This window comes from Myotis myotis, unplaced genomic scaffold, assembly GCF_014108235.1.
Source record: "Myotis myotis isolate mMyoMyo1 unplaced genomic scaffold, mMyoMyo1.p scaffold_m19_p_5, whole genome shotgun sequence".
Lineage (NCBI taxonomy): Eukaryota > Metazoa > Chordata > Mammalia > Chiroptera > Vespertilionidae > Myotis > Myotis myotis.
In genome coordinates, this window is record NW_023416357.1 from 26744395 (window position 1) to 26888573 (window position 144179).

Consider the following 144179-nt stretch of genomic DNA (forward strand, 5'->3'; position numbering starts at 1 on the left):
GGGTCGATCTGCAGTCATGTAGCAGCCCACTCAGAGAATTACAGAATGAAGAGGAGGGAAGGATTCAAGGAGGTTACTTTGTGGAAATGAGCTGGATTCCATGCCTGGAAGAGAGGGAAGGATGGGTCACTTCCAGCTGAGGGTCCAGCACAATAGATGCATTATGGTCAGGTGGCTGGAAAGTGCTGTCTGTCTGCAGCCAGGGATGAACCTTCTCTGGAAGGCCTCTTGTTTTGTAGGAATGACAAAAACAGAGTTTTCAGATTTGTGCAGCCCATACTGGGAAGGAAGGACCTTGAGGGGCAGAAGCATGACATGGGATGATTTAAGGAGGACCTGAAAAAGATTGATTAGTCCTTTTAAGTGATTTCAAGTTTATCATGGAACATGCAGCATAAAATGACCACCCTTTATCTGCCGTGACCTTGAGAAGTAAGTATGGATGTCACAGCCCAGACACACACTGAGAAAGCCAGTCATCAGGGTCATGATGCAGTGGATGCAGCAGCAGGTGGTGCTTTTGGAAAGAGGGGCAGGAGAAAGCTCAGCTGCAGAGGAATTATTGGAGGAAGACTAGCATTATCAAAAGGCTGGGAGACTCCATCCCCCTCAGCTAATCACCTTCCTCAACTAAATCACACACACAAATGAAAACACTAAGAACATGAGTAGTAGGTGAGGAAGCAACACTGGAGGAAAGATCAGGAGTCTTCCTAAAATGTACAATGAAACTCTTTCCATCTAGCCCTAAGTATTGATGTTCTCTATTATGTCAGGCATTATTCTTTTAGGATTACTTAGAAAATAATAAAATGAATTGACTCATTTTTTTCTGGAATACTTCCCTCTTTTTCTTATCTTGCTTGAAAAGCATAGATCATCACTAGAGTCATCAAAAGCAAAGAAAGGATTAAATTCTTGGAAGAAAACATAGGCAAAAATCCTTATGACCTTAAGTATCAGTCTCTTAGACATGACACCAAAATCACAAACAACAAAAGAAAAAATAAATAAATTAGACTTTATCAAAATTAACTTTTGTTCTTCCAAGGAAACTATCAATAAAAAGACAAGTAGCCCAATTAAAGTACAAATTTGCAGTTATGGAAGCAGTCATGGGGATGTAAAGTATAGCATTGGGAATACAGTCAATAATATAGTAATAACTATGTATGGTATCAGGCTTATCAGAGGATCATTTTATAAGTTATGTAAATGCCTTCAAATATTAAACATATAGTTACTACTTTTAGGTATAAACCTAAGAGAAATATAAACAATTGTATACAATTGTTCATTCTGCATAGGAACCAAAAGGTGCAAATGACCCAAATATCAATCAACTGATGAGTGGATAAAGAAAATGTGGTACTTTCATTATCTATATATATAAAAGCCTAAGGGATTGGAATGACCAGAATGACTGGTCACTATGACGCACACTGACCACTAGGGTGCAGATGCTCAATACAGGGATCACCCAATCCGGGGCTGGACCCTGGGCTGGGACGGGGAACTGGGGGTGGGTGGTGGCAGACACAGCCCCTTTCCCAGGGGGGCCGAAGGCCAACCCCCTCCTTGAGGTGGTGGCCAACCTCCCATGCCTTGTCCCTCTCCCTGGCTGGCAGACCCTGATCAGCCTGGTGGCAGTGCAGCAGCAGGAGAAGGGGGGCAGGGAGAGGTGGGAAACTGCACGGTGGCAGGGCACTGATGATAGCAGTGTCAGCATCCAGTGTCTGTTCCTTCCACACCTGGCCCAGTGACTGTTGCCTCCTCTCCAGCCCAGCCCTGATTGGGCTGGCCCTGATCGGCTCTGATAGCCAGCAAGGCCTAGGAACCCCACCTGTGTATGAATTCCATGCACCGGACCTCTAGTCTGCAATAAAAAGAAACGAAGGAGTGATGCATGCTATAAGGATGAACTTTGAAAACAGCATGTGACGTGAAAGAAGCCAGTCACATGGCTACATATTGTGTGATTTCTTTTACAGAAAATGTCCCGAGTCATCAAAGTAAATTAGTGGTTGTCAGGGGCTAAAGACCTGACTGCTAATGCTATGAAGTTTTCTGGGGTATGATGAAAATGTTCTGGATTTAAATAATGTTGATAGTTGCACAGTTTTGTGAATATACCCTAAAACAGCAGTCACCAACTTTTTGGGTCTCATGTACCACCAGTGGTCTGCGGACCACCAGTTGGCGACTGCTGTCCAAAAACACTGAAATGTACACTTTAAAAGGGTAAATTTTATCACATGTGATAAAATTATGTCTTAGTTAAAAAAACAAAGAGGAAGAAAACATAGTGCATGTATAAGCCATTTGTAAATAAGATGGTGGGAGGTTTATTTAAAGACCAAAGCTTTGGATTACCAAATATTTCAGCATGTGTGTGTGTGTGTGTGTGTGTGTGTGTGTGTGTGTGTGTGTGTGTGTGTGTGTGTGTGTGTGTACAAACATTTTGGGAGGAGTGTTATGGATGATGGGTTGATGCATTTGGTCAGCTGAACCATTCCAGCATCCACCAGTGGCTTTCTTGATGAGTCATTGTGTGAGGCAGGGGGCACAGAGTGAGAATGGGCCTGGCCCGGCTGTCCCGGGAGAGCCCAAGCTCCAGGGACTGTTACTCAACTCTGAGTTTCAGACCCAGCCTGGGGTGGGGTGAGGATAGGTCCTGGACCTAGTGCTCAGTCAGAGCCTTTGAGTGATCAAATAGCGAACAGGGGAGCCTCAAGCAGAAGCAGATACTCCCCTCTTCTCTCAGCACCCTCCCCCAGTACTGCTCATGTTCCTTAGCAAGGCTGTGTTACTGTGGTTGACTCCTCTAGTTTAATGCATATATTGTGGGTGGGTGTCTGAATGATTCTACCATCCTTTCACTGAAAAAACTTAAGAGTCACAGCATGGCTTTGTGGTCCATTAACTCATAATGTTACTCTGCCATGTCAGATTTAATTTCCAGTTCTGCAGAATGTCCGACATTCCTCAAAATCAACTCACCAGTCTGAAGGGCTAATGCATTGATAAAGGATGGAGGGCCCTGTGTTTGTGAGTGCCTTGCTGGAACTATTCTGGGCACCTGAGTCTATAGCAATCCCACACACACTCTAGGAAACCCCACACAGAGGGAAAGAGGTGCAATGCCATACAGTTCCATCTGCTATCAATTTTTTTCAGATACTTGAGATAAATCAATCAGAATCCATGAAGAGAAAAGGAGAGGCAGGGGTGATCTGCTAGCTGGCTGGGGATGTGTGGGAGTCCCATGCCGTGTGAAAGCTGAGTAATTGTGAGATGAGTCATACTAAGAGGAAACAAATGTATGGAGGCTTCCTCAAATTCGGGGAGGCTTGGCCAGAGCCCATGGGACAGAATGTGGTGGGAGGTCTGGGAACAGTGTGCTAACGTTTAGGATCAGCTTTCCTGGTTTCCCTTCCTCACACATTACAACCCCCTCGAAGTGTCGCATCACAGTACATTTTGCCTAAGTAGACTGGTAGATCAATCCCTTTCCTCAGTTATTTACCTTGGAGATCCTGCCCCAAATCCCTGACCTCCTAGCTAAGGGTTTGACTCCCTGGAGACCTATGCATTTTTCTTCTGGCCTCAAATCCTTCCAGGGGAGAAGGAAGTCCCACGATGAAGCTGCCAAGTTTAATCAACTTTACTGCAAATTGTATTAATACAAATCTAAGAGGCAAAATGAACATTGCTTCATACATTTGGATTGTTTAGAGACTTAATGTGGACAAAGGCAGTAATTAAGCAACAATAAAAGGCTGTGCCCTAGAAATGGTTTAATACCTTTGAGAAGAAAAGAAAAACCTACATGACAGCAAGTTTGCCCTTGAGTTCTAAACTCAACTTTGGCAAGTGGTTTACCAAAATATCCCAGGACAAATGAAAGGGAAATTGGGATCTGTTTATTTCAGGTCTTGGGTTTGCCGCATCAGGAAGGAAACATGGGTGCACCACCCCAACCCTCTCTCCCTGGGGTGGGTAAGAGCTTGTCCTGCTACTGAGATCTATGCCGGTGGGAACCATGGCTTTCAGGAACCCAGAGAGGTGGAGGGAGAGTGGCTGTTCAGAACTCAGTGAGGCACCAGCTTACTGGGGCAGCCTCAGACAGCATGATGGCTTCAGGCTGTGGCAGATGGCTCCAAAGCCATCTCCTAGAACCTAATATTTAGCAGCCCTCCAGTCTGGGTGTGGCTATTATGAACAATGATGCACCGACCATTGGTGTATGTGTTTTTGTGTAAATAAGTTTTCAATTCTCTTGGGTTTATACCTAGAAGTGGAGATGCTGGATTGAACTCCCAACTGTTTTCCACAGTGGCTGCAACACTTGAAATTCCCACCAGCAAGGCCTGAGGGTTCTAAGTTCTCCACATCCTCACTTGTAATTTTGTGATATTTTTTATCACAGCTATCCTAGTGAGTGTGAAGTACTAGCGCATTGTGGTTTTGATTTTCATTTCCCTAATGACTACTGATGATTAACATTTTTCTCTGTGTGTGCTTATTGGCCACTTGTATACTTTCTTTGGAGTCTATTCAAATCCTTTGCCAATTTTTAAATTGGGTTATCTGTCTTTTTATTGTTAAGTAGTTGACTTGTTAAGAGTTCTTTAACTCCTTATTAAGAGGTCTTTATCTTGAATATTAGACCTTTACCAATATATGGATTAAAATATTTCTCTCATTCTTTGGGCTATCTTTTTCATTTTCTTGATAGTATTCTTCGACGAACAAATGTTTATAAATTTGATGACATCTAATTTATCTATTTTTTCCCTTTGGTTGCTTGTAGTTTTTGTGTCATATTTAAGAAACTATTGCCAAATTCAAGATCTTGCTGATTTATATCTTTTAGTAGTTGTATAATTTTAGCTCTTACAGTTAGGTGTTTGATGCATTTGGAATTAATTGTGGCATATGGTGTGAGGTAGTGGTCCAACTTAATTCTCTCACATGTGGATATCCACTTGTCCCAGAACCATTTGTTAGAAAGATTATTCTTTCCCCATTGAATTGTCTTGGTTGAAGTTTTATAATGAATAGAAAACCTGAAATATTATCTAACTTACTTTTTACCCTAATTTCAGAGTTCCATTAGAGTTATTTCGGGGTGAAATATTTCACTGAAAAATATATTTTAACCTTTTTGTTAATTTTAACTGCCATGTTCAAAAGGATTTGACAATTGACACAAATGCTGTGTGTTTAAAAAATTCTCATGTGTCCTCTGTAAGGAAACATATTTTACAACAACCCTGTGCCACCCCTGAATTGCACTGGCTTCTTATTTACCATGTTAAGACTTAATTCGAGTCTCTGCTCTGAGGATAGAGCCATCCCATACCTTCTCTGTACATCCTTAGGGCTTCCGAACTCCATATTTTACATGCTTCCATTACTGAAGTATAATTACTTATTTTACAGTCCCCCTCTCCTTTTTTCCTCTGAACAGGTGAAAATTGAGCCCCTTAAACTGGACATCTGGGCTTGGGCCAGACTTATGTTAGCAACACGCACATGTTCCTTTAGCTGAGCAGAACAAAGCCCCATCCCCCAGGAGCATTGGGAAGGTATGGTGTGTTCTTGTAACTCACGACTGCTGGAGGGCATGGCGACATTCTGTTTGGGATAAGCAGCACACAGCACTAACCATCCCGCAATGGCAGAATCATCATTCATGGTGCAGCATTATCTTGCCCCCCAGTGTAGGCGCCAACTTAGGCAAACCCTGACTCCTAAAGGAAAACACATTATCACCTTAAAGAGAAACCTTGGACATTACATTTGATACTTCGTGAGATACCGTAAGTCATATAATCAGTTCAGGGGAATTAGGATTCCAGAAGAAAGATGGTCAGATTGTGGTCAGCCCAGTGCAGCCCTGGGTCCTCTATGATCATGAGTGGTTCCTCAATTTCCCAGGGGCTCAGGAAGTTGGAGGTTCATGTGGCCCCTTTTATGTTCTCCACTTTTGGTAATTTACCCCTTAATTCTGTTACTTGATGACCCACTCCCACCTCAGTCTTTCACCACATCATTGAGCCTGGACTCCTTGTTTTACCCTTGCTGTCCTTGTCAAGTCACATGACTCAGCTTCCTGACTGGTCTGGCCTTTGCTCAATGACTGACAAGGTCTAGGGTTTTCTTTTGGAGTCAGTTCCAGCCCAGCTTCCATTTACACAGGACCTGTGAGAGAAGGTGTCCGCCCTATCTAGCCCCTCCCCTGCCTCATGCCTGCTGTGTACAGAGATGGTGTGCATGTGTCACTGGTTATGCACACTTTTGATATGTTGTTTCTTTTGCCATGTTGTTGCATCAGCCTAGAGACCCTTTACCCTTTCCTCCAGATGCCAGCATGTTCTACTGGACCTTAAACGTGCTTCTTCTCATCCTCCCTCCAAACCCAATGCCTATACCACAGTTATAACCTCAGCATATTCATTTCAATGTTTATTTATATCTGCTATTATGTTAGATGTTCATTGCTTCACATTTGTCAAACTCATGTCCATGATAAAATTAGCAGCTCAGGACAGGAGTGAATCTTACACTTAACCTATGTCTTCAAAGGACAACACCATGTCATCCATACGCACAGTAGGCGCTCACATGAGTTAGAGATGAACTGGATTGAATAAATTTATCTAAATGCTTATTAAACCTCTGACAATTTTAGCCTTGGTGATCACATGATGTTATTGGACATTTCAAAACTTGAATGTTTCACATGACATAGGGTGAATAGAATTGGGTGAAAGGGAGTTTGTTAAGAGAAAGAGAAATCAGAGGGAATTCCTGGAATGAACATTTCTTGGGCTTTGTGACCCTAGAAACCACAAACTATGTGGTTCTGGTGTGAAGGATTGACAGCTGAGCTGCTGGGGAATGTCCCCCTGATGGCCATGATCTGAGAACATCCACAAAGAATGCCCCATGCAATCCAAACCAAAGCACAACCTGCAGGCTGAGAGCCCTGGCACACAGCGACGGAAGCAAACCGGGAGAGCAGGCTTTCCTTTCCCTGGAAATCCTCTCTGTGGTAAGAAAGAATGCTTACTCGGTGTCTTCTGTCATACCCACTGCCTGGGGAGCTGGTTAGTAAGATGCCACGGTTGAGGAGGAGAAAAGAAAGGTGTCTTCAATGACTAGCTGTGTTTTCCTTTGTCAGAAGATAGCAACTGGGGCGTGATTTATGGAGATCTGAGATGTGCGCATAGAGATTGCTTTCTAAAGTGGTCATTATTCATGCCTGAGTCATGAGGACACTATCATAACAGTATCTTACATTTTATAAGGTTTCAACTTCTCAAAGCCTTTTTATGACTTTCATGTATTTTTCTTTTCAGGAGGAAGCCAGGTCCAGCATACCAGTGAGATGTGTGTGTGGTAGGGGTGGCAGGGAGGGGCTATCTCTGGTGTCTCTTCCTTTTCTATTAAGGACACCAGTCCCATGCAGTTAGGGTCCCACTATATGACCTCATTTAATCTTAATTCCCTCCTTACAGGCCTTGTCGACAAATACAGTCACATTGGGGGTAAGGGCTTTAACATACAAATTTGGGAGTATGCAATGCAGTCCATAGCATGCAGTGTTCTGGAGGAGGGGGGTTTAGGATATCTAAGGTTCTGGGAGTAATCTTGAAGGGTGCAGAAGTGTGACAAATAAGACAGATTCTAGAACATTCCACTCAAACATAAGGGGAGAGAGTTAAAGCTGAACAAATATTTGGTCCATTTTCCCTCAGGGGCAGGCCTAAGTGTCAGGAGGGGGTATGTAGGTGTGGCCCAGCTACAGAAGACAAAGGGACCAGCTGGAACTAATCTGCATTTGTAGAAGCCCTCTTCAGGGGGAGGACAGCTTTGTGAGCCCCCATGGGAAGGCATGATTTTCCACTTGAAGGAGATGTGGGAGCTAATGGCTCTCTACAGTGCAGAGTCCTGTGGGAAAAGCGTGGAAACAAATGTAGCACACACATCTATCTTGATGGTTTTGGCCTTATTTCCCTGGGAGGCTGGCCTGCTCTCCTCAGCTCCCGAAGAGACGGCAACTACCAGATGAGCAAGCAAAGCAGGCAGAAATGAGTTTGTCTGCCCTCCCCAGCTCCGGGCTGTCCACCTGGCAGGATCATGAGGCCTGGGCTCCAGCCAGGGCACAAAGCTCACTTGCCTCTTGGTTCCAGGGCACATGGGTGTGGCTGAGTCTTTGTCCAGACTTCAGATTAAAGCTCTTATGATTTGTAATCCCACCACAGACCTTCTGGGGTGCCAGCTGCTTGGGCCAGCCATCAAAACCCCTGAGGTCAGAAGAAGAAATGCCTGTCACTGTGAGTCACAGGCTGGATGCTGATACAGTGGGAGTCCCAGGCGGCTCTATTGGGGCCCTGATCAGGGAAGGGAGACAAGGCACTGTGAGGGCCAGTCTGCAGGCACCTGGGCATGGGCACAGCTCCTGTTAGAGACTCCTGGACGGCCTGGCCTGGAATCTACCCACTTGGCCTCTTGGAAAATTATCGGCGGGTTCTGCTTTGCCACCACCTGGAGTCTGTGAGTATATGAGTGTAAGTGTAAGGATTTCAATAGGCCCAAGTCATCCCTAAAACCTCAGAGCCCTCTTTGTCGGGATTCTAATGCAGAGCAGGAGCACATTCTCTGCCTAGCTAGATCCATACTCAGGGTTGATTCATGACTTCCAGGTAAGTATTAGTTTAACAATAGCGAGTCAAGTGAAAAGGTAGCATCTTAGAATTTTGGTGAAGTTTGAAAGATCTAATTACTTTATAGATGATAAATCCAAAAACCAGAGAGGTAAAGTGATTTGCCCAAGGTCACACAGGTAGATGGTATTCAGATCACAGGGAAGGGGCCTTGTTTAGTTTGGGACAGAAGCAAGCACAGTGCCTGGTACATAGTAGGCGTGGTGGATGGTGTTGTTCTGGATGGTTCATTCCCTTCCCAGTTAAGTGTCATATACATCCTACTGCTGCTGTCTGTCATATGGGGCCTCCCTATGGAAGCAGGGACACTAGGTGGTAAAGACAACTACGCCCTGGCCTTTCTGGTTCCACTGAACCAGCCATGAGCTTTTCTGGGCCCCCATATGGAGCCAAATGGAAAGAGACTGCCCACTAGCCAGATATTTCTGGAGCACTGGGAGTGGGCAGAGCAGGGCTCTGGACTTGGGAGCAGGCAACTCCAGGCACTGCCTCGGCCACATGCCTGTGAGCCACTCCCGGAGCTCCAGGGCAGCGAGCAGCTGGAGGAGGTGACCTCACCCAGTCCATGGTCGGTGCACAGACTGCCACCTGCCTTACAGATATGGGACATGCCAGCCCCCTTAATCATGTGAGCTAATTCCTTAAACTTAATCTCTTGTGAAGAATCGTGAGCAGTCAGAATCACACTGTACAATATAAAATTTATTATAAAACTTCAGCAAATATAAATATCCAGATGCCCATTCTGAACACAGCTGCGTGGCGGGAAGGGAGAATGACAGCAGCACCCGCACTGACAGATGATGCTGGGGCCTGCGGGGCAGCTTCCCACTGGGAAATCAGTGCCTTCTCTCTGAATGGGCCTCACAAACACAGCCAACATTCATGGAAAAACAGTTTAAAAACCCACAACGCACAAAAATGAAACCTGATTACTAAGGTTATCGTGTTGGCATATTCATTGGAGAAGAACCACCCACACCCCTTCCTAGGACAGCAGGGTTGTGGTGCAGGCAACAATTCGCTAATCATGGTATTACCTGTAATTCTGTCATCTAAAAATGAAAAGCACTAAGAAACAGTTTAAATAGAGACACTCACTTGTAAATAACTGTGAAAGAGAAAACCTAAGATATAAAATCCTCTCCCCCAGCATCCGAGTCTGTAAGAGATACAGCACCTTAGCAGGAATTTAATTTTTCCTGTTTCCAGAGGCAAACTCTGAAAGCAGGACTGAGTCCCACCTCTCGGGGCAGGCAGGTGCCCCTTAAAGACAACACCAGCTCTTGTCACAGCACCAAGTCCTTGCAAAGAGAATCTCTGTTGCTAGGGCATGAAGCGGGGCCCTGGGAACACAGCCAGGATCTGTCCAGGCCGCCTGCTTGTCCTGGTCAGAAGCTGGTTACCTCTGGAGGGGACCCCGAGGTGGGAGGAAGGCCGGCACACTTAGCAGCAGAATTTTGTACTTGTTCCTAATTTCGTGGCCTTTCTTCTTTTTACAAAGCACCAAACATTTATTAGCATTTACCAAGTTCAGCTCCACTGTCTTTCAGACTTGATTTAGCTGAAATACACGTGCAGGGAGCACTGCTCCCGTTCGGCATAGCGAGCCCTGCTTCCTCCTCCAGGTGTCAACTCAGCATGACTCTATATGCTTGTGTGTGCACAGGTGACCCCACACCCCCCCACACGTGCACGCTTGTGCACAAAGAGCCTAACAGCTAACAGTTTTTCTTCTTCCAGTTTCCATCTTCTTTGGATGCATTCCCATGTGAACTGGACAGTTCATTGGTGCTGAAAACAGGCATTTCCCCGCCCCTGGGAGGGGGCCCCACCCTCACAGGTTGGATTTGGAGCAAGTCTCACAGCACTGCTGGCCGTAGAACTGGTGGCTGCACATCCCGTGCTGGGGCACCAGGGAGCACCAGTGCAGGTGGTCTCTGCAGACGGCATCTAGAAACGAGCAAACGTCCCTTAGTCCGTGTCCCCATGCCATGTCCACTGCTAAAAGCTAGTAACTCTGCTGGCAAATCAAGGTGAATTTGTCATTGTCTTGAAGCTGCTGAGGGATAGCAGCTCTTCAGGTCAAATTGGGCCACGTGTAATCTGCTGTTTTTATTAGGCCCTTCTTAGAAGATCCTAGAAAAACTGAACTTTTTTCTTTTTGTGTTAATCCCACCCACTCAGCCACTCATCCACCCGAGACAACAGGCACTCTGTGGATGGAGTTCAACCATTAATCTTCTGATCGAGCCGACCCACTTGCTCTCCCCAGCTCCATCTCCTCTCTGAGAAGCCTCCAGAGACAGACTGTTGATCTCTGCAAAGGCACTGGAGGCTCTGTGCACAGAGATGGAATTTAAGATGAAGAAGGTGGCCTTTGTGTAACTTGTCCCTGAAGAATAAGGAGGATAGCACTGACATAGGAAAAGACATCATGCTTTCTTAAAGCTACACTTAAAATTAACCACCATAGATGTCATGTCTAGGGAGGTGTGAGAAATGAGGACTGTTTCATGGGAAAACTGGTGAGTGGATGAAAAGAGAAAAGGTGTATCAGAGACAAGAACTGAACTCTAGGGCTCTCTAACCAGTGGCACCCCAACTTCCTCAGGATCTCCAAGGAATGGCTCCAGAAACTTGACAGCCCCCTCCAACATGCCAAGGTCAAGCCTAGGGGCTCCCAGCACTCACCTTTCTTCTTTGTGATGGGGCAGAAATGAGTGTTGCAGGCCAGGGAGGCTTCGGGCTTCTGGTGAATGAAGCAGCCCACAGCCGGCCGGCCCCCTGCCAGGCACTGCACGGACCTGGTCTGCACGCCACCCCCACAGCTGGCTGTGCACTGTGAGAAACACATGCATGTCAGTCATCCAGGGCTGCTCAGTTCTCAGAGTGCTCCCCTCTTCTAAGCAGCCCCCTCCACCCAGACTCCACAAGGTGTCTCTCTCTCTCTATGATGGTGGGTGGCTGACTAGATTCTGGATTAATCTCAGGTATGGACAGAGAGGAGAAGTGCCCAGAAGTTTATAATGTTCTTAAGTCATCCATGGGTTGATGGACACAGGAAACTGGTACACATCTGGGGACACAGCATCTTTCCCTGGATCTGTCCAGGCTGTGGTTCTGGCATGAAGGAATCAGTGTCCTTTATGGATGCCATCACAAAGCCATCTTTCTGGTACTCTTGACAAGCCAACGCCCACAGAGGCTTGATAACACTAAGACCCTTCTCCACCCCAAGTTCACGGACTCTGGATGCCTGGAAGTGGCAACAACAGCTTCCTGGGTTCATTTTGTGATGGCATTTACATCCTCCCAAGGGCAATGTTCTTTGACACCAAGGCCCTGTTTCTTAAGGTGCATGGCACAGCAGAGCTAGAGAATGCAATGGAATGATTAGAGCATCTTCCACTAGCTGGCTGGCTGGACACACACAGAGTATATGACAGGGTCATCTGAGATCTACTGCGGGCAAGAAATCAGGAGAGGGTTGCTCAGAAAGACAGAGGAACCCCAAACTGCGGCAATTCATCTATCCAAAAGAAAGCAACTCAAACTCTAGACTGTATCACAACTGAGCTGTTTGCACTGAATAGAGTTTCCTTCTTCTCTGCACTCCAAATTGTGGATTCCCGTGGGTGTTGAATGGATGCCAATAGTCACCGGTTGACACTGCATATCTAACCAAGATGCTGCAGGTGCTCTAGGTCCGGCCACTGCTCTAGATGACAGAATTGCATCAGCCAATACCCACTTCTCTTTTCTGGACTGACTTTAGTTATATCTAAATTTAAGAATAGTGGTGCATAGAGTCCATATTTGTCAGAAGTTTTAACAAGTCATCCTGTCAAAGGCCTGAAACTTTTGTGTGTGGCCTTAGCAGTCACTGTCGTCCTTCAGCCAGACAGACAGTCCAACAGGTGTTCCCACTGAAGCCATTCCCAGACCAAATTAGAATGTGAAACACCCTAAGCCCAAATGACCCAAATAATTTAAATCAGTCCTACTAGGCGACAAGCCATTAAGTTTGATGAAAAGCAAAGCCATTTAAATAAACAGAAATCAATAGAACCACAATCTTTATACTGTTACAAGAATAAACCTGTCTGGGGGCAAAGTTCAGCCAGGCACTGGCCATACATCACAGCCTGACAATTTCCCACAGTCTGAGTCCCAGAGTCCTGGCTACAAGTGCTTATGGCAAACACAGCCGTAAGAGTTATCACTCCCAAGAAGTTAAAGTCTCAGAAGATAACAGAGGAATCACATTGGATACATGTTAGGCAGGATATGATAAAAGTGACTTATTAGACAAACAGACTGAGTATTTCAGACTGGTAAAAGCTATTACAGACATGTTTTAGCCTTTTTGTTTTGGTTTAAATTAAATACTGATGAGTGTTGCTCCCCTCTTTGTAAATTTGCCTATAAGTCTCCAAACTGAGCAGAGTCACCTGCCCGGTAAAGGGTGGGGAACCTGTTTCAGGATTCAGTTTCCCTACTAACAGAGAGACAACAATCTGGGAGAAACACCTCTATTTGTCTCCCACTCACAATTCTCTAGGGACAGAGTAAGCATACACCTGCCCAAGAAACAACTCAAGACATATGTACAACTTTAGACAATAAATAAAAAATTAAAAAAGGAACAACTCAATTCCACTCCTTAGCCCATCCACTGCTTCATCTTGTTGGACAGACTGCACTCAGAAGAAAATTAAAGGGAAACGTTTGTAGCTATTGATACTTTTTTGTGGATTTAAAGCAGGGAATGCTTAAAAATAATACACTTCAAATGCCCCCTGCCCCAATAATTTAAATTAAACTATTTCTAAATTGAATACCTTTTGGAGAGGAGTTCATACATTTCTAAATGAAAAATCTATCAAGTTTGAAGACAACAAGAACCACAGTGGGGCTGGATCATAAGCCAAGGTCAGTATGAAAGGTCTATGGAAGGTGTACCTCTTCCTTCCCAAGGACTGAGGGAATGGTTGCTTCTGCAGAACTCAGAGCCTGGGACCAGGAGTTATGGCCGAGGAAGCAGAGGAGGGGCAGTGGGCAGGCTGGGATATTACGATTTTGTAAGAAGCTGGCTGATAAATAGCCAAATCTGGGCTTACAGAGACACAGCCAGAGCTCTGACACAATGGCGGGGAGGGGGACATCATTTAGAGGGGATTTTGAACTGATTTTATTCTAGTAAAAATTTAGATAATATTAAAATAGATTCTATGATAGATTAAATTGGTTCTGATAAATATTTCTTTTGGACTTAAAGACAACAATTATGTGTGATTTTTGCTCTGTCACATTTGTTCATTTGAGTTTCCCACTCAGATCAATAGCAGGAATTCTCAATCCTTAACAAAATTTTTACATAAATCAAACTTAGTTAATGGTTTCTGTGGGGATGGGGATACAGCAGCATGACTAGGAAGTAAACCATAGATAATTCTTAATGAACTTGTCTGGCCACATTCTCTCTCTAAACACACACACACACACACACACACACACACACACACACACGCCTGTCATACAGCAGCCATGAGAGATGGGTGTTTGTTTTAAATTTAGTCATAGAAGCAGGGGGAAATGGGTGGTTGGCAAGCAAGCATTGTCTTTGGATTTTAAAGATTATACCCCTACACATGGGTCTCTCAATAGAGCTCACAATGTCAATGGACAATGTAAACAAAAACCCTGAGAAAAGTGTGTGGTTTAACTGTGCTGGGAGAGAAAGATCTTTAAATAAGGATGAGAAGTGGCTGCCCTGACTCACTCATTGAATTTGTTTTTTCTTTAAAATTCTTACATTCAGCAAACATTCCCCCCAAATACTTAGTATGGGCTAGGTGCCCTTGTAGGTCCAAGATATATATATGGAGAGAGAGAGAGAGCGAGAGAGCGAGAGAGAGAGAGAGAGAGAGAGAGAGAGAGAGAGCGCTTCTATACATGCAAACATACATATAATGTACGAATGTATATACACACATACAATTGTATAAAATGCACATATAAAACACTTAGTATAACATCTGTTACAAAGCTATCTCTGGGCAAACATCACACTTAATGGTTGTTTTGTGACCATATCTGTTTTCTAGCAGCTCATGTTCAAGTGGGCAGCCTTGATCTCTGCTGGTCACTGGGCTGGAGGGTGGACAGAGCATGATTCAGCACGGGAGGGGTCTCTAATCCAGAGTCTACTTTCTCTCCATGCTTCCTTCCAGTACAGGACCCCAGAGCTTTCCCTTCGGTGAACTTGGGGTGTAGGGTACATTACCTGGGTGTTACCCCAACTAATAGTGGGATGGATGAGTTATGCTAAGAGCTCAGCGCCATCCCCATTCAGTGTCCAGTGCAGGCTCTCAGGGAGAGTTTGGCATGATGAGTGAGTGAGGGGGCAAATGGGCAGATAGGACAAGCAGACACTGTTTAGGCAAGAACAACTGTGGGGGCAGGGAAAGCTGTGATAACGCTGCCAGCTGGGTTGTTTCTATGGCACCAGGCATTGAGTAGATATTCTGAGATATATTTTTGGAGAAAGACAAAGACCTGTGGAAGTTCCTTTGGAAGTGACAAAAGACAGACACCAGCCCAGTGCTATTTGGGATCAGCTGCTAGAGCAGCCGTGGGCCGGATCCGGCCCGTTTGAAATGAATAAAACTATTGAAAAAAAAGACCGTACCCTTTTATGTAATGATGTTTACTTTGAATTTATATTAGTTCACACAAACACTCCATCCATGCTTTTGTTCCGGCCCTCCGGTCCAGTTTAAGAACCCATTGTGGCCCTCGAGTCAAAAAGTTTGCCCACCCCTGTGCTAGAGACATCGAAGGCCCAGCTTGGGGGCCCTGAATACATACATGTGTTGTGACAATTTGGTGGTGCAACACTCCTGATAAATTTAGGATTTGAACTTGGATGTATTGGTGGAAATGTTACCTGATAGGGTTCTGACATCCTGGTCAAGGACCAAGGGGATTATAAGGTGGAAAACCACAAGTTTGTGGTCATGCATGACATCATTTGCCTTTAAAAGCCTACATTCCGCCATGTGCCCATGAGGACCATGGGCTCTGACCAGGTCTGTGTTCTGCTGCCCAGAGTGGAGGTGAGATAGAGTAGGTGTCCCCGGGACCAAGCTGAGCTGTCAGGACCATGGAGAGGTACATGGCGACTGTGAGCTGAAATTGACACCACAGTCTCTATGCCTCAATTTCTTCATCTGTAAAATGGGGGTGATAGTGTTACCTCCCTCATAGTGGCGCTGGGAGGGACAAATGAGTTAGGAGTCCCACAATTCCTAGCACAGTGCCAGTGGTGGGAGGGGCGTGGCTTCGAGCAGGTGTTCGTCCTTGTTACTGCCTTTATTGCTGCCCATGGCACTGAGGCTCTCAGCAGAGAATCCAAGAGTGCTTCCCAGGGTGTGAGACTATGATTTTGAGGACCCTCTACAAGATGGGTCTGGCAGAGGGGCATACACAGGCTGGTCACCACTGCACACTACATCACTCTTCCTCCACCTTCATCTCTTTGGAAAGGACAAAGTCAGAGATGGGCCCTCCACTCTGCAAAGAAGGCTGGCCCACTGGTCAACAGATTAGAAAGACAAAAATATGTTCCCTTCCTCTCCCTGCAGTGACTGAAAATAAAGCAAAGCGCCCCCTCCTGGGAAGAAGCAAGTAGTGCAGGTGCCTCAGGTTTGGCCAGCTGGGATGGGTCAGGCAGGGTCAGCCCCTGGAACCCCACTGGTGAGGGTCAACTCCACAGAGCTGAGACAGAAATAGCAGCAGGTGCCAGAGGAGTGAGGGCGTGGCCATGGGACATGGAGAAATTCAAAACTAAGGGCAGAGGAGCACAACTACAGGCAGAAAAGGGACAGAGCTCAGCAGTGTGAGGGCTGCCAGGAGCCCTAGGCAGAAAACAGGGTGAGGAAGGAGGGTGAGTTAACAAGAATAATAGCAGAATTCTCCTTAGATGTGATGGGAGTGTGGTAGGGGCAAGGAGCTGGGCACACCAAAGGCCCCAAGAGCACCCTGCGTACCTCTTTGCGTCTGGGCTGCCTGAGTCTGAAGTCCCAGGCAGGACATGACATTCCAGGCTGTCTTGACCCCTATTCTCACTTAATTTGTAATAAACCTAGTATAATCTCACAACCACCTACTCATTCCCAATTTCTTCCTCATTCACTCACCTCTGGGAATTCTGCCTACTGTTTACCCAAAACATGACATTTTCCAATGCTTAATTGGGTGACTGTTAAGAACAAAGAAGATGTGCCCTAAAATATTCTGCAGCTTTTGTAGAGCACCCTCTTCAGAAAGCCACAGGCACCAAGAAACACAGGCACCTGCACATACCATGGACAAAAGGTCAGGAGCTGCCTAGTGGGCTTTGATACCCTCTGAGAAGCTCCCCGCCTGAGCCAGCTGCCAAGGTGGGAAGCAGGGCCCCTACCTGAGACCAGGGCGAGGCAAACCAGGTGGCCCGCGGGGGGCCTGTGGCAGCAAACAAGGGGTGCTTGGGGCAGGGGAACTGGGCGCAGGCACGTTCCAGCTCCAGGTCAGGCTGCGGCAAATGCAAGCACTTCTTTGAGGTCAGCTCCCGGTACTTCCCAGAAATGTACTTTTCAGCACATCTTAAGAATCGTTTCTGTGTTCCCCTTTCACATGTAACAGAGCACTAAAAGCAAAAGTAAACAAAAGATGTGAGTGAAAAATATTTCTTCTGTGGCGGCTGTCTCTTACAAAATAATTGAGTCAAACCATCTCCTGATTATATCAGCTTGAAGTTTTACAGGAGTGTAAACATTCAATGAACTTTATTGGCATTTCAAAGGCATTGCCGATTCTATCACTAAAAAAGGTGGGCTCTGGCCAGTGTGGCTCAGTTGGTGGGGCATTGACCTGAGCAATGAAAAGTCATTGGTTCGATTCCCAGTCAGGGCACATGCCTAGGTTGTAGGCTCAATAACCGGTAGGGGGTGAGGAGGAGGCAATCAATTGATGTATCCCTCTCACATTGATGTTTCTGTCTTCTCCTTTCCTCTCCCACTAAAAATCAAGAAACTTTTTTTTTTTAAGGAATATCTTAAGACCATAGTGGCCTAGAGTTTGGGGGCATAAGTAGGAGCAAGGCAATCAAAACTATGGAAGGAGTAATTCTGAAGTAATCATTTCACTGGGAAATCAAAATGTTAAGCTGTAACTGATATTAGAGTGCACTGAAATTTAATTCACAGGACATGAGGTGAACCACAGAGATGCATGGGTTAACACTGACTGCAGTGTGAAGCTGGACCCTAAAGCAGGGGCAGGCAGAAGAAACCCAGGGCTCAAAAATTTTCCCCAGAAAGCCCAGTGCTCCCCATGAAGACAGCAAATGCACAGGAGCAAGTCCACTTATTCTCCGTAGAGGGGTGCTCCAAGCCTGAGCTGTCACTGCTGTGGGATACTTGGCACGTGCAGAATGGGTCCTGGGCGAACCAGGGGGCTGGGCAGAGGCGGCAACTGCAGGTTGTGCAGGGAGGACACAAAAGCCCAAGGCACACTGTTGTACCAGAGGGCTGGCCGGGCTTGGAGGGTCTCGGGAGAGTGGTCCCAGAGTCTGAAGTTGCTGGCCTATGGTAGAGGAGTGGGTGACGCTGAGCCTTCTGGGTGATTCCATCTATTCTGCAGTGTCTGCAGGTTGCATATGAGGAGGCTGGTTGGCCTTACCTGTCTAGGTTCTGGCTTCACACTCTTTGAGTTCAGGTGTGGCTTACAGGTGTGCTTTGTGGGTGTCCTGATGCCAAAATGGAGGCAGAACTTGGAGACTACTCAGTTGACTCCTGTGGCTATGCCGAAGAGAGGCACTGCCCTCTCTCTCTCTCTCTCTCTCTCTCTCTCTCTCTCTCTCTCTCTGTTAAATGTTCAGGGGGAGGACTACCCACCTGGATGCCCACAGATTATACAGCCCAGGCACTTCCCTTCAATGCACTCAGCCTCCTAAGGAGTGTGGCTCAGTCCTAGGAGATGCCGGCATTCTTGTGTCCCAGGTGAGATAATCCGGAGTTCTCTCTTAGCCATGGCATTTGCTTCAGTGAGTGACCGTGTTTTTACTTTTCAGTAGCAAACTGAAACAGTGTCTGAATGGGATTGAAAGCTCTGGTTGGCACAGCCACCCTTTTATTGATTCATGCCCCACCCTGATTAAGGCATCAGTCCAGGTGTGGGCTGGGAGGAGACTCTGTCTGTCCCAGAGGCACTTGGGGTCAGGATCTAGGGGCTTTCCTTTCACAGGTGCTGTGGAAATGCAGACAGACAGCTCTGGGATTACGGAGGAGGTCTCTCAATGCCCGTTCCCATGGGTTTCCACTTGGTGGGGTGCTACTGTCATTCTGCCCATGTTAGCTTTCTGGTGTCCTTCCGGGGTTTATTGACACCACCTCTGAGTTGACGCACACCACAGCACGATTAAGGAGCCCTGGCATGCCCCTCAGGCAGCCCCCACACCTGTCCCAATGCCCTCTCCCTAGTGTGGGATGCTGTGCTGGGCAGAGGTGGCAGCTCTGTCTGCGCCCTCACAGGCTGTCCCAGCTCTCAATTGGGCCAAAGCTAGTCATAAAGCCTTCAGCACTCCAAACTTCTGTTAGTCTCAGCATAATAGGGCCAGGCCAGTCCCCAAATAATGCAAATAAGGGGGCTTCTGGACTTCAGCAGCACAAGGCTTTGATTCCAGCAAACCCAACACGAGCAGTGTCTTCTCTAATATGAGAACTGCCCATGGACACTGGTCTCTGAAAACAGTCCGGGTCCTCTAACTTTCCCACGGTAGCCCACTCTCCTCTGGCTCTGTGTTGTGTAAGCCTTTCCTGGGAAATGGCTGCAGCTGTTCTGGGGTTAAGTGGGTCCCCATGACCTCACTGTGAGCATGATGAACGTCCTCTACTCTCTCACTTGTACCCCATTCACCCACTCATCCTCATCTTAGCACCAACTGTGTGATGAGCTTGTGGATGCACTGCTTAAGGACACTGTTAAATATTCAGGAGGAGGACTGCCCACCTGGATACCCACAAATTATACTCAGTCTGTCTGTCTGTGTTTCTACAACACCCAAGGAAACTAAAGGATATGTCTAGGAATGGAGTGCCTTAATGTTGGCTGAAGCCAGATGGTGGCCTGAATGGGGGTGCAGAGTTGGAGCAAAAAGGGGAGGAGGAGAAGGGGGGAGGAGAGGGAAGCAGTGAAACCAGATGAAGAAATATGGCCCCAAGGGGAGAGCTGGGGAGAGTTGGTCAACCTTCTTCTGTCTGGACCAGGTGCATCTATCTGAGACCAGGCGCACCTACCTGGGACCAGGCAGACACAAGCCACTGCAGCTTCTTGTGCTTGTAGCAGCGCTTAAGTGGACAGGCTTCGTGAGTCCTGGGCTTGGGCTCTGAGCTGCAGAGGGCGTCAGGCAGCAGCTGCGCCCTGGCTGAGGGGTTGGTGCTCTTACAGGCCACGGGCCTCTTCCTCCATCCCTTCCCGCAGGTTCGAGAGCACTGCACAGGGAGAGTAAGCCTCAGCTCCCAGCAAGGAATGCTCAGACCTTGCTGGGGGAGACTTAGGCCACAGGCCCTGCAAGGCCTGGTGAAAACCCAGCTCTGTGTTGCATAAGAGGGGCCCTGCTGCCACCGCCCCCATATCAACCCTGCCCAAGGTACCTCTGCCCAGGGCCCAGCACTCCAAGTGGGCGGGCAGCTCTGGGGACGGCAGGCCTGTCGGCTGGCAGGGACAGGCTGTGGACACAGGCTGGCCGAGACCCGCTGTGCTCTGTAATGGGCTTGCTGCGTGCACTGGACCACTCGGCTCTGTGTCCCTCCACCACACGTCCTGCTGCAGGTACTCCAGTTCCCCACGGACCAACTGGGAGGGGACAGAGAGACCTACAGTGAGGGACAGTGCCACCTCTTCCTGAGGGGAGGGCATGTCTGTCCAGGAAGCCACTGACATTGCTCACCTACAGTCTACATGTGTAGAGTTATTTTTAGAGGTCACCCTGATCACAGATGCTTCTCACTCTCATTAGCTTTCCTGATTGTCATTCTTCCCCCTGCCCTGGTTTCAAGGTCACCTGTACTGGGAAATAACTTTCTTTAACACAATTTTTCTGTTTTCCCTCTAGCTCAGTGGTTCTCAACCTGTGGGTCGCGGCCCCTTTGGTGGTTGAAAGACCTTTCACAGGGGTCGCCTAAGGCCATACTGCATATCAGATATTTACATTACGATTCATAACAGTAGCAACATTACAGTTATGAGGTAGCAAAGAAAATAATTTTATGGTTGGGTCACAACACGAGGAACTATATTTAAAGGCCCAGAAGGTTGAGAACCACTGCTCTAGCTCCTTTTTAAAAAATGGAAAATTTTAAACATATACAAAAGTAAAGGCCCTCTGTGTCCCATCCACTCAACTTCAACAATTATCAACTTATGCTCTACCCCCTATAGCATTTTGAAGCAAATTCCAACCTGTAAATACTTAAATATGCATCTCCAAAAGATACAGATTCTTTGTTTTTTAATATAACCACAAAACTATTACATCTAAAAAATTGACAACGATCTTATATCACTATATATTCAGAGTTCCAATCCCAATTGTGTCATAAATGTAATAGTTTAATTTAATCTTCGTGTTTGAATCAGATTCCAAATGAAGCCTCCACTTTGCAGTTCTTCAGCATTTCTGAGTAAGAATTAATATAACAGTGATTTTCTCCTGAGTCTTGAGGTAAAATAGAGGATTTGTGACGATGCCCCCATTCATCCTTGGGCTTCATGACTCTACATCCTCTCCCCTCAAAGTCACACTAGGGCTGAGGACCCAAAGCAGCAGCTGGAACACTTGGTCAAAGACACTCATACCATTGGGAGATGTTTTGTGAGGACTGAAGTGTGGGAACCCGAGTTATACAGAGAAAACCATCAAGAGAAAGATAGAAACACACAGAGATAACCATTGCACTTAGTCCTGCACAGTCACTTCCGGTGCATGCGCTCTCTCTCTCTCTCCCTCTCTCTCTTTACTTTGTAACATGATTGAGGACACACGGTATATACAACCTTTACATTCAGCATTTTGACAATTCAATGTCTAGAACAAGCATTTTTCCTATACTACAAAGCTTTTGTAAACATTTTCAGAGTCTCTAATTTCACGTACGGACCACGGTATATGATTTCTAAAAAAGGAATCAGGCAGAAGGATCAGGGTCCATGTTACAGGAGCGCCCTGACCACCAAGGCTGTGCCAGCTCCACGTGTGTTGTTCTGCCAAGAGCAGAATGGCGGGGCCATTCCTCAAGTTCTCAATTGGGCCCCATTTTCAGAGCCAGTTTTTTGGCTCTTGTGAAAGTTCTCAGGACAAGTCAGTGGTGGAAGGAGAGGAAAGATGGTGACACTTCCAGGATGGGAAGCAGAAGTGACCTCCCCCCAGCTATGCAGCAGCCCTGCCGGGTCCCTTGCACCTTTAGGCTGAGTTGTGCCTTGACATTTTTACTTACTTTCATTTGTAGAAGTCTTGAACTATTTTATACCGGGGTTGCTCCTGAAGAAATTCTATTATGTGTCTAAGACAATTACAAAAAATCCCTATAATACAATGTTTTATTCTCATAAAAAAACAAATAATGTTGGGCTTATAGGAATTGTTCCATTTCAACTGTGGAAATGCTTCCATTTTTTAGGGTCAATAAAATGACTGTGTTTTATTTCATGTTAAATCATGTAAATTATGCCTCCTTCCTTGCTATGAAACAGGTTTTCAGCCTCTTGGCTGTGATGCTTCTGCCTTTGGAGCTTCTCAGTTGCTTCCTGTTGCTTTTATGTTTTCTCCCATTTCTTGTGTTTGCTCTCTCAGCCCCGCAGACCTGTAAATTCTAACTGCTGTGTCCACACAGGGGCTGCAAAGCCGTCTTGGCTGCGCTCAGGCTTTTCTCACCCCCTCGTTAAGTCCTCTGTCTCCATCATCTTAAGCTGTTCCAACTGGGTCTATCCATTCTCTGCCCTTCTGTTAACTGCCCGTCATTAAGAACCCCTCCTGAACCCAGATCGTTCGCAGAGCATATGGAAACGCCAAGTGTCTGTTTCCTTTCACAGGCAGAGCTCTGGGGAAAGGTCTTAATTTCAGCTCATGATAGAGTCAACATCCACACAAACTCCCATGCTTTCTGAGGGTTCCAAGAGCAGATGCCAGGTGTGTTCAGTAGCGAACCAGGGGCCCCACTTGCGCCACTTTGTTCTGTTCTTCCTGTCTGCCTGCCAGCTAGAACAAAGCCGGCAGCTGGAATTACCCAGATCAAGAAGACTCAGCCATCCAGCCATCGTCTGTGCTTCCCCGGCCCAGGATGGCCCTTGTCGGGCGCACTTTTAGAGAGGGTTGCTGGGAGAGGTGATGGACTTGACCGCTGTCACTCAACATTTGAGGCAGGGTTTCCTGGCACCACTAGTTCAAGATTCAATATCACTATTTGTCACAGGCATTAGTCATTTCTAAATAAAATGACTTTCCCTTCTACATTAAAATAATACTAACATTTTGGTTTTGGTTATTTAAAGTTTCCTTTGAAAAATGCAAATTTCCAACCAGAGTGTTTGGCTTTGGTAAGATACCTTGTCATGAAGCACCACCCGGACAGCCACATGCTGTAACTACCCTCCGATTCAGAGGCCAACCCACTTGGCATGGACCAGTGCCCGCTCTGCTGCCGGCTGAGCCAGCCAGGGGTCACAGACTCACATCAGGGAGTCACTCAGAGAACAAGTAACTGCTAATTTCATTGTAGAATTCAGTTTCAGTTGTTTTATTTTTCTGCTTATTCTCTTTGAATTTTCAAGACAACATCGATTGTTCTATTTCTACCACACTTTTCTTCTACATGAAATGTTTTAAAGATAACAATGCTGATCCAACAATAAACAGATGCTAGTTTGAAAGTCTGCTTTTTCCATTGGGAAACAGTAAGTTAACTTAAAGAGGGCCTGGCAGAACTGTAAGCTGACAGCACAGCAGTGGAGGTCAGAGAACGTAGGGGGATGAGGAAGGAGAGAAAGTGCTTTTATGAGCCCATCTGGCAGATGGCCAGAGGCCCTTCACCTGCCTTCCCTATCTGCTGATTTGGAATGCATTATTGGTCTGTGTCAAAGGACATTTCATCAGCGTCAAATGGTACCTGCTACATTCCAGGCAAGTACAGAGGCAGAAGACTAGCTCTGCCAATGATCTTGGTAACCAAATGTGCAAGTGAATGGTGTCGATATAGCCAGAATTATTGGACAAACAGATAGCACTCTGCTCACATGCTCTACTTTCCGGAGCAACGCCCTTTGTCTCCAAATCCACCTAAAGTTCACTAGTAAGCACATTAGAATAGCGAGGGCCAGACACCCACTCATTTCCTCCACCATGGTCTCTGTTTGCAGGATGTTCTGGTGGCAATGCTTGGAATTGGCCCTGATTTTCACTTTAGAACTGAGAGACCATCACTGACCGCTGGTTGGCAAGGACAGGGCAGACTTCAGAAAACAGGAGACCTGGATGGGGATTGCAGGCTTTTGCCGTCAGCACTTGGAAGCTGTACCTTGACTGTTACTTCATTTGTTCAGACTCAAAAGGCAAACCACTTTGTGGACGTGTGAGACTGACGGAGAGATTTATAATGAGACAGACACAGGCACTGAGCTGTTTTCATCTCTAAACGCAGCATTTCTTCTCTGAATCACACCAAGCCAAATTGAAGGACATCAAAAGCTCCCCACAAAGGAAGCACTGTGGGTGCTAATTTTATGGACTGTGAGAAGCCAGAGGTATGTGAATTTTTATTATTAGGGGGCCAACATGCTATTTTTACCAGATTTTCCTGTCTCACTATCCTGTCATCAGTTGTTATCTTAGGAAGAATCAGTAAGATCTACAGAGCTTTCATTTACATGGGGAGACAGGGAAAACAAAATTATGAGGGACACAGAAACCAAAGAATTTGACCTCACTGTTCAAAACAGCCTCAACAATTCCCTGTTTCAGCAAAAATCCTTCTTCTGAGGTTTTTCTTTCTGTAGACCATGGAGGGTGTTTGCATCCCATAAACTCCACTGACAGACTTCAGGTCATAAAAGGGAAAAGGGAAATCATTAGATTCAAGTGTGAACGAAGTTCTGTTTCTTTATGTGGTTGCTCCTCTATCCAGTTTACAGAGTATTGGAAAAAAGGAGGCTGAGTGTTACAGCTGGGAAGGAGCTCAGAAATGATGGACTTTACCAACTGTGTCTTAAGTTGGGCAACCGAGCCCCAAGAAGAAAGGACAGTCCCCGAGGTAGTGGAAGATGCAAATAAGAGGAGGGGTCAGAAGTGCCTCCCACAATGCTGCTCTCTGTGTTCACCCTACTCTACTCAAAAGAATGAGCATCTTTTCCATCATCAGATTCCAAAGTGGGAAGGGTAGCTTCCTCTTGCTCCTCTTGCATACCCATTCAACACCCAACCAAGGAATCAACTGTTTATATTACAAACACCTTTGCTCTGGAGTACAAAATACTGGGGCGGTAACCTCATAGAGCAGACAAATTAGCAATCTAGACTAGATTGCAACTGAAATCGAGTACTGAGTGAATAGGAGGTACCTGCTACATTCCAGGCAAGTATGGAGGCAGTTTTAACATCCCAAATTTTCATGCCCAAGGATAGTACAAAGGGGCTGAGTGGACCCTGGTCTATGCTCCTGTGACCCAGATGGCGCTAAGACAGTGTTCTCCAAACCATAGCTGGCTGGCAGGGCTCTCACATACCCAGGTGTTCCTGGGCTCTCCTTCATTCTGCAGGAATCACAAATCTGAGGTTGGGGTCAGGATTTTGAATTTTGACAAAGCCATCTCTTCCTCAGCCTGATGAGTAAGATGACCAGCAGGGTTGGGAACATGACTGTTAATAAATGGAACATCCTGCTCTTCAGGACTGTCCAGGACATGGGCCCCTGCAGATGGGCATTATCTTCACTCCATCCCTAGTAATCGAGTTATATTGATGTTATTTTTAACTGTTATGAGAACTAGGATATTTAATAAACTTGCAGTGGGAAGCCTGGTGAATAGGTTCTTCTGGAGGAAGGCAGACACCTTCATTCCTTGTTACTGGTGAATTAGACAAGTCTACTCAGGTGGCCCAGTACCCTGGGTCAGTGCAGCCCTTTTGGTTTTTAAGACTGCGCTCTGGGCCAGCTCCTATACTCATACTCAGAGACTGAGCTTCTGGGAGTGTAAAGTCATGCAAACTTAGCCTCCTTCCCAAAGAAAGACTATCCCAGAACCAAAGTGGCTGAAGAGCTGGTATGGAGCAGAGCTGCTTCCTTGTATACTGACCAGTCCAACCTTGATATGAAGAACTCTGAGAGGTAAAAGTTAACTTTGCCCAATATTAGCATGTTTCTAAGCCTCCCAAACCACCCAACTTCAGAGCTGGGGAAATATACTTATCCAAGATTGGCCTCATGGTGCAAGGTGTTTGTAAACTTACATTATGCTTGGATACAGAAGGTTGTGATAATGGATGGATTCATAATTAGGGGCATCATCTAGGTTACAAATATCCCTCTTATGCCATCCTGCTGCCCAAGCAGACAGGAGGTTTTCCACTGGGCAGGGTCAATAAAACCTCCTACATAAGACTCCTTGGTTTTGTCTTCAGGAGGGCAAAGCAGTGGGACACTCCCTGAATCAACTTGTCCTGTGGGGCCTTTAGATCTGATCTGCTCTTCTCTGGACACCAGACATGCCTCACCCCTCTGCCTTTAGTCCATATTCCACTGCAGGAGTAGCTCTCTCTCTCTCTCTTTTTACAAATGTATTTTATTGATTTTTTACAGAGAGGAAGGGAGAGGGATGAAGGTTAGAAACATCGATGAGAGAGAAACATTGATCAGCTGCCTCCTACACACCTCCCACTGGGGATGTGCTCGCAACCAAGGTACATGCCCTTGACTGGAATCGAACCTGGGACCCTTCAGTCCGCAGGCCGACACTCTATCCACTGAGCCAAACCGGTTAGAGCAGGAGTAGCTCTCTTATTTACTCATCTGAACTGACCCAACAGACTCATTGGGCCTCTTCATTCTCTTTGTGAAACAACCCAGTCCCAGCCCAGGCCATGCTGAGCTCCATATGAGGGCCAGCCTTGCCCATGGTTGTCAACATCCTTCTGCTGCCACCCACTGACAAGCAGGAGCACACGGAACCAGCTGAGCCTACATTCTAATCTGCTTTTCCCAGCTGAACTTGTTATTGGAATTATGTAATAAAATTAAATTTGGTGTAGCCTGATGAAATCTGAGCATGAAAAATGAGAAGCTTATTTCTAAGAAAACAAAGTTGGATCTTTGGAATGACTCAGTGAAGACTAGTCATTAAACAAAATTGCTGTCAGCTTAGGCATGACTGAGACCAAGTAAAATACAGAAAAAATTAAAAACTAAAAATAATTTTATACTTGAATGAATAGATGAATGAATGTGACCAGTTTCACTCTTCTTTAAAGAAACTCAAACTGGACATCATAGGTATTGCGTATATTTTATGCAAAATAATCCACTTCTATTTTTATTAATCAGATTCCTACTCAAAGTAGGTTTTAGCCATAACTAAAAGAATTAGCAAATGGATGCATACTTATGAACTTAACATGAAAATAAAAATTCAAAGTGTATGTGTGTATTTTTATGTATTTATTATTATTATTATTATTGTGTATGTGTGTATGTGTATTTAAATAGTTTTTTCCTCTTAATCTACTTTTTCATCAGTGTGCTGAATGAGAACTTCTCTGGTGAGAACCCCCAAATTTTCCCCATTGAACTCCTCACCCATGTATCCCCTGTCCACAAAGCATGCCCATCTGACATGTGATGGGAAAGTGGAGCCAATAGTCCCCATCTCTGCCCTCCTGCCCTTGTGCCCATATTAGGGAGTGAAACCCTCTAGGTGCCCTTTCCCCGACCATCCTATATTTCACCAAATCACAGATTCTACTCCCTGATTCTCCAACAAAGCTGCATCCTCCTATACATCTAACTGAATCCAGGTGTTGGCTTATCTTATGTGTCAACTTGGCTGGGCCATGGTACCCAGATATTTGCTCTAGGAAATGCTACCCTTGAAGTAAAAACTAGCCCTATAAACCGAAGCTGCATGTTACATGGATTTAATGATTACTAACCTAATTTATGTTTTTATTTTAAAAAAATCTCCTAGGTTGAAGACACCATTTTCCTAATAGAGAAAAGATACAGCACGTTTCCTAAATTGCTGAGAAGATGAATATATTAATCAATTCCTCATGTAAGTCACTGTACAATATACTTAATATGAATGATAGAAAGACTGTGGACCTAAACCAGGTTCAGATTTTCTGAACTTTTTGGAATATGTTGCTGTAACAATATTAACACTGTTATTTTGCCCTACAAAGAGTGAAAGGTAACAGAAACAACCTTTTCCTTAAGACACTCACTTTGCTTGGAAAACATTTGCATCTAGCTCAAGAGTCAGCAAACATTTTACTAAATAGCCAGACAGTAAATATTTTAGGTTGGTGGGCCAGATGCTCCCTGCTGCAACCACTCAGCATTTCCGTGGCAGAGGGAAAGCAGCCAGAGACAATGCGGGAACCAATGGCATGCCCGAGTTCCAATAAGACCTGATTTTCAGAATCACCATAGGCCACAGTTTGCCAATCCCAGATAGAACCAGTTCCATTTAGAAATAATAGGATTAAACACATCTGCAGAAACCAGGAAGCGATGGGCTTGTGGGCAGTAGGCAGCACGTCTGAACAAGGTAGGTACATTGGAGTGTTAGGCCTATTTTGAGTACAGCCAAAGCAGATTATCAGGAAGAAAAGGACACACTACCCCATTGTCAGAGACAGATATTAACAACAACAACAACAAAAACCAGCAACAAAGCCCCGCATGTCAAATCTTGACTTTCTAACAGAATCGATTTGAATATTAAAGAGTCAGAATGAAGCTTCACACACTGAAGCACCAGGAAGGGAACCAGCATCTCACAGGTAGAGTGCAAATTCAATTAAGTAAAAGCCAAGCTGGAGCTCTCCATCTTTGAGAGCTATAAACTTGTTTAATTCTCCCTACAAACCAATAAGCTGGATCTTATTCTTTATTCCCCTTCAGAGAGGACAAGAGTGACATGCAGAAAGGTCATGGAAGAGGTGTGGGCTGGGATTTGAGCCCAGTGAGTGCAGCTTTGGGACCTGGACTCTCACTGCTGGGTTTAGACACACTCAGTGCCTGCTCTGTGCCTTGCACTGTTCTAAGTGCTTACATGATTAACCCATGCACACACAGGGACCCACTCAACAACCCCAGGGGGAGGGGCTATTAGAATCCTCATTTTATAGATGAGAAACTGAGGCCCAGAGGTGGTGAGAGCCTTTGTTGCAGGCACTTTACTTCTTGATGATCAAGGTCACACAGCTGGTAAGTGGCAGGGCCAGGGCAGGGGCCGGGGGAGGGACGACTCCCTCTGCTGTGTGCTGTTCAATGAATGAGCACTTCTACAAGGCTAGCTGTTTAGCTGGGGGAAAGTTACCTAATATTGATGTGAGATAGTTACCTAATATTGTTTAGCTCTAAAATGTCCTAGGAAAAATGTATATATTTAGGAATTTTATGGGCATTACATATCTTAATTAGACAGTTGCAAAATTTGGTATGTGTCTCTATTTTATATGCACCTAAGTGTAGAATTTATTACTATAGGTAAAAGTTGTGTGTTTCTACTTTATGGCTGAATATCCACACAGACTAGTGTTTTGAAAAGTCCTTAATGATTCAATATTGAATCAGTGTCAAAATACTTAGGTAGGGCCATGCTCTTTCCAAATGATTTTCCCTTAGTCATCATGTCGCCCAGAGTTTCTATAACATCTGAAATATCTTTTCCTGCCTCTCAAGAGAGCCTATTAGTGGTGCTCTAGGGAAAGCTTATGTGTCTAACACAAATTTAAACATTTCACAACTGTAGTTCTTTTTCCTTTCTTTTAAAATAAATGACCTTCCCACAGGCGATGGTTTAATAAGCATCTCTCAAAGTGCAAAGTGTAATTTAAGTCACGGAAGATTCACTAACCACTGTGTTCCAACTCACTTTCTTTGGATCCTCATTTTTTTTCTTCTTTTGGAAGGAATGTCAGCTTCCTCTTCTATTACAGGAGTTGAACTTTGCTCACTGGGGCTTCCTTTTAGGAGAAGAATTTTAAAATGATGGCATCACTCCTTCTACAGTTTCAGGCTTTTCTGGCATTTTGCTTTAGGGTTTCTTGGATGTTCATTCTTAGATAAATACTTTGAAATGAGCTTCTCCAGACTGATGAGTCAGTTTTCTAAGAATGCTTTCCAGGTGGCCTTGTCCAGTGGATCTGGACAGTTTGAGCCCAGACCACAGCCTCTCAGTTTCTGCGGCTTATGCACTCAGCTAGCCAAGTGGGATTGGTCACTTAGGGCCATCAATGGAAGGTTTATATACCAAGGTTACCAGGAATTGCCATAAATCCAATTGGTTTTAGGAGAGAACTCAAAGAAACATATTGAATCCATATTTTACACAGATCAGATCTGCAAGCAAATTGACACCATGGATAGACTCAAGGTCAGTATCCTGCCCAGAGTTTCAGACACATTCTTTGCAATCAAGTAGTAAAGAGAGAGACAGTAAGAATATCACGATCATGCGGTTATACTACCTGAGTCTATGAACTAGCCACATTGAAAACCAAACAAAACTAGAATCTCATTTCCTTGATTTTTCCCCCCTAAACTCATGAAAGCACTGATGACAAATGAATGATGGGGAACATGAGACATAACGTGAATATTTACCATAGTTCCTACAAAATGACAACAGAACTTGATCTTTTACAGTAGTTTCTAATAACCTCTACAGTTTTTCTTTTAAGCTGACAAACAGTTTCCAAACTGAGGTCCAGGTGTGAAGGTACCACATGCTGTAGATGATTTTTCTGGCCATTGATTCTTTTAGGTCAGGTGGTTGCCAAAAGTATACAGTTAACATTTGATGCTGGGGTCATCTTTCTTGGTGAGGTTGGAACATTCCATTCTCTGCAGGAAGGAGTTCTCACTGTGGCACTTGCAGGAGATTAATCAGAACCAGAAAATGAACACACAGAGTAACTAGAATAATATTTCTGTAACCTCCGGCTCCCATCCCTATGAAACTACCTTTTACAGTCGCATTCATTCTTCAACACATCCACAGATTAGTTATTTTTCATTCTCTTGGTTGAATTTCTTTCCCATCTGATGGGTCTTATGTATTCATAAATACTAAATGGTTGTGATGCTCTTAAAAATAGTTTTAATTAACTATTAAATAATGTAGCGAGTTACTTAGTTAGTTAAATATTGTCATATTCTTTGGCATCAACTCTCCATTGTAAAGCTTCAAATAGTAGATCACAAAAATGATCAGATGAATCATGTTGTGAATGTCATATTATCTACTGCTCTTAACAACAATGATGCAAGAAGACGAAAGGGGTGTGAGGAGGAATGTACTATACTGGTATCTAATTAATCATATTTGCTGTATTATAATTGGTATAATTTATTAGCCTATGTTGCAAAAGAACCTAATGATCCAATGTACATTGACATGAGAAAATACTCTTTATATTTAAATAGTTTATACTATGCTCCATATTCTTACAATGAGTTGGGATAGAGAAAAAAAACCCTATATTTAAAGATCTCATTCTCTAGATCAGCTGTTTAAAATGACTCAAATTGGGACATCAGCCAACCAGTGTAGCATTTATAATAATATGCCAAAATATCATATGCAGAACATAAAAACACCGTCTGGTAGTTTAGACAGTACTATGATATTTTGCTCTAACTGACCCTATGATGTAAGGTCTACATTTGCACAAGTAGCCATGAGAGAATTGCATTTGCCTTCACAGACACAGGAAAAGATCTGTGGGAAATCCAGTTCTTTGAACAAAATAAAAAGGTTTCCTGAAGAATAACTAGTGTAGGCAACTGAAAACAGTGAGACCAGTGGAGGGCTGAATGCAGGTGTCCTGTGTATTACAATCTAATAGGTATTAAATGACATTGGACAGGCTCTGAAAAATCTCCTTGTCCTCAAGAAACCAATATACATATACATATATTCCAAGTCCTTAATAATCTACAGTCAGACAATCCAGGCTGATGAATTCAATCCTAAATCCCTCTAGTCTACTGAGTTCCAATAATACCAGTCAGTAATGATGGATGGCTAGTATTTAATGAGGTGCTCTATTTCTGTTGACTCTTTAATTCACACAAACATTTACATGGTAGGTATTATTATTATATCCATTTCAGAGATGAAAACTGAGGTGCAGAAATACTAAGTAATGTGCAGAAGGATATACAGGAGCACATGGAGGAGTCAGGATTCCAGTGCAGGTGTCCTGACCTGATGCCTGTGCTCTGGATCATCTGAGTCCCACCAAACTTGGGACAAACCACAAATATGGGCCACAATGGCCACTAGGATAGTGTGACTGACTGCCAATTCTGGAGAAACCCTTCATAAGCATTCTTTGCTGCAAACAGATGGCAGAATCCTCTGCAAAGATAAATAATGTGAGAACCAAGATGGCGGCATAAGGTATAAACCTATACGTGCTGCCCCTGACAACAACATTGAAACTATAAGACAAAACAGCTATCATCCAGAACCACATGAAAGCTGGCCGAGTGGAAGTTCTACAACTAGAAGGAAAGAAAGAAGCACATTAAGACCGGGTAGGAGGTGCAGAGGTGCCAAGAACAGAGGTACAAAGGGGCGTGAGGCAGGCTGCACCTGGATGCGCGGTTTTTTTCAATTGTAAGGCGATACAAGCTCTCCAATGCATTGAGCTCATTTAAGGTGAGATTCTGGGGTCCCATACTCCTACGGGGAGAAACTGGACTGTCTTGCAGCAGGTCGGAAAGCGAGGGTGGCTTTCTCGCAGAGCTGCTTGTAGGCATCATTGTTGCTGTGGGGGCGCGGGACTCAGGGACGCGGAGGGACTCAGAAGGATGCAGAGATGTGGAGATGCTGAGGACAGCCATTGCTGTTTGCTCTGCCCTGGTGATTCTCTGAGACCCCGCCCCACTCAATTTACATCCCCACCCAAACAGTGTGCAGCTGCGCAAAGGAATTACCTGCACTTTTTTGCAGCCTAACCTAAAAAACTGCAGCTGGGTCAGAGAGCTCCAAAACTTCCAAACCCCAAACAAAGAGGAGAAATCTGCTGGTATTGCTGTCACTCCTGCTGGGTGGACTCACACAGTGGTTGACTTGGAGATCCAGGAGCCAGGGTACCCCTGGTCAGATACCAGATTTCAACTCCTCACATCCAAAAGGGACACACTCAAGAAGCAGACTCAGGGAGCACCAAAGCCCCACTGAAGCAAGTCCTGTCCCATAAGGGTGTCTCCAGCACAGCAGTTCTTCCACTATAGACACAGAGGGTCCTCTCAGTCAGCCAAAAATGCGAAGACAAAGAAACATATCACAAATGAAAGAAATGGAGGAAAGCAAACTAATGGAGGACATAGAGTTCAAAACCATAAGGTTATAAGGTTACTCAAGAATCTTCTATGAACCTCCGAGGAACTTAGTGAGACCTTCAAGGATCTTAATGAGAATGCCAAAAAAATGGAAAAGGACCAGTCAGAAATTAAACATAGACTGACTGAAATTAAAAATAATATACAGAGATCCAACAGAAGACTAGAGGATCCCAAGAATCAAGTCAAAGATTTGAAATATGAAGAAGCAAAAAACACCCATCTGGAAAAGCAAAACGAAAAAAGAATCCAAAAATATAAAGATAGTGTAAGGAGCCTCTGGGACAACTTCAAACGTACCAACATCCGAATTATCGGGGTGACAGAAGAAGAGAGAGAGCAAGATACTAAAAGCCTATTAGAAGAAATCATGACAGAAAACTTCCCCCACCTGATGAAAGAAATAGACTTACAAGTCCAGAAAGTGAAGAGAACCCCAAACAAGAGGAATCCAAAGAGGACCACACCAAGACACATCATAATTAAAATGCCAAGGGCAAAAGACAAAGAGATAATCTTAAAAGCAGCAAGAGAAAAACAGTCAGTTACCTACAAGGGAGTACCCATACGACTTTCAGCTGATTTCTCAACAGAAACCATGCAGGCCAGAAGGGAGTGGCAAGAAATATTCAAAGTGATGAATAGCAAGAACCTACAACCAAGATTACTCTACCCAGCAAAGCTATCATGTAGAATTGAAGGTAAGATAAAGAGCTTCACAGACAAGAAAAAGCTAAAGGAGTTCATCACCACCAAACCAGGATTATATGAAATGGTGAAGGATATTCTTTAAGAAGAGGAAGAAGAAAAAGGTAAAGATAAAATTTATGAACTACAAAGTGACAACAAATAAATACCTATCAACAAGTGAACCTAAAAATTAAGTCAGAATAAACTGGTGACTATAATAGAAGCAGGGGCATAGAAAGGGAGTGGACTGACAATTCTTGGGGGGAGGGGGGAAGGGGGGTGCAGGAAGAGATCGGACAAAAATCTTACACCTATGAATGAGGACAGTGGCAGGGGGTAAGGGCATGGGGTGGGGTGGGAACCAGGTGGAGGGGAGCTATGGGGGTAAAAAGAGGAACATCTGTAATAATCTGAACAATAAAGAATTATTTATTAAAAAAAAAAGATAAATAATGCTGTTGATGATCAACAGACCATATTCCAAGTTAATGTCTTTGGTAACCACATGTAGGCCACACAAATATTGATGGGTGTGGGACATTCTTCAATAGCTTCATAAAGAAAGCACATCTCTCTGAAATTCTTTTTTAAATTTAAAAATTGAGGTAGAGGTTTTGGAAAGATGATGCAAGTGAGGGAGTGCAGAGATTCCTTTTCCCAAAAGCAAATAAATGGCTGAGAAGTTGTGAAGTTATCAAAAGAATTGAAACAAAGACTACTCACATAACAAATCATTTGTATTTGCTCCAGAAAGCACTTGAAAAGCGTACACTGCAGGAACAAGGCCAGAAGGAAAGAGACCAGCTCCATTTAGGTCTATAAAAGGATTATATGCAAATGCCCATGTCGGAACTGAACTGGGAAAAAGGAACCTTACATGTGAAGATTATAGAGGAACCCTCCCCCCACTAAAAGACACATGTAAAAAAGATATATAGCACTCAAAAGAAAGATGAAGAAAATAATAAAATATTCTGGAAGAAGACTTACTTTATCAAATACAATTTTACAAAATAGATTACACTATCAGAAAATTTAAAAGAGAGTAAAAATTCCATGAAGCAAGACATCAAGGAAGAGATAAGATGACAGGATGGCATTAAAGGAAGTGAGAAGAGAAGCAACAGAAAGACATTCCCAGATATGCAAGGAGTTAGAAGATCCTTCTTTAAAAATCTCCTCAAGACATACGCCTGTTGATGAGGAAAAGATTTAAACTATTGAACTCAAGAATGAGAATGCTATTGTATGAAGACTGGTAAGGTCCTTGGATCCATTAAAATAGATAATTAAGCTTATACAACTGTGGTCAAGATTATAACACAGGATACCATTCTATCATTATTGAAAGAATACAGGTATATAACATATAATATGTAAATAATAATAATTATTTTATATTAAAGTAAATTGAAATGAGAAACCTGCAAGCACTTATGACAAAGACTGGAGCCTGAAGTGTGAGAAATCTATAATAATAAAACCATATTATGCTTAGACCGGACAGCTGAATGACCTTCCAGACGTCCTTCTGGACGACCTTCTGGACAAAGCCAGGGCTGTGAGGGCTGAGGCCCTCACATGTATTTTGTACATCGGGCCTCTAGTAGAGAATAAAAGGAGTAGAAATGTGCTAGTTGCCTATTTTAAATCTGTAAGATAATAGAAATGTGCTAATTTGTAAGTTGATAAATCATAAAAGCGTAGCTTAAGCACATTATTTAAAATTGTATAGGTAACTAAAGTAAGATTAGAAATATACTGTATGCCTTCTAAATAATCAGAGGAATGAAAAAGGAGAAAAACATAAATCAAAAGTTAGAAACAAATTGAAAGGCAAGCACAGCTAGGCTTTGGAAGAAGATCTCAGCATGAAAGACAACAGAAAAACCCACCAACCAACTAGTAGAAAAAGGAAAATGAAGGGAATAGGCTCTGCAGGTAAGAGGAGAGAGGAAGAGTGGCGGGGGAGGGGAAATAGAGAAAGAGAAAGAACGACAGAAGTAAAGGAAGAACAATAATTGTATTTTCAAATAAAGAGAAGAGCAAGATGCTTTAAAAGAAAGGTTACAATCAAAGACCACAAAAGTAAGAAAACATCTGTTGTCAGGTATTAAACAAAGAGCAACAAAGAGCAGGAAATCTGTAAGATAATAAAAATCTCCCCAAACAAAAAGATAAAGGGATGGAATTTGAAAAGAAAACATAAGAACATTAAAACATGAATCTAATATATGAGGAATTCAGGAGGCAAGAATATAAAGAATGAAGGAGAATAGTATTAAAACCTTTTCTCCCCCTACACTGAAAGGGCCCATATGGACTCAGCAAATGAATGAAGATACAATGAGATTAAAGCACATTGGTAACCCAAGAATAAATAAAAGACCCTAAGGCTTCCAAAAAGGAGGAGGTAAACGTAATCAGAATAGCAGCAGACTCCTTGGCAGCCGCAGGAGATGGAAGTCAATGATGTCATGCCCATAAAACTCCAAGGGAGAGTGAATTTCCCCCCTGAACTCTGTTCTCAGACTCTCTGTCACTGGCGAAGCTGAGGAAATTCAGCTCCCGGAAACTTTCTCAGACAGTGGAAAGAGGTTGTTCCCTGAATGTGGTGTAAACAAAGACAGGACGTGGCCTGGTAACAGGAAACACTATTCCATTTCACAGAGAAACAGAGGGAGTCCCAGCACAACAGGTTCAAGGTGAGACAAGAATGGTGGCCCCAGGGATGAGGACCCCAAAGAAAAACCAACTGAGAGGTCTTCTGACATGTCTGACCGTGGGGGGAGAGCTGTGAGAAGCCTATGAAGTTCTCACCTCCTCCTTGTCCTGTTCTCTATGAGGGGCACCCACACTCTGCACCTCCTGATCTCACCACTCCCACCTCCTCTGTCTTTCCCTAGTTTTCCTTTTAATCCACAGCTCTTATCACCTTCCAAAATGGGCCATCATTTAAAAATATCTTATGCTTATTGCTGATGTATCTCTCCCCCAATAAGCTCCTCAAAGACAGGGATCTTTGTTCACTCACTAATGTATACCAAGTGCCTGACACACAGGAGACATCCAACTGATATTGGTTAAATGAATCCATACACTGTAAATATATAAAACCCAAGCAGACAAAATTCAGGCAGTTAACTTTTGGAAAATGAAATTTTATATACAGAAAGACAGAATCAGGATATCCTACTTAGCCAGCAAGGACTGATAATAAAGATGTGAATAGTGTATAATAATGGAATGTCAACATATTGGAAAAATGGAAGCCAAGGAAGTTGGTATTAAAAGTGATGTGAGTCATAAAAAGTGAAGCAAAAGGGCTATATCTTCTCTATGACAAATAAGAGAATAATCTCTAAAACCAATAAATAGAAAAATGATGCCCTGGCCAGTTTGGCTCAGTGGATGAGGCGTTGGCCTGTGGACTGAAGGGTCCCAGGTTCGATTCTGGCCAAGGGCACATGCCCGGGTTGCGGGCTCAGTCCCCAGTGGGGGGTGTGCAGGAGGCAGCCAATCAATAATTCTCTCTTATCACTGACGTTTCTATCTCTCCCTCTTCCTTCCACTCTGAAATCAATAAAGAAATATATTTTAATTTTTTTAGAAAAATAGAAAAATGATAATTATGCATACTATTTAGAAATATTAGAACACATACCAGAGGAAAGAGACAAAGTAACTGAAATTGTTGCCTTGGGTTAGTGGGACTGGGAGTGGGGTGACGGTTGCAGCAGGGATGATGATTTCTCATAGTGAATTTTAAAATACAATATGCCTTTTAAAATTATCTGCATGTTGTTACTAAATACAATAAAAATTGAAAATAGATGTCAGAAGCAATCACCTAGAATTCATTAAATGTTGAATTTTGAGAATTTATATGGATCCTTTTCTTTAGTTCTTTTTATTTTTTTTCTTTAGTTCTTTTTTAAATTAAGAAAATATGTAATATCACATCAGAAATTTAAAAATCTCTTATTGTTGGAATTTTGTTTGACATAAAAGTGTAACAAGACTACAGTAATGTGGCAGCTGAAGGTGGAGGTGGAATTTTCACGTGGATTCCTGTTTTGCATTGGATCCAGACAGATGTAAATATTGTAGGAGACTGTGGTCTTTCCTTTGTGACCATGGCATTCCTGGTGACCACAGTCAGAAGCATATGAAGAATTTTTTTCTGCTTCAGGTTGTTTTGCCCTGAACTTATATGGAACCTATAGGAAAACAAATCAAGTTGCACATAAAAAAGTTTTATACTCTCATGTGTCATATTTTTTATTTTGCAACACTACTCCTGCATCAAAATGAGGTCTTGTCCTAAAAGTGGTGTTTTAATTGAAAATGTAATTCATCTAAACAAGTTAGTTTGAGAATCTCTTTGGCTCTGGGAATATTGTTTAAAAATCTATGCATGCCCATAAAAATGCAATGAAAGATATGTAACATTTATTGGAAACTTCACAAAGAAAATAAGAACTGTTTAAGCAGAAACCCAAGTAGGAGTGGGGGTGGGGAATGAGAAAATTCTAAGATGTAGTAATCATATTCAGACCTGTCAGAAAAATCTCATACCACCTGATAAAGTTAATGCATAAGTCTTATTTTCCTTCTAGTCCTTAACAACTCTCCAAGGGAAGATTCTCAGGTCTCACAACTGGTGGAAATGCTTAACAAAATCATGGTTCACAGGTAACATGGGAATGACAACACATCAACATGTCAACCCAAACTAACCTGAATTCTTAAGCAAATGCTAAGGTGAATTGCAAAATAAATTATTAAACTCCTATATCAAGTTCGGAAGTCAATTAGTTTGATTTCCTTCTTAAGCTTCTTAAGCCAAAGCTCTTTCAAGGTTACATGTGTCACTGTACTTATCTACTCACATTTCCTAGTCCTGTAAGGTCAGAGATTTTAAAGTTTTTATTTAGTGAAACTCTTATAAAGGTGGGGTAGAGAGGTGGGCAAAAAGGAGGAGGATTCTGGTGGGAAACATGACTGAATATGGACATTCATCACAGATGGGGCTACATGGGAGAGATGTTTGCAAATCAACACCTTTCAAGGTGATGTCTAAAGAAGAGTTTTAAATAAACAATTTTAAATGAACAGAATGATTACATATCCTTGTTCAATATTCAATTAAATATTCAAACAGCCACCCTATACCTGACCCACATCTTTCCTTTCTCTTAGAAATACAACATGAAAACCAAAAAGAAAACTGGCCTCAAGTGAAACATTGCCGATAGGTTCCAGTCCACAGAATGAAACCATTCTGCTAACGGGTTTGTAAGGAGGCACCACGGGATAGGCAACGATAATAGGACCATCCAAAGATCATGTGCAGAGGAGCACAGAGAGAGGGTACTTTTGTATGGATTCCTATGAAGAGAAAACAAGGCATTTGATCGCAATATTTTTCATCTAAATTCTTCCTCTGCATTCCTAGAAGAATACTGCAGGGAGGGGAAGAGTATCCTTTTAGCATCTGGAAAGCATTTCCTCTTGAATCTTCAATCCACTGTCCAGGAAAGCACACATCCTATGGGTTTATGCTTTGAAAACGAGCTAGTTAAGATAAATGACACAAGGAGCCACTCCACTTAGATAAACTGAGAAAGAGAAAGGAAATAAATATCTGTGTGATTTATAGTTCGTGTTTCAAAAGCAAGAGATAAAAATGCCTGATTCATGCTAAAATGAAGATGGAGGCAGCTGAGCTATGGGTGGAGGGAGGGTGGTTGCTGTGCACTGCTAGTCTGTTCCGAGGTCACTGCCCAGCCAGCCTTGCCTGGTGCGAGGAGGAAAGACCTGGGGTTATGTGTCTACTCAGCTGCCTTCCAGAGGAGCAGCTGGGAATTGCCTAAGCCCTGTCATTTAGCCATGATGCTCCTGTGGGCTGGAGCCAACCAGACTTTTTAAGATCATCTTCCTCCAGCAAGGAGACCCCTGGATTCCTAGTACTCTGCCCCCTGCAGAGATTCATGTCCTGGGACGCCCATCCTGCTAATGACCCAGGAGCTTGCCAGCGCTCCAGTTGTGTGAGCCTTAGACACTGCCCAGGCATGCCATTTGGACGCTGATGCAGGAGGTCAGAGGTTCGAATCAAAAGAGCAGCTTTTCTTTTTTATTTAAAGTATAAATGAGAAGGCTGTGGGTTAAGATGTTTTCAAGATCCCGCTCCCCAATCCTTTTGGGACCCTCCTACACATGGGACATGGAACACCAGATTGCACTCCGCTGTATCCGGCCATCCTGTCCACTGAGCGAGATGTGAGAGAATGAGCTATTGCAGTCACTCTGGCTTTGGGAGGCCACTAGAGGGACACCGCAGGACACCAGGGCTTGGAGAGGGCCCCACACCTCAACAGAGACAGGCTCTAATAAGAAAAACACGCTCTCATGTTCTGAAATATAAAACTGGGGCTTTCTGCCCACTTAATCAGGAACAAAATATTGTCGGTATTCTGGGCAAGAGAGAAATGTATCTCGCATCTCAGAGGGAAACAAAGCAACTTTTTAAATTAAGATCTATTTTCCCAATTCAATTGTTAAAACAAAACTCCACGAGGATTAATATATATAATATAGGTTCATTCTTCTGTGCTTCGTCATTGATAGTTTTGCTTCACAGACTAAATAAGTAACTGATGTGAATTTGTTTCTCCTTTTACAGCAAAATTAAAACAGCCAAGATTTATTGTGTATTTAGCACATGTGCTGTGCTAAGAGCATTTATGTGGATTTCCTCAGCATATACTTCCCTGTATTCCCTAGATTATGTAGAAGCCGTGCAGACAAAGGGGGTTTGCACCCAGGTTGGTGACAACACAGCCCACACCTTTAACCACACACATTCTGCCTAGCACGTACCATATTCTGTTCGGCATCACCCAGGCCCACTAAGTCCACTCTAAGCAGCGGTGTGGAATGGGAGCCAGGATATTTGTCCCACCTGAACCATAGGAACCTCTGGGGCTACTAGCCCTCCAGCCCCTGCTACTATCTGGGGTGTCCTCTGAATTCTCTCCCAGGAGGAAAGCATAGCAGTAGGTTTCTAGCTGGGATTTATATCATCTCCCAAAACTTTCTTTTAGGAGAATATGCATATATTCAAAAATGGGAGACATATAAATCAAAGAGTTAAGAAGTGGCCTCTGGGTTTTTCTTAGGTGACTCTGGTGAGTTCTCAGTGTGTTTTCTACCGGCTGCTCCCATACAGCAGGTTCAGCTTCCCCAGACAGACCCTTCCTCCCGGAATAATGCCTTTCCTTTCAGGACACAGAGCTCTTACTAGAATCCTATCTAATAAAAGAGAAACATGGTAATTAGCCATACATCCGCTACCCTTCCCATTGGCTAATCAGGGTGATATGCAAATTAACTGCCAGCCGAGATGGCGGCCGGCAGCCAGGCAGCTTGAAGTGAACATGAGGCTTGCTTGCTTCAGTGACGGAGGACTCTAACGTTCCCTGCCTGCCACTGCCGGCCTCTGAGCTTGCAGTTTGAAACATTGTCACAAATATAGAAGCTAAAAAACCCCCCAGAAACCTGCTTTCAGCCAGCCGGGATCTCAGAGCTGGAGTTGAAACAGTGTTTCGATTATAGAACCCAAACAAACCAGATACCTGCTTTCAGCAGCAGAGGCCTAAGAGCTGGAGCCAAGCCTCAGAGCTAAAGCTGGCCCAGAATAAAAAGAAAAAAGAAAAAAAGGAGTGGTTGGGAGCTTCAGTCACCTGCCAGCCCGAAAACAGCCCTCAGCCCCTCACCCAAACTGGCCAGGCACCCCAGTAGGGACCCCCACTTTGAAGGGTGTGTGACCAGCTGCAAACAGCCATCATACCCTCATCCAGGCTGGCCAGGCACCCCAGTGGAGACCCCCACCCTGATCCAGGACACCCTTCAGGGCAAACCAGTTGGCCCCCACTCATGCACCAGGGCTCTATCCTATATAGTAAAAGGGTAATATGCCTCCCAGCACTGGGATCAGTGGAGCCGCGAGGCCTCCTGGCACCAGGATCAGCGTGACAGGGGGCGTGATCGCCCTGCGGCTCTGTGTGTGACAGCGGGCGGGGCCACAACCTCCCTATCCACCCTGCTCTGTTTGTGACAGGAGAAGGCACCCCAACCCCCTGATCAGCCCTGCTCTGTGCCTGTTAGGGGGGAGCTCCCCAACCCCCTGATCCCCCTGCAGCTCTGTGTGTGACAGGGTGCGGCGCCCCAACTGCGCCCCCCGCCCCCCACACGGGCCCTGCTCTGTGTGTGACGGGGTAGAGCCATAACCTCCCCATTGGCCCTGCTCTGAGTGTGACAGTGGAGGCGCCCCAACCCCCTGATCAGCCCTGCTCTGTGTGTGACAGGGGGCAGCGCCCCAACCCCCTGATTGGCCCTGCTCTGTGCGTGACAGGGGGTGGCGCCGCAACCTCCCCATTGACCCTGCCTTGAGTGTGACAAGGGGCGGTGCCCCAACCCCCCAATCAGCCCTACCCTGAGCGTGACTGAGGGTGGCATTGCAACCTCCCGATCTGCCCTGCTCTGTGCATCACAGGGGGTGGCGCCCCAACTCCCCAATAAGCCCTGCTCTGAGCCCGACCAGGGGCTGCACCTAGGGATTGGGTCTGCCCTCTGCCACTCGGGAGCAGGCCTAAGCCAGCAGGTCGTTATCCCCCGAGGGATCCCAGACTGCGAAAAGGCACAGGCCGGGCTGAGGGGCTCCCTCTCCCCCCCGAGTGCACAAATTTTTGTGCACCAGGCCTCTAGTTTACCTATAACATTGGACCTGAATGAGATAAGTATAGAATATAGGACATGGAAGAACACAGAAATGTCTGGCTCTAGATCCCTCAAAACCAGAAAGATAAACTGCAGGGAAGGCCCAGCGAGAAGAGCAATGGGCAGAACAGGTGACTGTGAGGAAAAATTAGTACCTCCACATATATACATATTTACAACAGAGCATAAGGGAAATCCGACATCCATTTAAAAATCTTTCTTCAAAGAAATCCAGAAGTGTGAAACCAAAGGGGAAGCAGAGACATGCTCTAGGAGAGCTTTCAGAAGAGGCGGGACATTAGCCCACTGGGAAAGGCAGTGTGAGGGCTGGACTCCCAGGTGGGCTGTTCATGGCAGGAAGGGTGGTCGTTTCCTGGCTGTGGCCCAGAGTGCGGAATGGGAGGAGGAATGCTGGAGGACGCTGGCGGGAATATCAAATCACTGTCCTGGGAGGGAGGAAATGACTGGTCAAGGGTGTTAGGATTGGCTGCCATTCTGGGGTGGCTATGTGAGATGGTGACCTTTTTGAGTGAGAACAGGGGCTTGTACATTTTCTGGCAGTATTTAACAACTGAGCTCCAAGTGTGGAATGGGTGATAAGATGGATGTAGCCAAGTTGGGTCTCTGGGGAAGGATAAGGGGGAAGAATTGGGAGAAAGTGTTAAGCCAGCTCTCCAGAGAAGGATGACAGCACTACTCATGGACTCTGGACTGGAGAGAGGACATGACATCCTGGACAGGGAGGGTGGAAATGCTGGCGCCCCAGGAAGACGTAAGGACAATTGGATGCGAGAGCACATGAGTTGCCATGACCAGAGGCGGTGGCCAGAATGGAGTGCTGGGACCCAGGTTTCACAGGTGAGGCACATAGAAGTTAGGAGAGTGGCTTAGCTGCACCAACAGAGACCATGTAACCAGAGCTCACCCCCGGGAGGTGGCATGTCCCTTTCAAGAGGAAGCCTGAGTTGGTAGGAAGGTGTGGTAGCTCTGCTCATTCCGACACCCTCCATCCTGGGACTCCACCCACCTTGCAGGTTGCCTTTGCCCATGTGACTAGAGCTGGCTCACTACAGTCAAGCCTGTTGCAGCCCATGGAGGGGTGAGAGGAGGAGGAGGAGGAGGAGGCAGAGTCTTTGCAGGACACACATGGAAGGACCTGTTTCACTTCTGTTGGCATCCTGCTGGGAGGGAGGACAGGGGATCCTGGCTGAGGCAAGGTCAGTGAATCTGAAGTGGTGGGTCCCCAGCCCCTGAGAAGGCAGGTGGGCTGGGAATACAGAATCTTTCCAGGGATGCCCATTCAGGCATCCTAGTAGGAAGAAAGGTCTCTGGCCCTTAAATGTTGATAAGTGGCCTCATCACTATCCTGAGCAAGTGACCAGGGCCCACACAGGCCAGAGATGAAAGCAGACAGTGCCTCTTGCTCTCCTCTATTTTACCATCTTCAGGAAAAGCATCAATTTTATGCTGGGAGGCTCAGTTCAGCAAACCTGAGATCCATATCCCAGCTTATGGATCTTTACAACAAGATGTATAAGACTATTTTGTACATAGTGCCTTGGCTGTCTGAAGCTCTAGTTGGAGTTAGAATTTAATTTCTTAAATTTGTTACTCAGATGATTTTACATGTGACATAGCCCCGAAAAGATAAAGAAAGTGAGGAGCAGAGAGACTAAGGATGTGCTCAGGGATGATGGCTGATGAGAGCAGGGCAGGACCACAGCTGCCTCCTGGGTCCTTCCCAGGCCACCATCTCAGTAAACCTGACCTTTATTTAGAAATATTTAGCCCTAGCTGGTTTGGCTCAGTGGATAGTGTGTCGGCCTGCGGACTGAAGGGTCCCAGGTTCGATTCCGGTCAAGGGCACATGCCTGGGTTGTGGGCTTGATCCCTAGTAGGGGCCATGCAGGAGGCAACTGATTAGTGGTTCTCTCTCATCATGGATGTTTCTAGCTCTCTCTCCCTCTCCCTTCTTCTCTGAAATCAATAAAAATATATTTAAAAAAAATAAAGAAATATCCAAGGGCAGCAGTATTGAGGACAGCATGATGGAAGGACAGAGCCCAGGTGTTCTGCACCTCCATCTCACACGTGAGCATGCACAGTGCACAGCAGTCACCCCCACACCCTTGACAACCCAGGAAGCCTTCGTTCAGTAAGCCACAGAAAAGATGAAATACTTCCATTTGTGATGACATGGATGAATCTTGAGAATATCATGCTAAATGAAATAAGTCAGATGGAAAAAGTCAAGAACCATATGATTTCACTAACATGTGGGGCATAAAACTGAAAGCAACAAACAAACAAAACTCATAGACACAGACAACAGTATGGTGATTATCAGAGGGGAAGAGGGCTGGAGGGGAGAAAAAGATAAATGGGGTCAACTATATGGTGAGAAAAGGAAACTTGACTTTGGGGGATGAATACATAATACAATATATAGATGATGTAATATAGAATTGTACACCTGAAACCTATATAATTGTATTAACCAATGTCAGCCCAATACATCTAATAACGTTTTTTTAAAAAGAAAAAGAAATACTAGGAAGGAGACACAAAGCTGGGAGCTAAAACTTTACTATCACCATAGTGTACTATCATCCCTGGCAGCATGCAGCTTAAAGTAAAAATCGAAAAGGATGCTACTCTAAGAACTTCCACTGACATTCACAAGATTTTCCAGACACATTTTAAAGCTCGCTTGTTCAGGCAGTCCTGGAGACTTTGGCCTCTTTGCTAGTCGGGATTACGTGATGGTACTCAGTGCTTCTACCTTTAGACACAGGAGCTCCTAGGTCTCCCCAAGTATATTTGCAAACTATGAAACTAGTTCCGATGGCCTGGCGGTTCTTACCTGGGAGGACAGGCAGATACTTTGCAAGGCACCACCCCTGTGGCAGGCCGGGTGTTGGGATTGCAGAATGACGTATTTACTTGAAACCTCAGGTCTCTGTAGCAACCTTCTCGGGTGGTCATCTGCCCTGTATGAAAGGGTGAGATGCATGATAAAGACTCAGGGACATGCCCCATGGTATAAGGCAGGTGAAGAGCTAATGAAGTTCATCAGAAAAAAACACACACTTTACTGTATTTGAATGTCTTTGTGTTACTGACCAATTGGCCAGCTGTTGATATTCTACTTTTCTGACCATTCCTCATGACTTTTATTAGTGAATTTCATCAGTTCTAAGATACATTCATTTTCCCACTACATTTTAACATCTTTAAAATCAACATGGGTCTTGCATATTGATAAATCAGTAAGTGGTTAAGATCTTGTGTTTATTTATTCAACAAGTATATACTTGACATCTGGTGAGTTAATTTTTGAGGTCAAATCTGTTTATAGGTGATAAGAATACTTGAGATTTTAATTTAAATTTTATTTCCTCAGCCCATATAAACAATAATGGATGTAAAAATGAAATTAAATGTTCCTTCCTTTGACATTTTTCAAATATCTAAATATTCTGAGAAAATAAAAATACACATAGACAGTCACATGTCCAGTAGAACATAAGATTTCCAAGTTCTATTTTTACAGGAGGTGGTAGATAACTATGTTTTCAGATGAGTTTCCTTTGATGGAATGGGGTCTGCTCAGCCATATAGCTGAACTTTTACAAAGACTCAGGTATTATTTCTCTGACTAAGGGCACATCTGGGAAGGAATTTCTCAACAGCACGCACAATCACTCAACTGTTTATCAGAAAGAAATATCACCTAGTCTGTGGAAATGCCAGAATCAAGCCAATTTTCTAAAGTGATCCATATTAATAGATAAGAGAGAAGAGTATGCAATTCAAAGGTGAAAAAAAGTCAGACAAAACACCCTTTAACTGGAAAGCCCAGAGCTGAATCCTGGCCCTGGGAGGTGGTGAGTGTCATGATCAATGTGGCCAGGTTCTGCCTTTATCTTTTCAGAAACCAGCCCCGGTCAGTTCTTTGGAAAGCATTTTGAAATTTCCACATTTTGCCAAAGTATCTGGAAGAGGAGTATCCAGTCTTAAAGACTCTAATTTTTATCAAAATCTCCTAGTTTTCAATACTTCTAACTATAGAATTAATTCCAGCTGTTGCCAAAAGCCTTAGAAACAATCAGTTAAGCAAAATTACACAGAAAACTAGAAAATATTACACAAATGAATGCACATTGTCCCATGAGAAACATGTGTCATTACTTCAGGGAGTGCTGGATATACTGAGGGCCTTCGCAAGCATGAAGACCCTAAAATCAGAAGAGAGAAGATACTCCAGGACACGAGAGCGGGGGAATTCCTGATTTGTTGTTCCACTTATTTGTCCATTCATTGATTAATTCTTGTATGTGCTCTGACAGGAGATCAAACCTGCAAACTTGGTGTTTCAGCACGATGCTCTAATGAGTTGAGCTACCAGCTAGGGCCCTGGTAATGGTTCTTGAATGACAGAAGCGGTGGGGAGCTTTTCAGTTGCCATTAGAGCCACTAGCTTGCTATCCAACTGTACAGAGGGAATCACATTTTTTTCTTAGGATGTTTTAATGTCAGAATTTAAATATAATTTTAATATTTTATTCTTAGCTCAAAATGGGAAGAATTAACATATGTCAAGTACATAGTATTAACTTTTCAGACCATGATATTTTTGTGAATCTTTCAGTTTTTCTTAATTTCTTTATTAAGAATATGAGTTCATTATTATTTTTCTTCCATTCATTAGATTCTTATTTTATGCAAGTTCTCATTTGTGTACCATTTTTATATTTAAATATAGTACTGTCTGAATTATTTTCTTAATTATGAAAACTGAGAACGCACAAAGCTGAAATACATTGGCTCGAGTGGAAATTTGTTTCTAAAATATCAGACAGTATTTACTATTTTGTTTCTAAATTTGCAAATATGTACTTGCCATTCTTTGTCAGATAGTCCATACTGGCTCTAGCTAAAAATGTCTTCTAGTGAATCAACTTCAACAATCTAAACATGTACTTAAAATTCTTATAGTATTAGCATAAAAAAGCCATCCATTGTCTTGTGAGATTCTTTTGAAATGTTGTTTCTTGTCACTTACACTGCAATTTTAATAAGATTATTTCTCTATGAGTTTCAGTGTACAACTTTATAGCCATTTTCTTTTCACTGAATGTTTTGAACAAGACCATTTGATAAAAAACTCATTCTATATTACTATACTTTTCATGTAAGCTTCTATTTCTCATCACGAACATTATATATATATATATATATATATATATATATATATATATATATATATATATAGTGACTTTCATAACAAAATTATGCCAAAAAACACACCCTTAAATTAGATGAAAAGCAGAAACCAATTCACTAAAGAATTTCCTCAAAGCTACATGCTAATGCATATGAGCCTGAGAAAGTAGTTGAGGCTTTCAAGTGATACTCAGGACCAGCATTCTCTCCTCTGCTTCTGGGAATATTACTGCTTCTCTCAGGCAGACACCTTGGGTGACTCATTAGGGCATGATGAGGACCAGTGTAGTACATGTCACAGCTTGACCGTGCTCTGGGCACCTCTGTGCCTACCAGCAGGAGAGACAGAGAAGTGACCTACCCCCACCACAGGAAACAGAGCACTCGGAGCGGACGATGACCCACGTGTAGCTGGGCTGGGCACTGGGCTTCTGCTCACCGCCCCGCCGAGGCACCGAGTATTCCCAGGCAATGCCTGGGTTCCTTCCCTGAAGCAGAAGCTACAACATAAGATGGGGGAGAAATATAACTAGTTAAAATGGAACCAATAACTACACGATTTGTTTTAAAAACTTGAAACAATAGCAATGTCAACAAAATGTTGTTTAAAGTGATAAAATAAACAGTGTTCAGTCTCCAAAATTTGCATTAACTTTCTGAACAGGAATAAACTCCCAACTGGACTCAAGTATATCTAGTAACTATATAGACATCTGACTTGCCATATACTTAGTGTTTCCTCCACACAAGATTTCAGATGTCTTTGCCACCCAATAAACATATTTGGTTATTTCTTGCTTTCTCTCCATGTTCCTTCTGACTTCCCTGCAAATCCTCCCCAGGAGAGCGAATCAGAAAGTGATACTTACAAAGCACCATCACATGTCCTAGTAACAACCCAGGACGCTGAAGTGATGTCATCCATGCCACTGTCAAAGCTAAGTCACAGGACTTCCCACATGGCTGGGTGCCTGTTGGCATGTACCGAGGAGTTCCAGGAGAAACATATCTTACTGGTCAAGATGATCTCTCAGGCTCAGCATAACTGTGAGCCATGGTTTAGGGCAGTGGTCGGCAAACTGCGGCTCGTGAGCCACATGTGGCTCTTTGGCCCCTTGAGTGTGGCTCTTCCACAAAATACCACGTGTGGGCGCGCATGTACAGTGCGATTGAAACTTCGTGGCCCATGTGCAGAAGTCGGTATTTTGTGGAATAGCCACACTCAAGGGGCCAAAGAGCTGTATGTGGCTCGCGAGCCGCAGTTTGCCAACCACTGGTTTAGGGTATAACATTGCATTTGGATTCTTCACCTTCCAGTGTAAAACCTGAACACATGGATCAGTAATCACCTTTTCTCTCATAAGTGTACCAGATCCACTGATCTCAGTAAGTAGGTTATCTATTTTTTTTTTTTAAGCAGCATCACCATTATCCTTTTGATAGACATCTGCATTTCTGAGCCATTATGCATCCTTGATGTGATGTTCCAGTGGATAATGACGCTGGCCCTTCCCTGACACCCTGGCACCACAGTCCCTCCCTGACAACTCAGCTCAAGTCTCCATCGGTGTAGGGCAGGTTGGCACCCTGGAGAGTGGGCTGCACTGCAAGGCCATTGAGATGCTCCCCTTCTGACACCCTGAGGCTCTGACTCTTCTTCCACAAAAACAGCTCCTAATAAGCTGAACTCATTTTCAACCCTGACCCATTTCTCTTTCTCTGTGATTATTATAGCTAACAGCCTGAGATGGTGAGAGAGAAATAATCAAGGCAAGAATGTAGGGTGAATAGTTTACCACAGGGTGAAGGAAGCAGTTCAGGGTCAGGAGGCACAGACAGAGCCTCTCCCAGCCATAGAGCTTACAGAAGGGAAGCAGACATTTGTAAAGACCCCAACATGGGAACTGCAGGACGTGCATAAATACACATTTAATCATGCACCAAGAAATGAAGATGATTAAAAAAGTCCACTGACCCATTCAGCCTATGCATTGAATAGTCTTGTTTCTGATGCATTACCTAATTGTAAGCACGCTTCTGTGCACTTAAAATTACACCAATAGCCTTGGACCTACAGAAATGCTAGAAGACCCCAAAATCCAAGCCCCAAAACCATGAGGGTGGAATCTACCTCCACGATCAGTGTTTCGTTGGTTGGCCCCGCAGAAGTCAAGCTCTCCGGCTCCCTGTGGGACCGTCGGTAGTTGAAGGCAGTGCCTGAAAACTTGTAGCGTCCGGGCCAGTCCACGGTCCAGTGTCCATTCAGGTAGTATGTCTTGAGGGCATTGCGCACAGCAATGTAGGAGGTAGATACATTCATTTCATAGATGCGAATACTCCGGGCTCCAGAAGGAATGGTAACCATCTGATAATACTCTAGATTAAAGCAGACAGGATCAGGGAGGATGGGGTATTTCATTCATTTATGCCAAGGCCAAATCTCTCAGCACCTTCAGTACTCCATAACTACAACGTGAGAATCCTATAAGTGACTTTTTGTAATTGAAGCAGAGTTATTGTAATTTTCACTATTTTTAAGGATGATTCTAATTCAAATAACCTAGCAACCACTTTCTATCAAAACAAAGGATTGAGAGTAGGCAGAAAAGGAGGCAGTTGTGGGACCTGTTAATTTTTATTGTTGACACTATTGCTCACCTCCACCTCCTGTCAAGAATCTCAACACCTGCTGCATTCACTACACCTCAAATTCTTCCCACCAAAAAGTTCCCGTTTCCATCTTGTCTCTCAACCTCCGCAGGCAGCTGTGGCATACTCACGGTTGGTGCGGTGGTGCTTGGCATAGAGGCCCTTGTGCACCGTGCAGTCTGAGTTATTCCCCTTGCACACACCGCAAGAGTCTTCCACGGCACTGGATCCAAGGATGTTGTCACACCCAACGCTCTGGGATATTCGTGAGGTCACATGTCATTCATGAAAGAAAAGATAACACGAGCCACATCACAAACCTAAAGCAGGAAACCTCCTCCCCGCTATAGCTGAAAATTCCACCAACACAGGGAAATTAACAAATATTTATTGGATACCCAATATGTGCACAGAAAGCCTGCAAATCTACTATTCAGGCCCAAAGTTGGAAAACTTTAAATGTCAAACATAACCTGAACTCTTCAGGATTGCTCACAGCTATTGTATCCTGAGCCCTGAATTGCATCTATCCAGTTGTTATGTGGGAAACATGGGTCAAGTGCAGACTGACATAAAGCACTTACTACAAACGACAAGCAATGTGTTCTCACAAGGGTCCACTGGAATGTGCCCTGGTGCTTTTGAATCTCCTTGTTCAATGGCAGAGAAGTAGTACATGCCATGTGGAAATAATTCCCAGCAGTAAATAATATAAAGGGCATATTTGTTCACCCTCTTACAATCTTATGAACTGATTATTTGTACAATTCTTGATAGTTTTATATTTCCTAACAATGTCTATAGATCTATTCAGAAATGAAATAACTATAGTCCACAATCCCTTGCTTGTAATCCACAGGGATGGATGCATTTCAGAGATTTTAGGATGGAAATTGACATATTGTGTATATAATGTGAAAGTCCCAGATGGGCCTAGGATAGCAATGATATTTCTATAACACAATGTAGACATCTTCATACTATGCGGTTAAAAGAAAACTATCAAATAGTCTTACATCTGTTCAGGGAAGGTTTTTACCACCAAACAAATTCAGGTCAGCTTATATTTTCCATCCAAACAAACTTTCTATTTCATAGATTTTTAGATTTCAAAATTACAAATAAGGGATTGCAACATTATCATTAAGAATACCTAAAAATACTGAAATATTTAACAAATCAACTACTAATTAGACAAAACAGGTAGAGACTTGAGCATTTTAAAGCTGAAAAAGATCTTGATAGAATCATCTAGCCTAATCTTCATGCATTAAAAAAAGAATTACACCGAGGTCTTAGTGGGTGGTTCTACTTTACTATGGTCCTATAATTTAGAGAAAACTAGAACTTGGACTGAGGTTGTTGGACTCCAGTGAATAAGAATATTGAGTAACTTCTGTGTGTGATCTGGTCACACCATCACTTTGTTTATAATGAAATTCTTTCCATAACTTACTTCTGCACATGGTAACAAGCTCCAAGGGTGATGTCCACTTAGTCACTGAGTCTTTCCCAGCCTGTCACCTAAGTCCCTCTCTAATAGATGTTGAGGCTACTGGGTCTTCTGGAGACCCCTGGAATAGCTGCAGAGTGCCTCTCAGCTCTGAGCTGCCCGCCCCCCTTCATTACTCTCCACGCTACTGTTCAGCCACTGCATCTGATCCCACAATTCCACTAGTTCCCAATCTCAGTGCCTGATCTACACAGACACAATGATCAAAGCCTGACTCCTCATTCTGGCAGTGATTGTTCTTGTGAGAGCCCATTCCCCATCCCGCACCTCCCCCATACCCCAACCCTTGACTGCCTTCTGGATACTCTGATGACTGAGTTGGGTCTTACCAACCTATGCTCCTCTGCCTGCCTCCCTAAATTCCCCTTCCAACTCACTCTTTCAGATTTAGCTTGGAAACTCTCTTCTCCAAGGAGCCCTACAAATCTCCCAGATCCACATCTAAGAGAGAATCAGCTCTTTCCTTCTCCCTGCACTCTGTACCTTCAGTGCCACAAACCACTGTGTCTCAGCATGTGTACATCTGGCTTCTCCCTCACTGGGCTTTGACTTGAAAGGGCTTGTTTTTTATCTGTTCTCTCTAGCTTCTTATAGGATGCCTGGCACAAAGCAGACTGTCTGGAGATGTTTGTTGAATGAATGAACGATCATTATTACCTCACATATCCCATCTATACAAACATTACGGCTATCCTCCGAGCATGGAGTCCCATCTTTGACTTTATTTGACAAAGAAAAGAAGAAATCAAATCCTTCTGCGATACAGTAGAGTTTGCATAAGTCCTGATCTTAAAAAGAAATACACACACAAACACAAATAAGAAAGATACTTAAGCTCTGATCATTTTTGCTCTAAATTTTAGATAGACTTTTTTTTTCTTTTTGCCCATAAAATAAACTCCCACACAATAATACATTGCAAAGACATTTTTGTATGGTTGTTTCTTTAGGCTTGTTTTTTCCCCTTTAATTTATTATTATCTAAATGTTCACTGTTACTTTTTACTCAACTCTCTACTAGTCTTTGTTCTTTACACAGTGGTTGGCACATAGTAGGCATTCAATAAACATTTGTTGATTTGAACTACAACATTACTATTAACTGTTCTACTAGTATAATTAACTACTCTCTTGTAGAAATGCAAAAAAGTCACTACAATTTTATAACAATATGTCAAATTCTCACAAATAAAATGTAACAAGAAATAAAAGTACTGAATTTCTTAATCGCTAATACAGTTGAAAAAATACATAATATTTTTAAATTGATAGAGGGAATCACTTTTAGATGAAATCTCCAGAAAATTATGTTTTCTGAAATTTATTATAAAAAATATTGATACATAAAGAACATGGGTATCATCATATCCTTAAGAATGGTAAAGTTCACTTCCTCTCTCATTTCAAGGGTTTATGATTTATATGATTAAATATAAACTTTTGTAAAAACCATATCCCTTTGTTTTTTCCTTGGTAAGAAGGGAACAGTTTATGATGAACATTTTTGTCTGCCTCAGGAGTTTTCATAGGCTCAAGACTCATCTATAAATATTTTCTTTATTTTATGAGACCCACCTGAACAATTTTAAGATCAAATTTAGTGCTTCCATTATTAATACGTTTATTTACTGAAGACTAGCAAGGTCAGGAATAACATGCACATTTTTTGACCCCAATTTCAAAGTTCTTTCTATTTTTTTCACTGGCTTAATTTTCTCTGAGTTAAAGAGTGAAAATACCACCAAGAATGCTTTGTATGAAATTGCTGACAATTTTCTTTCCATAATCTACTAATTTCATAAATCTCTCAGCATGAAAATATTATATATTATGATGAAGAAAGTAAATGTCACATGAGAAGTTCCAAGTTATGTATTTCTTGAGTGTTGCTTAGACAATATTCCAAATTTCAAAAAATAAGATGATTAGATGTTCTTTGGACTTATTTTTAAATTATACCACTTAAGCTACCAAGCTCAAGTTATAATAATCATAAGACTAATGCATATTTTTCTCCAACTAGAGAGTAAAATCTTACATATGTCACAAATAAACATTCGGTTTAAAGTTATATTATAGATCAAGACTTTCTGAATATAGTATACTTTAAAATTATCTGATTTTCCAAAAGATACTAAAGTTGTTCTTTCATTATTTGGCAATTATGTGTTCATTGGGTAACATGCTTATAGAAATATCACCATCAACTATAGGGATTTGTAATTAAAATAAGCATTAATTCATTGACAATAAAACATCTTCTTTTCATTTTTTACCACTTCTAAATTTAATGGTATTATAAACTTGTTCTCTGTTTGGCTTCTTAATTTCTGACCACACAGCTGGCCAAGTTTAGATTAAGATGCCTGTGGCCATGCGTCAAAATACCCCAGAAAGGGATCTGTGACACTGATCTCTTATAGGGGTATCTGATCTACCTGAACACCACACCATCTATCATGTAGTTCTTTCAGGAGGAAAGATAATAAAGTAGGAGGCTATCACTACTGAGTAGGGTTTGGGATTTACCTTCTACTTGCGTGTAAGGCTTCCACTTGTAGTGCCACCCTCGAAACCGTTTGCTGTTGTATTCCGCACACTGCATGGCACGGAAGTCAACACTATCGTGGGGACATTTCTGACTGTTGCAAAGCTTCAGAGTGCGAGTGGAGCCCTCACAAAACTTCCCGCCATGGGATGGTCTGGAACACATATTTTGCTGTTAGAAACCTTATATTTTAATAGGGACTTGCCCCTTCCTTCAAATTGGGCTTATTGGAGAGATGTAGCAGATAATGTTAATTACTTACAGGGGCTAAGTCATTTGCTAAGTAGTCACTGATAATTTTTTTTTCTTTTTTTAAAAAAAAAAATATTTTATTGATTTTTTACAGAGAGGAAGGGAGAGGGACAGAGAGTCAGAAACATCGATGAGAGAGGAACATCAATCAGCTGCCTCCTGCACACTCCCCACTGGGAATGTGCCTGCAACCAAGGTACATGCCCTTGACCGGAATCAAACCGAGGACCCCTGAGTCCACAGGCCGACGCTCTATCTGCTGAGCCAAACTGGTCAGGGCTGATAATTTCTTATATATTAACAACATGGGCAGTGTTTCCTTTTCTATTGAGTGTATAGTTTACAGTGTTGGCAGAAAAGGTTAGAATGTGGTAAGCAGGTTTGTGTGTGTTAATGCCACCTCCCAGCCTCCTTCTGCGGGAATAGGGTCAGCATTGCTCCGAATTCCATAAAGGAGGGGACAACAAAGGAGGGCAGTGGCTCTCCCAGAATTACACAGTTGATAGAAAGCAGAACTGAGAATGAAATTGAACTATACCACTTCTCTCCACTACTAGCTTCCTGCGACAAGGCCAGGGCACCCAATTGGGTCAGAAGTAACAGTCACCTTCCACTTGTTGGCACTGACAGCAAATGCCCCAGGTTCTCTGCTACCCGTTCAGAATTCATGTGGACCACCAGGATGAGAGCATCCTGTCCATGCAGGAACCTATTGGGTCTCACATGTTAAAGCCAGGACTGAGAGAAAGGCAATATGACATATCTTAAACTAACCGAGGCACAAAAAGAGGATTTAGAAATCTATTCACTCCACTGTACTGGTGACTGCATTTAACATTCTTGTCATATAACAGGAGGCCACCACAATTAAAGCACATATTGAAAAGGTAAATATTTTTGATAAAAACCAAAAATTATGTTTTTTCACATAAAATAATTGTTCTTGTTCATTTTTATTCTCTATACTTATGATGTTTTCTTTGTTTTAGGCACGCCCTTGGCATTTCAAGTATACATGGTTACAATCCAATTTTGGAATATCACTGTTGGATCTATTACTTTTTTGCTATGCTTAGATAGTTATAAGCATCTCATATCAAAAAATATCATTGTTTTAGAAATGTTTGAGGGAAAAGGTGTTCCTATTTAACATTTCTTACAATAATATTTGAAGCACAGAATGAGTACGCCTAAGCTCAGGTACAGGCACTGTTTGAAAGGCTGTGGCAGAGAGATGCTCACTTATGAGTTGGGAAATTCAGACTTGCTTACTTGGGATTAGTGCAGAGGCGGTCTCTGTGGGACACCCCTCCTCCGCAGGTCCTGGAGCATGGTGACCAGGGAGACCAGTCTGACCAATGGCCATGGGTAGGCTTAGGGCCTTCATCACCATATTTCACACACTGCCCTCCACGGCACCACTAAAAGTTAAAAAAACAAAATAGCAGATATGACCTCATGCATAGGTAGGTGGATCCGCACTGTTGTAATGCTTAATGCTCAGTCACGGGGAGTCTGGTACCATAAGCAGACATTCTTGTCCCTAACCATTAGTAGCACATCATACAAACGCACTTAAGGATGCTTCTTTTGTCTTTCCACACCTATCATTGCTCTATAAATCCATGTAAACGGAACATAAATAGAAAAAATAACCCCAGCTGAGCTGCCGGAACTTGACACATTTAATTAAGTAGTGTTGCATAGATAGTCAGCTCTCAAGTGAATGGACGCCGACCTCTCCTGAAAACAATGTGCTTTTCACATCTCATTTTCAGCTGAGACCAAGTTTCAGGTAGAGAAATCCAGCTGGAGGTTCCACATGATTCAACACCTTGTCATTTCTGGCAGGTGGGCTGTGACTTCTCTAAGGCACCTGGACTCAGAGCCTGGAGGTCATAGCTGATGCACGTCAGAGGTCACAGGGCTTTCTAAGATAAAATAATCTGCACAGAACTTGTCTGTCCCTGGAGATGCTATCAGCTCCCTTTTCTCAAGAGAAGGGGCCATCAATGTGGATTCATTCTAACATCTACATGGTTCCTTCACTCCCACCCCACATAAAGGCTACACAAGATCTCACATTGTGTTCAGTAGTGTTGGATTTTCTACCTATGGCTTGGTGTAGACCTAGGCCATCTGTTGAGAGGAGGTAAGTAACTGCCTTGTTCCTTGTGGCTGGCAGAGCCTGTCCTGGGGTGAGGGGTAGGGCAATTTAGAGCCATCTGATTTGTTTTGAGAGGGAGAAAAAATGCTGTTTTTATAAGAGGCCAGTAAAAATATTTCAGTTATTAATGGATGTATTATTGCTATTTGATCATTGTTGGCACATGGGAGTGACAATTTCAAATAGTTCAATTTAATATTATTTAAGAAAGAAAAATTAAAATTTTAAAATATAAGTACATCTGAGGACTAAAGCCTCATCTATTGAATTCTTTGGTTCTTTGCTACAAGCAAAAAGAAAGTCTCTCTTTCACTACTGCCTTCCCTCACCCCAGCTAAAAACCTGAAGTCCCACAGCCCTCAGCTCCATGAGGGGCATTTGGAGACCCCTGTCTCCAAATCTATGCTCTGTGGCTTTAACATTACTACTTAGTGCTGGATCTCTAGGTGGTTAAACGGTCGTTTAGGGTTTAATGTTTTCCCTTACTAAATAGGTTCAGCTGTCACCTTTGCCTGAACATCCACATCTCTTAATTCCAGCCAACTCATCAATTATATCATTGAACAAAATGAAGAAAAAAAAAAGAGTCTTCTTCATGATATCAATATAAACACAATCTTTTCACATGTGTAGGTCTGCACATATATATGAGAAAGAAGGGCTTAAAAATACCAAGGCAAGATGAGGAGAGATGAATAGGCTGAAAGACTGACATCTAAATATGACATTGTATGTGCCAGATCAGCATCTTACCATGTCATGCCCACAAATGGTGCCTTCTGCTGCTGGCATAAATTTAGTCTCACACTTCCTTCCAATCCGATGACACCACAAGGCTTTACAGATATCCTAAAAGGAGAAAAAAGGTCATCAGTATTACAAATGACCCATGAAAACTTTAAGGGGAAATAACTGATATAAATTAAAACTGATATCTACTTAGCAGTAGATGCATAGATAGAGTGAGAACCTTGAAGATTCATGTTCTAGATTTGGTTCATCCCTGAAACTTTATTTGTTTTTTTTTTCATTATAAATTTACCAAAATTATATTTTCTAAACTAATAAGTTAAATATATCCCTTGCCTGCTAGCTCAATTGGTTGGAGTCCCATATACCAAAAGGTTGTATATTTGACCTCTGGTTGGGGACATACAGGAGGCAACTGATCAGTTTCTCTTTCTCTATCTTTCCCTTCTTCTCTAAAATCAATCCTAGGGTGAGGCTAGAAAATTAATAAGTAAAATATGCCTAATCCAGACATTGCAGAAAATTCCAAAAAATTAAAATTAACAAGGCAAGAAAACCTAAGATATTATAATTTATCCTTGACCCCATCTTTCATTAAGTTCTCCAAGTCTGAATCCCCAATTTTCAAATTAAAGAGGATTATGAATCTTGCTGCCTTGTCCATTGATCCATCCATATATCCAGAAATAAATCATAGAGTTAGAAAACCTTAAAATATCACACAATCCTTGTTACTGTTTTTCAACATATCAAAAATTATTTCATACTTTGGTACCCTATAGATGTAACTGTCTACCATCAGATAAAACATGACAGACATTCTATTCTGAAAAACAAATAAAATTTCTAGTACCTCAAAGAATTAGATAATACAGTAAAAATTAAACCACAACCAAACAACCAAAACCAATTACTCCTGTTCATGTTTATCGTACTTTGACTTAGCTGCTGACCGCTGGACATAATGTACAGTTATTGTATTAAATTCAGCATCGTTGTTGCACATCATTATATTCTTTTTTTTTTATATTTTATTGATTTTTTACAGAGAGGAAGGGAGAGAGGAAGGGAGAGAGATAGAGAGTTAGAAACATCGATGAGAGAGGAACATCGATCAGCTGCCTCCTGCACATCTACTGGGGATGTGCCCGCAACCCAGGTACATGCCCTTGACCGGAATCGAACCTGGGACCTTTCAGTCCGCAGGCCGATGCTCTATCCACTGAGCCAAACCGGTTTCATTATATTCTTAATAAAACTTCAGGGTTCTCTTAGAACAAAGACCCTTTTAAATCATGGTTCTAGAGCCTGAGAGTTGGAATGTAAGATGTTCTGGGCATGGGGGAAGCTCCCAATTTCAACAGAAGCCAGGACACGAAGGTGATCAAATTTCCAAGTATTCTGGCAGCTTGTATTTCAGGCTGCAGGGTCAGGGCAGCAAGCAATGTTGACAAAGCATATAGGTACTTGATGAAGACACAACATTTATAATAATCAATATTTAACTCAGAAAACAAGTTGAAGCCCAAGTAGATAGTTCACTCATGATTTTATTTTTGCAGCTAAGAAATACTATCTTAATGAAGGCTCTCACTTGCTATTCTATCCCCTAATTTAAGATCTATGCTTGCAAAGACTAACTTTAGTAATATGACTTGGTGCATTTTAACATTACAACCTAACACCTCCATAAAACCATTTTCAATGACTGTGTTGAAAATTTATTGTTTCTATATTGTGAATAGAGTGTCAGCAGATTCATTTTCTCAAACTGTCTGTATTATGCTCTCCAAAAATGTAAACTGAAAATGTAATTACAAATGATGTAATAATAAGGTATACAATCTATTATAATTATTTGTTTTGCAAGCAGTGGGCTGTTTTTATCACTAATTTTGATTATCACTATGTAACTCATCAGTAACAGAGACAACCATGGCCATTTAAGCATGGGAGTTTACACATGAGTATGTAAACATACATACATATTCATCAAATGTACATGCATCCAAAGATGCCTTTGCATTTGCACTGTATATTAACTTTTGAAACTAGCACGTGGTGCTTAGAAGAGGTGCATCCTTTTCTAAAGTATCATCCATCCATCTATCTATCACCCTGCTCAGCAAATTTAATTAAGTGGCTCTTATGTGATAGGTGTTGGCCTAGGCACTGGGTAATTTTCTTCCCATTTATTCTTTTATGTTCTATCAGAAGACTTACTAGTCTTTACATTTCAACCTAACAAAATAGAACTATTTTCATAAAATTTCAGTAGAAGTTTATTAAAAAAGATAAATTTCATAATTAAAAATGTCCTGAGATAATTCAGTCCACATAAAAAATAAAAAAATCTCTAATTGCCATATAATATGTAATTTTGAATTCACTATATTAGAGATTCTGTCACAAAAATATAATTTAACTTATAAAGACAAAATACATCAAGTTTATTTGTGTTGAAGAATAATTTTACATGATGATGAGCTGACATTTTGTTGAAAAGTTGTTTTTTTTAATTTCAAAAGGTTTTTCTTCTACTGTCATAATTAAGTAACTGATAATGGGCTTACTTTTTTTGCATATGAAAACTATAAAACCAGAAAAAGTATAGAGGCGAATTGTTTTAGACCTCTCATGACAGATAACATAGTATATGATCCTGGAGAGAAGGGAAACTCACAGGTGAGTGACAAATTTGCCTCAGCTCCCTGCAAATGTTTCATTGCATGCAAATATTTCCTCAGTAATGAAAAAATGGAAAAATATGCACATTAACTTATTTTCTATATTTTCCAAATGGTATGAGGATATCATGGATGACATAATCCATGGTCACAGAGCAAAGTAATGTGGAAACCAGAAGTATGTTTCTAGTTTGAAATAAAACATTCATTTTAAGCACTTTTTTTTTTTTAACATAAAGAAGAGTAACACTCAAAAATTTCTTAGGAAATTCACATTGTGCCCATGGAATATATACTGATGTGGACTGATTTATTATTCTTGGTCCAAGCTGAGATGACTCAGCTGAGGAGATAAAAGCCCAGTCTGGCACATGGCTATAACTGATCTTTGTAGGAGCTCTATTTGAGTTTAGAAATTGGGAATATTCTGGTGCATTTTGAAATGTTTGGAGGTTTCTGGAGGACTATATATTTTTTGTCTACCTTCGTCTTAATTCTATTATAAACTAGAATAAAAGAAATCTCAAAAAGAGTTACTTTCATTTAATCTATGGGTAGGTCTCCTTGTGGTTCAGTAAAGCAAGTTCCTAAATCTCCATTTCCTTGTCCAGCAAGAACACTCCTCTCTGTGTTATATGAAGAATTTATATTAGGAGAACATGCGGTTGATGTCCCTGGGGCTGGTGAACTAGCTAGCATCTCCTTCAAGAAACTTGTCTATATATACTTTATTTGGAGAATTTAGTAATCAGAAGCCCTAGATAAGCTGCTACTTTATAGTAAATTATGCTTAAAGAGGTGGAAGGTAATGGTGGACCTTGTTTTTCTAATACCACTTTAAAAAAATGCAGAGTATTAGTTTGCCAACTTACACCAACCAAAAGTAATTGCTGATCTCCCACATGATAAATCAGAAAGAAAGAAGTGACCTAACAGGCCAAGTCGTTCTCAAGTGAAAACTGATACCCACAACAGTATCAGTCATCATTTTCTTTGCCAGTAAAACATGTGTTTCCTGTTATACGGGGCCAGCCCTAACATACAGGATTTGACATTTGGTAGGTACCCAATAAGTGCAGAATACATCAATGTCAGTTACACTGAATAAAACGGTTTTATGAATAATAGTGCACTGAACACTGGCCAGTAATCACTTGCCTTTTTAAAATCCAGCATGCAAAGCTTGGCTTTCTCTCCAAATTGCCACTTGCACTGCGTGTTTGCATCGTATAACTGTCCCGGCAATTTCTCAGGATACTTGTATTCTTTCACAGGCTTTGGCTGATCAGCAAGGCATATCGCTTGGGCAGTGCTGAATCAAAGAGGAGATGCCAAAAGAATTACCAGAGAGGTACATTCAGTTATGCCATACAATTTACCAATATATTATATAGAGAAGAGGAGATTTTTTTTTCCCTAAAGGTCCAATATAACAATTATCTTAATTAAATTTCAATATAGGGGCCACATTTTCAGAAACTGTTCATTTTGCTTTTTCCAGGAAGGCAATTTGTTTTTTCTTAGATTACTCAAAATCTTCATGGGGAAAAGCGAAATGGAATAATACAACCAGATGTTCAATGTGAAAAGCTCCTATTACAGACCACTTTTATGTATACTTCTTGCCAGGAACAATCAAAAGATGGAAATGGGTATTGTAAAAGGCAAAACACAATCTGCCAATTTCGAAGATTAAAATGTGTTTTCTCTCCCTCTCTCTCCCTGCCTGCCTCCCTTTCTTTCTTCCTTCTTCTTCTAGGCTAGGGGCACCTGCACAACAGATTATAGCTTCCACAGGTTCTGTATGAACCATTGCAACACTTTCCACCAGCAATGCTCTATACTCATGCTAATTTCTTACTAGACTTCGAAGTCCAGGAGGAAAACAACTCTGCTTAAGTTTACTAGCAGATGGCTAAAGGCCAACTAATAATTCCTTCCTCCACAAATACAGTATCCCCTTCCCTACCAGGGCTGTACTTAGGTATAATGTTTGCATTTGGAGGGAGGAGGGACAAGTGTTTGCAAATAGCAACTAAATCCTACTTATAAATTTCAATAAGCCAAAAGGGGAAAAAAGACCTCTGTAATCACAATAAATTAATCAACAGCAGATCTGCTCATGCATCTCCAACCTTTTCTTTGTGTGCTTGTCCACCTTGATTGGAATCTTTCTGGCCCCAGTCTTCAGGGCCCTAGTCCCAGATTCCTGTGCCTTGGAGCCCACTGATGCATGACTTCAATTAATATCCACACACAAAAAACATGAGGGATGGCACAAGCCACTCTGCACGAGACATTAATCCTACACGCAATAAGGTCAGAAGGTTTTTCAGAGCAAACCAAGGGCATATTTATGAGTAAAGAAAAATGAATAAAAGCATAATTAACACTTCAAGACAGGAGTGATTTGTCAAACTGTGAATTCCACAGCCCCTCTCTCCAATGGATCTCAAATGATTTCTATATACTAGTAAGATGTCTCAAATTATTTCCCAAAGTTTACATCAGGGTTGGCAATATTATTCCCTGTCCATGGGCAGGAAACTAGGTAAAGTCAGCTATACTGATTGGTTCACATGAGAGACTGAAAAATTACAAAGAGGTTCACAGGTTCAGGACTTTTTATAGTTTGTATAAATGTAACTTGCTATTTATAATTCAGCCTTAAAATTAAAATCAAAGAGAACTTCCCCTTCTAACTATGGTGGCCTGGCATGTATCAAATGGATCCTTCTGTAGGCATCAGAAAACTATTAAACTAAAAAGGACACAAGGGATGAAAATGTACAGAGCAAAGGGAGGCACAGAGCTGAGTCCGACACCCAGTGCTATTTTCCTCCTCAAAACGGGAATTTGTTGAGTTGTAAGCATCTGCTAGGAAGACAAGTGGCAGAGTAGAAAGTGAAAGCTGAGGGCCTGAGGAGCTGAGTAAAGTTTTTGGCAACCTGGTGGGGCTGGGAGATGAACACTGGAACCGAGGCTCTGCCGGAAAGGAGGGGCCCTGGTACACCACAGGATTTTCATTGACAGTACAATAGGCCTAATTCTAGGAGTGAGAACAACCTCAATAGGCCAGGTTAGAAAGTGAATGAGGATAAACTCCAACCACCCCATCTGCTAAAAATAAAATCATTACTTTGTCTTTAAACGTTTCATAAACAATACCCTCATTTATCAACATTAGTACGTTTACTAGGAGATAAGATCAAATGATTGAAATCCAAGAGTATATACACATAGTAGAGGAAGACTCATAGGAAATTTAGCTACTAATGCAATCAGAAATAGAATTCAAAATTACTGTAATCAATAGATTCAAGAAAATAAAAAATGAAGAATTTCACCAAAGAAATAATGCATATGGTGTATTGTAAAAAGTTATAATATTAACAAAATTGGAATCCCCCCATAAAAGAGAGGATAGGAAGAATGGGACAGAGTAAATATTTGTAAATAAAATTGCCAAGCATGTTCAAACCATAGATTTAAGCAGTCCTAAAATTCCAAACAGAAAGCACACATAGGTACATATAGGAATTCTACAGGAAACCAAAATCACACACAAAAATCAAAAGCTACCTGAAGAAAAAGAGACAAGACTGACAGCTGTCTTATCAATAGAAATGACAAAAGCCAGGAAACAATGAAATGACAGCTTCAAATTACAAGAGAAAGATAACTGCTGAACTAGAATTCCATTCAAAACCAAAATACCCTTTACAAAGAGAGTAAAATAAAGACAAATATGAATATCCCACTAAAGAAGCCCATAATAAAACAAACAAACAAACAAACAAACAAACAAACAACACTCTAATAGGACTGGCTCAGACACAGAGGAAATGCTCTCAGATGGGAAATGGAAATGCTAGATGCAATGAAGAGCAATGTAAGGGTAATTATGTTGGTTACAAAACCAGAGAAAAGCACATGCTGGTGCGGAAGAGGTCCCTGCCTGGTCAATAAACACACAGTGCACTGGGAGCCTGGAAGAAGCCCACAGTTGGGGAAGATGCAGGAACACACATATCAATGCCAGGATATGAAAGTCAGCTCTGATTAGCGTCACATATGAAGAGCTGAAACTCCACGTGTTGAGCTCATCCCTTTTAGATCTGGTTAAGCTAATGCTTGGACCTGCTGGCTCTTGCCCTATCAGGTCATACAGCTAAGCCCAGTCAGTGAGGCAAGTATACGGATCCCCCAGAATGTGGGTGCAAGAAGGAAACGCATGACAGACATTTTATAAATAACCTACCAAAATATCTACAAGGATAAAAGAGGTCTTGACTCTTTCACATGCCCTGCACCAAAATCAGGTGGCTTGCATGTGACAAGCAAAACAGTAAACATTGTAGGACAGCGGTCGCCAAACTTTCGGACCTCACGGACCAACAGTGGTCCACAGACCACCGGTTGGCGACCGCTGTTGAAGGAGATCATGGGACAGACTATATGCATGACTTTAAGGTAGGCAGAGTATTTTTTCAGCAATGCACCAAAAAATGCTTCTACTGAAGGGAAAATATTGATAATTTAGACTCCATTAAACTTGTGTTAAAGAAAATGGGGCAAAGTCAAAGGTACCACAACATGTCACATCCTTTTCCCACTCTTTTTCATGAACCATAAAATATTAAACAGCCTGAGAGATCTTTTAGTTGTATTTCTTCCTTTTCCAAGTAAAAACTCCAGGTCCCCCAGAAAGGTTATGTCTCTTGCCACCATCAGGACCTTCCCAGGCATAAGGGATAAAGGCCTGATTAGCATGTAAGCTCTGTTTCCCTCTGCTGCCCTTTCCATCACATGGTGGTACCTGTTTTCCAGTCTTCACATCATATGTGCTCTGCAGAAATGGCAACATGCTGTGACTTACCGATTTGTTTTTCTTAAGATGAACATTATATAGCGGAGCAAAATGTGCACTGAACTGTACTATTTCCATTAAACCCTAAAGCAAGCATAATCAACTCTACAGTCAAATCACAATTTTTCATCGACAGGGTATAGGGTATGACAGGGGACCCATGCACCCCTCAAACTTCCAGTTCTGGTCACCTTTCTCACGTACTGATGTGGACTGGTGTGGTCAGAGGGGAGGCATATTCAATGACCAGTAGTACATGACTTAAATTTAAAAAAAATAAATTGAAGATGAGTCCACGTTGTCATTAAGTTTAAAATAATGAGCTAAATTTTCCCTAAGTCCTAGGCCTCCAGGATGCAGACATGAGTAAATGTGATGAGGCCTGTGTCTGTTCATAGGAAATGACACATGACTTTATTGACTAGGCTGATGAATGTACTCCAAACACGCATCTGTCCTTCTTGACTCTACCAAGTAGGGAGAAAAGTTGTGCTGACAACTTTAGGCCAATTGAGTTCCTTATTATATGTGTTTTTTTTTTCCATGTACCACATGCTAAATTGCTAATAAAGGAAGTCAGATTCATCATTAAGAGTTTGCATTTATCCTTACTCATTGTCGGGATCATATCCAAAGAGCCACCTAAATTGGTGGAGAATGTAGCAGTGTTTTGATTCCTTGGAAATCAGGAAGTCAGCAAACATGTCAAAGAAGACCAAGTCAGATTCATTAAGCTGATGAAAAGTCAGTGTTAACACGCTATAGACATGTCCAATTTATAACTGGTCATCTCAAGTAAACCTTCATAGAGAACTTGATATTGAATGTCTTTTTTGGGGAAAATTTAATCTTCCAAGAAAACAGACTTAATGAGCATGTAAAATCTTGCATATTTACTTATTATCATGGGGTCCAAAGAAATTAAAAAAGTCCCTGAAAATAAAGGCCCATTACTGAATTGCAACAGAAAGGTTTTACTGATTGGCACAAAAACAAATGAACATATTTCAGATTACATTAAACTGTTCCAATAACACAGGACAAAAATGGCTTTGAATTCCAGAACCTTAATACAGTAATCATTCTGAAAATCATATTCTTATTTGAAGATTACAACACATATTTAGTGTCATCAAAATAAGTATTCTCTAAGCATATAAATATTTTCTTGCCATGAATTTCCCTAGACTTATTGGCAGTTAAAACACATTTTCTGGACACTTTTATGATGCTGATTTTCACTGCACATCTGAACTTGGCATCCCCTGTTTCCCAAGATGTCAGTGAACATTTATAAAAGCTGAAAATGTTTATGTTATCTTCATCATAAGTAAGAGGATGAAAAAGCAATACAATTATTTTAAAAAGACTCCAAAATTATAGAAAGAATTTGAGATATAGAAAATTCCTAATTTTTCTTATTAATAGAAGAATACCGAGAGCCTTAAAACGAATATTCTTTGATACAGTAAGAAGAATTCTTTACACACCCACATACACACACACAGCTGCAAGAAAAAGCTAAACATAATACTAACAATCCCCAACTTGCTTTCATGAGAATACTGTGTAGGGAAAAAATGCTAAAAGGAACCCCTGTGTGTGTCATGCCAATTGTAGAATAATGTTAACATTGCCTTTTTAATTAATAAAAATAGAAAAATGACCAAGTGTATATCCCTAGTATATAGGCTTATATTACCAGGATACAGATATTGTCCACAAAATTCTCACTCTTCCTGGGTGGCATTAACTATGAAAAGCAGTCAGAGTCAATATTTTACCTGCAGTCTTAGAATAGGACTATGAGGAAAGGACCACAAGCTGAAGGCTGGAGTCCATGCATGCTGGTGGCCAGGATGCTGGCTCAGAAAATGTGTTATGAGGAGAACTAAAGGAAGAGGCAGCAATCAAGGTAAACCAGCCATAGGTTCACTGATACAGGTGGGCATTGAGGAGCAGTCCATCCGATAATAGACAACAAATATTAGTAAAACTGACTAAAAGAGTTCATTACCATGCCGGAATGGTGTTCTAGAAACAAGACAATGTAAATTGTGGGGAAAAAAAGAAAGAAAGAAGAGGAAAAGAGGAACTCTACTGAAAAAAAATAAGAAAGAAAGAGAGAATGAAAACCTAAAACCCAAAGTAAGGACCTCAGTGAAACTGGCCAGAGAGGCCAGTAGAACTGTGAATGGTATCCAGAGAGGCTTACAGGGATGGCATACTTTTGTCCTTAATTTTTAGCTTGGAGTAACTAGTTCTTAGTTTTGACCACAATAATATATGTTACAAAGACTTGGAAGACAGCTAGCTTCCTGCTAGTCTGTCACTTTTTGGGTGTTGCCAACCTGTTTCTTCTTCCATCAACTCTGATCGAGCCAGTGCCAGTCATGAGCTCTGCAGCTGCCTCTCTATGCTGTGTTGCCTGTTCAATTGCTGGCATCATGTTGTAGTAAAACCAATAAAAGTACAAGAAAAGTGTTCCTGGTGGCTGTGTAGACTGACCCAGGATGGAATCACTCGAGTTGGGTCTAGAGGAGGGTAGAAGTGGGAGATCATACGTGTGTCATCAGGTATGGAAGGGTACAAACAGGTAACTTTATATCAATGGTTTTCTTTCCTGTGTTTGTATTAATATTTATGAATACACACTATACAACATATAAACATAATTTTATTGTTAAAAATTTATAAAATCTATTTTATATATCAAATGTATAATATATAAAGTAGTATGTAAACGTAAGGTATATTCATAAAGTATAAAGAAACATTTTATAAGTGCATGCACATATGTAAATCTTTAGTTATTTTTATATATACATATGCACAGTTCTATTTATTTTTAAAATTCTTTGCTGATAAAAGCTTTGCTTTCCTTGAAATATTGGTGTTTGCTCTATTTTATGTTAACATGAACAGATTATATCTCCTTTTTGTTGCTTTGGTTTCTAGAAAGATCATAGACCTATTTTAAGCTTCACAATCACAGCTAAAGATTGTCCTTTAGGATCTGTATAATTGTTTTTTTCCCTTGGTCTTCATTTTTTTCCCATTTGCTTTTCTCTGCATCTGCTTGTGAATTATACTATTTTTTGTATGATAGCCTATTCCAATTCCCTTTTTTATTTAATAATTTTTATTGTGTTCATATTTCTTGTTAGTCTTTACTTCACAGAAAAGATGTAGGTGCCAAGGCATTCCAAATATATAGAACTAGAGGCCTTGTGCATGAAATTCATGCAGGGGGGTAGGGGGGGTCCCTCAGCCCGGCCTGCACCCTGTCCAATCTGGGACCCCTCGAGGGATGTCTGACTGTCAGACATCCCTCTCGCAATCCGGGACCACTGACTCCTAACCACTCACCTGCCTGCCTGCCTGATCGCCCCTAACTGCTCTCCCCTGCCGGCTTGATCACCCCTAACTGCTCTCCCCTGCTGGCCTGATTGCTTCTAACTGCTCTCCCCTGCCGCCTGATCACCCCTAATCGCCTCTGTCTTGGCCCCGCCACCATGGCTTTGTCCCGAAGGACGTTTGGAAGACATCCAGTCTATCCAGTCTAATTAGCATATTACCCTTTCATTAGTATAAATAGTTTCATTTTTCAACACTTAAGCTCTTAGTGCCGGATGATTCTTTGGAGATTGTGATTATTTTATATTCACTCAGTCATCCAGAAAAGAACATTCACACAGGACTATGCTCCCTTATCCAAACCTCTGGTGTCAGCTGTATTTTTAGGATTGTTCAGGTTTTTTAAAACTAATACAGTGCATATACTATATATTATATAACCACTCCAGCAGGGGATAGAGCAGGGACCTGTAATCAAGCACATAATGTTTTTATAGCAAAAAAAAAATAGGAATCATCACTTTAAACATATTCTTGAGCAATGAGAAATTATATTGAAAAAGATGTGTTTGATACTTCCATCTTTCTCATTGTACAGGTACTTTTCAATTACTAAAGAAGTCTTTATTTCCCTAGGCCAGGAATTTTTCTTTCTGGATACTCTGTATTTAAAAGAAATTGTTTTTTTTTTAAAAATCTGTAACTACTACATTTTTATTTTGTGTGTGTAATAAACAATATAAATTAGAAGAAAGAAATCTCTCAAATTAAAAAAAATAAATTTTTTAAATCCAAGGTGTTTATAAGCTAATGTATGTCAGCTAGTAGAGTACATATTGGTTAGCTTTAGGTAACTTTACCAGGAAATGAATTAACCAACCCCAAAATTCCAACAGTCTGTATAATTTTAATACAGTTTTCACAAAATGCCTACAAATAACTCCTGACTAAGCAAATCAGATTGAGTCAGAATGACTTAAAATACATCTGTCCTTTTTTTTTCTTATTCTTTTTTTTAATTTTAATTTATTAAGGTAAGGGTGGTTTCATTTGTTAGCTTTCTACAAGAATATACAATTGAAATGGAAGTGATAATTCTTATATTTTCTTTCACAAATCTAAAAAATATGAATGTGTTTAGTTGAGAAGTACTAGAATCAGTAGATGATTGTGAGTCAGTGAGTTGTTAGCAAGCAAACACAATTCTTCTGTGTCTGGTAAAATACATTTCTGATGAATAAACATGTCCTTCATCCTGAATAAGAGCAGTTCTCCTTCCTGGGAGTTAAAGAAATAATAATGTTCCCATTTTGGGTGTCTTACAGGAGGAACAAAGATATCAAACCATAGTCTTATCCAGGTATCACCATGGTCCTCAAAGACTGTATTCAGAAGGGAAGAAAGGGATGGTGAGAAGTTCAGGTGGATCCAGCACCTAAATTCTTATGCCTATGTAATCAGCTGTCTATGTTTATTATCAGATATAAGTCATCAAGAGTTAAGAGCCACTTTCTAAGCAAATAAAAATTCTTCCTCATCTTTATAATATTTGAGCCAAGTAATTTTTTTTAAGTAACTACATGTAAAAAAAAAATAAATGTTATGAGTTCAACAGAATTGCTTTTCCTTGGCTCTTTAAATATATGGTTCTTGGGGTCAGTGACGTCAGGTCTAAGGTTCAGCATTCCTAGGTTCTATTTTCAATTCTGCCAATAATTATTTGGTCCCTGCAATCTCAGCTACTTCACCTATAATGTGATTTGGGGCTGGTGATACAGCACATGTTCCTTTCTGTATGAATCCTCTTATTCTTTTCCTCCAGAGCACACAGGTAGACATCTCTTAGCCCCACTTCGCTTTGGAGGGCCCTCAGCTGAATTCTCAGTTCCAAAAATACAGCCCCTTTCCTTCACATCCTCCAGTACTGTCTTTTGCCAGCCATTGGCTGGATGGAGTAGAGAACAAGATCCTAAAAGAGGAAAGAGCCACAGGGTGAAAGGAACCTGGGTCTCCGAATGACTACATGGAGCAGAGATCTCACCAACCTATACTGGCATGTGGTGCAAGTCAGAAATAGCTATGGTTTAAAGCTTAAGCCAAACAATAAATGCAAATTCATTGAGATTTGGGGAATAATCTACCTTATTAACAGATCTAATGATGTTTCTTAAAGTCCTTTCTTTCTCTAAAATTTTAAAATATAATGACTATTGTTCAGGGAGTCAAATCCTACCTTCCAAATATTCTATACCCTAAATGAATTAGTGCTATAATCAAATTTTCTAAAAATAATGATTAAAATAATAGGTTTTTACAGCCAGGTTAAGGTTTATAAATTCAAGTTTTTCCTCCTATTAAGAAATGAATTTTGTTAAAAAAAATTTACGTGTTCTTTACCATTGTGTGCACTGATGTATACATGCCAGATCTTCCCATTCAAGGACTGAAATGTCTAATTATAGACAAGAGAATTTAAAAAAAAAACCCCTAAATGTAGACAAAATATTTTGGCTTGGTAAATATCATATGGACTTCCTTTGAGTTTAAAGGTTGAATGATGTTGGATTAAGCCTACAGGCCTCCATGCTCTAAGGAAGTGTTTGGCAAACTCATTAGTCAAATAAATATCTCAAGACACTTCCAAATGGGATCCACCTTGGGAAGTCACACCCAAGCTTGGTGGCTGCTTGGACAGGATCAGGCTGACTAGGTATTGACCATCAAAAGCACCAAGAGATATATGACCAGCTTCAAAAGTTCATACCTTAAAAATTTATGCAGGTACTGGCGGCTGCAGGGTGACCAGGAGAAGACCCCATTGCGTCCTGCTAATGTAGGGGACATTATGTTGCCCTCAGACTTTTTGCACATGTTCCCTTCTCCATCATGGATCATGCCAAAGCTACGAGAGAGAGAAATGGTTCTTTCAAAACAAAGAATAGTTTAAATTGTCTAATATACTCTAACAAGCACATGTAAAAACACTGTGAAGACTCCCCTACTTTTGAGTGCTAGTCAGGCAGAGAAATTATGGCTTTAACAGCCAAATTGTGGAGACAAGGCACAGATTCATAGACTTTTCCTGAAGAACTACTATTCACTGGGTTGTTTGAAAGTATTCACAAATATCAAAAACAGAGCACTGTCCAGATGTTGCTAAGGGCAGATGCTTTCTTTATAAAAAAGATGGCATGGGGTGGGCCATTTGCTTGATCTTGGTAGAGCTAAAACTGTTCTATATTCCTTCATTCCCTCTATGCTCTCTTCTGCTCAGAATGTCCAGTGTTTGTCAGAAATACAGATGCCAGACTCCCCAGGTGTGTTTGATACCTAACACAATTTGAGAATTACTAGCCAATTACTGCAACTCTTGGTCCCTACACCTACCCAGTACTGCTCCATCTAAGGCTAGGTCTACACTGCCAGATGCTGTGACAGCTGGACATTTATTGACCCAAATACTCCCTGCAGCCCTTTGGAGGAAGTGGCTCCATGGGACCCCAATGGGTGGCTATAGTTACCTTTATTTCTGGGCCTTGTTTGACAGTGAACCTGTTACAGACAGAATATTAAGCATGCTACCTATGTTTTTAAATGTAAACCTCACTACAAGCCTATAACATAGGTATAATATAATGACAGAAAGACTGAGGACTTGAGAGAAGCTTGTCCAGGGTCTCAGAGTCAGGACTGGAACCTGACAGTCTAATTGCCGGGAGCCGGTCCATGCTTGCTGTTTCAAGGGACCTGGCATATATGGCATACTGTTCTTAATATGTTTGCTCACCTTCTTGGCACTATGTGTTTTAACCAAGGTCTCTGAGAAAGGTTGTTTCCCCAGGTAGGGATTTTCCCCTGAAGTTAGGGAGGGGATAAAACTCTTAACTAGTGCCAGGTGGGTAATTAATCACTTTAACTACGAACAATCATGCTTAAGCTGCATGGTCTTTGCTCCCTGGAATGGAGATAAGAAACGTCCTAACCTTTGTAATAGAGATTGATAGGATTGAATCAACTGGTATAGATACAGATGTAATAAGACAGTAAGACAGAACTTAGAATATGGAACCAAGAGAGACAGAACCTAGGCACAGAACCTACACAGAACATTCTCTAGAGACAGAAGAACTTCGCTGGAGAGAACATGGCAAAAGATCCTGGACAGAAACTGGCCTCAGAACCTAGGGAGAGAACATGGCAAAAGATCCTGGACTGAACCTGACTACAGAAATTGGCAAGAGAACCTGACTAGAACCTGGTGACTGAACCTGGCTGGAGAACCTGGACAGAACCTGGCTGGAGAACCTAGCAAGGGAACATGGCTACAGAACCTGGCTGGAGATCCTAAGCAGAACCTCTCTGGAGATCCAGACCAGAACGTGGCTAGAGAACCTTGCTATGATGATCATCTGAATGCCCTCTCCGTGTCATTCCTTCTTCACTAACTCTGTCCACACCTTTGGGGACCCCTGGACCTGCTGGGGCAGGACCCCGGCATCTAATGTCAGAGCCCAGGCGGGACCCATGCAATAGTATAATCCAAGCGTGATTGAAGGATGTATCCGAGAAATTCTAGTGTGCAAACATTGTCCAATTTCTGCAAAATTCCTACTCAGTACCAAGGGTGATGTATATGCAGTCATTTCAGCCTCCACCCATTCTCTGAAGTTCTATTAAAAGCAATCAATCAAGGCCAGAGTAACCATAAGGCAGAGAAAATGTGTCATGGCTATGGAAAAGATTCAGAATGTAATCACATATGGGTGGCTGCTTTGGGGAGAAAGTGACCAAAATGAAATACCAACATACCCACCCCTGGCTGGCCCTTTATCTGAATGTGGAGAAGACACATTATGGGCCATCAACTACCCTAGATAAGTTTGTCACCACTTTTGCCTACGTTTCTAAGAAATTCAGTCACAATACCCCAGTTCTGAGAACATCTTGGTCTTGAACTTTTCTCTAACGTATTTTCAATGATTCTTTCTAGCATTAATCTCAAACTCTGCTGTGCACCAGAATACCTGAGAAATATACTGCATAGTGTGTCTATGCAAAGCCCACCCTGATAGGTTTCTGATTTAGTAGATTGTGGGTTTGGCTCTAGCATTTGGGTGTATTCTGACACAGTAAGTTGATTCTCATACCCACCCAATCTGGGCACCACTATTTTAAGAGTTGTGTTTCCAAGTAGTACAACTCCCATAAATGGTACTGCAATGTTTGCCAACACATTAGCATGAAAGTGCCACAATGATCACATTTGATATTCACATTAATATAGCTATGGATGAATGACTAGAACACATTCTAAAGATAAGGTTGGTATTTGGCAACCCAGAAATATGATTAATATTCAAGTTAACATGTTGGATAAATTTTTGCTTCCATGAACCACAGTACTTTATTCAAAGTGACTACACCCCATATATTAATGCATTAAATATATACATACATATTTTTTCTTTCCTACCTACTATCTAATACATTTCTAAAGAACAGAGATTCTTGTTATCCATGCTCATAACCCCAGAGCCAGTGGGCGCACCAGTCCATAACAGGTTCTCTATTCATATTTGTTGAATGAACAAAGAAAAACCTTCCAGCTTTAACACCAACTCAATTATCCAAATAGAAACATAATTTAAAAAAAATTAGACTGGAGAATTATGTTCAGTGTCAGATGCCTTTAATATCTTCTATAGTACTTTCTCGAGTGATTCAATTACATTGTGTATTCCTTCATTATTAATGACATACTCAGATGAACAGCCAAGTATATTTAGAGGTTGTATCAATTATTTCAGGCTGTTTAGATAAAAGGGGTTGAGGAAATGAGAAAGTCTCTAAAGAAACCATCTTGGATAATAAATCACATCCTTGGCCTGATGATGGTAACCGCTGGTAGAACCCAGATGTCCAGAGATCTGATGCAGGTTTTTCAAAAAGTCTCTGTCATTCATAAATGGTTTGACTTTGGGAAAATTACTTAAATCCCTGAGTTTCAGTTTCCTCACATAAAATGGGATAATAAAAGTCTCCTCAGAATACTTGCCACCCTGCATGTCACAAACTAAATTTCAAAATTTCTATCCATTTCTCTGATTCAAATATGATCTTGTTCAAATCACTTAACACCTAAACACCATTTGTGTGTGTGTATGTGTGTGTGTGTGTTTGTGTGTGTATATATATATATACACACATATATATCATATACATACATTATATATATCATATACATACATTATATATACATCATATATATTATATATGTATATATAATATATATATACACACACTAGAGGCCTGGTACACAAAAATTTGTGCACTCCGGGGGGGGGGGGTCCCCTCAGCCTGGCCTGTGCCCTCTTGCAGTCTGGGACCCCTCAGGGGATGACCACTTGCTGGCTTAGGCCTGCTCCCTGGCGGATTGGGCCTAAGATGGCAGTCAGACATCCCTCTGGCAGCCCGGCAGCCCTTGGGGGATTGTCCACTTGCCAGAGGAGAGCAGGCCTAAACTGCAGTTGGACATCCTTAGCGCTGCTGAGGAGGTAGGAGAGGCTCCCACCACCACCGCTGTACTGGCAGCCATCAGCCTGGCTTGTAGCTGAGCAGAGCTCCTCCAAGTGGGAGCTCACAGACCACCAGAAGGCAGCTCCTGCATTGAGCGTCTGCCCCCTGGTGGTCAGTGTGTGTCATAGTGACCAGTCATTCCCATTCCTTCTGCTGTTAGGGTCAGTTTGCATATTACCCTTTTACTATATAGGATAGAGGCCTGGTGCACGGGTGGGGGCCGGCTGGTTTGCCCTAAAGGGTGTCCCGGATCAGGGTGGGGGTCCCACTTGGATACCTGGCCAGCCTGGGTGAGGGGCTGATGGCTGTTTTCAGCTGGTCACACCCCCTTCAGGGTGGGGGTCCCCACTGGGGTGCCTGGCCAGTCTGGGTGAGGGGCTGAGGGCTGTTTTCAGACTGGCAGGTGACTGAAGCTCCCAACCTCTCCTTTTTTTCTTATTTTTTTTATTCTGGGATTTATTTACCTTCTATGGCTGTCACTGGAACTGAGAGCCGGCTTTAGCTCTGAGGCTCTGCTCCAGCTCTGAGACCTCGGCTGCTGAAAGCAGGTATCTGGGTTTGTTTGGCTTCTATAATTGAAACACTGTTGCAGCTCCAGCTCTGAGGCCAGGCTGGCTGAAAGCAGGTACCTGTGGTTTGTTTAGCTTCTATAATTGCAACATTGTTTCTTAGAGTGCAGCTCAGAGCTGGACTTTGGTAGGCAGGGAACCTTGGCTTCCTCCATCACTGGAGCAAGCAAGCCTCCTGTTCGCTTCAGCTGCCTGGCTGCCAGTCGCCATCTTGGTTGGCAGTTAATTTGCATATCGCCCTGATTAGCCAATGGGAAGCATGTCGGAGGTATGGTTAATTACCATGTTTGTCTATTATTAGATAGGAATATATATATATATATATATATATATATATATATATATATATATATATATATATGATGTGTGTGTGTTTGCATGTGTGGGTTTGGCCAAAGGTCAATGGATTTCAAATACTTTTGGACACAGGAACAAACCAAATAATTTAGGAAGAATGACAATTAATATAATTGGTAAGAAGTGACCCTCTAATTGCTGGGGTTCCCTGGAGTACAGTCTGAGAATCACCAGACCAATGATCTCTGTGGCACAGGCTTGCCCTGAATGTGTACATATCTGTCAGATCACCCAGTGCCTCCCGACCCAGCAAGAAGAGTTCAGGTTAATGACAGAGCACAGCCACAAACCGGTGGTGTGCACATATCACCATCAAATGCTCAAAAGACATCTAACATCACTAGCCGAGTATGCTTGAAGTGAATATTAGCAAGCCAATTCTGCTTCTTTCGAGAACATGTCCCTCATCTTCCCTGACTGTATCTCTTGTAATGCCTAAAGCCCTCACTTTTTTCCTCTAGTATGCCACGTTTACTTTATCTTTCTGTTAGATATTTGGGGGATTTAGATCACTAGTCCTTTTATAGAATCCTAAATAATGCTTTGCTAGCAGAATGCAAATTGTGTCCAGAGAATAGGTCCATAAATACTAAATAAACAAACAAACAGGAAACAAAAATGATAGATTATATGTACTTTTGAGCACACTAAATGTGTTTTAATATTGTCTTAATGGTCTGAAATGATCATGCAAATCAAGTATTTCAGCATATGTACTAGTATATAATAGGGATGTTCAACTCAAATAATATCATTATAATTGTGCATGCACATACCTGCTAAGGATTCCACAGACTCCACTGGTTTTGAAGTTAGAAAGGTAGGTAAGGCAAGACCAGGCAATGTGCCCTGGTCACTCTCAGGCTGTGGGAGAACCACCATGTATCTGAGTCCCAGGGTGCTAACCATTAAATGATACGACTTCCCTTTGCAAACGGAGATTTCCAAATAGATGACATATTCTCCAAAATGTAGAATTTGTTCCTCAATATGTTTATGCCAATTCTTCTACACTTGCATGTAGCAAACCACACATCCTGTGTCATGAGATTTAATTTAACCAGGACACTCTTCCTTCCCCACCTACTTAAGAACAATTCTGACTCAATCCCACATACATGCAGAGAACACACATTCTCGCTTCTGCTTCCAGCCTTTCTTCCTCCATTTTCCAACACAAATCTAAATGCTGGTTCTTAGTAATTTCTATGTTTAGGTTAGATTCCCCAGTATAAACCTCAAGATGTTTTGGAGATGAAAACAACTAAGTTTAATAGAAGAAACTTTCTGGACATTAACTGAAATCTTTCTTCGAGTTAAAGATTAGAAAGCCTATGGCTGAAAGCACGGGGAAGCACTCCTCCACCCTAAACAATGTCCTCTGAATGTAAGCAAAACTGAAGAGTTAAGCGGCACCTGTGAAATATGATTTTTATACAGACCTAGATTTAAAGTTGTCTTTTAATTCTTAAGATACCAAACTCAAAAACTGACTTTGCTTGGAGCTCATTGCAAAGGATAAGATAAAGGCATGCTGTTTATTTATAATGTTTTATCCATATAGAAAACCTATAGTCCCTTTTTCAAGAACGATAGTTATTAAATAAATGAACTGAATAAATGTGCTTGTCTTCAAATAAAATTCACAGAGTTTAATTACTGAGTCTTCTATGCCACCCCCTCTCTCATTTGATGTACTTTAAAAAACTCCTCATTTGTTCACTTGCTCACTCCCCAACTCACTCCTCCCATGCCATTCATTCAGATTTGCTGAATATTCAGTATAGCCTCTCTGCTAAGCCAGTGAAGGAAGATGAGAGATTGTTCTGAGTGGTTTATATGGTTTGAAATACATGAAAAATTGCTCTGCACATTTATAAAAAGTGCTCCACAAAGAGAAGGTACTATAATTATTATTGCCATTATTGTTATAACTATTATTATCACTCATTTTGGCATTTAGCACATGCAATTAATTTGCACATCTCTTACAGATATGTCCTATTTCAATAAGATCAAAAGCTATTTCATGGGCAAATTGACTCTTTCGAGCTCCCAGTTCCTCTATCTCTTGCACAATGTCCTCTAAACATCAGGTGCTCACTAAGGAGTTGCTAATTTTCTGGAGGTTAATTCTATAGGGAGTGGGACTCCTCTTCATCCAGATCTAGAGCATCTGTCCTTCTTCCATCTATATTCCCTCTTGCAAGTACAAGCACTTATCTCTTGTTTGGAAAAATCTCTTTTTCCATCTAGACCGAGCCCAAGTGATAAGAGGAAATATTAACAATGGACTTCTAAGAGAAAATAATAGCAAACACTGTTAGTCATTGAAGGCCCCAGTGTTGGATGTATCAAGTTTAGCTTCTGTTAAATTCACCACCTGCAACTGCTTGCACTGCCAATGCCCATATCTCAACTGCTTATCTAATGCCGATTTGCTCAGCCCTTGGTGATTTAAACATTTCTTACCTTGATTGTTTAATTAAATTCAGGTATGGTTCAGAGGACAGCAAGAGCCCCGTGTCGTTAAAATAATGAGAGTTTTTGAAGTTCTAACTCTAGTAGTCTATTAAAAAAAACAATTATGATGTAACTGCTGAAAGCTTTATGAAGTGTAGGTGCAATTTTCTGGGCACTGAAAAAGTCAATCATTACCTGTAATGATGAAGGGATCAGTAATGGGATATACAGTTTCACTTTCAGGTCATCAGTTCATACACAATTCAAGTCTGCATGGCCTCTGTGTGGTTCCATTACACACAAAGGTGCACATGTGAACATACACACACAGACATGCACATACAGATGCTTTGAACAGGTCGGGGTAATGAGTGACCTCAGGCCATTTGCAAGTAAAACTGGGGTTAACGTAAAAAAGAGAAAAAATTATATTTTCTGGTTGTGCATTTTCTAGGAGAAATTTCAAGTTTAGCTGCAGTATAGTAGGAAAATACCTTCATATGGTCAGTGGTCCTATGAATCATGGCAATTGTAGGAAGTTAGCAAGGGCCCATTAAAAAATTAATAGATGGTGCCTCAAGGTAAGGCAAGCTTATAGCATTATAGGTCCAAGAAACCTTATCTAATAATAAGTTTCTATTGATAGAAATTTTTCATTCAACAGGAATAAATATAAGCTTTTCACATAAAAAGATGCCACCCATGACAAGCCACCCATTGCTGAGAGCTGCTTGTCCAGCAGCAGCATCTGTCTGTGCCAAGCTGCCAGGCTCACTGCTTGCCCTGATGCTGCCCCATTTCAAAACTGGCAACACTTGGAAAATGGGAACGTGGGAAGCAAACCATCTCCTACTGGGCCCAATATCCTGTAATACTTGCACTTCCCAAACTCTGCTCAGCACACCAATCAAAAAAAATACCTCTCCAAATTCTAAAAGAGATATGAGAACATGAACTCAAGAGTAACAAGTTAAAAATAGAAGGGCCTGTTACTACCATCTGTTGTCTGGAGCCCCTAACAGGAGCTGACCATGGAATAGGATTAACACAGGACAGAGGAGCAGGACTGATACAAGTGTCTGCAATGGCAGGTGCAAGTATGAGCAGTAATATAAGGGAAGAACAGGGTGAGGAATGTATAAACACATGCACTGAATGTGCAGGACAAGGCATTAAGATAAAAACAAAAGAAGTACCTAAGTGACAATATTTACAGCCTGTCAATGACATTCTCCTTGGATATATGTGAACCCCCCTTACAGACTTGACCTAATGAATCCATATTTCTATTGCAACCAACCAAGAGGGAAAGGACCCTGGGCTCGACCCTCCTATGCACATGTACTTACTTGTGTCCAGACTCGTGGGCGATGGTGAAAGCCAGTCCAAGACCTGTATCTTCATTAATCGTACAGCTGCGATATTTACTACACATTCCACTTATGGGCGCAAATCCTATGGGCATAAAGGTCAAACGAATATATAACAGTTTTCAATAAAATAAAGGAAGAGGGTGTATTATACAGGCTAATTTACTGTCCACCCTTTAGGGAAATTTGGTTCTCATATCCATCTGCTGAAATATGAAATAGGAAACCTTTAGTAAAACTTAACAAAAAGGGCTCTTAACAATGTGGGAGAAGGGGATCTGTCCTCTGCATGGAAAACTCTTCAGGGCTCTATGAAATGTTCATATCACAGGCTACAACTTGGACACAGTAGAAGAGGGGTTTCACTGCAGATGGAGGAGAATTTCTGTCTCTTTCTATAAGCATATGTATTCTCAAAAGACGAAATAAAAAGTGCTATGGGGAATGGGTGTGTCAGGAAGTCCCAAGGCCACACAGGTTCAAGGATTTGCCTGGAGGATACACATAGACTCAGAATTTTTTATATTCATAAGTATGATTTAGCATGGCAAAAGGATAGAGAGAAACATTAGCAAAGGAAACAAGTACATGAGAAGCTTGGGGGAAGCAGGCATGAGCTTCCAGAACCCTCTCCCAGTAAATCCACACAGGACAGGATTGATTTCCCTAGTAACAAGTCACAACAGGTGTAGACTGTTGTCCACCAGGGAAGCTCATTAGAGGAGACGCAGGACCCAGGGGTTTTATTGGGGCTGATCACAGAGGCAGCCTCTGCATGGCATGGACCCAAATTCCAGACTCCTAGGAAGAAAGCAGGTGTTCCACGTAATTTGCATTATTTGTTCAAACAATTTTGTCAAAGTGAGCCACACTTGTGAGATAAGATGATGGGAACCTTCGTGAAATCTAAGTTCTCAGAAGCCAGCTAAGTTCTCATAAGCAGGTCTTCCTAGGACAAGCAGTCAGGTTAACCTATACAGTGGGACCCTGACTTACGAGTTTAATTTGTTCCGAGACTGAGCTCATTAAGGAGCTCATTAACTCAAATTATTCTGTCAACTCAATGCAAAAAATCGGCCGAGAGACATCTGGTATCTCAAAAAACTCGTTAGTCGGGACACTCGTAAGTCAAGGCCCCACTGTATTAAACTAAGTCCTATATGAGTGGTTTTATAATAAAGGATTGTTCTCACTAAAATCCTAGGGAAAATGGAGAGTTAGGGAAAAATGTCCAGGAGAGCTCTGGTCAGGAGCACACTATGCTTAACGCTATTTGGAAAAAATGTCAAAGTGCTGCCTCTAAGATCTACTCAGCCCTATAGACATATAAAATTGTTATGATTGAAACATTAATAAAGGAATTTTAAAAAATTAGGAATATAACATAGTTGTAATATCTCTATAATATTCATAAATGTACCATTTCTGCCACATAATAAGACACCCTTGACTCTATCGACCCCATTCTCTCAGAAGAAGAAATGAAAAAATTTATTTTGTAAGTTAGAATAGACAAAAACTCTTGAATATGTTTAGGAACATTCCTTTGTGAAGTAATCACTTTTGATGAATAAATTCAAACTTTTATTTTTGGCCAAAGTTCATACAAGGATGCCATTTTCTTTTTTAAAATTGCACTCAGCAGTGGCTACCACTTATAGATTGGGAATAGGGGCAAGAATTCACTATATATGGCCACAGAAGGCGCATAGCCCATATGTGGTCCTCAAAACTCTGCTGGATGATCTTACCCAAAGTATCACAGGGCTCATTCTTCCAGGAGCATATGTCCAGACCTGTGAGTAAGATGGCGTGGTCATGGCGAGTTCCATCTTTCCCCATCAAACCAGACTGCCACTGGCAGAAGCTACTTAAGGTGTGATCCGCGTGATGGCTTATCACAAGCCCTGGCTATGCAAGAGAGAGCAAGGCCACCATGAGAACAGAAAGAAAACAGAGTATAATGCAATTGTTACTAGCCTTGGTATCACAGCAAACTCTCATTAACTTGGATTTCAAATACATAGATGGATCCAAATAGCATATGTACTAATGCATCCATTTTATGTATTACAATACAAAAAAAGTATGTCACATAAAACCATAGAGATTTAGTGTACATTTCTCTAGTTCTGTGCTAAAACAGTTGGGATGCATTTAGCTGACCCTGAATGCATTTTCAGTGAGCCATGAAAGATTATTTTTGTGTATCAAATTTTTTGCCTTAAAAATCTTTGTAAAACAGTTTGCAAAATTATATAAGACAATAGGATCATTTGCATGTGACTAAACACATACACAAAGTACACCTAGTCACTGCATGTTTACTTCATTAGCAAGTTGAGCAAGTGGGATTTCCAACTTATAGCCCTTTCAATATTTATTATTGCAGTGTTACTAAGTCACCACAGAGGCATCATATTCATGAGGAAGGCAGGTCAATTGGGAAAGCTTTATTTCTGGAAAATAGACTGGAACTGGAAGGAAACCACATAGAAAACATGTGACCTTATTTGCATATACCAAGGTCTAGTAAAGTAACTGTGAAATATCAGAAGAACTTGTGAACACTTGGGAAATGAAGAATTCGGGAGCTGCAGGAACATCCAGAACAGGCTGCAATGAAAGGTGTGAACCTTATTTATAGCAATGCTGTATTTTCCTATAATGGTCACAGAAAACCAGATCAAATACCTCAATTCTAGGACAACTTGTGTAAGGCTCTCATGACTGGAATGTTGTGTTGGAATTTTTGTCCTTCAGTCATGCAATATGTTTTCTCTTTACAAGTTTTTGTCTTTCCAGAAAGTCAAATACACCTGAGCTAGATGTTGTACATCAAAACTGGGGCATGCCTTCCATTCTTCAGCTGGCAATTTCCAGGAACACTGCATTAATCAAAGTTAACACAGGTGTACGATCAAAAGATAACCTCTCCTATTCTTTGCAGCTTGGAGGAATGCCAAGGTGAAAACAATTTAATACAAGGAATAATTAACCTGTCACCTGAGAAACCCTGCTGGCTCAGCACCCCCTCCCCAGACACATACAAAGACAATGAGGTTGTATCTTCCTGACTATTCAGGCTAGAAATAGGCATGTCCTGGCTACCCCCACTCTGCCCAGGAAAAGAGCAGAGCCCCAGAATATTAAAGCCCGTAGGCATCTTAGATCTTAGATTTCATCTAAAAATCTTTTGTTTTATAAATAAACAAATAAACTATGGCTAACAGGAGATTCTGCTAAGACATCAGCAATGGTGGAACTGGATGCAGGGTGCCTGACTCGGGTCCCAGGCTCACTCTCCCATGCCCAGTCAATGATCACCTTGGGCCAGAATAGAAGCGAGAGCCTTTGATGGCTGAGATGCCCCCCGCCCCCGCCCCCCCCCCCCCCGTTACTTATGCCACGAGATGTTCATATGCATCCTCTTGTGAACTGAAATGTATGTCTGGACATTTAGACTGGGACTCTGGAATGGAGGCAAAGGAGGTGCTTTTACCAAATGCTACTAAGATCCAACATAATTCGATTTTTTTTTTTATATGTAATGAGAGAAATGTGCTCAACACTTCAGAATCTCTATGAAAATAAAATCCTAGGATTAAAGATGGTGAGGGTTAGTGGGATCAGTCTTAGCAGTTGGGAGACAACAGAGCAAAGCAATGCAATGCAACACAGTACAATTTAACGTCTACTCTACAGGACATCCTTAGTCTTCTAGCAAAAGACAAAAGGGGCTCAGTTCCATGTGGCATCCTGAAAGCTCACGGTGGCTGAAGACACAGTTTGCACTTTGTCTCCCAAGTGTGTTTCCCACCCATATATTAAAGGCAGCTTTTCTATTCCATTTTCTCATAAAGCAATTACATGAGTACTTCTTACTACCTCTGCACAAAAACACAAACTGTCAAATAATCATTAAAGGAACTGACAAGCAACCCATTGCATAAGACACAAAATATTAAAATTTTTTGTCCCCAAGGGAAAGAGAATTAAAGAATCCATATTAAAGAAAACAAAGCGTTATTTTGCATTTATTTTTCTGGGAGAAAAGTTGATGTTTTAGAGACAGAATACCTGTTCTTCTTCTAGAAGAATCAGACCTACAATTGCAATGTTGATGTTTCCTCCTATTGTTCCATCTTTGAATAAAGCAGACACCTGAAAAAGACAGGTAATCCATGTCAGTCTCCATACGTGACACCATTTTCCCCCAGCCCTCAGTCTGCCTGGAGTTCTGATGCTGAAGGCCAATCCCCATGTTTCCTAGTAATACAGCATCATTATGTTTCTTATACTGCCCGACAGACAGGTATATGAATATCTTTTACCAAAAGACCAATTGTTGAATCCCTGTCATTGGTGCTGGCAGTGAAAAACTGAAGTTTGGGGAGGGAGGTTCCACTTCTTCTGAAACCCCAATGTAGGGATTACAAGGTCTCTGAATTGCAAAGTGTCCTCAATTGAATTGAATAGAGGATATTTTACTCATAGTGATAACTGCATAGGTAAGTACCCCCCATGCTCTCCTGGCAAGAGATTCCGAAGCATAAAACAAATGCTGGGAAAAGACCAAGGGTGCATGAGAATTAAAAGAAAACATGGAAATGATCAAAGAAAGAGACAAACATTTGAGATGATGATCACAAACATTTGATATGGCATTTGGGGTGATAAGTGATGATAGTGGGCAGTGTGGGATACAATAGGGAGGTGACTTGGCACTGATATACCTCTCCCCACTCTACACTTGAGGTGTAGAAACATTAGAAAAGTTATACATAATAGAGGTGACACTTGCTCAAATCAGAGCATCCCGGGCCCTGCTGTCCTTAGCCCTGTGGCTGTGTAGTTGTAGGTGCCTCAGTGTCACTGTCTCCCTCAGTTCCTAGGAGGTCATAAACCACATGGGTCAACCTACCAAAAATGACCCTAGCCATATAGGCATGTGGCATAATGGAATATAAAACACACTTAGGGGTACTCTGTTCATTATGGCGGAACATAAAGTAGATTTTTAAAATATTGTTATCACAACTCTTTTTAAAATATGTTTCTATTGATTTTTTTTTTTCTAGAGACAGAGGAAGGAAGAGGGAGAGGGAAGTATTGATCTGTTATCTCCTGTATGTCCCCTACTGGGGATTGAGCTCAGAATCCGGGCATGTGCCCTGACCAGGAATCAAACAAGTGACCTCTAGGTGCATGGGACAATGCTCAACCAATTGAGCCACACCGGCCAGGGCACAACTATTTTTTTTTTTTTTGTCTTAAAAGTTTTTAGCACATACATACACAAATACAAGGATCTATGTGTTGTGATAGATGTGCTAAGTAACTTATTTTGGTAATCATTATGCCACATGTATGTATGTCAAATTATCACTTTATACAGCCTAAATTTACAGAATGTTATATGTCAATTTTAACTATTTTTTAAATCATTTTGTTGACCCAAGATTTTATCTACTGTTACCTAGATGTCACTTAAGTGAAATGAGCCTTAGATACCTCTTACCACTCTTCCATAATTACTATAGCTGCCACTCTGGGGACAGACACTCCTTATCTGAGATGACATTCTAAAAAGCTGTATTGTTTTTCTGCTTTTCTAGATAAAATAACGTATACTCAATAGCTGGGCATTAACATTCCTAAAATGAGTATTTCTATGTAACCATCTAAAAAACCACACATACAGTGGTGATAAGCAGATTTGATGCACCAAAATGTCTCAGCATACACTTTTAGATTTCTGAACTGAGACATTAGTACATCAAAACAGGTTACTGGCTTACAGAGAGGATCAAATTCTTCATCCACCTTAATTTGTTCTCTGACGTTCTAAAAATGGCTCTTTTGATCTGAGCATAGTAAAACTGAAGGACTTACCACAGATAAAATATTTCTATGTATGAGACATAAATCCATAAGTAAAAAGCAGAATGTAAAACACATATGCACACACACCCCATTAGGTGTAACTATACACTCAGCCTCAACAGGATGGATGTTCTTACCATGTTGAGTATTGTCAGCACATAGGTGGTGATATTTTCATGGCCATGATTTTGCATCATCTTTTTGTCAACCACCACCAACGTCTCCACATTCAGTTCTTTATTCCTATGGGACTTCAGAAGAGAGCGCTTGTGCCGTGGGCAAGACTTGTACTCATCAGGCAAGATGAAAAGGTCTTCTTTGGGAGGCTTGGGCATGTCTATGAGGGATATATAGACAGTGAATTAGAGCAAATTAATCACTAAAATGAGTGGTGGAACTTGTTATATAGAAATTGAATTTAAAAAATGATTGTTCATTATATATGAACCATATAATCCGTAAAACTTTGTGATACAAAACTTGTGTTAAAGTGGAACACAATTCAAATAAAGTCCGTAGAGTCTAGATGTCATGGAAATCATTGCTTTATTTACCTTTGTATAATTTTGTCCTGATTTAAAACAAGAGAAGGTCATTTTTGCTCTGTAGTGCCAGCATCTAGAAACATAAAGCTCAAAGACTATTAGCATAAGAATTTATGGAATGGGCTGTGCAAATGAATTCTTGATAAAGCAATAAAACTAACAATTACAAGAAAGAGTGTTGTCTTGCATCATTTCCTTATTTGAAGGATTTTAATGACCTGAGAGTTTTAAAGCTGAGTCTTATGTCTGCACACATGACTGGTTTGTCTGTAGTGTCTCAAACAGATTCTAAATGACTTGGGACAGATCAACCTCACTGCAGAACTGGCTTTCCTAGAAAGCACCATAAATATTTACCTAACTTAATTAGGAGACAAAATATACTCTGTCCTCTTGAAGCAAGACATTTAAAAATAATTATGACGCCTGGCCAGCAGAGCTCAGTGGGTGGGCATCGACCTGTGAATCAGGAGGTCAGGGTTCGATTCCCAGTCAGGGCACATGCCCGGGTTGTGGCCTCAATCCCCAGTGGGGGGACATGCAGGAGGCAGCCGATCAATGATTTCTCTCATCATTGATGTTTCCATCTTTCTCTTTCCCTCTCCCTTCTTCTCTGAAATCAATTAAAAAAAAAAGTTGAAGAATCTGTCTTTAAAAAAATAGTTTTGGCATTTATAATCAGTAAGTTAAATCTAGGTTAAAAACAATTCGGTTTAGTAGATGCCTTAGAAAACGTGGTTAGAATTGTATCATGGGAAAATAGACTTCAAAATATCCACAGGTATTACGGTACTTATTCTTTCATTATAGGTGCCCACTGGTTATGGGTGGTTCACTCCCTTCCACAACATATATGGAGCTCCTGCTCATGCCCACCTCTATTTTAGGGCATTGGGTATAGTAAACCAAACAGCAGAAAAAGATGGGGCTGGGTGAAGATGGGCTCATGGGAGGAAGGCTTAATGAAGTGATGGTGGACGGAGAAGCTGAAGGAAGTGAGGGAAGTTCCAAAGAACACTGAACTCCTATTTTGAATTTGTGAGAGGTTCCTACATAAAATGTAAATAACACATCACCTCCTAAATGTTCATGACAAAAAAAGACTTTGATAAAGCTTGGTGATAAATTGTAGGTAAATTTATGTCTTGCAAGTCTGTCTTTTGATGTGGTGAGTCAAGTACATAAATATGTATAGAGATAAATGACCTCAGCAGGAAAACTATGTGGGCTTTAATAAATCTAGACCTCAAAAATATAGAATTACTGAGTAGACATGCCAGAGTTCTTTTGAAGATGTCTGGTAGATTCGGTATTCCTCAGCAGTGCATCATTTAATCTGTCCAGGGAACAGCTTTTTTTTAAAAAAATGAAAACATCTACCATTATTTATCCATCTATCATGGAGAGAGCTTTTATACTGAACATGCAGATAATGTACTCTCTTTGGAATTGTCACTAAAGTTTAGTAAGGACAGTTAATACATGTCACTTTGGGAACAGACATAATTTGATGAAAATTAAAAATATTCCATCGGCTTATATAAATGTTAAAATCATTAAACACATGAAGAGAATCGCCCTTACATACATTTCTTGCGTCTTCCACAGAAATGCTGCTTTTGTGGGTGCCCGAGGTCAAAGCCACCTTGCAGATTTTGATTTTCGTGGTAGAAGAGGTGGTGATTTTCCAGCTCCCGCTGCCTCTGGACCATCATTGCCTGGCGCCCCCTCGGAGCCTGTGGCTCTGTGGATCTCTTGTACAGTATGTGGGAAGGAGGCCCACCCCCGGCAGAGTCATTGAGTTGCCCTGCTAGGTGGGAAGGAAGTGGCTTTAAGAAGTAATCTGCTTCTTGTGTTCTTATCATGCCTGACTGGAAAAATAGGGAAAGGAAAGAAAACACAATTACACTTCCAATTGGAGCCATAGTCAGTTCTCCAAGCATTCCTGTATATCTTTGCTTACAAGCATACCATTCCCACCTTCTGAGGTTAAGCTCTGGCCCTAGTGTTCCTACTGGTGGGGAAAGGTAAACTTGGTAAATTATCAATGAAGCTATCAGCACCATGGGGGGTAGACCTCCTGGGGCCTAACTGCCACCTCACAGTGGAAAGTGAAATACTTGGAATTTATGCTCTGGATCACAGAGGAAGCAGCTTCTCACACCATATTCCACATGAGTGACTTGGAAATCTTTGTTGCCTCCTAGGACTCTACCAACTAAACTAGAATACAATAATACTTTAAAGTTTGCAGTTCTATCAAGAAATAGCCAAGTCTGAAATTAAATAGTAGCCAAAGCCAGTTGGGTTTCATCCTTTATGCATTTAAACTAACCCAGGAGTAGCAGAGCCATCTTGGATATGTTCAACCTTGTGTAATAACACTACCCAAAGAGGAATTGCACTCTATTGAAGGTAACTAGTTTAAATATTAAACTAAAAAAGAAAAAAAAGGAAAAGTCATTGTTTGTTTTTTTAAAAAAACTTGTCTGCTATACAAACAATTCCTTGCTTTTCAAATCACCGCTTGGAAGACTACCAGCTTCTCTAGGTTCTCTGGAGTAGACGGCATTCGGCATCTCTCATGCAAGCCCAAGTGGACTCAGAGAGATTGGCCAGATAAGGCAAACATCCCAGGTAGAATTATCATCTAATTCTACATATCATCTGTGTGATCTTGGAGGATATTTACTTAGCCTCTCTCTGCCATTTTGTCATCTGGACAGTGGATATAAAGAGCGCTACTTTCTATGAGCTCATAAGAATGAACAATAATGTATTTTAAACATATGACCTGCAATAAATGTGCAAACAAAATATGCTGGATTAATAAAACAAAGAGTATAAAATATCATACGTCACCCTGACAATTAAGGAGGCTTGGGGGGACTTTGCACTGTATAGTATGAGATTTCTAAAGCCCAAGTGTTGGTGCACCCCATGACACAGTTGCCCCAAACACATCTTTGCTTCTGGCCTGATCCATTATTTTTTATACTCTTTCTGGCTTCAACTAAAACACTTGTGTTCTGTAACAGCTGTTCCAGACTCCCCTGCTTTTCCCTGGGTTCAAGGCTATATTCTGGGTGGCCCAGGCTGAGGGACAAGATCTTCAGGCAAGAGTGACCTGTCACAGCTGGTGGATTTTTGAATTTTCATTAACAAAGTGGTCAAGCACTGTACTTGTTGCATTTGTAATTTAGTCTGTTACAACATTCTATGTTTAAACCATCCTCAATTTCATTAAATACATAGAGCATAATAACTGATAAGACATTCTTTGATAATCAATAGATAATAAAAATTACCAAAAAAAGAAAAAACACGTTTACTTCATTATCTTGCTGCATTATTAGTTTGCAAGTTTATTTAAAAGATTAGGCAAATCATGGAAGATTAATGCTTTCTCCTTATCAAAGTTTTTCCTTGTTGAGTCAAACATATTTATTTGGAAACTCATAAAATGTCTAGTGTATGCCTGCTCACAGTAACCACTGGGATGTCAGCTGGGTGGATTATTAACCAGGCTTCAGAAAAGGCTAATGTCCTCCACGCTCTGCAAAGGAGCTCTCCTGGGGCCTGCAACTCTAGCATGGCCAATTCTGTAAATCATTTCACACTGGGAAGCCTACCAAACACTCATGTTGCATTTATGAGGAAGGAAAAAATGTGTGTCATGTTAGCGCTGAGAAATTCTGCTTTTGAGCAATGTAAGTAAAGAAAGTGTTGAAGTTCGAAAGTAGGATGTTTATTGTGATCTATGTGCGGTTATCCACAATTAAAAGTTGGTAGATTTCTATTATTGTGTATCTATTTACAGACACTGTCTATAAAAGTTGCATGAATCAAAAAATAAAATGGAAATTAAGAAGAAATAGATAAATGCCCAACCACTGAGTCTGTTTCTCCTGCAGTGTAAGAAGTCCTCACTGAACTGGTTCCAAGATTGTCTCAGATGACACCATAAGCTATTTTCAAGACAACTAGCTGTCAATAAACACAGTGAAAGCATGATCGGGCTCATTAAGAGAAACATGCATTTTAATTCCCTAGTAACTGCATTTTTACTCTCAACTGTTATTTGTTTTGAGAATATTCTACTTGTTCTAGTCTTCTTAACGATGTCTCAGAAACACAAGACAATTTTAACATTTATAGAACTTTCATAAAAGCCAAACTCTGCTTTTTATTTCCTTATACCTCAGGGTCAAACATGAACCTGGCCCAAGGCCAGTCCATCACTTGCTAAGTGCCCAAAATCACAGTAAGTTTTGTTGCACAATTATTTGTGATGCTTTGAAAATCAAAATTCAGCCAAAATCTCCTAAGAAGTTAAATAACCAAAAGGTTCTCTCTTTCCCAAGAGATTTTGCATCTGATTCCTATTATTCCTGTCCCTACTGTGCACCTGGCTTAGGCATTGGGCCTCTTGCCTTCAAGGATAATGGGGCTGTGTGCTGGTCATAGGAATCACCCATCATCACAAACCAAAATCAGTCCAGTCTTCAAAATTCAGTCATTTGCTCAGTTCAAATCTTGGTCACTAGTCACAAGACTTTTTCTATGCCTTTCCCACTTGCATGACTCAAACAAATTCATTCACTTTGTTGAATTCTACCTGGACCGTGTGACCAGGCCAAAGACAACAAGTGGGACTTGGATGAAGTGCCAACACACATCGTTGCAGGATCAATGGCTGCACAGCTGAGTTGAGAACACCTGAGCCTTTAGACAATCAGGCTTTGAATAAATTTTATGGCAGGAGGAAGCAGAGTTGTAATTTTCAAGTACAATTAATCATTGCATTAGAATGATCCCTGGCTACTCCAAATAATTATTCAAGACTATTCCGGAATCTATGCTTTTCATCTGCTGTTTGATACAGTGATTTTTGTCTTAAAACCTCATAACTGAAGCTTCAAGGGAGCAGCACAGTGAATGCTCATCTTTCATCACTTTTCCTTAAAATTTGAAGAGCTCTCATATTTTTGTTTGTCATATTAATTTAATTCACTTGAACATTAAATTATCAGCATTTCTTGCCTTACCTTATGATCTAATCTTAGTACTGACATAACTTATGATTAGAGCTTAGATAAATATGATCATTTGTGACTCCCAGTAGCTTGCTTGGCTGAACAACAAACCTAGAGTGAAGGGTGACCCACTGTTTGAGGTAAATACTTCTCCCCACTTTATCATTTCTTTAGCATGTTGGGATCCAGGAGCACCACACTTCTTGCCCCTCACTGGTTCCTCTCCTAGGAGAAAATGCCTTATCTGCAAATTTGAACTCAAAACTGGGCATGAGTAGTATAGCCCTTTCCTCTCATGAACAATGTCCTAGAGGAAGCTCAACTACTCAATGGATCTTGATCATAGGATAGGCTTAGCTGCCAGATGGGCAGCATAGGTGAGAAGCTGTCCCAGGTTGGTCACTTTCATGGACCTAGCACCTCCTGCAACTCAGTGCATAGGTCTAAATTGGAGCCCAGTTTTAGGAAAGCCACTCACCTGTATAAATATTCCACTTTCTCCAAACATGATTTAAAAATACATAGATCTACCATCTAAGTTACTCTTTTTTTTATTCACATTTTATAATTAACTGAGAATACAGGATTTATGAAAAACAAAAAGGGAAAAAAATGTAAGAAAAAAGGAAGCTATGTATTGGACCATCTCAAAACCCAACATTCTCTTTTAGCTCTCAGATGGTTTATTAATTAATAGACTAATTATTATGTATATTACCTATACTAATAAAAGGATAATATGCTAATTAGACTGGGAGACCTTCTGGCAGACCTTCTGGACAAAGGCATGGTGGTGGGGCTGAGGCAGAGGTGGTTAGGGGAGATCAGGATGGCAGGGGAGGGTAGTTGGGGGCGATAAGGATATCAGGGGAGGACAGTTGTAGGCGAGCAGGCTGGTGGGGGGCCAGTTGGGGGCGAGCAGGCTGGCAGGGGGGGCATTTGGGGGTGAGCAGGCCACTGGGGGGGCATTTGGGGGTGAGCATGCTGGCAGGGGGGCAGTTGGCAGCAAGAAGGCTTGAAGGGGGGGCATTTGGGGGCGATCAGGCCAGCAGGTAGAGTGGTTAGGGGTGATCAGGCAGGCAGACAGGTGAGCGGTTAGGAGCCAGCGGTCCCAGATTGTGAGAGGGATGTCCGACTGCCGGGGATTGGGGATCGGGCCTAAACTGGCAGCTGGACATCCCCCGAGGGGTCCCAGATTGGAGAGGATGTAGGCCAGGCTGAGGGACATCCCCCCCCCCCCCGCACAAATTTCGTGCACCAGGCCACTAGTCCTATATAATAAAAGGCTAATATGCAAATAGACCGAACAGTGGTCACTATGATGTACACTGACCACCAGGGGGCAGATGCTTAATGAAGAAGCTGCCCCCTGATAGTCAGTGTGAAGTCCTGAGCTGGGCTCATGACTGGCATGCACAGTGGTGGTGGTGGGAGTCTCTCCCACTTCTGCTGCAGCGCTAAGGACTAAGCCATCAGTTGGACATCCCCAAGGGCTCCTGGATTGTGAGAGGGCACAGGCCGGGCTGAGGGAACCCCCCGAGTGCACAAATTTCATGCACCAGGCCTCTAGTTATGAATATAAATATGAATAAAAATAACAGTTACTTTGTCTTGGGCACCATCTATGTGGCAGATAATGTGCTATGTAATTTGCTCTATATATTACTCCTATCCTAATAACAAACATGTTAACTGAGGATTAATATTCCCATTTAAAAGAAAGAAAACAAACAATTCGATTTAAAAAAGGTCCAAAGATCTTAGTAGCCACCTCAACAGAAAGATATACAGATGGGAAATAAATATATGAAAAGATGCTCCATATCACATGTCATCAGGAAAATGCAAATTAAAACAATGAGATACCACTACATACCTATTAGAATAGCCAAACTGACAACATCAAATGCTAGTAAGGATGTAAGTTACAGGAACTTTCATTCACTGTTGGTGAGAATCAAAATGGTGCAGCCACTTTAGAAGACAGTTCAGCTGTTTCTTACAAAAACTAAACAAGCTCTTACTATAAGATCCAGCAATCACACTCCTTTGTATTTATACAAATGAGTTAAAATTTATATTCACACAAAAACCTTTGCACATGAATATTTATAGCAGCTTCATAATTGCCAAAACTTGGAAGCAACCTAGATGCCCTTTAGTAAGTGAATAGATGAGTAAGCTATGGCACATTCAGACAATGGAATATTATTCCGCAGTAAAGAAAAAGAGCTGTCAAACCATAAAAAGGCATGGAGTAAACTTAAATTAATGTTGCTAAATGAAGGAAACCCAAAATAAAAAGGTTACATCCGCTATGATTTCACTATATGACATCTGGAAAAGGCAAAACTATGGAGACAGTGAAAAGAAAAGTGGTTACTAGAGGTTACTATGGAGAGAGGAATGACTAGACAGAGCACAGAGGATTTTTCGGGCAGGTCAAATACTTTGTGTGATATTATAATGATGGGTACATGTCATTATATATTTGTCTAAACCCATACAATGCACAACACCAAAAGTGAGCTCTAATGTAACCTATGGACTTTGGGTGATTATGATGTGTCAATGTAAGTTCATCAGTTGTAACAAATGTACCACTCTGGTGGGGAATGTTGATAATGGAGGAGGCTGTATGTCTGGGGGGCAGGGTGTAAATCAGGGGTGGGCAAACTTTTTGACTCGAGGGCCACAATGGGTTCTTAAACTGGACCGGAGGGCCGGAACAAAAGCATGGATGGAGTGTTTGTGTGAACGAATATAAATTCAAAGTAAACATCATTACATAAAAGGGTACGGTCTTTTTTTTTTAGTTTTATTCATTTCAAAAGGGCCGCATCTGGCCCGCGGGTCGTAGTTTGCCCATGGCTGGTGTAAATGGTAAATATCTACCTTCTGCTCAATTTTTGTTTCGTTAAAACTGCTCTAAAAAGTAAAGTCTATTTTGAAATAAAGGCTACATTCCCTATGTTGTATAGGGGATGTACAGCTTATACAGTGAGTAATATTGTAAAAACTATATATGGTGCCAGGTGGGCACTTGGGGGATCACTTTGTAAAGTATATGATTATCTAACTACTAAGCTGTACGCCCAGAACCAATACAAAATAATACTGAATGTAAACTATAATAAAAAATTTAAATAAAAAAGAAACAACCCAGGTTGACAAAGGACATCAGGAGTGGAGGAAAGGGGGGCTCAGCTTTAGATAGGTGGCCAGTGGCCTCACTGAGAAGGTGGCATTTCAGCAAAGCCCTAAATGAGATGAGCTGGCTGTGAAGAGACCAGAGGGAGGCCCTGTGGCTCAGGATGCTTCTGCTGTGCCAGCCATTGTTCCTGTTCCAGAAACACACAGACTCCCCGTGGCCTCAAAGCCTTCACCCCCACTCATTTTGTTTCCTGTACACACCACCACCAGACCTCCGCTGGCCTGGATCTTCCTCATTACTCAGTTTGGAGTGACAGTGTGAGGTATAGGGATTTGCTTGCCATCATGTTCTTAATGATGGAGCAGATGTGAGTCTCTGCCTTGTGGCACACGCTGCGGTGGTATAATGGCAAGCAGTGGCTCCTAAAGCAAAATATATGGTTCAAGTCCTGGATCTGCCTCTCTTCAGAGGGTGAACTTGTGTGTGTGTGTGTGTGTGTGTGTGTGTGTGTCCTGAGACCCAGTTCCTATATTTGCAAGCAGATGATACATCTACAGCTATTTCCTAGTATGGCTGTGAAGATTACATATACATATATATTTTTAATGAGGGCAGCATATAGAAAGTTGCAAAAAAAAGAGAGGAGATTGTGTGTGTACAAGACTCTGTGCAGGTTGAAAAGAAAAAGACCAAAAGGCCAAAGGTAGTGAGAGAGTCACAACAGAGCTAGACAGCACTACCAGTGTGTCATGGCAGAGAGAGTCACAGCAGAGTGGGACAGCCATTGACAGGTCCTCATGGGAGAGAGGTAAGCCACAGTCATGATGTGGGCAGGCACACATGTTTCTCATTAGAGGCCATGGGACCCCAGGGTGTTGTCACCTGGATCTATAAGCCATTGCTGAAATTATCATGTTTTTTCCACACACACTCGATCCATCCCAGTGTGCAAGCCCATGGCACCCTTCCCTCTGGCAGTGGCAGGTTGCCAGCTTGAGGCGAATTCTGCTATGAACTCATCAAGCTGACACTTAGCTCATGAGTCAGCTGTTTTCTCTATTTAGTTATGCCACTGGGTATTTCTCTTCAGTGCTCTTGGTGTTGATATCTAGTCTCTCTGGTGTTGTTATCTAGTGCTCTTTAAGCTGAAGGTTCCAGGAAGGTCACATCATATTCCTGTTAATCATATTAATATGATGGCATTCATTTATTGATCACCTACTATGTGCTTGCCTCTGTTCTAGGGGCTGAATACCCTATTATCAATGATCCTGAGAACAGATTTGCAAGGTAGGAAGTAACAGCTACATTTTTGTGGGAAAAAGGAACAATCCAAATGTCCATCAACTGGTGAACAAATAAACAAAACCTGCTTTATTTTTACAATGGAATATCATTCAGCAAGGAAGGCAATGAAGTACTACTGAACATGGCTGAATCCAAAAACATCATGACAAGCAAAATAAGCCAGAGCAAAAGACCCTGTGTTGTCTGATTTTGTTTCTACTACATGCCAAAGAAAAAGAGGCAAAACTATAGAGGCAGGAACCAGAACAGTTATTGTGAACTGGGGCTGGGAGCAGAAAATACTGCAGTTGGGCATGGAGTGGTGGGAGTGGTCTAAAGCTGGATTGAGGAAATGGCTGCACAATATCACTGAATTGTGCACTTAAATTGGTGAGCTTCTGTTGTGTAAATTACACCTCACTAACGCATTAAGACAATAAGATGGAGACACCAGGAACAAGGGCTCACAACTAGGACGGGAGGCCAGACCTGCTGAGTTTTTATGGCCATTCCCTCCACACCTGGGTGCTTCCTAGGTGCACAGTGGGATGAAGTTCATTCGAAGGTGTGTTCTTGGAAACAACAGCCTAACAAACAGTGCAGCACAGACTGCAAGGCCATTCAAAGGTCAGGTTTCTTGCAAAAGAAAACAGAGGCAAATAATGAAGCCAAGAGGGTGCCTAAAGCCCCAGGAGCATGAGAGCTGTCTGAGCTTCCTTCCTTGATTGCGTGGAAAATTGCAAGGCTGAGAAAAGTTATCTGTCCAGTCTCATTTTCACCAAGGCAACTCTAAAAGATGATTAAGATTTGAAATCAGTTCATCTCCTCCTCCCCACTGCCATTGAACTGGGCTGTCCAAAAGAAAAGGATCACACATATACTTTACCTATGGGTATCCAACTGTGGGCACACAGTAGGAACTTCATGGATCTCCCTAAAGAAGGGCCCATAGATCATGGGTATTATTCATAGAGTCTGATAACCTTTGCATATCCAGCCATGATTCTCAAAACTTTCTGTCCATGAGAAGTGAACAGCTCATTGAAATTCATGCTCCTCCTACCTTCTACCCTCTGATGTTCTGACTCAGCAGCTCTGGGGTGGGAGGGGGTTTGTGAAAAACAGGTTTACTTAATAAGATTCACAAACCCACCACCAAGACACATCCAGGGCATGAGTCCTGAGGGCCAAGGCCCGCACATCCTGTGCTTAACTGTCATCTTTCACTTCCCAGCCCAGAGCTCAGGAAGGACACACACAACCCCCCTCCATTTTTGTCAATGTCTTTCATATATTGGCTGGCTTTCTAGGACACAATGTGACTTGGTATAAAGTTTGTTACTACCAATCTTCCTTCTTTTCAAGCAATGAAGTGATGACTTTAGACATCAATATTTTCTGATGGTATATTAGTAAATATCAACAGCAGTACCAAGTACAACACTATCCATTAAGTTCACTGGAATAGACTTACTAGTAAAAGATGGCTAAATAATTGCTGCTGTACCACAGGGCCTGGGGATGGTCATTTATACCAACACTGTCTGTTCTACATGACCTCTGTTAGGCATGGAACATTCTAGGCAGCTCCTTTAAACATCCGTTACTCTGGATACCAAAGTTGACCATTCACAAATTCCAGCCTCAGTTATATATATGACTGCATATACTTTCATACACATATCAGAGTATCTCAAGGGGATTATAAAAGTTATGATCAGTCCTATTCCCAGGCTGCCAGATCAAATCTATAATCATTATACAATGTGGCAATGCATATTCAAAATGGTGTATTTTTGATTGCCTTCTTAATATGCTGTGCTGAAGAATCTATGAAGCAAATGCCATCTTTTTTTTTTTTTTGTAGAAATAAAACACTGGCAAATGCTATGGCAAAATTAGTCTATGAGAATGTAGAGATCTTCCAAACAGCACCGACACAAGGGGAGAGCTCACTATTAGAAAGCTCTCTCCGGCAGGTCCATCACTTCCAGAGGGAAACAAAGGAAACAAATAATGAAAAGAACAGGCTAGGTTGGTTCCTTAGTGTGATTCACAGCTGGTTTGTCTAAACCTTCACAGGGCAGTCAGCTGTTACCTTTGCCCGCCAGTGAGGAAAGAATTCGATTCTCACTGTGGCTCAGAGAGAGCAACTCCTAATAAGCGTGGGCTCGGCTTCATCCTCCTCTTCTGTGGCCATAAAAATAGTGTGCAGCCTCACGAGGGGTAAACAGCCATCCTGCAAATACACTGTTCCATATTAACGGGATACTAATGCTAATTTAGGCTCCTTAATCCATTCAACCACAAAATATCCCAAAAGATAGATGAGGGATATCTACATGATCTCTTACATACTTTTTTTTCACACACAAAATAAAAATAGAATATCCTAAAATCAGTTTTCTAGTCATGTCCAAGTGAGACATTCGCTTCTCTTGGTCAGCCAATGATGGCTAAGATCACAATGCTCTCTGAAGTTGCCTTTCTGCCAATTCTCACATCCATTTCTGACTCAGCCATATGAAAGGGAGTAATGCTGTTGTAAACACTGTTGTCTTATCCATTAGGAAGGCACAGTGTCTGCTAGTGAGAATTAGGGTGAATTAGAGGGACCCGCCGTTATTTCAATGGGAAATTTATATAGCCTTCCTTGATTAGTGTTGGATTAAATATGTTTTTTAAAATGTTTTAAACATATGTTCTCTGTCTTGTCCTCTCTTTCTGGTCTTTTGTCACCAAATTTTATAATCATGTGAGTTGATAACCACTAGAGCTATAAACACAGAGCTATAAAAGCCCTCACCTACAAATTTTCTGGAGGAATCAGTTTTCTGAGTGAGGTGGTTCCCAATTATTGCACAGTTGTCCCCCTCGCAAGCATCAAAGTGATTAAAAGCGCAGGTTTTGTACATCTAAGTTTTCTGTTTTTTTGTTTTTGTTTTTGTTTTTTTTTTACTGACAAGATCCAATGTTGTCCAACCAATCAATTAGATTCTAAGGATACACAAGGATACAGATAGCGAATGACCCTGGAAGGAGACATGGGTGCTGTGTGGAAAGCTCATCATTTGTTCTGAGACCCAGTAGATTTGCCTTGGAATCTGGACTCTGTCTGTCCCTTGTTAGATGGCAGCTTTTGGCAGGCTACATAATCTGCCTGATCCTCAGATTCCTTTTGTACATAATGGGAACAGAACCTCTTCTAGTATTGCTAATAGAATGAAATGCAATAGTAATGCATGCAATTAATTTGCTTACAAAAATGCCCAGCCTGGCATACAGTAAGTGCTCATTTTAATATCAATGTTCATCATTTATAATGGGTGTATTATCATATTTCTTGAAATCATTCAAATTGCATCACTAACACATACTTTAACATATATCATCCTATAATAAAGAAGCAGAATTCACCATATATATTTGTTTTGTAACAACTAAACATGGACTAGATTGCAACTAAGTCTTTTCAAAATAATGACACATTGAGTACATTAAGCATTGGAACAGTTTTGACTCCAATTACTTGAGTCCACTAAGCATTAGATCAGTTTTAGGTTAAGAATTTTTCCCCAAGGCTCTGGTTTAGGTGTTGGAGAAAAGCGATGGGTAGGTGAGATAAACAACCTTTGTGTGAAACCATCACAATCCTCCTCATTGTCTGGTTACAATAAACAGAGGAACCACCATTTCCAAAGAGCCACCATAATTGAAGCATGTCAAAGCCTTAAGGATGTGTTTACTTTTCTTATGACAGAAAAATATTATCACAGGCTACCTTTCTGTGCAAGAGTATAAATGTGTGCTATGAGATTATTGACATAAAAAACAGTAGAAAGAATATGTGAAAGGAAAGTGAATCAAAGCACTATAGGAATTTGGGAAGTTAACTCATCATAAAAGAAATTCTCCATACAGGATCCAACTAAAATCATGGCAATGACAACCAGACTCCCCTCATTCATCTTTGTCTCTATGTCTAGCCAAATATAAAAGAATAAATTACCTATTATGCTTACTCTACAACTTTATGCACATGTGCATTGTGTGTGCAACAGCCATGTCATGGCCACTGCATCGTATGTCAGAGCCTGAAGCTGGTCACACCTTTGACCAAGGGTAGATGAAAGGGCTGAAATCAGAGAAGCAAGTTGGTTGGGGTTGACTTTGAAACTAAGATCAAACAAAAGAGACATCTTGGAAGTTTCCAAATCGAATCAATTTTAAATTGCATGAGATGAGGGTGAAATCTAAACTGTGAATAATTGCCAAATGAGATGATTAACTTGCAAACTATAAAATAGAACATGATACAATGTCAACATGTAATTAATATGGTTGGCCTTAATAGTTGGGTAAGGATATTGGCTAGAATGGATGTTAACGCCTGATTACAGTGTATATAGTAATACTTTTATTATAGCATACATATACAATAAGATATGTAATTATTGGGTATATATGTAATCGAGGACTGCCATTCAATAATATAATTTTAAGTTACAAGTTCTTAGGACATTTTTACATTTAAATTGCAATCTGTGAGACTGTCAAATTATTCTCACTAATTTACATCATATTTTAAGACATAAGTACACAGGTCATTTTAAACACTGTGTGTCCCCTTTACAAATAGGGACAGTCATCCAGGAGCAGTTGGCCATTCTGGTGAGGCTAAAAGCTGTATTTGCCTTCTTTCAGCTACTAGTGCACATGTGTGACTCAGGCCTGAGGTGAAGCTGTGTTTGCTTAGTTTAAGTAAGGAGTGCATCCATTATTCTAAGTAAATGTAAAATTTTGCATGATCCAGTCTGAATTTGGAACCCAATTTTAGAGAAAACATTTGTTTCCCATAAAGTCATTGCACTGACCACAGTCTGGGTTGCAGTCATTCTGAGACTTTAGACTTGTTCCCACCTCAAATACGTGGGTGTTAGTATTTCTTCAAAAAATTTAATAAACCAAGTGGATCTAGTCCTTCCTCCACTGGAGGAGGGTATGACACATGTATTATTATATCTTTTCAGAGATTTAATAACAAGAAACTTAAAAGTGGTGGGGGTTAGTGAGCTCAACTTTATTTAAATGTATAAACTCATAAACTACTCCTGAAAGACAACATATTGGATTATTAGAGGCAGAGGTAAGAAATTATGATTGCAATTAGATCCAAAAAAAGTTTTCAAGCAGTAAACATATAATTACAGTATGCATCAAAGCAACAGCCAAAATTAATAGTAATGATACTGAATAGTGAATAAAAGACTGCCTTATATTATAGACCTTCTTAAGGAACATTAATGACTTATGTTTCTACATATGGCACACTTACACGGCACAGCCCTTGCATATTGCAACATCTAATATTTAGTCTCCCAAATCTTCTACACATACTTGTACATCTCAACCAGAAACAGAACTGTGATATAAAACATCCTAGCTTCTCTTTTGGCTTAATTTTTCTGCAATACATCACTTTTTGTTTTATTACCTAATGATGACCTGCAAAGGGAATAGTCAAGACTCCCAATCTGCAGTTAGAGATAATCTATGCACATAAAACAAGGTTTATAGCTCCTTTGGCTGCTGCAGGGGGAATACAAAGTCAAAATGTCAGCTGTTCTGGGCACTTCCCTCATTTATGGTACCTCACTAAGCACAAAATAATCTCCCAGGTGTTGGGAATAGAAAATTTTCTATCAACCACATGGGCATAAGCAATGGTTCTAAGAATTGCATAAACAATGCTCTTGCATTTTAAATTGCTTGCTCAAACGATATGTCTTTTTATCATCCTAAAGTGCTTTCAAGAAATCACCTAAAGGTTTCTATTGTAACCAAAATATGGTCTAATCCTTTCCCCACCTCATCTGTGCGGCTTCCCTGAAGGTCAGTATAACTCCATCTCTTGGTTCTTTAACTTTAGTTGAACTTGGTTGTATTACAACATGCACAGTTATTCTCTAATTAGATTTTAATCCAAATTACATAGTTTAATAATGGGGGTAGGAGGAAGAGAACAAATACTTGCTCAGCCCGTAGTATGCACCAAGCACTGTGCAAAGGGCTTTTAAAATATATATCTATAGTCTCATTTAATGCTCATGCAACTATATGAGGCCAGTGTTATTTACAAATTAAGAAAACTGGACTGCACATGAGCCACTTGGCTAGTGAGAGAAATTTGTCTAACTCTAAAGGCCATTTTTCCCCATTATATTTCCCATTTGCTTATTTTAAGAAGTCATTTTATTCTGTTTCTTGTTTGAATGTATATCTAGGCACCTTTTTTGCATAAAAAGAGTTCATGTATGTCTGTTCTTTTATTTCTCAGGGTAACTACCACAGCCTTCAAATTTTAGGTGCTCCAAAATGCTTGTTGACTAAGTTGGTTCTGGATTTTGATAAAACAATCGCTTAATATGTTTATCTTAATACAATAAATATGTATTATTTTTCTTAGTTTATAATAAGTGACACCTTTTTATCTCTGAAAGTTAACACAGAATAAATTTGCTTCATCACCTTTTGTGAAGGATTTGGGGTGGTAAGAATGCCATTTCTCAGAAATCTGAATGTGCAATAGACAACCCACCCTTGTCATATGCTTGAGAATCAAGGAATATGTCCAAGAAATGGAGACAATGTATCTGAGCACACACTAAGGATAAAAGGCTAAGCAATGAACAAATGCCAGTTAGTTTCTTGAAACACACTTTACATAAATCGCATCATAACCTCTCATTGCAACATTTGCTATTTAGAATTTTGTTTAGAGATTCCAGCTACCCTTTGAAGAAAATTGCTTACGGGGTTATGACTGGAAAAGTACTCACTTGCAGACGGCCTTTCCTGAGATCATGCTAATGTGAAGAGCACTTGGGCTGTGTAAATATGCTCCCAAGGCCTCAACAGACTGGCTTGGGTCTGGGTGGTGGTTGCCTAGGAAACGCATGCTTTCCGAACACAATTTACACAGCACCATTTCTAGACATGGCTATTTACAATCACTGCACCCTCTGTCTGGATACAGGGATTCTCTCCAGCATTAATGAAACTAGAATTTGAAACTACAACCTTTTATCTATCCATCCATTCATCTCCATTATACTTCCTATCTATAAGGAAAGTGGAACAAAACCATAAGTTTTATAATTATTTTTTTCTATTTTTTGTTTACAACTAATGGTAAGCTATTGGAAAAATATTTGGTCCTTTCAAGTATAAAAGTTTATCTTATAAAATGTTCCTTTGATCTATTTCTAGTGATTAATAAATTCATTTTTATAAATTTCAAATTTTATCCAATCATCCATTCATCCAATCCCTCTTTCTTCTACCATCCATTCAATTACTTCCATGGGCAAGGAATATTGTTATGTGCTGGTGGTCGAAGGGATCATTCACTGAAGTCATGGTGCTGCCCTTAGGCGCTCACTGTATATTATAAGGGGTAAATACTGATCTAGTAATCAAAATAAGGATTAAATTATAATTCCTTTCAAGGAGAAAACCAAGGTGAGTCATGAATGTATTACATGGGAACCTACCCTGGCTTAGAAGAGAAATATGACTCCCAGGAGTAATTTTCCAATTGAGACCTTTAGCCAGTTGAAGAGGGGAGGGAATTGTGCTCCAGGCAGTGAGAACAGCATTTTCTAAGGCCCAGAGAGGGTGAGGAGCTCAGCCTTATTTGGAAAGAAATAAGTTGGTGCTGCTTCAATCTAGAGAGTTTTCCTTATTAGACTGGAGATATAGGTAAGGGCAAACCTCCATAGTTAGCCATAATGAGGATGTAGGGGTTTACTCTGAGTATAATGGGAGCATATTGAGAAGGATAATGACAAGATCAGAACTCTGCTTTTCAACCTTCACTGGGGCATCTCTCTGGTAACTTCTTTATATATTGACAGTGAATGCCATATTGGATACATCCATTTACTGTCAATTAACTATACCAATAGACTTCTTGTCTTCTCCCTATATATTTCCTACCTTCTCCTTGTGAACTTTCTGTCTGCCCACAGTGAACTTCTTATCTGATCCCTATAAACTTTCTGCCTGTTCCCTGTTTCCTGTGGATTTCCTTTTGGTTACTTGTAGACATCCTGTCGACCCCCTCTGGACTTCCTGTCTGCCCCTGTGGACTTCCTGTCTTCTTCCTATAGACTTTTAATCATTTCCATTATACTTCCTATCTATAAGGAAAGTGGAACAAAACCATAAGTTTTATAATTAATTTTTTCTAATTTTTGTTTACAACTAATGGTAAGCTATTGGAAAAATATTTGGTCCTTTCAAGTATAAAAGTTTATCTTATAAAATGTTCCTTTGATCTATTTCTAGTGATTAATAAATTCATTTTTATAAATTTCAAATTTCTAACTATATTTTTATTAGCATAAATTTATTGAATTATCAAGTATTTTCATTCAGTTCTCCACACTCACTTTTTATGTTTCCTAATATCCACAAATTTTGGTCATACTTTACCTAAAAACTTTACTTTTTCTATACCTCTCTCACATGTCTTCCCAGAGTGAGATATTTTCCACTGGGTTTACTATCACCAGCCTTTTTAGATAGTGACACGTTTCTTTTAAAATTCATATTATCTCCTCTGAAAATCTTCATGTTGATTCTTTCTTTGTACTCCCATTTTATTTTTCTAACTCATGAACATTTTTCAGCATCAGTTGAAATTTTGGCAATATTTCAGATAGTTTCCTAGGATTTATTGGGTGCTTTAGAGAAACTCTCAATGACTAAAGTTTCCAGAGAATCCCTGGGGTTTGTGGCTGGAAATAAAACCTTGTATAATTCAAACCAGGGTCCAAAGTAAGTCTCCAACCAAGTGAGGAAATTCTTAAAGAGACCTGAGAAATGTGGCATTTACAAGTATTCCAAAATTGTTAAAAACGTGAATAATTACATATTAGGAGAACTGATATGTATTCTATGTATTAATGCCATAACAAACAATATGATTTATGCAAGAGGAACTAAAGTTCATTCAGATTTGTGCCAAGAGCTTGATATTATTATGGAGTTGAACGGTACAATATTTAAGTTGAAAACTTACTACAGAAACTTAGCAATATATTTGAACTGCCAGCAGAGAATGAGGACACCTGAAGATAAATCTATGAAGATTATGCAATCTGAAGACAGAAAAAAATAATGTAGTAAAATAAATGGAGCTTCAGAGAAATGTTGGAAATATTAGCACACCAACATATGCATAATGGGAGTGCCAAAGAATAAACACAAAGACGCCCATATCAATATATATCATAGTAAAAAATGCTGAAATACAAAGAGAAAATCTTGAAATAGCAACATAAAAACTATAGTGAGACAAACAGCTGACTTATAATTAGAAACAATGGGATCCGGAAGGCAGTAAGATGACATATCCAAAGTACTGGGGAAAAAACACCCCAAATACAACAACAATTCTGTCAACCAATACTCTCTATCGAGTAAATCAAAACCACAATGAGATACCACTTTATACTCACTAAGACAGCTATGATAAAAAAGATGGACTACAAAAATTGGCCAAAATGGACAGAAATTAGAGTCCTTGTACATTGCTGGGGGAGATGCAAATTGGTACAGCTACTGTGAAGAGCAGTTTGGCATTCCTCAAAATGTTCAACATAGAATTTCCATATGACCCAGTAATTATATCCTTAGGTATAAACCCAAGAGAAATGAAACATATATCTGCACAAAAACTTGTAAATAAATGTTCATAGCAGCGTTACTCACAACAGCCAAACATATTCCACGTTGTTCCTCAAATCACTTATTAGAGGACTATAGCAATATGTTCCCAAACTCCATATCTGATGACCAGAGGAAAAACTATTTATCAGTTTGGAAATTGCTAATTGTAAACCAGTTTTTTAAGTTGAATGATACAACATATTAAACTCTTATTTAAACAATATATATTCACTTAAAGGTAATAAATAGTTCCATACTACAGATGAAATCAGAAGAATGGACTATTGGTTATTTCCCATCATCAGGGATCTTATTTTCAAAGAGGTCTCCACTAGGATCTACAAAGGTGTGTTTAGCTACAGCAAAGCAGATAAAAGAGAATTCTACTGGCTCTAGACTCCCATAAGATGGCTGGGTCAACTAGAAACCCTGTTAAAATAAACAAACAAACAAATAAACACTTAACTGAGATCTACCTGGAACTTAATTAGAATCTGAAAGAACCAAGAACAACAACAATAACAAAAAAGACCCATCATCTAACTTAAAACACATGCTAGTTTTCTTTATATGTTAACAGATTTGGAAGATGAGGGCTGAGTAACCATCAATCAGAAAACAGATAACAGACTTGGCAGCCACACGAGGGACATTCCCATTCAACATTTTTATTTTTTTTAAATCTGGCTAGAGAGAGAGGACTTCTTTATCCTCCCCTTTTCTTCCTGAAATATGACTTTGATTTGTCTTATCATATGGCAAAATCCCCTGAACCTCACACTCGAAAGTCTATTTGAGGTCATGTTTGTAATGGCCATCTACAGACAAAGTGTCAGTGAAGTCGGAATTAATGTATTTGGAAGATTAATGGTGAAATCCTACAGATTTCTATTCTAGTGACCAAAATATTAAATTCCAGTGTTTATTATCCAGAAGAGGCTTTTTCCCTATTTTTCAATTCGTTATCTTTCATGTAATTGCAATTTACAACTTTCACTGTTAACTCTCAATGAGTTCAAAGAGAGGCAGAAATCTCAACCTGCTGCCAGCTAAGGCGATTCATGGGATAGACTCCAGGCACAGCTCAGAGGTCCTGGGAGAGGATGGTCTCACAGAGACCCTAGAGCCAATGAGCCTGCACCCCTGCTGTGTTATTGGGAACGCCTTGCCCAATCTCTGCAAAGGAATCCAATCATACTGAGCTCTAAAGGGCATGGCGCATCTCCCTACCACACAGATGGCTTCCATTTCTGGTCTGAACCTTTGTTGAAGAAAGCCAAGGAAGAGTTATCTTCCTTTAGTGCATTATGTGAAGAGGTTAGCCCAGTAATTATGATCTATTTTTCTTGGAAAAGCATGTAAGAAATCAGCCACACTCTCTTCATGCTTAACAAGTTTGCCAAATAACCACCACCCTATCCTTGGCCACTTCCTACTGTATCCATTCTCAAACCAAAAGCCTTTTACAAATGAAAGGGGACATGAGACCAACCCATACCAAATTCCCCTAAAAAGTAGAAGTTAATATTTTTTTAAAAATATTAACAGGATTTAGCATCTACAAATATTCAGTATTTAAGAAGTTGGTTATGAATGCTCTTTCAGCACCCACTATTCACATACTTACACAAAATTCTTCTGATATATAGAGTCTGATTTCCCCTTTTCAAGAAAGGAAAATAAATTCAAGGCAGACTTAAAGCACTTTCTAGATATGTAATAAACGTTCAAAAACCTGTTTTCCAAACCTTTAATATAGTCAAGACCTTAAGTCAGGGGTCCTCAAACTACAGCCCGTGGGCCACATGCAAATACAAATATTGTATTTGTTCCCGTTTTGTTTTTTACTTCAAAATAAGATATGTGCAGTGTGCATAGGAATTTGTTCATATTTTTTTTTTTTTAACTATATTTCCGGCCCTCCAACAGTCTGAGGAACAGTGAACTGGCCCCCTGTTTAAAAAGTTTGAGGACCCCTGCCTTAAGGCATTTGGACCACACATTTTCACTCTAAGTTATAACTCTGTGTGTGTCACTGATTAACTTATACTAAAGAATCTAATAATATTTTCTTTCCTAAAAATATTAAGACATTTTAAGGAAAGTCAAAGAGAAACCATTAATATTTCAGCTTAGGTCAGCCTGAAGGTCAGTATCTTCTCAACTTGCCCAGATGGCCCTCACTCTAGGAGTCCCAGTAAAGGGGACCACATGAAACATCTAAATGATGCATAATGTCTCATTCTGATATTAAGAAAATGGGGGATGCACCAATAGAATCATCAGTCTGATAAGATCAGCAATGCCCTGCCATGAATTCATCAACCCATTTGAAATGAACACCCAAGTTTGCAAACATGTTATATATACTAATAAAAGGGTAATATGCTAATTAGACCAGGTCAACCAGCCATCTTCTGGACATCCAAGTTTGTTCTGGACAAAGCCATGGTGGTGGGGGCCGAGGCAGAGGCAGTTAGGGGCAATCAGGCCGGCAGGGGAGAGCAGTTGGGGGTGAGATAAGGCCAGCAGGGGAGGGCAGTTGGGGGTGAAATCAGGCCTGCAGGGGAGAGCAGTTGGGAGTGAGATAAGGCCAGCAGGGGAGGGCAGTTGGGGGCGAAATCAGGCTGGCAGGGGTGGGGGGGGGGCAGTTAGGAGTGATCAGGCAGGCAGAGGCAGTTAGGGGTGATCAGACCGACAGGGGAGAGCAGTTAGGGGTGAGATCAGGCCGGCAGCGGAAGGCAGTTAGGGGCGATCAGGCAGGCAGGCAGGTGAGTGGTTAGGAGCCAGCGGTCCCAGATTGCGAGAGGGATGTCTGATTGCCAGTTTAGGCCCGAGGGCAACTAATCAAATAATTGCCATGGCCAATCAGCTGAGTACTGCATTCTATTAAAAATTAGGACACTAATAATGGACCAGCAGTTAGAGTGCAGCCATCTTCTAAAATGTCAATGCCTTTAGAGGTGGCCATAAATTTGTAGGCACAGTTTTCAAGGTGCAGTGCTTTCCCACTATTATTCTAGAACAGCAGAGGCAACAAAAGGCTAGACATGTGTGTGCTATTTTCAAATGGGCCAAAGAAGGCAGCATGACATATTTTAAACTGATTATTTGGCAATTTTCTCCAGCTTTTAAGATCAAAGAAGTCTTCACTGCAATAACAGAAGATCGAGCTCAAATATTTAAAGGGAAATGGGTCATCTTTCCTCTTTCACACATCACTGTTCCCACCATCTCATTGCAGATAGCAAGAGCTATACTTACCAAACCTTTGCAGGTTGAAAGAGCCACTGAGGAATTTTTGTGGGATCGTATGGAGCCTTGATAAAAACAGAAATCCTCAGGTGGGAAAGCCTGCACTGACTTAATGCCGCCCTTTCCCAGTGTCTGTACGATGAATCCAGGAGCCACCAGATGGCTGGATGTCTTCAATTCCATGTGGAAGTCGTGCCTGGAGCCTTTCAGTCGCAGGTGAAGAGAGTCCACTCCAGGCTGGGCCAGTGCCCTTTTCCTCCTCTGAGGGTGTGCGATTTCGTGGGACACGTAGTTGCCACTGTAGTCGACCTCATAGGGAGACACCAGGTCATATTCTGAAAGTAGAAGAATAATTTCAGAATTCTCAAAAAGAATACATTTGACCCAGTGATCCCACTTCTAGGAATATACCCCAAGAAGCTAGAAACACCAATCAGAAAGGATATATGCACCCCTATGTTCATAGCAGCACAATTCACCATAGCTAAGATTTGGAAACAGCCTAAGTACCCATCAGCAGATGAGTGGATTAAAAAACTGTGGTACATCTACACAATGGAATACTACGCTGCAGTACAGAAGAAGGAATTCTTGCCATTTGCAACAGCATGGATGGAACTGGAGAGCATTATGCTATGTGAAATAAGCCAGTCAGAGAAAGATAAATAGAGCATGATGTCACTCATTTGTGGAATATAGAGAATGACATAGACTGATGAACAGGGACAGATCCAGAGACAGAGAAGCAGCGATCAGACTGTCAATCCCCAGAGAGAAAGTAGAGGAGGGTGGGGGGTAAGAGGGAGAGATCAACCAAAGGACTTGTATGCATATATATAAGCCAAACCAATGGACACAGACAACAGGGGGATGAGAGCATGAGTGGGGGGGTGGTTGGGGGTTAATGGGGGGATGAGGACATATTTGTAATACCTTAATCAGTAAAGAAATTAAAGATAAAAAAAAGAAATAGCTAACAACAACAAAAAACAGAGTACAAAAGTTTTCAAATGTAACCTATTACCAGATGACACGTTCACTCAGTACAAAATGATGGAGCAATTTTCAATATCAACCCATCCACAAGTCCGAACTGTACAATGCACAAAAATCAGAGATAAGGGAATACTTTAAAAGTGGCCTTTCAAAGGGAAGTCACTGCTGTTCCTATAACCAATCCAGCAAATTCTGTAACACTTCAAAGGGAAAACAGATGGTAGGCTGAGTAAAACTAAAAAATTGACTTTGATTATTATATTTAATAATTTTACTATAATCTTTATAGCAGTAAACATTTCTTTAGTCATATATTTCAGTCTTTTACAAACATCTTCATTGTGCTAAGAAATTTTGGCTTAATCATGTTGTCAAGTTTTCAGACAACAGTTAAAAAGACAAATATGATGGGCATTCTTTGCTGCTAATTTTTTGATATTTGGTTACTAAATCACTGAACATGTAGGAGAAAAAGTAGAATACACACTTGCGGTTTCCCAGATGGGAACATTTGTAAATGTCGATTTGTGTATTTGCTCCCAAGGAAAGCCACTGTTGACCCTCCAGTCGGCCTGAGCTCTTAGTGCCTGATCCTATTTCACACCCCAGGGCCTTTCCAAGCCATGTGCCACACTCTTCCTCCCACCCCACTGCAATTTACAGTATTTAGCCAAAACCAGATTCAAATAAATGATTTTTAAGTCAAGAAAACTCCAAGGAGCTATCAGATTTCTGGCACCCATATAGGTCTGCGGAGCTTCGATCACAGTCTTACAATTGTACTCCGTGTACACCTGATTCACTTCCTCTCTGTGAAAAGTGCAGGAAGAGGCTTCCTGGAAACACTGTAGTTTTCTTCTCCAAAAAGTGTCTCCCTTATAGAAAATTGCTTATTTTTATTTTATAGCCAGGATTTGTTCTCTCAATACCATCATTAATGATATCATCTCTGCTCTCCAAAGGTTGGGAAAGGTTGTTGCTATCCCAGGCAGGACAGGTCTTTGTCTAGGAAGGGGTGGCTTCATGCCAGGGGCAGCTCTCCCTGTGAGGCCGTCCCCCATACTCGGAGCTGGGCTTTGAGACCACGTGAAGCTGCATTTGTCAAGGCTGGGGTCAAAATTGACTAGTTAATGATGTGTTAGCTTGATTTACACCTTTCAGATATTTAAACAATGGTATATGTGCCTCCATCTGCATGCTAGTGATGGGCCTGCACACCTCCCAAGAGGGCCTGCTGCCTACCCCATATTTTTTCTAATGATCAGAAAATAGCAGCTTAGTATTCCAGCAGGCCTGAAACAGATGTTAGGCTGTAGCGCTAAGGAGGGATGGGAAGATCTACCCCTGCAATGAGATGAACAGTCTTCAAAGACCTCTTGCATGCCTAATGAGACCCCGATACTAATATTCTCATGCAGACTCTAATGTCATATATATATTTTATTACCAATATATGTCATTAGGAGGCTGTTCTGTTAGATGCTTAAAACTGGGGCTCTATACAGCCTTTATGTGAGCTGAACATAGTTCTTAGAGTCATAAGATAAAATAAAACATCTCCCTACAGAAGTGGCATTTGGTCACAACTGAACAGTACTCGAGTAATTATTTATTTTCTGGAAAAAGAAGTTTTTATTCACAAACAAAACTGTCCACATGTCCCTGTGCTGTCCTGGCAGATAGCTGTGGTTACATGGAACAGAGAGGGTGGCATCCAGGGACGGTCAGAAAAGACATGCCTCAGGTTTGGGAGAGGCAGAGGAAGCCAAGGATGGGAAGGCAGAGAAGCCAAGGACGGACTGCCCGTGCTGAAGCCCATGGCAGGTGAGGGTTTGAGGCCAGAGGCCCATCTAAACAAGAGGCAGAATACCTGAGACCTTGGCTGTGGTCTCTGTGACCCCAGGTTTCTGTTTCCTCTGCTCAAGAGCTTTGGTGTATGACCCCTCTAGGCCCATTGCTGGGCCCACAGGCCTGGCCCAGTATAAATGAACAGGCACTTTGAGGGTGACGGATGAGATGGGCTAGATGCAGATTAGACAGGCAGCAGGTTCGGGCAGACAACATGATAACCAACCATTGAAATATATGTCAAAGCAGGGCACTGTGGCACATGGGGTAAAATACATTGGAATCTTTTCATAATTTCTAGGAGAATGAGAGAATAAAACAAACCCAGTTAAATTGTATGCAGAAAGGGAAAACATGTCAGGATTGTGTGTGTGTGGCATAAGTATATGATCACAGACTGAGCTATTCTGAAAAACAGAAGTGAAAAGTGCATGGCCAACCAGCCTTCCCCATTCCTGGGTTTCTGGACTAAGGGGACAGGCTGGTGTGACGTGGCCCAGTTATCACCTGTCATCCTGTACTCTGGACCTCGCAGGGAGTACTATCCAGTAACCACTAGCCTGTCTCCATTGCAACAGCGGCCCTGGAGTGAGCACAGAAGCATGTGGACTGCTCCAAACACTGGCTAACCCTCAAATTTATTGCACGTAAAAAGATGATTACCATTTTAAAAAAATCAAATTGTTTCCAGATGATATAAGCCATATTCTCATGACCTTGATTTTGGATGGCAGATATTATCTAGTTTTTAAAACGATGACTGATAAGCCCCTTTAACATAAATACATGTGATGTTGTGCTGATAAATGTGTGACAACCAGTTGTCTAGGGGGAAAAACAGGCTGGTTTGCAGAATTTTCCAATTTCTCTGGTGTAAATACTCCCACCATGGCTGATTTTGATTACCAGCGTGTGAAATCACTGAACATGGAGTTTAGAAGAGACGCATAGTAGCAGTTACATAGTATCTCCACCTTACTGATGCTATACAAGCAAATCCTATATAATAAAAAGCTAATATGCAAATCGACCAAACAGCGGAATAACCAGTCACTATGATGTGCACTGACCATGAGGGTCAGACATTCAATGCAGGACCTGCACCCTGGTGATCAGTGCACTCCCACAGGGGGAGTGCTGCTCAGCCAGAAGCCGTGGCGCAACGGGAGCCCCTCCCACCTCCGCATCAGTGATAAGGATGTCCGACTGATAGCTTAGGCCTGCTCCCTGTGGGAAATGGGCCTAAGCCATCAGTTGGACATCTTCCGAGGGCTCCTGGACTGTGAGAGGTTGCAGGCAGGGCTGAGGCACCCCCCCCCCCCCCCATGCACGATTTTCATGTACTGGGCCTCTAGTAACCTTATAAACATAGGTAGACTCATAGATAGAAAGCAGACTGACAGTTATCTGGAAGTGTGGGGGAGGTGGAGGGATTGAACAATAAAGAAAAACAACAGAGAAAGAAAAAACTCATGGACATGGAGAATACTTTGGTGATTCCAGGAGGGGGAGGAGTGGTAATGGGAGGTGGAAGAGGTTATAGGAGGGTAAATGGTGATGGAAGGAGACTTAACTTGAGGTGGTGATCATGCAATACAGTGTACATATGATGTGTTGTGGAATTGTGCACCTGAAACCTGTATAATTTTGTTAATCAGTGTCACCCACTAAATTCAATAAAAAGGAAAAAAAGTAAATCAATGTGAAAAAGGTTATAGCTAAAGAATTCAGTGAATGAACAAAATAACTACAGAATCTCACCATACAGTTATTATTATTTGGAGGGCAGTTAATATATAATTGCAGTAAACTGAAAATTCTAAACTAACTTTTCATCTTATGTTTTAAGATTATAATCCCCAAACTATTGGTTTGTGATTTCAAGAAAAACTTAATGTGATTCCTGACCTTTGAGAATCCTTTAAATAAGATCTTGGTCCTAATCAGGTTGTTTGTTCTGGTTTTTTTTAAAGAAGGAAAAATACACATGGCTGCTTCAGTCAGTATCCTGGACTACTTGATGTCGAAAGGTTTTTGGCCACAGCAACCAGCCTAGGAAGACTCTGGTTCCGTGGTCAGCAAACCATGGCTCGCGAGCCACATGCGGCTCTTTGGCCCCTTGAGTGTGGCTCTTCCACAAAATAACACATGTGGGCGCGCACATACAGTGCGATTGAAACTTCGTGGCCCGTGTGCAGAAGTCAGTATTTTGTAGAAGAGCTGGTATTTTGTGGAAGAGCCACACTCAAGGGGCCAAAGAGTCGCATGTGGCTCACAGGCCGCAGTTTTCCGACCCCTGCTCTGGTTTCAGGTGCAGGGCGTGGGGTGTGGACCATCTGTGCGTGTACTCGGGCTGAGCTGACCAGCTGCAGAGAGCTGATTTTGCACACTGTCTCCTCATTCTGTGTTTAGGGGTGTCACATCGATAGCCTGAAATCTGCCACGATGGGAGTAATGACCCCATGTTAACCAGCAAACGTTCCAAATCAGAGCTCCAAAGAGCCTCTTGTTAAACATTTACACCACTGGGCCAACCTCAAGGACATTGCCCTGCCTCCTGTGATGTGAATGCTTGAATGTAAATCAATATAAATTTCCAGAACACAAACACAGACCTATTATGCCCAATGAAACAAAGTTCTGAGGATCTTGTAAAACTTCGTAGGAGCTTAACTTACTCTAGAATTAAAAAGTTAGCAAATCTGTGATATGTTCCTGCTCTAAAAGGAGCCACAATTTTTATTACAGTGGCAAATTTGTAGGAAAAATCATTCAGTAATAAGGAAAAGCAATGCCAAATCAGCCAAAATAAAATGGGTGTTCCTAATGTTTGAAAATAGAATTTATCTCAATTTAGTTACCCTTTGTCGCCTCAAAGCGTATGGAGGCATAATTATTTCATATAGCCAGCAAAACTTGCAGTGTAGTTTGAAATATGTTTTAAACATACATTATGGCCCAAAGAGTTATTTCAGCTTACATAACGGATGCCTGGATTTGCAACAGTAAACTGACCCCAGCATCACACAGTGTACTCTAGCTCTGCTGTTCTCCATGGAAACAGGTAACACTGCTGAGGAGAAAATCTTTCTCTGGTTCTGCGAAAGCCGCCCCTGGACACTCACTCTCTCAGCTGAGTCTATTATAATTAAAGACCTAAAACAAATGCAGATGAGGAACGAGGGTGGTTTGTCCACTAAGCTGGACTTCACTGATGATGGACTGCACCTGCCCCTTCAGGTTCTGACCAAGCCAGGTGAGTGGCTGTCATGGACAATCTGGGCTGTGACGCCTACCAGGTTGGAGCTGCATGCCAGCCGGCAGGGAGTCCAGCTCGCAGGGATCTATTCTCCCAGGGTTTGGAAAAGCACACTTAGGCGGGATGCTTTGGCTTCTCCTCCTGGGAATACATGTTTCACTGTCTATAAAACTCTTATCTTAAAGGAAACTTCATAAAGTACTCTGAAAATCTCCCGAGACCTTCAGGAATTTTCATAATTTTAGAAAACTAAAGTTTTTACAAAAATTTTTTTTAAGTGTGTGTGTGGGTGCAATTAACTTCTAATGTGGATAAGTATATTGCATAATGCATGGTAAGAGAAACAATAAAGACGACTAGGGCAACCCCAAGTAGGTGAGCTTTAAATACACAGTGAAAACTGAGCTTTAAATCTTTCTATCATTTACATCTAGCGCCCTCTGGTGGTCCCGGAAAAGATCATCTGTTCCCACATTCATCTGTTTTATCACTTTATATATGATTTATATCTTCGTTCAGAAGATGATGTCATTTTAAAAAATTTAATTCTTACCCGAGGATATATTTTTTAATTGATTTGAGAGAGAGAGAGAGAGAGAGAGAGAGAGAGAGAGAGAGAGAGAGAGAAGGAGAGAGAGACATCGATTAGTTGCCTTCCATAGAGCCCCAACTGGGGATTGAACCCAGAACCTCGCTATGTGCAGAGACCAGGAACCAGACCTACGACGTTTTGGTGCATGGGGAAGAGGCTCCAACCAACTGAGCCACACAGTCCAGGGCCAGAAGGAGACAATTTCAACAGTAAATGCAGACATTAAATTATTTTATCATGGTGAAGAAATTACATTCAGGTATTTTGAATTATTACCTCTTTAATTTTCAAAAATTTCTGAAATTATATTGTGATAATCAAAGCTTGTTCTCCCTCTAAAAGTCATTTTTCACTTTTAAGATAACCGTTCATTGTTGGAAATGATATGAAGTATTAACATTGAATAATACCCAATGGATTGGGTTCAAATAAGAACCATCTAGCCACTGATGTTCCACACCTGCTTTCCCATTCACCCAGGAAATGTGACATTCCCCAGTGCTGTTTGTGAAATGCCGCTTCTGCGCCGTGGAAGTAAAACCACGCAGTGCAAAAGCGCCAGCTTTGTTTTTATGACAGAAGGCGGCACAGGGTGCGGACACTGCTTATGATGCCACACTACGCTCTTGAAGAGCCCCGACTTTGGTATTAAGATGGCGAGTGCTGAGCAGAAATGACTACCTCTGCCTCGGGGTCTGAGCCTAGGATAGAGCTTAAGTTAAAAATCAGGTGCGGCGGGGCGGGCGGGGGCGGGGGGGAGGGGAGGCGGAGTGGAGAATTGAGTAATATGCTCTCTATAAAAATTCTTCGATGCGCACATTCATACAACCTCTAGATTCCTCCTTGGCTCTGTCATTTTTAAAAATAAAACATATCCCCTTGCCTTTCCCTCTGATGTTTGTGGTAATAACGCTGGTGAGTTCTTGCTGGTTCACACGGAAACATAACGTAAATCTTGGTGAGTGGACTCAGGTGCTCCCTCATAGGAAGCAGAGGTGTCTTAGGAGAGTTCCTAAGTGATGAACGTGCGCGTTAGGGGGTCACCAGCGGCTACCCTGCAAGGACTGGAACCCCGCTCGCGGACTTACCGCCCTTTTTCACGCCGGCGGGCCACTCCGCAGGACCTGGAGGACGCCGGCTGCTCGGGCTCCCAGGTGAGGCCGCTGGGGGTCTCCAGGCGCACGCAGGTGCCTGCTGGAAAACAGCGGCGACACCTCGGTCAGACTGGGGGCTGCGCGAGGGGAGCCGCGGGGACCCTGCCCCGCTGTCGGGGACTCACCTGCACACCCACCTGCACCAGCAGCAGCACCCAGAGCGCCGCGCAGCCGGGGCCCCACATGGCCGCACCGCCCAGCGCGCCCCACGCCCGTCGCCCAAGCAGCCGACCCCGAGGGGAGAAAGCACGGCTTCACCCGGGGGAGCTCGGAAGGGTCCAGGACCGCGGGATGGTCCCCAGTCGGGTGTCGTGCAAGTGGGCACCCGGGACCCGATCCGACTGGAGTGCAGGAGCCTTCCCCTCCGCGACTCCGGCACCCGCGAGGGGCTTTTACTGCGGCTCCGCACCGCGCGGGGGGCGGAGTGGCGACCGCGGCTCGGCGGGGGCGGTGCGGAGCACCCGCCCGCATCGTGGGAGAATGGGGGAGGGTGTTGGAAGGAAGGCGGGAGAGGACAGGGGAGGGGAGGGAGAAGCGAAGAGGACGGAGGAGGGGAGCAGAGGGGGGAGAAAGGGGAGTTGGAGAGGAGCGGAGAGAGAAGAAGGAGGGCAGGAGGGCAGAAAAGAGGGGGAGGGAAGAGGCAGGGGGAAAAGGGGTGGGGAAGGAGAGCATTGAGGACTGGGAGAATCGGGATGCTCGCCTGTCCGAAGTCGGATCCTCAAAGGGCTCAGGAGGGTGGAGAGGGGCCTGGAGACGCTAGGCAGTGAGCAGGTTGAATGGCCTGCCCGTTGCCCTCCAGATCTACTGTTTGTCTACCCGCCTGGCCGTGCTTAGCTGTGCGCACAGCTTCTCCGGACCCTCTTCCCGAGGGCTTTGCCTGCGCAGTGGAAGGGGCAGACACCTGCTGGTTGGAGTGAGGCTGGACTCGCTGGGGCCCTGCTGGGTCCGCCCTCCTGCCTGATGGAGAAGATGGGGTGTGGTCTGGGGCGCCCGAACCTTCTGGGGAACCCGTGGATCTATGTGTATGTGCGTTGCTCTGGGGCTTGTGAGGTGATGGGTGACCTGGAGGTGGAAGAAGCTCCCACTTCCGGGCCATCTGCCCAGGGATGTAGCTGAGCTCCTGGTCCCCGGGGCTTAGGCTGCCCTCGACTGGCCTTGCCTGGGACTGCCTGTGCAGGGGCTTCTGGGTGTAGCCTTTGGATCCCAAGGAGGGGCAGGAGGGCGGCCACAGGCCTGGCAACAATCCCAACCCTGGTTCTGCATCTCTCCACAGCTTGTGTGTATACATGCGCATGTGTACGTTTCATTGTGAACGCTGTGTACGTGCACTTGGTGTGCACCTATGTATGTCAGTGCCCCCTGTGTGTGCACATTTGTGCATGTGTATGAGCTTGTGCATGAGTACACCTGTTACTGCTTGTGACCACTTTGCTCCAGTGGCTGCTCTTCATCTTTCTGACCAGTTACATCCTGCAGTTCTCTGGTCTTTGTGGCTCATGTTCAGTATAGCCAAGGGTCTCAGGAAGGTTCTGAGTTTCACTCAGGGCAGAGTTTCCCTTTGTCCTGAGTGAGTAGGGAGCACTGCATGCTCAGTAATGGGGATCTCTAATAATCTCTAATTAGCTCAAATATAGCCTGCAGGGAGTCAGATTCCCCAAGTCTGACATGAGGACACCTAGGGGCTCTCTATGTTTAAACAGATGCAACAAAAGAAGAATGGCTGGCCTAAAAGAATTCAATTAAAAAAATTTTTTTTTTAGTAATACCAATATGAGTCTCTTTCCATTGTGAGGAAAGAAACAATATTTTTTACAATAGTGAGCGTTTTTCCAGTTCCTTTAGCTGTTCACTGAATTCAATGTTCATCCCACACCTGGAATGCCTATAGATCACACAAACCAAAGGCAAACTCCAGCCTGGGGTTCTGGGTTGGGAGCTGAGATGAGGGAAACTGGTACACTGGGTATAACCAGAACTGCCAAGAACACAGTGCAATAATGTGATCTGTGACTTATAATAAGATAAACACACACACACACACACACACACACACACACACACACACAGGGTCTTCTAGTTGTGGCACAGGGCTCCTAAAACCCTTGGAATTTTCCAAGTGCTGAGAGCATTAAAGGTGTCTTTTGTAATGCTAATGAGTTGGCTTTGCACCCTAGGCTGTTGGTTAGTTGCCAGGAGAACCACATAGTGAATTCCTAAATACCAGTCCTGAAGGGGAGCTGTTTCTACTCTCTACTTGCAGACCTGGAATCACCTGTCTTTATCAATGGGTCCATGTGCTTGATCTGGCTGTCTGCAGCTGATCTGGTCTCTCTGGACCTCACTTTTCTATCTGCACAACAAGAATGGCAGCGATGGCTTGCAGATGTGTTGAGGTTAGGCGCACTGATCTACACACATAGCAAGAAAGAGCTCAACCCTGTTCTCCTCCTCCTTCCCCAGCTACTGGGAGTGGAGATCAACCTGGAGCTAAGTGTCCCCAAGGAAGAGGGTGGAAGAGTTTGACTCAAGTCAGACTATCACTGAGGAGGGACACCAGGGACAATAGAGCACATTTGACGATGTATTCCTGTTCCCTGCATCACAACAAAGTCAACTTGGAATAACATGTGTAAACCACAGCATTTTCCTACCAAACACTGTTGTGATCTGGCATTTACTTTTGCGGAGAAGTCTGGAAGCAGGTTTGATTTTGTTCTTCATTTGGGATCCTCATAGAACCATCACCTATCCTTGCTTTTGGGTTCTTTTAGAATGTGTTTGGCTGTGCATTTTGTCATATTTTTTCCTGAAACATCATAAGTGTGTAGATTTTTTTCAGCTTTGGGAAGATATAGATACTTATGTGCTTATTATTTGGGAGACATGATATTTAATAATTGGTATTTAGTATTAAAATAGACAGTTTAGATCATTGCTGACATAAAATGACAAAGATGATTACTGAAAAAGAAAGTATGTACACATGTATACAACTAAATGAGGTAAATAGAAATAGCATGTTTCATATTTCACAAAATATTTTCAAGGAACAGAGAGGGGAAAAAGCACAGAAAAGCAAATGAAATGCTACTAAAATTCTATTCCACAGACTTGGGAGTCAACATATAGGCTTTATTAGTAACTTTGAACATCAGAGAATTAAGCTAAGATCCTCTTGAAAAGTTGAAAGTAAATACTGATGGCTAAAATAAGATTATATGAGAATAGAAAAGTAAATAAGATATTTTGAATATATGGAAAAATAGAGAATAACAACAGGGAAAATAAAAATCAGAAGGTATAGGGTGTGACAACAGAATACAAAAAATTATAACAATACATACAATGGGTTAAATTTACTTACTATAGAACAAAGTCTTAGATTTTGTTATGGTAGTAAACTTCAATCATATACTCTTTAAAGTACACAAAAACTAAAATATTAAATTACTCAACTAATATTAAATTAGAATATTTTCCAGAGAAATAAAATAAAATTGAGACTGCCAGAATATGACCCTGGGTACATTTTCTAACCCCCAGGATGTTGCAGATAAGCTGCCAGTTGGTGTGGGAGAATTAATCAGCTGGGCACTCATGAGGATATTCAGAAAAGTTGCCTTTATTGCAGATTGCACTTGTGCCGTGACTCAGGGGAATCAGTCTCCAAATCCTGAGTGATGAATATGGACGAAGCTTTCCCTTTATACTCTTAGTTTCTTTGTCCCAAAAATATGGATCAGGCTTCTGGACCCTTCATGGGCTTTGCAGACTCTCGTGAGTTGGAATGGGGGAAGTGAGATTACACCCAGAGGCACTGGCACCAGCCCCTCCGGGGATTCTATATGGTTCATGGTTTATGGCCTCTGTAAAATGGGAGTATTCTGGGAAACAGGTTCTGAAAGGCAGGATAGGCATCACAGATAAGAAGGAAGTTTGATAAGAATGGAGTTTATCGGCAAGCAAAAGTGTATGGTTATCAGCAAGCAAGGGTGTATGTCAGAAGGCAGGTTGCTAGCACAGATTCAGAAAGCTAGCCCCCCAAATGTCTTATTTTTCCCTTCAAGGAGACTTAATTTTTCCATCTATGTAAACAACATGATAAAAACAGAACCTTCTGCAGAAGGTTGATATGAGGATGCAATAAATTGATACTTGTAAGTATCAATTTAGAACTTAGAACAATGCCTGGAATGTAGAAATTGCTGTATAAGTAGAATTAAAGTTTAAATGCAATTTAATGCATTTATATAAAAATAGTACATACTACTGTTAACAGAGGGGAGAGGGCCTCATCTCCTCCAGTTGCTTATGGGGTTGAAATTCTTGCACCATCCCAAGAAAAAGAATTTTTTGAGACTTGAATGGGAGGATGTGATATTGTAGGAAATTTTTTTTCTGTGAATCAAATCCCTGAGTTTACAAAGTCCCACTTTCCTCGGTACAGTTATAGAAAAAGTATAGCTTTAGTTTCAGCAGAGCTAAAATCAGAGTCAGTATCCAGAGTTTCCTTTCTATGTTGGAGCAATGTCCAGTCTAGCATCACGCTAGCTTAGCTTGTGTTCCCTGCTGCAGTCCTTAGTTGATTGATTACATGTGGGGTCCACAGGGCCACATGGCTATGGAGGAAACACAGGCAAATGCAAAGAAATCAAGAGTGAGCCAAAGCACAAGAGAAGTAAGAGTCACAAGTCAAGCATGTCAAGAGCAACAAGAGATTGAACTCTTTTGTTTCAGAGATAATGTTGTCCCAAATTTTCCTGCCCTTGCAGTGGCCACACCCTTTCTGGCCAACCATCCCTGTCCCCAGGTTTGACTGACAGGCAAGTACCTTCCCTATGTTACCCCAACTTTATGGGGCATGGATATATCTTCCCTTTGTTTGGATCCCTTCTCCCAGTGTTTTGCAGTGAATAGAATGGGGGCTCCTTGGGGAGCGCAAAGTTGCAGCTTCCTGGTGAAGCTGCCCAAATGACATGCTTATAATGTCTGGCTTCCCCCTTTGCTTCTTTCTTATTATTAATAACTAGCTAATTACAATGGTATCATTACTCTGACAAAATAAAACAAATGGGAAAAATAATTGGCAGTATCAGATCAGTACAGACCAAATTAAACATGAATATCAACATTTCCTCAGTTTAAAACTTTGCTTCCAAATCCACTTGATTTGCGTGAGAAGTAGTTCCAAATCTAGTTGATTTGCATGAGAAGTAGTTCCAGTGATTATTCCAGAATAAAGATTGCTTCCTTGAACAGAGTTTAGCATTTCTGCCAACTGGAGACCAAGAACTACACAGCAAATCTGTTGTGACCAATCCGATTCATTTTCCCATATCACATCTCATGTGTGAATACCTTGACTAAGTGGACTTACTGCCCATCAGACTCACACAAATCATGGGAGAAAAGAACCAGTCTTACTGTTTATAAAAGTGTCTGGAAAACATCAGATGATTTTCAGAGATATAGAATCTCATCTGCAATGTTGCAAACACCACAGTGTATGTGGTACTTAGTGCCCTGGGACAGATTCAAATGGCAACCTCCCCCCGATCTACAGCTAATTACCATGACTCCATTATGGAGCAATTTTAGCTCAGCTGTCTTATTCTATCTTCATGAGATGGAGAAATCCAAGCTCCCAAATTCCAAAATTCCAGATCAGTAACCACATGGTAGTATTTACAGATTAAGACCAGTGTACATACTATCCCATTAGTAATGTTTCTTTAATGAAGAAAGTGTGGGTCTGTAAAATCACTATGATGAAAATGTCTCCGTTGATTCCTGATAACTAAGCAATCATTTGTTTTGGAAAATCTGAATCCTCAATTTTTACTTATGTATAATTCAAATAAGAGCTTCTCACTTTCTAGCTTTGTCTACCAGTACACTCAAAAGAGCTGATGCATTTGGCTGGTCTTTTTAAATTCAGATTGGTAAGTGTACAAGTCTGATAGCATCCTTTTGTTAACATAAAAAAACATTCAAAGCTATAAAGAATTTTTGTGAGTTTATTTGAGCCAAACTGTCAACAAGTGCCAGGAAACAGAATCTCAAGGTATTGGGATAATGCTCCTGAGAATGGCCGTTTTTCACCTTGTTTCATACATTACAATCAAAAGAGAAGGCTTAAGTGAGTTACATAAAATCCATTGGTGATAGGTTAGGGAGGCTGGAGAGAGCAAAACAAGTGGTAGTGTGGGCTCTGGGATTGGATAAAAAGTAAAATGATAGACACATACTTCATTTAGTTAGGTGGGTACAGGATAGTTACCAGTCAACAATTAACATGATGACTATAACAATGAGGGAATTTATGGTCTCAGTCCTGGCACCCAGGAGTGTTTGGTTGTGTCCTAAGGGGGCCCAGAAAAAGGGGAGTTACTAGTTATCCTGACATTTCACAGGTATGTTAAAGATGCAAAAGGACAATAGGCTCAGTAAAGATTGAAGTTGATCTTTGTCAGGGAAGATACTGGACTAGGATATGACTACCCACTATAAATTGCTTTTTAATTAAAGGTTTTTATTTCAGACCACCCTTTGTGGTTATTTAGGTCTCTTGAGTTTGCAAGGCCACCTCACAGGCCTTTCCTGAGTTAGTCAGGTTAGCACGTGGCCCTTTTTCATCCACACTTTGATACAATTTGGAATTTAAGAATAAACTAAATATATAATAACTAAGATAAATTAAGTGAATGCAAATATAGATTATGCTTTTTCAAACTCTATCTGCCTCAAACACTGGGTAGGTCCCTCTTAGCAGGGACAGACACTGATTATGAAGTGCTAATTTAGATGTTGAAAAGTCACTTTCTAGAAAATTAAACTGTTGATCAGACAGTCCTGGACAATATCATCCTCATTTTTTCCAGTCCTTTCACTTGGGAAGTTCTGATCAAACACACCTTTCTCAGAACAGATCATCACATCCCTCTGCTTAGCAAGCTTTATTCTCTTTCTCTCTCTTCCTCTACCTGGCATCACATCATGCATTTGCTGGGAACCTTGTTTATTGCCTTCATTCTCCTGGAATGTCTTGCTCACAGCTACATCTCTCCCACTCAAGGTCCCAGCACGTGGTTGGGACTATCTCTGTGAAGGAACAGGGCTACATTCAAGTTTCCTCTTACCTTTTATGTTAGGAAAAGCCATGATTGTCAGGCTCCAGAGCAGTAGTAGGGGAGCAGATACCTCCCAGCCTGTCCTGAGAACCCCCAAACTCTGCTTTAGTGAGAGGCAGAAGGCATGAGCTCTTACTTGCATGTTAGCATGCAAATCAGCGGTTCTCAACCTGTGGGTCATGACCCATTTGGCGGTCGAATGACCCTTTCACAGGGGTCGCCTAAGACCACCCTGCATATCAGATATTTACATTACAATTCATAACAGTAGCAACATTACAGTTATGAAAATAATTTTATGGTTGGGTCACAACATGAGGAACTGCATTTAAAGGGCCAGAAGGTTGAGAACCACTGATGCAAATTGTTGGAAGAATAACATTTCTGTGCCCAGAGGCAGCAGCTGGCACAGAAGACGTGGTCTTCCCAGGTAGAATGCCTGTTAACTGTGAACATATAATCTGTGTCCACTTTCTCCTGACTATACCCCGCAGAAGTCACCACAGAGGAGACGAGAATTCGAAAGTTTACATTTTAGAACACGCAGCGGATTTAAGCCTTTCAATTCAAAATCTGCCTACATATTTTACATCATCTGAGCTTCTCCTTTGTCATACTTCAGAGCAGAGACTGACTAGAAGGGAGGAAGAATTGACCAGATTCCAGGAAAGGACCTACCCCAGTAGGCCCAGGTGGATGCTAGACTTCAGTTGGCACCAGGCAAGGGGACACTGGTGCTCAGAACTGGGCCACATGAACAACAGCTCAGTGCAGAACTGTGTGGCAGAACCAAGAGGCAGAAAATGGCTCCAGGGCAGGGGGGAGGCTCAGGGACTGAAGCAGATGGTAAGAGCAAAGCCCCAATCAGAAGATCAGAGCAGAGGGCAGATTTAACCAACGAGAGCCTGGTTGTCTGGCAGAGATGACAGCTATGAAGGGGTGAGTGTGTGCCCTTTGAGATGCTGTACAGTTTTGAAGAAGTGACAGCGAGGCTGCTGCTCCACTTAATCAGCAGCTTCTGGGCACCATGTGTGGTTTCGATAGAAGTTCCAACATGTTTGGGGCTCACAGTCTAAAGCTAACCAAACATACAAGGCCTTTCAAAGTGAGAGGCAACATGCATTTATATGAGAGCAATAAGAATAGTTTTCAGGGCACACTGATTTAGGCGGAAGCAAGTAAGAGCTCATGCCTTCTGCCTCTCACTAAAGCAGAGTTTGGGGGTTCTCAGGGCAGGCTAGGAGGTATCTGCTCCCCTACTACTGTTCTGGAGCCTGACAATCATGGCTTTTCCTAACATAATGATGCTATTATATTATCAGTGTTCTGATTAGGAGACAAAGGCAAGGGATATTTATGAGAAAGGGAAGGGGGGCAATTACATCAATAGAAGGAAGGCATTTCTATTGGTGCAGATAACATAACATGCTATCTGTAAATGCTAATAGTAAAAAATGCCTTTACTTTTCAGTCTGGTTGGCATTAGTTTAGTAGTCATAATATCTGCTTTCTTGTTATTTTTGAAAACAGTTCTTTGGGACGTAAGATTGCTTTAGGACTAGCCCAAAGGTTATTTTGTTCTGTTTTTACATGTCAAAGATTTGAGGCATAAGACTTGCAAAACTGTTCCTCTGGGAAGACAGCTTCAACTCCATTTTAAAGTGGCTCTGTTTAACCCTGGCAGTATAGCTCAGTGGGTTAGAGCATCATCCTGCTACACCAAGGTTGTGAGTTAGATCCCTAGTCGGGGCACATAGAAGAAGTGTCCAATGAATGCATAAATACATGGAATAACAAATGGATCTCTCTCTCTCTCTCTCTCTCTCTCTCTCTCTCTCTCTCTCCCTCAAATCAATTAAAAAAATTAAAGTGGCTTTGCTTATTATTATTTTTGATAGCTATAATAAAGTAGGTTTGCAGTTCCATAATAAACTCTCCCTTCCTTAATTTGCCCACAAATGTGGCAGCAAATCAAGAAGTATGTAATGGCAGGGATGCAGTCAGCAAGAATTCCTACTCAGTCCTGTTAGCACATTATGTTTATAAGGGTCTAGAGCAGTGATGGCGAACCTTTTGAGCTCAGCGTGTCAGCATTTTGAAAAACCCTAACTTAACTCTGATGCCATGTCACATATAGAAATTTTTTGATATTTGCAACCATAGTAAAACAAAGACATATTTTTGATATTTATTTTATATATTTAAATGCCGTTTAACAAAGAAAAATCAACCAAAAAAATGAGTTCGCGTGTCATCTCTGACACGCGTGTCATAGGTTCGCCATCACTGGTGTAGAGGTTGACTTGGTAGCACTTTCCCAGGTGGTTCCAATTTACCTGTGCCCTTAGGAGCCCAAGGAAAGTAGTAACTGGTAGGTTATGTACTTTCTGAACTTGGTCCTAAAAATGAAAGATATGTGTGTGTGATGGGCGTGGGTTAAGACAGAAGTAGTAAAAAAGGCATAGACAGTTTTTATTGGGGAGGAACCTACTGGGCTGAGCTAAATTATGGCAGCTCTTAGGCTGCTGCTGAGGGAAGTCCAAGAAACAAAGTACTAACAGACCCTTTCATTGCTCATCAGGCCCTGCACACATGGCTGCTATCCAGAACATCAAGTCTCTGACCTTCATATGACCCCATGCTCAGTTCTAAGTCACTTGCCTTAACTCAGTTGTCAACACGTCTCTCAGCCTGTTCCCTTGATTCCTGACCTTGATCTGGGATATGGTCCTCAGATGCAGCATCTGACTTGGCCTCTGCAGCCCAGGCCTTAGCCTCCCTCATCTCTCTTTGCACCCCATTCATGTCCCCTTTAACCCCCCAAAACAAATCCTGCCTGATGATGATTTATGTAAAGGCACATGGCATTAGAAATTGTTCAATCCACCTGCCCATCTACCCACCTATCTAACAAGGTGGACTTATTTCCGGTGCCAGAGTGACCTTCAGAGTAAACCCAGGCTCCGTCTTCTCCAATCCACACTGTGGAATCAATCTGCATCACCCACAGCTCATCCACATAAAGGTGCATGTGATCTAACTCCACCCCACTGACCATTTTGCTGACCGAGCAAGATTGGTTTCTCTTCTAGTGCTTTTCTTTGGACATAGCGCCTTCCCTCTCTGCCTACCAAAGCCTTCCCATGTTTTATAGACTGGACTGACACTACATCCTTTTTCAAGCCTCACTTGCTTACTCAGTCAATTCACTTATCATCGTTCTCTCTCTTTAAAATATATATTATATTATTATATTACATTATATTATATTATATTATATTATATTATATTATATTATATTATATTATATTATATTATATTATTATTCAGGTACAGTAAGGCCAACAGAGCATGAGATGACTTCACTGTAAATATAGTTTGTTACTCACAGATCCCAAAAGGGGGGGAATGCATATCACATGATGGGCACATTTGGGAGCATCAGGGTCAGGAGGCAGAGGGAGAGCTGGAAAAAGTGGGCAAGAACCTTTTTTTGTGGTTTCCACCAGAAGAAACAGGTCAGGTAGTGCAGGAAGGCTTGGGTTGGCTAATTTGAATAACTGCAGTGGGTTCTGGGGATAGGGGCTATTCTTAGATGTCTGGCATTTGGGTTGACTAAGGCAGTATCCCAAGTGTAAGTGCCAGATAAAGGGCTCTGGGTTGGCTGGTTAGCATATGAAAGGTGCACTTGCAGGTGAGCCCTGTGAGGAGCTCTCTTTCCAGGACTAACAAGGTTCAGGTTTCAAAGCATCAACGATACAGAAAAGAAAACACATGATTAATAAACCCTCTTTCTCTCTTGGCATGTATATCTTGCCATGTATCCTTATTTTTTAACGTCTAACTCATTTAGTAACCTCCATAATAAAGGAATGCTTGCTTTTTCAATTTTATATATTTTGCTACATCTACTAGTATTGAATGCTAATTGTAAATAATCAAAATATATTTTTTGGGGAGGCAAAAGATAGCACAATAGAAGTTTTACTTGGAATGTGGCAAAGGGAGGACAGAGTAGCAGAGATATGGAGGTTGGTTATAAAGAGTTGCAAGCACAGGGGGACCAATAAATAGAATTAAATAGAACATGCATACTTTGTCTGCAAGACTCAGAATTTGACCTCCACATGCATTAGTAACAGTTGACTCTATTGAATCTCTAAAGGAAACTTTACGAAATGCAAAAGTGCTAGTAATTCATAAAGGACTAAGGGATAAGCTCTTCTTTTTTGACAATTCCCGTCTTTCCTTCACTTGATATTTATTTTCAGGTCCTTATTTTTAGCACCTCCTAGGAAACCCCATATTAACTTGAATACAGTAAGAGCACATGCAACTTTTCTATTACATATGATGCATATAAAATGCATGTTTATTTTGAGTGTGAATTCTTACTAAGTGTATTTCTTTCCTGGTTGTTTGAGGAATGGCCTGGGTTTGGTGGCAGTGCTCACACCCCTAAGATGACCCCAGGAGACAAACGAAGAGTCAGGGACCCAGAAAACCAAAGACTCCGGGAAGTTTGCCAAAGCTTCACTTCAAACCAATCTTTCAAATTAGATTTGCAGATGCCTCTTTTACTCAGTGGGGAATCTGGGAAATAATGGAATATTTGTAAAGTACGTGTTAATCTAATGACCTATTTCCATTTAACAACTTCAAAGTGTCGTAAATGCAAGACACTCATTAATGCTTCCAAGTGAGGCATGAAGCTGGCCAGGCGATTTTGAAGCTGAGCCTTAACAACACACTGCCTTTGGAAACTGGTTGTCTCTGCTCTGATTTGGGACATAACCTAGAGAGGTGTCTTTAAACTTTCCTTTTTAGGCACAGGATTTCAGGAATAAGTACAGCATAAGCTTTCTGTGCAACTGTCCAGAATACAGGGCTCATGAGTTCAGAGGAGTCGTTTTCCTATACACATTCATGGGTCTGGTCCTCTTGCTCCACAGATGAACACAATGAATTGGATATAAATATCTCTGTACAGATGAATTTCATAGCACATTCACCTATTAGTAACAGAGCCACTGAGGTGTTGCCCGCGGTGTCACAGGTTCTAAGCTGCTCTCACATCTTAAGTGGACAAGCACTTCTCTTTGTCAATGTTACTTCTCCCATCTATGCTCCCGGTGACAATGCCCCTCAACCCCCTTCCTCTGGATTCTTCATTGACTACCACTCCTTGAGACTCACCTGTTTCCTGTACATCACACATCAATCCTGGTAGGGGTCTATTATTTCCATTTTTCACAGAGCAAAACCTTAAACTCCCAAACCAGAGGGTATTTATTTACTGTTTAGGTGAGTGGCAAATACAATATTTGAGCTCAGATTTTCTGAGTCTAACTATTCTGTAATCCAATCCCTGCCTTGCTTTCTTCCACCTCCTTGTAATCTTCTGTATGCTCTCTCATTAATTTCAAATACATAAAAGAAGCTGCAAAGCTGTCATTCTCTGAAGCATGTGAAATTTTGCTTCCTGGCAGTTTGGTTCAAATAAACTCATAAAAGATCTTTATAGGTTTGGATGTTTCTTATGTCAACAAGTAGCAGAAATGTTTGAATCTTAGTAATAATAGAAAGGAAGAGATGAGAAATAAAGAGATAAAATTCCATGGGCAGAAGATTCCTTCAAAGGTACACATCCTGATCTTTGGAGGGCAGCCATTGACTCAGCCCTCTGTCCTGTGCCCACACCACCCTGCAAGCTGGTTCTAATGGGGATAAGACATCTCTCTCATTAAGATCTGACACCATCCACTACAGGTGGCCTTGGTACTTCACGGATATTGTCAGACATTAGGTTATCTCCTCTCTTTCACTTCCCTTATGATGAAAACTCATACCTTTTCTTACCCTCCCATCCGAGGGAATAAAACATGTACTTTTAATCACTTGTGTTGAGTTCTATTCTCTCTATTCAAGTTTTTTAGGGAGATGGAACACTTCTGTAAAACAAAATAAAAAATCAAAACAGAGGTGCCATCCACAGAGAAGAAAAGTTGAAGAGACAGTACAGGGCAAACTCAAGGCAGAGCTGGTTTAAGGTGACAACCAACAGGCAAAATGTCCCCAAAGAGCACAAACCACTGTTGGGGGGACTAAGGGCCGAAGCCAGAGTAAAACAATAAATGATTCAAGAGACAAATTACACACTTACCCCCCAAGAAAGACACTTCATGAAAGCCTAATGGTTGACGTAAGTACGAAAGTTTCTTATAAATTCATGAAAAAAAATTGTTACAGAAAATTTGGCAAAATATATTAACAAGGACTTTATATAAATATGATTAGTTAAATTAGTGGTAAATTTATGGTAAAACTCATTCACAATGAAAAAATGTGCACCTCCTTGGTGTCACTTAGAAATAGAGAACCATTGGCTCTCTAAGGAAGAAAATAGGTTTACCCACTCTCTTAAAAAAGAATCAACACTAGGTACACAGGTTTAAGAGGATGTCATGATGACACCTGGTGGCAGCCCCATCACCACAGTGCACACCAGCTGCCAGGCACCTGCTTCTCTTGGCCCTTGGGCTGCTCTTTCAGTGCACATGGAGATGGAACTTCTGAGGGAACACCTGCCCCTTACCAACGACTGACCCATATTGGTGGGTAAACAGCCCTGTTCCCAGCCGTCTATGGGGGCACACTAGGAAGTCCGTGCAATACTCATACACAGAATTCCCCACAGGATTAACAATTATGTTAAGAACAATTTACATATTATTCTTAACTCTTATTATTTAATACTAGTGTCCTGGTGCATGGATTCATGCACATTGAAAGGAAATTAATTAGAAGAAATATTTTAATATCACTACTTGCCCTTTCTCTATAATAGAAGTGTCAACCAAATTTTGAGGAATTATCAACCTAGCATCTGGATTCCTAAACCTCAGTGTCTGATTCACAATACATACAGGTCAGGCAGGAATCACTGAGGGACATTTTCTTTAGAAAAATTATTTATTTTTTTACTTAGTTTACAATCTCAATTGAATTGACTCAATCATTAAAACTTGAAGGAATTATTAGTTTTACTCACGGAAAAATTAGTTTCACTATCAGTAGCATTTTAGAAAAATATTCCCACTTCTTTTTTTAAAAATATATTTTATTGATTTTTTACAGAGAGGAAGGAAGAGGGATAGAGAATTAGAAACATCAATGAGAGAGAAACCTCAATCAGCTGCCTCCTGCACACCCCCTACTGGGGATGTGCCCACAACCAAGGTACATGCCCTTAACCGGAATCAAACCTGGGACCCTTCAATCCACGGGCCGATGCTCTATCCACTGAGCCAAACCAGTTAAGGCTATTCCCACTTCTTTAGGCTTCTCTGAGTGACTGACATGCTGGTAAAGTGAGAAGGTTGAATGATTATGAAGGTGAAGTTCATGAGCTGAGCTGGGCTGTGGGCTGCATTTTGCGCCATGGGGTCTTGACAGTGTTGGCTGAGATTTGGTGGGGTGTCGCTACAGGGTGGTGGCCGGGCCTGTGTCCCACTTGGGGGAAGCCAAGTGTTGGTTTGTCGGCACCAGGTCCGCGGTATGGTTTATTTTTAAATGGCCAGCGTGCATCATGGCAGCTCCTGTGTTGAGCGTCTGCCCCCTGGTGGTCAGTTCGCATCTTAGCTACTGGTTGGATGGACAGACACTTAGCCTTTTATATATATAGATTATTATTATTATCATTCCTCTACTTTAAAAATTACTAGTTTTAAGGAAAGTACCTAATCAGGTTTTCAAAGGAAGTTCAGTAAGAGAGATTTACCAGAACCTTTTAAACTTTAATTTTCCCACAAGTAAATAAAAGTTATATAATGGACACATTTTCCTCAGAAGCAGGAATCTTTCTGTGTGTGTATAAGAGAATAAACTCTCAGGGAAACTTCTCTGGGGTAAGAAGAACTGGGCGAGATCCCATGTGAGAGGGGGTCAGAGGTTGACTGAGCGGTGAGGATCAGGGCCATGCCCACTTGCTCTAGGAAAGTGGGCTCTTGGTTCATGATGGCACACGGCTACTTGACAATGAGGTCCATGTTCTGCCCCCTTCGAGAATTAAATTCCAGCATTATTTGGGGGGGCAAGTTTTTAATGTAGAAAAGCATATAAAACACATACAATACAAAATAATGAATATAACATTTGGCTCAAAAATAATAAACCCATTAAGAATTCTTGATGTACAGAAATAGATTTTATGGAGAATTTTTTGGAAAAAGAAGCAGAAAAAAAAAGAGAAAGAAAAGTGAATGTACACATGTGTGCACACATTAAGCCCAGGATTAAGGGAGGCCAGAGTTGCAGGCCTATTTGCAGTTCAAGGTTTTCTTGGAGGTTATAGTCACCAAAGGGATCCTTTGTAAGAAACTCTTGTTGGAAAGAATAGAAAATATATGCTTGCTGCCTAGAGAATTCCTTTCCACATGCACAGACCCTGCATGACCAGAATCTATGAAGTCTGCCTGTTCCAAGGGCCCAGAGGACCACCACTGAGTTCTGGCTCATGGAATCAGAGTGAGGTTCTCCATGTTGGGGACATGGCAAACATTTGGGCGTCAGACTTTGGATGGCATGGGTGCCACGTGTCATCAGATGCAGCACTGAGACACTGAGTGGTCCAGCTATGGGACCCTACTTTTCATACAAGTAGCCAATCAGTCTTCCCCAGGCACTGGAGCAGGGCTCTCCCTCCCCAAATATATGGTGCTTTCAGTACAAACTTTGTGCTGGTCACTGGTGTCTGTGATAGGCACAGAATTTACTAGATCCATTTGAAATAAACCATGATCTTCAAAGTATAAACATTTCTCTCCTTTATCAGGAGTACATGTGAGTCCTCTGATTTGCCATGTCTGCTCTATGGGTGTCATGGACCAGAGTAATCCACCTAGAATGCCTCTACACTGCCAGCTGGCTGTGGATGTCTGTGGGGACCATGATTTTCATCTTGGATAAGCCATTTAACCCCCGAGGTACCTTAACTGACAAAATGAAGACCTTGGACCACTCATTTGCTCCATCTAATAACTTTTGAGGCATACCGTTTTTCTCTTAACCTCTCAACATTTTATTATTGTTGCACTCTGTATTCATACTGGGTATCTAGTTTATTCATTTAAATTTCTATGCAATATCCCACCATATGGGTATCATTTATTCACTGATATATCTGTCCTAAGACTATAGTAGGAAACAAAGTCTGCATTTTGAGGAATTATCAACCTAGCATCTGGACTCCTAAACCTCAGTGTCTGATTCACAATACAGACAGGTCTAGCAGGAATCACTGAGGGACATTTTCTTTAGAAAAATTATTTATTTTTTTTACTTAGTTTACAATCTCAATTGGAATCGACTCCTCAATCATTAAAACTTGAAGGAATTATTAGTTTTACTCATGGAAAAATTAGTTTCACTATCAGTAGCATTTTAGAAAAATATTCCCACTTCTTTAGGCTTCTTTGAGTGACTGACATGCTGGTAAAGTGAGAAGGTTGAATGATTATGAAGGTCAAGTTCATGAGCTAAAGTACTTTGTTATGTAGGAGAGAACACTGGGGGAGAAGTAAGACTTTGGTTTGAGTTTGACATTCTAAATTGTAGCTATAGAAATGTACATTATTCATCAAATTGCTTTGAATTAATAATGTAATCTGTAGCTGAGGATATTTTTTCCTTACTCACTTTACATCGTTGACCTTGAAAATTCCATGAGATAATATAGGTCTCAATGCATAACACCAAAAACCATTAAGTAATTTAATATGATGTTATTTATAATTGCAATGTTCTCTACACCTATTTTGGATTTTCATATCCATATAGATGTATATCAATATAGATGAGAACTTAACAGTGATGGAAAAATAGGTGGCAGGAAAATTAGGGTGGGAGAGAGCAGAGGGAAGACTGGAGAGGCAGGAAAGGACCCAGTCCACAATGTTGGCCTCTCACCCACTAGGTGTCTTCAGACCAGGGCTCAACTGCTCTTTTAGAAACCAGTTGATAATGATAGTTTTTACCCATAAAAAATGAATCACAGCAGTAAAGGCCACGCTGGTTCAGGGGCCAGACCAGAGTCCCAGGAGCCATAAGTAGGAAATCAGAAGGTATTGGTTAATACAATTACAATAAAAGACACATGTGAATGTTAAAACTCCCTACCCAACAATTCATCTCTAGGGAGAAAGCTGGAGAGAAGCTAGGCATATAAAAATCATATTAACAAATCCATCATTGGCTTTGAAACAATACTAATGCAAAGAAGAGTGGTTTGAAGCCACTAAATTTGGTTTGCAGCCACAATAAATTGGCTTGAATATGCTTATAGGAAATTTTACACAAAGTGTACAGCATCTTGCTGCCTTCTTCTCTATAATTATATTTTAGTTTAACCAAGTTTCAAGGATACAGTATGAGGCCCTGCCTGGCCTGAACAGGCATGGAGTTGACCGTGTCTACAATGGTGGTGGGGACTGCAGCTCTGAGGTCACCTTGCCCAGGTCCCCACCATCAACCTGCATGAACCAGGATATGTTACTCACCTTCTCTAAGCCTTAATTTCCTCATTTGTAAAACAGGGTGGGATAATAATTCTACCTATTTGTAGATTCTCAAGATGGAACTCCTTAACACACACCTGCCACAGTAGAGAAAGGTGAAAGCGGTAAGTGCAGGAAGGACTCTTTAGGATTGCCAGCAGAAGCCTGCTGGCCACATGGGTGGTCATCCTGTTCACTGGACAACATTGCAGTCTATGGAGTCCACTGCTTTCTGGAGATGACCTGGGATGTGCAGGCGTGGGGTTTTGATTCTGCTGTTTCTCAGGGGCTGGTCTAGAAGTCTGTTTCTAAAGTAGAATCCCTAATCGATGGCCAGGCAGGTTTGAAGTAAAGGCTTGGAATGGCAGCTCTCATTTGGACAACAGTTTTAGTTGTGCTTTCAAAATGCACTTGGATGAAGTTCCAATGATGGAAGGACAGATTTCACTGGGTGCTAAGAAGTGGTGTTCTTAGGGACAGCCTGGGTGTCAGAAAAATAGAAAGCAAGTATGCAGTCCTGCCTTCATATGACCCAGAAACTTAAACTTGTACCTCATGATAAATGTCACCTCTTTGACCACTTGATTAATCTTATATCATAACAAGAACAACTCCTAGCAGTTGTTGTCCTTTCTTCCTGACTAATCTGACCCGCATTATTTTATTCTGATTTGGGCATGTGGTTACCTCGAGTAAAGATGTCATGTCCCAGTTTTCAATGACACTTGGCAAGGTCAGGAGAGCAGTTCCAGCCAGTAGAATGTCAGCAGAGGTGAAATCCTTGAAGGATGGGTGTGCTCCTTGCTGCCTCCTTCCTGCTGGCTGGAAAGTGGACACAATGGTGGGAGCTCCAATGGCAGTCTCGGACACTGAGGTGGCACTGTGTGCTGTGTCCTAGAACGGTGGCACTCAGATGGCAGGAGCCTCTAAGACCTGTGAAGCCCACCCCCTGCCCGCCACTGCTTGTCCGGACTTCTCTCTGATGAGGGAGAAAGACACATCACTTCTCCCAGGGACAGAAACAATGACCCACTATTCCATAGGTCACTTCTAGGTTAGGAGGCTACTCACTCCCAGAATGACTCATAGTTACATATAAAGAAAGAGATGACAATGAAGAGGGAGAAGATATTTCAGGAAACAAAGGGGACAATAATATTCTGAAATGATATAACAAGAAATTTATTTCATTATTTGAACCTGAGTTAATGGTTGAAATAATAGCATGTGCCGAGCCAGTTCAGCCAAGGGTTCGAAAACCTGAGTGAGGGCGGCGAAAGGATGAAGAAATGACAGACAAAGAGAATAAGCTGGGTCTAGGTTAGGTGGATCTTCCAGTGCCTGGCTAAGGCTACAGAGAAAGATCCAGAGGGAAGCTGAGCCTTTATTTTATAGCCAGAGGTAAACAAGGTAGTGGTCACCATAGTTACAATGTTCTTGTGAGTTTCACTAGTTTGGCAGCACTTGCTACATCTCCCTCAGCCCATTAGCTTCCCAGATAGGATCTAAGGAGTGTCATAAGGTCAAGCCTAATTATGCTAAGTGGACTGCCCTCTAAGCTGGGACTTGTTTGTGGCTTTGCCAACAGGTCAGTCCCAGGCTTAACCCTATAGCCGCACCCTACAATAGTATACATTTTTTTCTTCATTTCTGTTAGTATTTGTATGTAAGTCTCTCTCATTTTATTAATTGTGGTGTTTCTTTTTCTTTCTTTCTTTTTTTTTTTTACATTTCACCCAAGGATATTTTTTTGTTGATTGTTTTAGAGAGCGTGGGAGAGGGAAAGACAGAAATATCAATGTGACAGAAATACATGGATTGGTTGCCTCCTGCATGTGCTCTGACCAGGGCCCCAGGGCCAGGGAGGAGCCTGCGACTGAGGTACGTGCCCTTGACTGGAATCAAACCCAGGACCCTTTAGTTTACACACTGATGCTCTATCCACTGAGCAAAACCTGCTAGGGCTTCATTGTGGTGTTTCTTACTGTTTGTGGCTATAATCAGATAGCTGGTTTGAACTCTGTTACTTTGTTTGACATCAGCATATATTACCTTTGCTTTTCCTTGGGCATGGGGCATAACGCATGGGAACGTGTGAGCTCAGCTTGCAGAGTGAAGTATCAGCAATATCCTCCTCACTGAGATCCCACAATTACTGTCCATACAGTGTCTCCATCAAGCATGAGGGCATGCAGAAGAGGCACTGAGGATGTAAGACACTTTGTATGTGGCCAAGCTCGTTGACACTTCCTTTATCAGTGGTTCTCAACCTTCTGGCCCTTTAAATACAGTATACAGTTCCTCATGTTGTGACCCAACCATAAAATTATTTTCGTTGCTACTTCCTAACTGTAATGTTGCTACTGCTATGAATCGTAATGTAAATATCTGATATGCAGGATGGTCTTAGGTGACCTCTGTGAAAGGGTCGTTCGATGGCCAAAGGGGTTGTGACCCACAGGTTGAGAACTGCTGCTTTATATGATGAACAGCAGTGGGTCTTGTGAAACACTTTTCAGCAGACCCAGCGCTGCCTTTTTTTTTGCTGGAAAACATGGCGATGCCAGGGAGGTCTGTGTTACTCAGAACTCTCGACCTCCGTTAATAGTTCACTCTTCTCATAACTTATTCCTGACCCCAGTGTTATTTCAAGTGTTCCAGTGACTGCCCTTGTCATTGAGTAACTGGGGGTGAACACAAAACACATCGCCACAGCCCCTCCAAATGTTTCTGCTTAGGCCTCTGTGCCATACGTCATGTTGAGAATCAATTTCCCTTTGGCCAAAAGATTAATGTTTTATGCAGAGTGGACTCCTAAACCCCAAGGAGGGCAGTGGAGCACCAAGGAGGTTGGGTAAGGCTTTGGGACAATCCATTCATCCTGGTTCTGAAAGTGGCAAAGGGGGTATTGCTCACAACTGAGGTTATGCCATCCTGCCTGAGTAGGTGTACTCCCCACATGAACCTACACCAACACACACACACCATGTAGGGAGACAGAGGAAGTGCCTCCCATCTCCTCTGGGGTGCTGCTGACTCTGGCTTATGAACATACTTTTCTAAGGCACCTAGCTGTTTCAAGGTGAAAATGCTAAAGCATCTTGTGCAAAGCCAACCTGTAAATATGTACTGAAACTTAAACAGGAGGGCTGAACATGGTCCTGGCACTGCCCAGAGCTGTCCTGTTTGGTGGTGGTGCTGGTCACATGGGCAGAGATTCCTATTCCCAGGCCCCAGGGCCCCAGCTTACACCAGCATCTCTGTCTTGTCCATGAGCTCTAAAGCCTGCAACCTCAAGGCCTTTGGACACCAGGGGCTTTCTTGTCTGAGATTTGGCTTTGATCAGGCTCCTGGATTTTTGTTGCATGTATTTGCCCATATTGGGGGAAACGTGATCTAACAAATGCACTGCTGCAAATGCATTGGTGGCAACACCAAGAGCAAGGCTGACCTTTCCTGTGGTGACAAGGCTCTGAGTGGCAGGTGTGGCAAGGGTATCAGCAATGATAATTCCAAGTTCTCTTTTTTCTACAAAAGCCTCCCATGTGGCTTCCATGTTCTCTGTTCCCGCTGGGGTGGCTCCAGGCAGGGAAATAACAACCCAGTAAACATGGCTCCTATGAATGCCAGGAAGCACCGTTACCCATTTTGATTACAGATTTCCAGCTGACAGTCTGAGGGCACCTACTCTGTGTCAGAGACTCTCTTTATTAGCCTATTTAATTAGCACCGTCACTCTTTGAGGGAAATGAGGTAGATGAGTATCCCTACTACACAGGTAGGGACACTGAGACCCAGAGGTGCAAGCCATGATTTGACCTGGTTATTCTGGCCTCAGCATCTGTGCTCTTAGCAATATCCTCCCCACTGGGCTCCCTGGTCACCTGCAGGTGCTCAGAGCTCTGTGGTCTAATGGTATCCACTGGGTTTTCTGGCTCTGGATGCAGAAGCCACTGTTGCTATTGATTCTCTCAGGCTGCTATGCACCAAGAAATAACCATCTTGAAAACAGTGATTTGGTCAGGATTTACAAACCTAATGTGTTTATGATGATTATTCATCTCTTCAATGCTGCTAGACTTTCTGAGTGTAGAAATAGCTTTCTGAGAATAAATGTCTTAAATTCTACAAGGGAAATGATCACTCACATGCTTTCTGATGTTAAGTAGGTGGCTAACAATGAATTGTTATGCCAAACACATGCTTTGAGCTTATTCCCTTAGAAATGAGGAATGAGGAAATACAAAGGAATCACCACATTACAGTCCGAGTTCCTTACAGTGCAGTAAGAATGAAAGTTAGTTTGCCAATCTGAACATCAACAGTCAACATGTGTTTGTTTCATGTTTGCTCATTTTCTTTTGGAAAACACCCTGTTTTGCCTCTGCCATTGTGTTCAAGGCTCACCTCTGTCTTGGGGGCAACGTGACAAGTGAGGACCTGATTTTAGTCACAGGACCAGTCACAGGACTGTGCGTGACAGAAATGCTGATTTAGTCCCTGACTGACCTTGCAGTTAGCTTTTGAATGCTCTCTGTAATTAAGCTTTATCATGTTCATATTTTCTTCTGTTTCTTGTGCTCATTTAGGTTTATCTCAGATTTAAAAAAAATTGTTGTCTTTAATCAATGTAATCTGTAGCCATGTTTTCCTCTACACAAGGAAGTCTTCCAGCCCCCCCCACCCCCAAACCCCCGCCCATGCCTTTTCCTGGAAGTGCTAACAGGTGTTTCTTAATGGAAAGAATCTGGGATCAGATAAAGTTCAGAAACACATGGTAGAGCCTAGCTGGCATGGTTCTTTGTAGCAGAACTGCCACACCTTTAACCTTACCAGGGGTCCTCTGATTCCCTGGAGGGGACTCCAGCTTCCCACAGCACAGAGGACAGCCTTACTGAGGGCCATTGCAAAGGACTAGGTTTCATTAGGATATTGTTTAGGAATTGACATGCTAAATACAAGGTCGTAAAGGCAAATTGCTATGGCTTTTGCTTTCAAAGTTTCATGTACTCCAGGTAGGGAATCTTAGGCAAAAGTGAAAAATGAAGTAAATGAACACATTATGTGTTTACATCTGCAAAGTTCCAAATGTGTAGTGAAAGTGGCAGCCCCATAATATACTTGTTAACAAATAATTTTGTTGCTGGTGGAGATGGGTTCCTTTCAAGAAGTTCCAAGAAAAGCATTTTGAGGACCCACACATGGAAGGACAAGGTTTAACGGGAAGATTTATTGGACTGGAAATGAAAAACTGCCCCCAGATTCCCGACGTTCGGCTTGAGGTGGAAGAAGTCCAGTCTTGTCTTCATCAAACCCAGAAGAAAGGCCAGGGTCCAGGAATTCAGTGCCATTGGTTCAGTCCAGTTCAGTCTCTGTCCACATCTGGCTGGCTTAGCCTCTGTTCCTGTCTGTATTCCAGTCAGTGCTTTGTTGACCCGCCCAGGCCCACACTTGGGGCCCCAGTGACTGTTAGTCCTGCATGGCTGCTACAGAGAGACCGAACAAGTGACTGGGGAAATGCATGTTACAAAGCCAGCAGCATTTGTTAAACTTGAATTATATTATCTCAGGCGTGCGAGGGATCAGATGCTCTTTCCAATTAACCAATCAATTTTCCAGTCTTTCTGGGGCTTGTGCTGGCCCCTCTTCCTAACCAATCAGTCATTTTCCCAGATTGGACACCTCCTCCATATATAGGAGGACTTTCCTCTGCACCCTCTTGGCTTCTACTGCGCATGTGCCCAGCAGAGGAATTTCTCCTGCTGTTTCTATTCCTCTCTTGGTTAATCCCTGCTAAAGATTGGTAAGGATTCTTTCCACTCACTTAAGAGATTAGGTCCTAAGGGCATGGAAGATGCAGCAGCCCCCTGGAGTGTGTGTGTGAATGCTGTAAGTTCCTAGGGAAGCAGGCTTATTGTCTGATTCGGCTCCTTAGTTTATTATGATTAATGTCTGATTCTCTTTGCTCCTTTTCATAACTAATACTAACTAGCTACCTATGCTAACACTTCTATATTGCTCCTCAGGTCAGGGTATTTTCTTTTCTTTCTTTCTTTCTTTCTTTCTTTCTTTCTTTCTTTCTTTCTTTCTTTCCTTTCTTCACAATCTAAAGTTCTGTGCATGTGTCAAACAGAAGAAATTTCTGCAAGCAGGCTGTCAAATCTGGCAATTCATCACGGTAGTTATATATATATATATATATATGTATATATATCTGGGATGCACATTTGCCTGTCAGTGGTGAGACATAATTTGTACTTTTTGAAAAGAAAATAATAAGCAGCTGAACACTTAGGTTTAAAATTAATCTTGACTTGTGATTTAATCTTCTATGTCTCCTAAAGTAAATATTATAAGTGGTGCATGTGAACATAATTTGATTTCCTATATTACCGCTTTAAAGCCAGTTCCCTTTCAGCATGCCCCCATTTTGACTGACTTTGCAATAAAAGGAATCAGAGAGGATGTTTAGAGAGAGCACAGAACAAGAAGGAGAAAGGAGGAAGGAGGGGAGGAAGGGGGGGGGGGGCGGTCACAGTGTTGTGGCCTCAGGCAGGCCTTCAGTGCTGTGTCTTTCCTCAACTTTACTATTTTAAGAAATTGTCACCCAGGCATGACATGCCAGGGTGCAGTCAGAATACTCACTCACCAACCACACTTTCACCCAGTTGTTCCAGATAAAATGATAAAATGTGTGAGGCGATAAGTAATTCCTAGAGTTTGATGAACTCTATTGGGTTGAATTGAGTCACATTTTAAGGGACACCCAGAAGAAGAAAAACAACATTGTTCCCACATGTTGGTGAAAGAGTCCTGAAGGCTGGGGTGGGGCAGGGAGGGTACCAGGGTGAAAGAGTGAGAGGAAATAGCAGCCCTTGAAGAGGACACATGATTAAACTTACTGTTTAAGACGCCCGCCGTTGGCAACTGATGTGAAATCCTGCACCTTTCTAAGGCTCCCCCTCATAGTACAGTGAAGCAATATGACTGCGAGTGTGGGAATAATGTTTAGATAAGATATCTACATATCTTCCCAGAGATCACCGGGCTGAGAGAATGCTTTTGTTTAATAATACCTTGTGGTTTCTTGTTTCTCCCAGAGGGAATTATTTGTTTCCCTAGGTGCTTGCTTTCAGGTGAAGGGTTTCTGGCTTTGTTCAATAGCAAATCCTTAAAACAGGAGACACCATGTGAGAAGGGAGTTCTAGCTATGTAAATAGCCAATTATCTCATCTTTGTGTTTCTCCTAAATATGAACTTTATGCTAAAATTAAAATGGCTGCCGTGAAATCAGGCCAAGTGGCAATCTAGAAGCAAAATTACTACATGGCTGCAGAAGATGAGGAGGGAAATAAGAGAAGAATGGCCACTTAGCCTGATGGTGGATGGAGAGAGGAGAAATTGAGGAAACAAAGGGAAATTATAGAAGGCACACATACACCCTTAAGGTCCGGACCAGAAGGTCGTGCTATTACAATGAAAAGCTGACTGCTAAGTTCTGAGATACTTGGAGACAAATGCCTTCCAAGGAAAAGTAAAAAAATAAAATAAAAAAATAAATCCCTGTGGGTTTATACAATCCTACCCAGCAAAGTTTAGGTTCTCAGAAAAATGTGTTTGAAAACAGGACTATAATGCAAGCCATTGTGTAGGCCTAGAGCGAGGCAGCTTTCACAGCTAGACACAGAGGATGCTGAGCTCCGTCTGCAAGGGGGTTTCCTTGCCTCAGGTGGAATTCTTTCCCTCTGAAATGGCACTATTCTCAAGGACACTTTTCTTTCTTGGCCTATTGTTGGAGTAAGGCTTTTGAGTAAGCAATAGATTGTTGGCTACACTGAGCCCTGTGGAGAACACTCAACAATAAACAAAAGTCATACTCTCAGGCAACATGCCTGTTATTGGAATATATAAGATACTTGTGGAACAGGATGAGGTGCTTCGCATTCTCTCCCCAAGCCCTGGGGATTTCTTGTAAGCTTTCCTCTGCATTCTGAAAACACTAGGAGCTGCTCCTTAAATAGCCCAGTGGCCTTCCTCACTTTCAAGCCCACTTCAACTTGAGTTTCTGATGTTGCTCCCACAGAACATCAGCTGTCCTCTACTCAGCACTTTCTCTTTAACTCTTATCTCTATTATTTAACACTAGAGGCCCAATGCACGAATTCGTGCAAGGGGGGGCGGGTCCCTTGGCCTGGCCTGCGGGATCAGGCCAAAACCTGCTCTCCTACATCCCTCAAGGAGTCCTGGATTGTGAGAGGGCACAGGCCAGGCCAAAGGACCCCACTGGTGCACAATCAGGACCGGGGAGGGACGTGGGAAGTTGGACAGCCGTGGAGGGACCACGGGAGGGCTCCAGGGTGTGTCCAGGCTGTCTCGCTCAGTCCTGATTGGCTGGACCACAGCAGCAAGCTAACCTACTGGTTGAAGCGTCTGCCCCCTGGTGGTCCAGTGCGTGTCATAGCAAGTGGTTGAGTGGCCTTAGCATATCATTAGCATATTACGCTTTGATTCGTTGAATGGACAACTGGACGACTGGACCCTTAGCATATTAAGCTTTTATTATATATGATTATTATTTATTCTTGCAGCTAGTATTTCAGTTATTTCTGTCTGGTATCCATAATATACTCAACTCACAGAATTACTCTCCCAAAATGTCTCTTCACACCTTCTCTGCCATGGAGTAAAAACTCCATTTTGGTTTGGGGTCCTAGGACTGAGTCCTGGGAGCTTCAGAGTGTTTCTCAAGGACAGATATGGGTGGAACCATGTTGGGAGGGGACTTCAGAGATGTTACCTCCTCTATGCACCAATCACAAAAACAATGAATGATGTGCTGCTCAGAGAAAATCCATCTGGGAGAGAAAGAGCAGGTCCACAGAAACTTTACACTTAAGGTTGAAATATGAAATCTAGAAACTTAAATAATATGCCCATTTTGTTAGAGTTTTTAAAAAGGATAGATGTCATTAGCCTTTTGAAATTCTTTCTTATAACTCCAGTTAAATAGGCTGAAAATATACTCAGTTAATGTGCTTGTCCATATTCTATGTTAGGTGTTTGATATGTTGAATGATCATGTATACAACTTTTAATACAAGTTTTGTAATATATCTCCAGATCTCCAACTATATCAGACATTGAGATTTCCCTATAACTGACCAATGGTACTGTGTATTTGTATGAGAGAGAGAGAGAGAGAAAGAGAGAGAGAGAGAGAGAGAGAGAGAGAGAGAGAGAGAGAGAGAGAAGAGAGAATGAGAACTGTGCTTTGTGGCATGCAGGCATTCAGTGGGGTTGATTGGCTGGGATCCCATATGAAATTTTTTTTCCATGTTGAATACACTGAATATATAGTACAAAAAAATTGCAAGGAGGTCTCAGATAAAATGACTGAGTTTTGAGGTAGTGAAAAGAAAGTTCAAGATGAAGAAAAGACCTTCAGTGAAGGTCAGCACATTTGAAGAATAGCTACATGGGTAATACATTTTATATAATATTCTGCATAGATTATTTAT

At 41.7% G+C, this 144179-nt stretch overlaps 1 protein-coding gene across 3 annotated transcripts; it reads right to left on the reverse strand.

Annotated features, from left to right (window-relative positions):
* Nucleotides 1-9425: 9425 nt before the first annotated feature.
* On the reverse strand, nt 9426-117375 carry ADAMTS16 (ADAM metallopeptidase with thrombospondin type 1 motif 16). Of its 3 annotated transcripts, none has more exons than XM_036310385.1 (23): nt 117116-117375; nt 116913-117018; nt 109139-109464; nt 88251-88533; nt 86255-86454; nt 84312-84395; nt 81983-82142; nt 80211-80316; nt 71661-71798; nt 61828-61981; nt 57986-58081; nt 56338-56486; nt 54795-54967; nt 52923-53053; nt 50884-51007; nt 50235-50479; nt 48465-48603; nt 45741-45867; nt 20435-20636; nt 20078-20272; nt 17203-17427; nt 11430-11577; nt 9426-10688 (listed from the first exon to the last, which is right to left on the reverse strand). In XM_036310385.1, the coding sequence occupies exons 1-23, from the start codon at nt 117161-117163 to the stop codon at nt 10573-10575; spliced, it is 3675 nt and encodes a 1224-aa protein (XP_036166278.1). In that variant the 5' UTR covers nt 117164-117375; the 3' UTR covers nt 9426-10572. The 3 variants fall into 3 exon arrangements, with proteins under 3 accessions (XP_036166278.1, XP_036166277.1, XP_036166279.1); XM_036310384.1 differs by having other exon boundaries at nt 117104-117375; XM_036310386.1 differs by lacking the exon at nt 71661-71798 and having other exon boundaries at nt 117104-117375.
* Nucleotides 117376-144179: the final 26804 nt, after the last annotated feature.

What these genes read in the sequence shown, in the direction of transcription:
- ADAMTS16 (XM_036310384.1), bottom strand. Translation starts at nt 117,163, where the DNA reads ATGTGGGGCCCCGGCTGCGCGGCGCTCTGGGTGCTGCTGCTGGTGCAG. An exon ending in CTGTGGAAGACGCAAGAAAT is followed by an intron (nt 86,455 to 88,250) that starts GTATGTAAGGGC and finishes TATCCCTCATAG; the next exon opens with ACATGCCCAAGCCTCCCAAA. An exon ending in TGAGCCCTGTGATACTTTGG is followed by an intron (nt 80,317 to 81,982) that starts GTAAGATCATCC and finishes TTATGCCCATAG; the next exon opens with GATTTGCGCCCATAAGTGGA.